Below are 105,210 nucleotides of genomic sequence, written 5' to 3'. Positions count from 1 at the left end.
TGCATATGTGTGTATGTTTGCATATGTGAGTATGTACTGCATGTCTGCATATGTGTGTATATCTGCATATGTGTGTATGTACTGTATGTCTGCATATGTGTGTATGTACTGCATATTTGTGTATGTACTGTATGTCTGCATATGTGTGTATGTACTGTATGTCTGCATATGTGTGTATGTACTGTATGTCTACATATGTGTGTATGTACTGTATGTCTGCATATGTGTTTATGTACTGTATGTCTGCATATGTGCTGCATGTCTACATATGTGTGTATGTGCTGCATGTCTACATATGTGTGTATGTACTGTATGTCTGCATATGTGAGTATGTACTGTATGTCTGCATATGTGAGTATGTACTGTATGTCTGCATATGTGTGTATGTCTGCATATGTGTGTATGTACTGTATGTCTGCATATGTGTGTATGTACTGTGTGTCTGCATATGTGTGTATGTACTGTATGTCTGCATATGTGTGTATGTACTGTATGTCTGCATATGTGTGTATGTCTGCATATGTGTATATGTACTGTATGTCTGCATATGTGTGTATGTCTGCATATGTTTGTATGTCTGCATGTGTGTGTATGTACTGTATGTCTGCATATGTGAGTATGTCTGCATATGTGTGTATGTCTGCATGTGTGTATGTACTGTATGTCTGCATATGTGTGTATGTACTGTATGTCTGCATATGTGTGTATGTCTGCATATGTGTGTATGTACTGTATGTCTGCATATGTGTGTATGTATTGTATGTCTGCATATGTGTGTATGCACTGCATATCTGAGCACTTGCATTGTTACATGGCACACACGACATACACTGATAACGGAATTAGTCACTCTACAAGGACCTCCAAGCTGCTGCAGCTCTACATGAGCCACTGAACTCAAGAGCAATGTGTGTGTGTCTGTGTCTGTGTGTCTGTGTCAGCGTGTGTGTGTCTGTCCATGTGTTTGTGTGACTGGATATGATGTGATGGGTTGGGTTTGTATTTACAGTATGACAGTATTTGCAAGAATATAATGCATACTGTATAGGAATGTTTAGAGTGATACTGCAAGCGTGTGTGTAGTGTGTGTGTGTGCATGTGGGTGTGTTTGTTTAGAGTTCTGGCGCGTGTGTGTGTGTGTGTGTGTGTGTGTGTGTGTGTGTGTGTGTGTGTGTGTGTGTGTGTGTGTGTGTGTGTGTGTGTGATTTCTTGCTAGCGTGAGCAAGAGTGTGTCCTTGTTGCTTCCGTGACTTGCCAGGGAGCCCCCTGCTGTTCTCCTGAGTGCCTCCTCTTCAGACGCATTAAATTGTGATGAGTGTGTGTGTGTGCATGCAGGTCAGGGAGCAAGAGAGAGATTTCAGGTGCACATACAGTATATCATGGGTTTCTATACACACAAGTCGTTCAGTGCCTCTGTGGCTGTGATGGTGTGTGCGTCCCTCAGGGCCATTAAAATAAGATGCGTGCCGTCTCGCCTGCTCAACAAGATCTCACGCTTTTACCAACATTTTTCCAAATGTGAAATTTCAAAGTTTCTCCAAATGTCAAATTTCAAAGTTTCTTTGATGGTTTAGTCTGGGATAGGGTTGTGGTTACAATAGAAACAACGAAACGGTTAAGTTTAGGCATTAACAGCGTAATAGCGCTCACCTTTGCCCCTAGTGGCCCGTTTTTAAGTCATCTCCCGACGTTCTGGCTACCTGGACAGACATCGGATTTCGCCTTGGACCCTGAGCCATCTGGCTGGGCTGCTAGGAATGGAGGAGTGAGGGAAAGGAGGAAACGAGGATGGAAGGAGGGAGGAGGAGTGTACATGGTGGGTAATTGGCTCTTAAGTGCTGCACATGCCTTTACCCAAGAGTCTCCTCTCCACTGCTCTCATGGTAGCAGCAAAGTCCAACCACTTATCCTCTCCACTGCCAGTCACCTCAACATACACACACACACACACACACACACACACACACACACACACACACACACACACACACACACACACACACACACACACACACACACACACACACACCACACACACACACACACACACACACACACACACACACACACACACACACACACACACACACTTCCAAGACAGCCTAAGGGACTAGAGGAGATGCAGTGGGGCTGATGGACAAGTCAGAGGGAAGGCCATGGGAGCACTTGAAGGACACAAGGGAACATAAACATGGCTGTTAGAGGAGACTACATTCATAGTTCTACTGTCTGAACCCTTACTGGACATATTCAGTCATTCATAGTTCCACTCCATAGTATATGTTCATTTACAAAGTCAACCAATATATGTAAATCCCATGAACCTACATTGTCACATGAGAAAAAGGTCCGATCTTGTTCAAGCATACAAGCTAAAATAGCACAGATCAAAGACACAACGCCACTGCAGCGGTCAGCGACAGTAGTCAGCCAATCACTTCCTCCAAGAAGAATCCCTGACAATAAATCCAAGAAAGCCTGGATGGAGAAGGCTCCCCAAGAACTCTGTATTCTAGCCTGTGGGATGAAAAAGGTTGTTGTGTGACAGTGAGCAAAATAAATAATTGTATCTGTGAAGTTTGTTTCTGGGCCACATGAAAAAACACTCAAACTTCCTCCTTCTGCCTCTCTCTCCTTCCATTTTGTTCCCCTTTCTCCCACCCACCCACCCACCCACTGTCTCTCTCTCTCTCTCTCCTCTCACCCTCCCTCTCTCTTCCATACCTTCCCTCTTTTCTTCTCCCTCTCTCTTCTTCATCCTCTCACGCACACACACACACACACGTCTAAGTGTGACATTGAGTGAGAGAAGCACTCTCACAATGTTGCTTAACAAACTCACTCAGGCATGCACACACATTTTACGTGTCTGACCTGATTTTCATTCATGTGTATGCAAGTCTACATTTTAGGGGATTTCAGTAAAACATGCCATACATAATTGACTAAGTATGAATGTTAAGAAAGAAGTAGAAATGAGAAATACTAAATCATGTCCAATAATCTCACAAACCATGTACATTTATCAGTATTCTACAGCCTTCCACACATTATCACTTTATTTACTTTATTATCAGTATTCTACAGCCTTCCACACATTATCACTTTATTTACTTTATTATCAGTATTCTACAGCCTTCCACACATTATCACTTTATTTACTTTATTATCAGTATTCTACAGCCTTCCACACATTATCACTTTATTTACTTTATTATCAGTATTCTACAGCCTTCCACACATTATCACTTTATTTACTTTATTATCAGTATTCTACAGCCTTCCACACATTATCACTTTATTTACTTTATTATCAGTATTCTACAGCCTTCCACACATTATCACTTTATTTACTTTATTATCAGTATTCTACAGCCTTCCACACATTATCACTTTATTTACTTTATTATCAGTATTCTACAGCCTTCCACACATTATCACTTTATTTACTTTATTATCAGTATTCTACAGCCTTCCACACATTATCACTTTATTTACTTTATTATCAGTATTCTACAGCCTTCCACACATTATCACTTTATTTACTTTATTACCAGTATTCTACAGCCTTCCACACATTATCACTTTATTTACTTTATTATCAGTATTCTACAGCCTTCCACACATTATCACTTTATTTACTTTATTATCAGTATTCTACAGCCTTCCACACATTATCACTTTATTTACTTTATTATCAGTATTCTACAGCCTTCCACACATTATCACTTTATTTACTTTATTATCAGTATTCTACAGCCTTCCACACATTATCACTTTATTTACTTTATTACCAGTATTCTACAGCCTTCCACACATTATCACTTTATTTACTTTATTATCAGTATTCTACAGCCTTCCACAGATTATCACTTTATTTACTTTATTATCAGTATTCTACAGCCTTCCACACATTATCACTTTATTTACTTTATTATCAGTATTCTACAGCCTTCCACACATTATCACTTTATTTACTTTATTATCAGTATTCTACAGCCTTCCACACATTATCACTTTATTTACTTTATTATCAGTATTCTACAGCCTTCCACACATTATCACTTTATTTACTTTATTATCAGTATTCTACAGCCTTCCACACATTATCACTTTATTTACTTTATTATCAGTATTCTACAGCCTTCCACACATTATCACTTTATTTACTTTATCATCAGTATTCTACAGCCTTCCACACATTATCACTTTATTTTCACAAATTCGGTGCAGCAAATCGTGCCTCTCATGTCAAGTCCCTAGCAAGCACACGATAATGCAGACACACATACACACACACACACACACACACACACAAACAAGCAAACAAACAAACACGCATATGTACATATATCCCTCAGGGTTTAATGATGCCATAAATAGACCTCTTCTCACATTGAAACACCGTCTGTGAAATGTGATGTGCATCAAACACCATCTCTTTCTCTCTCTTTTTCTCTCATGACATCCCTGTTGGCTGTATCTAGATTTCACCCTTGGCGGGACAGTGTCTAGAGATCTCCCTGATTTAGAGTCACGAATGGGTGAGGAGGTGCCTTTACAAACTACACCTTGAAACATTCTCCGGTCATACACACAAACACACACCCATACAAAGCCAACCCCCTGCAGTGGGCTCAGCAGGGTTACACACGCTCTCTCAAACAGCCCTAGATCCCTGCACGCTAGACAAGTAGCAAAGTTCTATACACACACTGCACACTAGCCATCAAAGTTGTGCACACAGACACACACACACATATACACACATATACACACACTCACCCGTGCACACCACACAGTAAAGTTGTCCACCCTGAAGCCTTTTAGTTCCTCTCTAAAGTGTGATCACTCTGTCATGTTGATCATACTGAGGGAAATAGGGCATGTTTAAACTGTTGTCTCATCCTTAGTAAATTGTTATTTTACCCTATGCGCTTACATGTTACATGCTTAACCCACATTCACCTGAGCAGTGTGGGTTATGCAATGGCACACAGTCTACATGCTTCAGGAACATGCTACACAGAGAGGTCTCTGACAACATGCAGATAACTGATTATGGTGTGTTTGTTTGTGTGTGCGAGTATGTGTGTGTGTGTGTGTGTGTGTGTGTGTGTGTGTGTGTGTGTGTGTGTGTGTGTGTGTGTGTGTGTGTGTGTGTGTGTGTGTGTGAGGTTCCGTGTGTCACGGTCAATAACCCCCATGTCACCTCGAAAACATGACACGTCAGACTCATTAATGATTTAGCATAAATCAGGTCCAACTGCACATGCACTCGCTTTTCTCTCATTTAAACCTTCCTCGTTCCATCCATCCTTCCCTCCCAGACAGCTTTCGACTTGACTACTTCCTAAGTATTCAATGAGAGATAAGCTGCTCTGGTCTGCAGTCTTCTTAAAGGGCTACTGGAAAATATTCCTCAACAGTGTAGCAGAAAAGCTTGTGTTTATGACTTTTCTAAAACAAATTTATTTTGGACCTCTCGATAATCCTCAGAAATCCTTTCAATTAGAGAATGGGGAAGTTCTCCCATTACTGGAAACCCCAGTCTCAGGCAGGTGCAAGGAGAGGGAGATAATTGGCCAGTACAAATGTAAATAGGGGAGCGGAGTGAACCAGCGGGTTGTGATGTGTGTTGTTGGGGGGCTAATCCGCTGTGACAGGTTTGTTAGGTTTCTTGGTTGATAATTGGATGCTTGCAGACCCATTTTGTAGATACAGTATAAACGTGGTTCCCATAGCTGAGTTGGTTGTCAACACCAAAGTTGTGGATTTAATTCCATCTTGGGCCACATATACTGAATAGATGTTTTAGAACTGTAAGTCGCTTTGGATAAAAGCATCTGCAAAATGAGCATATTATTTTTATTATCTGTAATTATTATCACTAAAATCCCCTCTCTCTTTTTCATATCAGGGCCATAACAATGATAATAATAGGATCACTATAAATCCCTGGGGTCTGACTGTCCCTGTAGGATGCTCTGGAAGTAGTACTCTGTTCTATCATTCCACTCTATTCCCTACAGGCTTTTTGTTGGCATACTAATGCACACATGAGCAGTTAAGAATGACGGGTCTCGGACCAGGGTTGTCCGTGCGACTCAAGAATGCCTTACTCCACTGAGATAATGCTCAAGTCTTCAAGACTCAGACGCAAGGTTACTCATCAAATGAGCCTCTACACACAGACACACAGGTAAATACACACATACACACCCATATGCACACATGAACACACACTTTCAAACCCGATGGCACAGTAATGTTTGAAGCCCCTGTGTGTGCTTCAGAGAGCTCTTCGTTAACGAAACCTCCAGATGAGAGCCTGTCCATTCCATCTGTGGGGAAGAAAGAGGAGCCAAACGATTGTCTTCAAGTGGAAAAGACATCACTGATGGATCAAAACCGCCACTCCTTTTATCAGCCATCGTTTTATATTTCATTCTCAAACATTCATGTTTCTTAATATGGAATGAGATGCTTTGATGAGATGCTTCAGTTCCTTCACAGAGATATATATTGGTGGGAATTCATTGGGTTTGTAATCAGGAGTTTTAAACGACACACACCGTACATCGTTTTTAGTTACACACGTGCATACACACTACTGACACTGGTGTAATTGCAACACACTCAATAATATAGCAAAGTTATAGTAGTGAAACTATTTTCAGAAAAACCTTGGGTTTCTAATGTACCACTGCCAGTGTGTGCCAGTCCATTCAACTTTCTCTCTATAACAAATCTGATATGGGAGAAGAAAAGTTCTGAACAATGCTAGCCGGAGGGAGAGACGGGGCTACACACACACACACACACACACACACACACACACACACACACACACACACACACACACACACACACACACACACACACACACACACACTTCCCCTGCGGGGAGGCTGGGCTGATGGGATGCCAGTGTGTGGACAGTGTTAATCTCTCCGTTCCTCTCCTCTCTCTCTGTTTTCTGATCTTTCGTTCAGCATGAGTATTAGACCCCTGAGAAACACCTAACCTCAGCATGAACCTGCAGAGCACCTCAGATATGACAGCTCACATTCCCTCTGATCACACACACAGAGACACACACACACAAACAAGAAAACACACACACACTGCACTGATCATTCATATGCACACACACCTCTCTCACTCGTACACACTCTCACACACACATTCTAACACTCACTCATCACAGGAGAGTTTAAGTTGGAGAGGGGCCTTTGACAGCAGGAAGGAAGAGAAGACAGGAGGGAAAAGAGGAGAAGAAAAAATTAGGATCTGTGACCTTTAATTGTGACGAGTGTGAGAGTACTGACATAAGACTGCCATTTCTCCTCTCCATCTTATAATTGCTCCCTCTCCCTGCCTCTTCCTCTTTCTCTTCAACTCCTTGAGGATGAGTCGTGCTGGTTCTCAGATGGAAGGGCTCTGTGTGTGTGCGTGTGGTATGTGCATGTGTGTTTACGACGAGGCTAGATCAGCAGCGTGGACGCTTTGATCCAATACCTCTTTTTATCCCCAGATGAGAAAGAAGCGGGGGACAGGGGGACAGGGGAGGGGGGGTAGAGGTTTGGAGGGGAGCTTTTGACATAAACACGATAATGAGCATACGGCCCATTTGGATTGGCTGTGATGCTTAGAATAAAGTATTCTAATAGAAACAGAAGGTTTTGGTTTTCAGTAATTGATGCTCCAACGTGTCTCCTATAAGTGTACCTCAGTGGTGGGTGCTGCTAGGTATTTTCCCTCTCCCTCTCTCTCTCTCTCTCTCCCCCACTCCCTCTCTCTCTCTCTCTCTCTCTCTCTCCCACTCCCTCTCTCTCTCTCTCTCTCTCTCTCTCTCTCTCTCTCTCTCTCTTGCTCTGTCTCTGTCTCTCTCTCCCCCTCCTCTCTCTCTCTCCATTCTCAGTGGTGTCATGTGTCTGTCTGTTGAGGCCTGAGAGTGCATCCCTTTGATCTCCCCTTCATTCCTCCACCCCTCCTTTCCCCACCCCTCATTCTTCTCTCTCCCCTTCTCCATCCCCATTCTGGCCCTATGGGAGCCAGACCAGGATATAATGATCGCCTTGTGTCTGCCTAGTGGGGCTGAAGCCTGGGAATAGGTTTAAGGCCTCTCCCGTCCTCAGTAACACCTTTCCAGGCATACCTGGCTGCAAGCTTATCCGTAAGAATGTCCAGCTGCATCTGAGGGCCTGTTGTTCTGACTGCTCTAATGCTTTTCTCAGATTCTAAGGTGTACGCTGTAGACTAGCAGAGCTGTGCTAGGGGAGTATTAGCTGTTCAACATAACAGAAACATACACAGAAATTATTTTTTATGGGAAATACCATGTGTCCCTCTGTGCTCTTGATCACATAGATGTGCATTGTGTGGGAATTCTGTTTAATCCCTGAGAGAAAGAGAGAGAGAGAGAGAGAGAGAGAGAAAGAGAAAGAGAAAGAGAGAGAGAGAGAGAGAGAGAGAGAGAGAGAGAGAGAGAGAGAGAGAGAGCTGTGAACGGGGTTCACAGGATGACAGAAAGGACACAAGATCAGAGTGCTTTAAATGGACATGTAAAATCAGATTTTTGATTTGTAAACAACTCTGCAATTTTTTGACCAATCCCTTAGCTTTTATCAAACTAAGTTAAGATGTACCATGGGCCTACATTCCAAAGTGTGTGTCATTTGGTCCTACGGTTGATGAGAAGAAGATTCTTTGAAGTATGTTTAGCATAGTTTAGCATATTAGTGTATGTGCTAAAAGGCATCTACTGCATGGCCATAACTACATATTTTACTAATTAAAATATACATATAATAGTACAAATGCAGGATACATGTTCTACACAATAAAGAAAATAAATTACTTGTCAACATCTAAATATTGCTCCCAGCGTAGATCAAAGCTCAGAATGCTAATATTCTTGATCTGACTGAGTTGTAATCGCACCTAACCCAGCATTGTCCAGGTTAGGGGAGGGTTTGGCCGGCCGGGATGTCCTTGTCCCATTGCGCTCTAGCAACTCCTTGGGGCGGCCGGGCGCATGCACGCTGACTTTGGTAGCCAGCTGTATGGTGTTTCCTCTGACACATTGGTGCGGCTGGCTTCCGGGTTAAGCGAGCAGTGTGTCAAGAAGTAGTGCGTCTTGGCGGGGTCGTGTTTCTGTGGACACATGGCTCTTGACCTTTGCCTCTCCCGAGTCTGTACGGGAGTTGCAGCGATGGGACAAGACTGTAACTACCAATTGGATATCATGAAATGAGGGAGAGAAAAGGGGTAAAAAGTACCAAAAAGAAAAAAGATAGCCCCCCCACCCCAACCCTCCAGACCAAACCCTGGTTATGGCCCTGATCTACTTGTATAGTGTGGCCATCTTTGAATGCATATACGTAATTTTTTCAACTCTTTAGGGACTATGGTGATGAGTCCAAAGACCAGATTTGGAGTGAATCTGACATGAGAAGAAGATTATTTATGATTATTTAAAGCATTAGCGTTACATAGTTCATGGTTTCCTTATGTTTTAAGATATTAATGCCAAACTTAACTTGGTTCATCGTGGTAATGTTTTTGATGGCCTTTAAAAGTTTCAAGCTGATAGGACATTGTGAAGTGGATTTACAAAGAATTTAAATGGACATGTAAAATCCGATTTCATGATTTATCAATATCTCAGCCAAATTTGGTGTTATTTCCAAGATAGAAGAAAATCTATCCTGATGGACCTTATGGGTTCTTAAGGCAACTTACATACAACATTTCAAGTCTCTAGGTCAAACGGGGTGGAGGGTATGAGGGTTTAAGTGAGACTGCTTATAACAGTGCCACCTATAGGCCAATCAGGGTCATTCCTTCTGACCAAGTTAGTTTCTGTGTCCCAAATTAGAAAAAAGTTACCCATCTATTATTGAGTTATTTGACCATGTCAAGTAAAAAAAAAAAAAAAATCCAAGAATAACAATTGGTTTCACAGCTTAGCTTGGGAGAAGGTAAGAGTGTGAAAGACAGGGGAATGAGAGATAGAGGTACACATAGAGAGAGGATAAAACCTTACTAAGATGCTGTCAGTTGGCTCTGCTGGCTCTGTCTAAAGTCTTGATTTATTTACAGAGCCTTCAGAAAGTATTCACTCCCCTTGACTTTTTCCACATTTTGTTGTATTACACCCTCAATTTAAAATGGATTCAACTTTTGTATATTTTTTGCCCCATAATGTCAAAGTGGAAATATGTTTTTCAAAATGTTTACAAATTAATTATAAATTAAAACTGAAATGTCTTGAGTCAATAAGTACTCAACCCCTTTGTTATGGCAAGCCTAAATAAGTTCAGGAATTGTTATTTTCTTAACAAGTCACATAATAAGTTACATGGACTCGGTCTGTGTGCAATAATATTGTTTAAATTGATTTTTAAATGACTAGCTCATCTCTGTGCCCAACACATACATTACAATTATCTGTAAGGTAAAAAAAAAAGCAGACACTGAATATCCCTTTGTGTATGGTGGTTATGAATTACACTTTGGATGGTGTATCAATACACCCAGTCACTACAAGGATACAGGTGTCCTTCCTAACTCAGTTGCCGGAGAGGAAGAAAACTGCTCAGGGATTTCACCATGAGGCCAATGGTGACTTTAAAACAGTTTCAGAGTTTAATGGCTGGATAGGGGATAACTGAGGATGGATCAACAACATTGTAGTTACTCAACAATACTAACCTAATTGACAGAGTGAAAAGAAGGAAGCCTCCACAGAATACAAATATTACAAAACATTCATCCTAAAATACAAGGCCAAATCTACACTGGTGTTGCTTTTCAAGAAGACAGTGAATGTTCCAGAGTGTCCAAGTTACAGTTTTGACATGAATCTACTCTGGAGCTTTTTGGAGTATCTGCTACTGAGCTGCCTACAGTATGTGTTGTTTCTAGGGGGTTTGGGGACCATCACTGGAGAGGTACAGAATGAGCAGACTTTTTGTTCCAACCCAGCTCCTGATTCACCTGATTCAGCAAGGCCAGCAGAGAGATTGATGGCTGGTTGATACGGAACCCAAAACCATGATCCAAAAAATAGTATCTGTTTCTTTCCCTCACCACATAAGTGAGATGCATCCAATTTTCCTGATATCTCTATTTCTTTTAACATATGGCCTACAGCTTTTAACATACAACACAATGTTGTAGAGGTGGTGTGCCAAAATACATTCTTTATACACTGTATAAATATTGCAGTATGTTAGTGCAGAATGTGTGAGGTGAGAAAACAATCTATCAAAAAGTGGCACAGGTCCATTTTGTCTAGAGAATTACAAAGTCTCATGAAAGCGTTATTAATTCAATTCAATTCAGTATACTTTATTGACATGGAAAGTAAAACGCTTACATTGTCAAAGTAAACCATTTATTTTTTATATACAAGTTATTATTTATCTATTCTTTCTACGATGTGATCCATAAATAGAGAAGAGAGAGGGACAGAGTGAGAGGGGGAACAAGAGAGAGACGTAAAGAGGTAAGGAGAGGATTGGGGGCAATATGCTGCAATAACAGTTATGTGTGAGACGTCACTCAGGGATTGGCTCAATACATAGTTTTCTGCGCGACGCATGCACGCATGCACACACACAATTATACAGCAACTACAGTGTTTTCAGAAAGTATTCATACCCCTTGACTTGTTCCACATTTTGTTGTGTCACAGCTTGAATTCAAATATATGTTTTTCCCTCTCACTCATTTACACATAATACCCCATAATGACAAAGTGAAAACTTTTGCAAATGTATTGAAAATGAAATACATAAATATCTAATTTACATAAGTATTCACACCTGTGTGTCAATACATGTTAGAATCACATTTGGCAGCGATTACAGCTGTCTCTAAGAGCTTTGCACACTTGGAGTGTATGTCACGTCCTGACCATAGAGAGCTCGTATTTTTCGATGGTAGAGTAGGTCAGGGCGTGACTGGGGGGTTTTGTCTAGTTTACATTTTCTATGTTAGGATATAGTTTCTTTTTCTATGTTTTTTTTGTATGATTCCCAATTAGAGGCAGCTGGTCATCGTTGTCTCTAATTGGGGATCATATTAAAGTAGTTGTTTTTCCCACTTGGTTTTGTGGGAGATTATTTTTGAGTTAGTGCATGTTGCACCTCTGTCATCACGGTTTGTTTATAGTTTATTGTTTTGTCTTGCAAAGTTTGACGTTCAAATAAAAGATGTGGAATGATACTTACGCTGCGCCTTGGTCCGTTCCTACACACAATCATGAAAGTGTACAATATTTGCACATTAATCTGTGAACTCCAGAGAATGAAGTTGAAGAGAGCCCAGTGCCCTGAGGAGAGGCAGAAGTGGAAAAAACAGATGAGCACATTAGGCTACATACAGTGATGTCTAAGTCCAGATTTCTGTAAATTGAAACGATATTCCCCCTATGTGTAGGAGGGTGGGAGATAGTGGGTGTGCGGAGGTGTGGGGTGTAAGTTGTGTGTGAATGGATGAGTGGGTGGGTGGATGTAAAGAGGGGTGTAAATATATCTTTGAAGAGGGGAGGGAGGAAAAGACAGAGGTGGTGATAAACTGGGCCTGGGTGGGTAAGGGAGGGCATGGAGGGGTGGTTGTGATAAACTGGGCCTGGGTGGGTAAGGGAGGACATGGAGGGGTGGTGGTGATAAACTGGGCCTGGGTGGGTAAGGGACGGCATGGAGGGGTGGTTGTGATAAACTGGGCCTGGGTGGGTAAGGGAGGGCATGGAGGGGTGGTTGTGATAAACTGGGCCTGGGTGGGTAAGGGAGGGCATGGAGGGGTGGTGGTGATAAACTGGGCCTGGGTGGGTAAGGGAGGGCATGGAGGGGTGGTGGTGATAAACTGGGCCTGGGTGGATAAGGGAGGGCATGGAGGGGTGGTGGTGATAAACTGGGCCTGGGTGGGTAAGGGACGGCATGGAGGGGTGGTGGTGATAAACTGGGCCTGGGTGGATAAGGGAGGACATGGAGGGGTGGTGGTGATAAACTGGGCCTGGGTGGGTAAGGGACGGCATGGAGGGGTGGTGGTGAAAAACTGGGCCTGGGTGGATAAGGGAGGACATGGAGGGGTGGTGATAAACTGGGCCTGGGTGGATAAGGGAGGACATGGAGGGGTGGTGGTGATAAACTGGGCCTGGGTGGGTAAGGGACGGCATGGAGGGGTGGTGGGGTGGTGGTGATTTTATTTATTTCACCTTTATTTAACCAGGTAGGCAAGTTGAGAACAAGTTCTCATTTACAATTGCGACCTGGCCAAGATAAAGCAAAGCAGTTTGACACATACAACAACACAGAGTTACACATGGAATAAAACAAACATACAGTCAATAATAGAGTAGAAAAATAAGTCTATATACAATGTGAGCAAATGAGGTGAGATAAGGGAGGTAAAGGCAAAAAAAGTGGCGAAGTACATACAATATAGCAAGTAAAACACTGGAATGGTAGATTTGCAGTGGAAGAAAGTGCAAAGTAGAAATAGAAATAATGGGTGCAAAGGAGCAAAATAAATAAATAAATACAGTAGGGGAAGAGATAGTTGTTTGGGCTAAATTATAGATGGGCTATGTACAGGTGCAGTAATCTGTGAGCTGCTCTGACAGCTGGTGCTTAAAGCTAGTGAGGGAGATAAGTGTTTCCAGTTTCATAGATTTTTGTAGTTCGTTCTAGTCCTTGGCAGCAGAGAACTGGAAGGAGAGGCGGCCGAAGGAGGAATTCGCTTTGGGGGTGACCAGTGAGATATACCTGCTGGAGCGCGTGCTACAGGTGGGTGCTGCTATGGTGACCAACGAGCTGAGATAAGGGGAAAATTTACCTAGCAGGGTCTTGTAGATGACCTGGAGCCAGTGGGTTTGGCGACGAGTATGAAGCGAGGGCCAGACAACGAGAGCGTACAGGTCGCAGTGGTGGGTAGTATATGGGGCTTTGGTGACAAAACGGATGACACTGTGATAGACTGCATCCAATTTATTGAGTAGGGTATTGGAGGCTATTTTGTAAATGACATCGCCGAAGTCGAGGATCGGTAGGATGGTCAGTTTTACGAGGGTATGTTTGGCAGCATGAGTGAAGGATGCTTTGTTGCAAAATAGGAAGCCAATTCTAGATTTAACTTTGGATTTGAGATGTTTAATGTGAGTCTGGAAGGAGAGTTTACGGTCTAACCAGACACCTAGATATTTGTAGTTGTCCACATATTCTAAGTCAGAACCGTCCAGAGTAGTGATGCTGGACGGGCGGGCAGGTGCAGGCAGCGATCTGTTGAAGAGCATGCATTTAGTTTTACTTGAAGCTCGTCTGGAGGGTTGTTAAAACACAGTGTCCGAAGAAGGGCCAGAAGTATACAGAATGGTGTCGTCTGCGTAGAGTTGGATCAGAGACTTACCAGCAGCAAGAGCAACATCATTGATGTATACAGAGAAGAGAGTCGGCCCAAGAATTGAACCCTGTGGCAGCCCCATAGAGACTGCCAGAGGTCCGGGAAACAGGCCCTCCAATTTGACACACTGAACTCTATCAGAGAAGTAGTTGGTGAACCAGGCGAAGCAATCATTTGAGAAACCAAGACTATTGAGTCTGCCGACGAGGATGTGGTGATTGACAGAGTCGAAAGCCTTGGCCAGGTCAATGAATATGGCTGCACAGTATTGTTTCTTATCGATGGCGATTACGATATCGTTTAGGACCTTGAGCGTGGCTGAGGTGCACCCATGACAAGCTCTGAAACTAGATTGCATAGCGGAATAGGTACGGTGGGATTCGAAATGGTCGGTAATCTGTTTGCTGACTTGGCTTTCGAAGACCTTAGAAAGGCACGGTAGGATAGATATAGGTCTGTAGCAGTTTGGGTTAAGAGTGTCCCCCCTTTGAAGAGGGGGATGACCACAGCTGCTTTCCAATCTTTGGGAATCTCAGACGACACGAAAGAGAGGTTGAACAGGCTAGTAATAGGGGTTGCAACAATTTCGGCAGAACATTTTAGAAAGAAAGGGTCCAGATTGTCTAGCCCGGCTGATTTGTAGGGGTCCAGATTTTGCAGCTCTTTCAGAACATCAGATGACTGGATTTGGGAGAAGGAGAAATGGGGAAGGCTTGGGTGAGTTGCTGTGGGGGGTGCAGTGCGTTTGACCGGGGTAGGGGTAGCCAGGTGATTAACTGGCCCTGGGTGGGTAAGGGAGGGCATGGATGGGTGGTGGTGATAAACTAGGCCTGGGTGGGTATGGGAGGGCATGGAGGGGTGGTGGTGATAAGCTTGGCTTGGGGAGCAAAGGTGGGTAAGGATGGGAGGGTGGGACAAGCTTGGGATAGGTGGGAAAGGGGGAGTAAAGCTGGGAGGTGGGGTTAAGTTTGGCTTGGGTGGGGTAAAGAGGGGAGAACAGGGAAGGTGTGGTGGAGAGGGATGGATTTTGTTTTGGAGAGAGAGAAGGAATTAATTATACTACAATGTAATTGTATTTATTTTTGTTATGACTATAAATCCGTTGTAAAATAAATAAGAGTTCTGGACACATTAGGAAAGGATGACTGGGAGGGTACCAGACACTTCTGCGGTGTGCGTGGGGCCTCCACTCATCCAATTTCAGTCTATCAGAGGACCCACTCACCTCAAGTAGACCCCCACCGGCCACTATACTTTCATTTAATTTATCAGGTAATACAATCCCACACAGTACTAAAGTGGCAATCTTTATTAAAATGTATATACAATGTACACTACATGACCAAAAGTATGTGGACACCTGCTCGTCGAAAATGGCATTACAAAATCATGGGCATTAATATAGAGTTGGTCCGTCCTTTGCTGCTATAACAGCCTCCACTCTTCTGGGAAGACTTTCCACTAGATGTCGGAACATTGCTGCAGGGACTTGCTTCCTTTCAGCCACAAGAGCATTAGTGATGTAGGGCACTGACGTTTGGCGATTAGGCCTGGCTCGCAGTCGGCATTAAAATTCATCCCAAAGGTGTTCAATGGGGTTGAAGTCAGGGCTCTGTGCAGGCCTGTCAAGTTCTTCCACACCGATATCAAACCATTTCTGTACGTATCTTGCTTTGTGCACAGGGCATTGTCATGCTGAAACAGGAAAGGGCCTTCCCCAAACTGTTGCAACAAAGTTGGAAGCACAGAATCGTGTAGAATGTCATTGTATGCTGTAGCGTTAAGATTTCCCTTCACTGGAACTAAGGGGCCTAACCTGAACCATGAAAAACAGCCCCAGTGTTAGGCGGAGGGGAACAGGTGAACCCAAGAGCAGACTCAGACCAGGATGAAGTAAACAAGGTATTTATTGGAACATAGGGGGAAGATGGAGTGCAGGCCAGGGGAAGCTCTGGCGGGTTGCTGGAGACCAGGTGCGGAGGCTGAGGCTGGAGCGAGACGTGTTGGGACAGGGTAAGCAGGTCCGGAGGGGAATCCAAGGGAGTAGTAGAGTGGGGAATCCAGGACAGAGTAGCAGGATGACGAGACATTGGACAGGAGACAGGGACCAGAGTCAGAGCAGGCGGAACTGTAGCGGAGAGAAAAACAGCGTCAGGCAGGGTAACAGGCACAGCAGGGTAACAGGCACAGCAGGGTAACAGGCTCTGAATAGCAAAAAAATAGCTAGCACCGTAGACTGACAGAGCAGAGATTACAATCTGGCAGTGTGGAAGTGGCAGGACTGAGTATTTGTAGAGGTCTTGATTATAGAACGGGTTGCAGCTGGTGGGGATCTGCTCTGACTCTAGCACACCTGTCTCCGCCCACACAATCACACACAAAGAGAGGGAAAGAGACACAGGATGAGCAGTAGAGGGCGTTACAGGAGCAGATATGACACCCAGACCATTATTCCTCCTCCACCAAACTTTACAGTTGGCACTATGCTTTGGGGCAGGTAGTGTTCTCCTGGTATCTGCAAAACCCAGATTTGTCCATCGGACTGCCAGATGGTGAGGCGTGATTCCTCATCCCAGAGAATGCCTTTCCACTGCTCCAGAGTCCAATGGCGACAAACTTTACACCACTCCAGCCGACACTTGGCATTGCGTATAGTGATCTTAGGCTTGTGTGCGGCTGCTTGGCCATGAAAACCCATTTCATGAAGCTCCCGACGAACAGTTATTGTGCTGACGTTGCTTCCAGAGGCAGTTTGGAAGTCGGTAGTGAGTGTGGCAACCCAGGAAAGACGATTTTTACGCTCTAAGCGCTTCAGCACTCAGCGATCCAGTTCTGTGAGCTTGTGTGGCCTACCACTTCGCAGCTGAGCTGTTGTTGCTCCTAGACGTTTCCACTTCACAATAACAACGCTTACAGTTGACCAGGGCAGCTCTAGCAGGGCAGAAATTTGATTAAGTAACTTGTTGGAAAGGTGGCATTCTATGACGGTGCCACATTGAAAGTCACTGAGCTCTTCAGTAAGGCCATTCTACTGCCAATGTTTGTCTATGGAGATAGCATGGCGGTGTGCTCGATTTTCTACACCTGTCAGCAACGGGTGTGGCTGAAATTGCTAAATCCACTAATTTGAAGGGGTGTCCTCATACTTTTGTATATATAGTGCATCTGCAGATGATCTCCTGATATAACTGACTAATATTGAAACCTTTTTGCCCCCTTTGCTAAAAATATTTTCAGAATACTCAGAAATCTCAGGATATAAAATGTACGTGGAAAAAAACGAAATAATGGCAATATTAAATAATCCTTTAAGTGGACCACAAAAAATATTTTATACTTAATAAGTGACAACAAACAACAAATATATAAAGATAACTTTATTCCATTAGTCAACAATATGAAAGCAGATCTAATGAAATTGAATAATCTCCCCAGAGAGGTAGAATAAACCTCTTTAGAATGGCATGGCTGCCAAAATGTTGTATTTATTTTAAGTAATACAATTTACTCCACCAAAGACATTCTTTAAAAAAAGTATACTCGGTCATAACAGACGTTATATCGGCAAATAAAACTCATAGAATGAAAAGGAAAGTTTTATATCGTCCTAAATCTGAGGTGGTTTTAAACTTCTGGACATGGAATAGTATCAACTCACCACCCAGGGTTTTACTTGTGACATGTAGTTAAATTCACTAAAGTGGAACAACGGGTACATACTAAAGTCTATTATGACCGGGTATAATTTTTTTAAAGAATGTCTTTGGTGGGGTAATTGGTATTACCGAAAATAAATACATGCTCATCCCCAGAATATTTGACGTGTCTATTTTTATAAAGCTAAGAACATGAACAACTTTATATTTAAGAACACTAACAATCTGGAAGAAAATGAAACGTGTTCTACAAGAACCAATATCACTTCCTAAAAACACAACCTTGGATAGCTTTTCAGAATTCACATGGAAAACTCAGGGGCGGAAATCCCGGGGGGGACGGGGGACACACGACCCCCCCATCCTGGGAAAAATATGATTTGTCCCCCCCAATATATCACTGAAACATAACTATGTAATTTAAATAATATTAATAATACGCAATGAAAGCAATTGTGCTGATTATAGACAAGTAATAGCGCGTTTTTAAGTTTCAAAAGATTGCGACCCCCCCACCCTTTGCCTCACAATGGTTTGATCCACTGCCAGTTCCTTAGTTGGCAAGGTAACAGAGGGGTCGTATCCACTGTCTGAAAGGCACTCAATGAATGTAACTGACGTGAGGTTAATCCAGTCAATCGCGCACACACACACTAGCTGAATATGCAGAGCTAGCACGCAAATATTAACTATTAAGCTAGCTAGTACCTATTCCATTTATGTGGCCTCGTCAAAGATGGAATCTTTGCTATCGTCAATTTATTCCAAGATCAGCATGCAGATGATGTAAGTTAGTGCTTCAAAGTCCCTGTGATAAGGTTAGCAATAAACTGGAGTCCAAACTGAACAGAACTACACTCTCTTCTACCATTGTCTTAAATATATTTAATGGTCTCGTTGCAAAAGCTAAATTGTCGCAAGGGAACTTTTATTTATTTATTTTATTTCACCTTTATTTAACCCGGGAAGCAAAGATTATAGCAAACACCACTGAAACTGAATTGGTGCTCGCTCGCTTTGCAAATTCAGCTATTGTTGGAAGCCAGCCAATATGAAACAAACTATTAAAATTACAAAAGGTTGCAGCATATGTTGTGTAAATGGTGAACTCATACAGCTGTCAACTCTTGTCATTTTAATCCGTTTCACATTTGCTAGCTACCTTTTAGATCGAAGCCCAAATAGAATGATAAAAGATGATAGAAGCCCATCTCCTACTGTAAATAACCTACACACTGTGTGTGTGTGTAGCCAGCCAGGTAGAAAAATGGCAGAAAAATAAGACGGACATCAGAGTATTTTTCAGTACACCAAAACGCAAAGTAAGAACTCTAGTAGCCTAATATCTCAAAGACTAGTTGATAAAATGTTCATAAGAAAGAAATGAAATTCTAATGGAAATGTTTCACAATGATGTCATTAGGCAGAGCAGGCAACAGATGGCACACAGACAGCAGAGTTGGGGACAGATATGCAGGGACAGACTGGCAGAGACAGGGAGTCTCAGGTAAGTTTGTTGAGTCTTTGTTTGGCAACATTATGAAAGGTTCTCAATTTTTTTTACTTGTAAAATAGGAACATAATTGGAAAATGCCATGGATACCCCCACTCTCAACTTAAACTGGTGACTGAACTAAGATTTGTTAAAGGCAATGGTATTGCTGTTGTGATTAGTTGTGTAGTTTTGGGTACCGGTAGTTAGGAGTACGGCAAACACCTTATTTCTTTGGTTCCTCAATATACATTTACCATATTACAATGTAGGCTATGTGTTTCAGCACTACTTTTGGTGTCCCCCTGAGGAATTGCTCTTGAGAAAATGTCATGTAATTGTCCCCTCCAAAGTTGATATCAGATATTTGCCCCTGGGAAATCTAAAGGCATAGAAAGCGTAAATGATTTGGTAAGAGGAAAATCATTTATTTCCATGACAGAATTCAAAGTAATTTTGGACTGACCAAATGCATGCATCTTAAAAGTTGTGCCATGTACCACGAAATTTGATTTGAAGCAACCTTGAGGGAATCTTATTTGAGTCAGAAAGGATGTTCATATGATAGGGAAGATATACAAAACCTTGCAGAGAGCACATCCAACTGACAATCTCTTAGAAAATAATATAAACTATTGAAACCAAGACTTAAAAATAAAGTTGGAGCATAACTAACAAAATAACTAAGAAAATTACAGTTAACTAAAATGTACACTTTGGGAACGCTATAAAGTCAGGAAGTTGTTGGCGGAGCTAGAAACTTGGCTGTCAGAAGTATTACAATGTAAATGTACTTTTAATCCATCTGGCTGCATATGTCAAGACATGGTATATTGGGGTGTAGTGAGATACCCAATGGGTTGGACGATTCTCTTCTCGTCACTCACCGCCATCATTAACACAATAGACAAATCAAATTATTTATTATTTAAATATTGAAAGTGTGTGGCTAGGGAGAGAAACAAAACGGTGCAGTTTCAGGCCATGTGGCAAACAATAATACAGGCACTATGGATGGGGGTGTGAGCATACCAGTCTGGGCAGATGAGATGTTTGTGTGTGTCTTCAACCTCTGTTGGTTGTTGAGCATTGCTAGACAGTCATTTTCAAGTCTTGCCATAGAAGTCAAAACTGTAACTCGGCCACTCAGGAACATTCGCTGTCTTCTTCTCACCAAGCTGCTTGGCGATGGTCTTGTAGCCCATTCCAGGCTTGTGTAGGTCTACAATCTTGTCCCTGACATCCTTGGAGAGCTATTTGGTCTTGGCCATGGTGGAGAGTTTGGAATCTGATTGATTGCTTCTGTGGACAGGTGTCTTTTACAGGTAACAAACTGAGATTAGGAGCACTCCCGTTAAGAGTGTGCTCCTAATCTCAGCTCGTTACCTGTATAAAAGACACCTGGGAGCCAGAAATCTTTCTGATTGAGAGGGGGTCAAATACTTATTTCCCTCATTAAAGGGAGTGCTCCTAATCTCAGTTTGTTACCTGTATAAAAGACACCTGTCCACAGAAGCAATCAATCAGATTCCAAACTCTCCAACATGGCCAAGACCAAAGAGCTCTCCAAGGATGTCAGGGACAAGATTGTAGACCTACACAAGGCTGGAATGGGCTACAAGACCATCGCCAAGCAGCTTGGTGAGAAGGTGACAACAATTGGTGTGATTATTCTCAAATGGAAGAAACACAAAATAACTGTCAATCACCCACGGCCAGGGGCTCCATGCAAGATCTCACCTCGTGGAGTTGCAATGATCATGAGAACGGTGAGGAATCAGCCTAGAACAACACGGGAGGATCTTGTCAATGATCTCAAGGCAGCTGGGACCATAGTCACCAAGAAAACAATTAGTAACACACTACGCCATGAAGGACTGAAATCCTGCAGCGCCCGCAAGGTCCCCCTGCTCAAGAAAGCACATATACATGCCCGTCTGAAGTTTGCCAGTGAACATCTGAATGATTCAGTGGACAACTGGGTGAAAGTGTTGTGGTCAGATGAGACCAAAATGGAACTTTTTGGCATCAACTCAACTTGCCGTGTTTGGAGGAGGAGGAATGCTGCCTATGACCCCAAGAACACCATCTCCACCGTCAAACATGGAGGTGGAAACATTATGCTTTGGGGGTGTTTTTCTGCTAAGGGGACAGGACAACTTCACCGCATTAAAGGGACGATGGACGGGGCCATGTACCGTCAAATCTTGGGTGAGAACCTCCTTCCTTCAGCCAGGGCATTGAAAAATGGGTCGTGGATGGGTATTCCAGCATGACAATGACCCAAAACACACGGCCAAGACAACAAAGGAGTGGCTCAAGAAGAAGCACATTAAGGTCCTGGAGTGTCCTAGCCAGTCTCCAGACCTTAATCCCATAGAAAATCTGTGGAGGGAGCTGAAGGTTCGAGTTGCCAAACGTCAGCCTCGAATCCTTAATGACTCGGAGAAGATCTGCAAAGAGGAGTGGGACAAAATCCCTCCTGAGATGTGTGCAAACCTGGTGGCCAACTAAAAGAAACATCTGACCTCTGTGATTGCCAACAAGGGTTTTGCCACCAAGTACTAAGTCATGTTTTGCAGAGGGGTCAAATGCTTATTTCCCTCATTAAAATGCAAATCAATTTATAACATTTTTTACATGCATTTTTCTGGATTTTTTTGTTGTTATACTGTCTCTCACTGTTCAAATAAACCTACCATTAAAATTATAGACTGATAATTTCTTTGTAAGTGGGCAAACGTACAAAATCATCAGGGGATCAAATACTTTTTTCCCTCACTGTAAACCAACTTCAGCGTGAGCTTAAAGTATGGCAACTGGGTATGAACTTTGAACTCTTATTCACTAAAGTAGTCATACCTCCTAGCTGTTGAGTGAGCAGCAGCAGCTGTAAACGTGGTTTAGGAAAGGACGGACAAAGTATCTATTCTACCAAACACACGACGTTACGACAACGTACCCGTTCTACCACAAGACATATTTTTTAAAGGACAAGGGAGATCTCTGTTGGGCAACACGGCCTTCCATCTACGACCAACCTATTGAAGCACCGCTCAGAGTAAATATTTCTTAGATTTTCCTTTTCCAAATGGGCGGTTATTTAGAATGCATAAGATTCTGTATTTACGATAGCATAGCTTTACAAGGTCCGATCAGAGACCAAATTCCTTTGTTCCTCAGTCTTCCCGCACTCTCATTCAAAACCCAACCCCCTTTCTTTGAGTAACTAGCCGTCATATCTGTTCCGTCCGCTTGTGACGTTTTCTTTTATGTCATAATTAGTAATCAATGTATGACCCATCCTGTGAATGTGTAATTCTGTGTGATTTTTTAGGTATTTAGTAAATAAATAACTAAACCAAATCTTGTATTGCTGATTCAACTTGTTAGCCAGGGTTCGTGAAGATAACCAAGAATTCTACGACTTCAGATGAGACTGAATAAGGGGACGATTAAGAATTGACCGCTATTGATGTAAAAGATTACCAGGTCTTTAAGAGTTTATTCGGAAGATAACAGCTCTATAAACATTCTTTCATGGTGCCCTGACTTTCTAGTTAATTACATTTACATGATTAGTTCAATCAGGTAATATGAATTACTGAGAAATGATTTTATAGAATAGCATGTCATATCACTTAATCCAGCATAGCAAAGACACGACATATATGATGCCCCGTGCGAGGAATCTAAAATAGGATGACGCTTTCATTCTGATTCAGCTATATAAAATTGAAAAGCAGATTACATACTACACCCAGTTCATTATACACATTATTGGAGTTGTAGACGAGACTTATTGGTGGTACGTGTGTGTGTTCTGGAGACTGCCTCCGTGTTGTTCTCTGACGTAGTCAGTGGGTAGCATAAACTATTCATTTCTAGAACCAGGCTGATAAAGCTAATTACAGAAATTTGAGAAATATAGTATTTGGCCAAACGGAGGGCTATTTCCAAACCGAAACGTCTCGTTCAATTTAACTAATAAATAAAATTGCTAGACTTACATTCTCAAGTGGATCTTTTAAATAATATCCAAATGTAATAGTTTTCTAAATGAGACGTAAACTTTTTCCAAATTAACCTAGATGAAACAACCTCAGGTTAATTAAAGTTTAATTCCCAAATAGCCTATACAGGTTTGATTTATCATTAAAATTGATCAATCAGTAAAATTTGGTTTTTGCAAAACACATTCAGTACCCAGTACTGACGAAGTCCCGCCTCCAGCGGGAATCCCATGTGGCTTCGGCCTTAGGGAAAGTGAACCTAGTGGTGAATGTACCCTAACATTTGAACAACTGTTTACACTTAAGATATCCAATCAATGGAGATTGTAAGAATTATCATCGTCTCATTCAATTTAACAAGTTCAATTGTTCAACATACCTTATTGTGCTTCCAATCAAATGAGACACTTTTAAACTTCCCATATTAACCTGGATGAACCAACTTCTCAGGTTAATTAAAGTTTAATTCCCAGATAGCCTATCCAGGTATGATTAATCATTATCATTGATTAATTAATTCAATTTGCAAATTCATTCACGTCCAACTTCCACATTACTGGTACAGTACTGATGGTTCGTTAACATCTATAAATAGATTAAACTTGTCTTTGCAGCTTCCAACCAATTCCAAACTGAAACTTTGAGAAAAATGGGACCATTTTCCTCTACATTTTTCAAATAATGTGCAAGCTATCAGAGGTGGTCACCACTCCTCCGCTAATTAGTGAACCTCCACCCATAAAAGGATTGATCTCTGACCTCAGCAGCGATACCAACCCTAATTATGCCATTAGCGGAAAAACCGCCAAAATTGCGAACGCTCTCCAAAATCAACCATTGAACACAGGAATTGTGACGGTTCTCTCCACTTTAGCACTTATGTATCGCCATCAAAAATTGGCATCGGTCCAATACCACAGTGCACAACTGAAGCACGTGCAAGACATGGTTAACATGAGGGGACAGGTGGAGAGAACTGAGCAACTATTGACAAAAGCAGGAAATAAAAACATTCTGCTAGCCCAGGAACTGCGTTTGAAATCTGAACAATTAAAAGTAATTGCAAATAGTTATGACGACGAATGAGCACAAACTCTCCAACAAATCGTTGTCTCCAGGAACATCTCGATTTAGCCAAAAGTAAATACGATGTAGTCCACTCCAAACTAGATAGATCTGTCGAGTTATCTACAAACAGGAGCGCGCAATTTGATAACATGCAGGCAGTTTTGTTGAACGTTACTCAAGGTAACAATGTTCTTCTCCAAATTCTGCAGACCAAAGACGATCAGTTAATGAACACAATGACTAAGTTGGATGACAAATAAGCAGAACTCATTGAAGTCACTGACCAAATGAATGTTGAGAGAACTCGGGTGATGAAGATGGAAATATTGGTTTCTAAGTAAGCGGAAGAAATCTCATCACTAAATCTCTCGCTCCGTACTCAAAACCTCTATCTGCAAACCGTGACAGATAAGTTTGAGACCGAAAGGAGCAAGTGCGACACTCATGTGTCTGAAATCAGTACTCTAAGCGCTCAAGTGGACTCTGCAATGCAGCAGAATACCACCCTTAGGTACCATCTGGAGGAAGTCCAGAATGGTCACGCTCTACAGCATATCTATCCATCCAAGCAACCCGGAGTCCGGTACTCAAAGGAGTGAAGACGATAGGTTTCAGACGTCGCCTCCCTCAAGTGTCCCTCAGTCTTCACCTCGTGGCCATTAAGCACTGAGTACCATGATGCCTCTTGGCCAACAAAGCCAAAGCTTGGCTTCTCCTCTTGGTCTTTCGGCCCCAATTTCCCCACAGGATGAAGCCAACCCTCTCCGCTTGCTTGACGCGGAATACCTTGACAAACTCGTCAAGAATTTCCCCACCTTTGACCCCGTTCCAGGTCAGCCAAACAATACTGAGATGTTCCTTGCTGACATAGAGGACGCATTGGATGGCTACCCAAACGCTACGGGTTCTGACAGAGTTTACCTGTTGAAGCGAACTTCGAATAGACACTTGACGAGGTTCATTCGTCTACAACAGCAACACATGCTAAATGACTATGCTAAACTTGCCACAGCTTTGAAATTAGAATTCAGTGGTTCTGCGACTCACAAACATGATAGCTCACTGGCTAACACTGTCAAACCAGCTCGTAACGAACACCCACAAGCTTACTATCATAGGCTTCGTTCAGCTTACTTTGGCCTACTCACTGAAACAGGAATGGCAGAGCTGTTACCATTCAAACAAACGTTTCTGTCGAACATGTATCACACCTTCATTATCTATGTCATGAATTATGTCGTGGTGTTGCAGGGAAGACCAAAATGCAGCGGGTATATGGACGCTCATTCTTTTAATTCACAAAAAACGAGTAAAGCATCCGCAGAAAAAACAAAACAATAAATGATACTCACGACTAACAACAGTGTGGCAGGCTCAACAAGCAGTGCTCACAAACAATCTCCCACAAAAGACAAACACAAACAGACCTTAATATATGGGACTCTCAATCAAAGGCAAATAGACAACACCTGCCTTCAATTGAGAGTCCCAACCCCAATTAACCAAACATAGACATACAACCAACTAGATCAACATAGAAATACATAAACAAGGAACAGTGCCCCAAAAAAAACCAGAATACATAAATCAAATCCCCTACAACAAACACACCACCCCGAACCACATACAACAAATACCCTCTGCCACGTCCTGACCAAACTACAATAACAATTAACCCTTATACTGGCCAGGACGTGACAATCTACTTGGGCCCTGCAGCCCACGTTGGCTTGCCTATCTTACAACTCAGAGATCTTGCAAGCACAGCTTTGGAGGCATCAAAAGCTCGCAACGCTAAGAGCCCTGACCACTCGGTTTTGAAGTTTGACCAGGGGCACTCACTGTCACAGGATCCAACGAAAGTGGCGCCCCTCCTCGGTCGGGTGGCGCTCGGCGGTCGTCGTCGCCGGCCTATTAGCTGCCACCGATCGTTGTTTCTGTGTCTTAGTTTTGTCTGTCTGTTCCGCACCTGTTTTGTGTATGTCATTAGTGGGGGCTTATTTAAGGTGTGTTTTCAGTTGGGATTTTGTGCGGGATTGTTTATTGTCCACGTTGTGTTACCGACAATTGTTATCGAAGGATTTACCGGGCTGCGCTCCTTGCCTTTTTGTGCCTTGGAATTATATTTTGTGTTTTATGGGAAAGTGTTTCTCTCAGGCGAACTTTGTATAGCGCCCTGTGCTTTTCGGCGTTTGTGTGTGTCCGTTTTATTAAAAGACACTCACCTCCAGCACCTCTGTCTCCTGCATTTGATTCCGCCTATCCGCCAGTCCAAATCAGACGTGACACTCACTCCAGTTAGAGGGTGCATTATTAGGTATTGGAGCGTTGACAGATGACGCACAACAACGGTTTCTACCACGAAACCACGATTCCAATAACCTCCGCGGTCGAAGTAACTGTAAAGTACGTCGCCATCAAAACTACCTGTTCGCTACGTTCCTGCACCCAACCCACACAAAGCACAAGGGTTTCAAAGGGTTGAAGGATGATCAAAACGTAGACCAATGTTCTCCAGAAGCTATTGATGTAAAAGACTACCAGGTCTTTAAGAGTTTATTTGGAAGATAACAGCTCTATAAACATTATTTAGTGGTGCCCCAACTTTCTAGTTAATTACATTGACATGATTAGTTCAATCAGGTAATATTAATTACAGAGAAATGATTTTGTAGAATAGCATGTCATATCTCTTAATCTGGCATAGCAAAGACACGACACTTGCCATAAAAAGTTGTTGAATGCTTATTGACACAAGACATTTTATTTATTAATAAAAAAAATGTTATCTAAAAACATAATTCCACTTTGATATTATGAGGTATTTTGTGTAGGCCAGTGACACAAAATCTCAATTTAATCCATTTTAAATTCAGGCTGTAACACAACAAAATGCGGGGAAAGTCAAGGGGTGTGAATACTTTCTGAAGGCACTGTACATGGTAGAGTCCTATTTGCCTATAATAGATTGGCAGATAAAATAAGGGTTGCTCCTCCTAGTCCGAGTTGCAGCACGCTGAACTAAATGTGATAACTGAATGTCATAGCTAAATTGATGGATGTATTTGGTTTTTCAAAGCTCGTTGACAGTACATGGTCTTCATGAAAGTTTCCTTGTTTAGAAGCAGAAGTATCACTTCAACTTTGACACGATGGACTTGTAATTCCTTCTGGTTCCTATGATGTGACTTTTTTTGAGTATAGTGAAGGTATGACAGTTGTTCTGACAGGCCTTATTTTTGTATTGAGCAAATTAGAATGATCTTTTCAATTTCCCCACTCCTCATGTTCCTCCCCAATTGAGTAACTGTCAAACCCTCCCCATTCAGTCTATGTGAGCTAAGAGAGATCAAAGTCCTGTCTCTGTGCATGCCTGTCTACATACATACACACACACACATTCTAGGGATGCTGGGACACATAATCACAGTGTAATTGCCTTGGTAAACATGCAGAGCAGCTTCATACAGGGCACTCTGTGCTCTCTACACACGCACACACACACACACACACACACACACACACACACACACACACACACACACACACACACACACACACACACACACACACACACACACACACACACACACACACACACACACACACACTCACACACTCACACACACAGAGATAGAGAGAGAGAGAGAGAGAGAGAGAGAGAGAGAGAGAGAGATACTTTACAGACTGATGCTGCCTGTTTGAGTAAAAAAAACAATAAACTTTGGAGACGGAGAGAGCGGGGCCAAAATCTGCTCTGGAATTGTTTATTTATTTGAAAATTGTGTTAATGCTGGTTTAATGTGTGTGTGTGTGGGGGGGTGAAATATAAAATGGTATAGAGAGTGAAAGAAAGAGAGGCAGGGAGAGGTAAATGGAAAAACAGAGGGAAGACAAATATAAAGAGAGAGAGAACAGGGTATGATAGTTCAAAGAGGAGTCCTCGTCCCTTCTGTTTCCCTCGTCGTCTCACCCCCTTTAACCTTGACCTACCTACCTGTCCTGTCTGCTCCTGTGGCAGCTGCTCACACAGTCATGAAACACACACACACATACACACAGACACACACACATGGACATGAACACACACTGGGATGATGAAATCTGTGGAAGAGGCCATTTGTAATTACACACACTGCAGGACAGTGGAGATCGATTGTGACTCTGAACACACACACACACACACACACACACACACACACACACACACACACACACACACACACACACACACACACACACACACACACACATACACACACACACATACTCACACCTACACACACCTACAGTGTATACAGGACTTGTCTGGGATCCATACTCATATCTCCCAGGAGAGAGCAGCTGTGTGGTACACGGTTATCAGCCCGGATGCACTCAACCTATACATATCCATCGTTTACTATGGCATACATATCTGTATAGGGATAGAAGACACAGTAGTCTTCTATAGGACACACACTGATTTCTACAGTAATACTGTAATTTTTACAATCTTTTTGCCCTAGCTCTTGTGTGCTAGTTTGTGTAAGGCTAAATGTGACATCTTTGCTAACTCAGGCTTTGCACAGTGAGAAAGCCACCCTACGATAGCCTGGAGAGAGCTTGGGGCTAACCCTGAACACCAGATTAAGGAACGGTTTTTCTTTCGTCTCTCTGCATCTATTTTCTTCTATTCCATGTTTTGCTAATACAGGAAAACTAAAACTTCTCCCTCTATCCTCCTTTTTAGTACATATTGAATAATCAGTCCTTGTTCAAGGTACAGCAATCATTCACTATATTGATCCTTTGTTCTAATTTCAAGAGGAATTGGATTGTACTTTCTCTATTGAAACGTGACATTTGGTAGCTACACAATACAACTACACTCCTTCCAATACCCAAAGTGCTCTTACCCTTTCTCTTCATAGCAACTTCATCCACTGCATGTTCCTAGAGTATTTAGCATCCTTGCAGCTGTGATTTTATCACTGTTCCAGGTCAGTCAGATATGGGAAATCATCCTTTAGTTCCAGTGGATACATCCAAGTATGACACCCAGTGGCAACAAAGACCACTACACAAACACAACATTTCATTCTCTTTCTCACATTCTACCCAAATACATGCCTGCCTTTGCTCTATTCAATTAAATTCAACAGTTGATTCAACAGCATTCAACAGCATTTTACAGCAGTGGGATTCAACAGCAGTGGGATTCAACAGCATCCCACTGCTAGCTTGCTTCTGAAGCTAAGCAGGGTTGGTCCTGGTCAGTCCCTGGATGGGAGACCAGATGCCACCCTTTGCTCTGGTTAAATAAAATATCCCAGGGCAGTGACTGGGGACATTGCCCTGTGTAGGGGGATGTTAAATGGGTGTCCTGACTCTCAGTGGTCACTAAAGATCTCATGGCACGTATTGTAAGAGTAGGGGTGTTAACCCTGTCCTGGCTAAACTCCCAGTCTGGCCTTAATGCCCCGTAATCATCCCCAGTTTACGATTGGCTTATTCATCCCTGTACCTATTCCCCAGGTTGTTGCTGTAAATGAGAACGTGTTCTCAGTCAACTTACCTAGTAAAATAAGGGTTAAATAAAAAACAAGTCTTTATGGAGGAGTGAATAACAGACATTTAGAGGAACATCTCAACCATGCCCCCCCCCCCCCCCACTGAGGAACATCCGACTGCTGTAGCACTGTTTGTTTACTTAACATAATTAATGTTCATCTGAATCCTTCATGTATCAAAGCTATATAGTTGAGGGATCCTCCTCCCCCGTCTTCCTCAGTGTTCTGTTTATAACTAAGATCATACTTGTGTGGTTGTTTCATGTCATTCTGTTCAAGTTTCCCAATAAAGAGCAGTTGAAATGGAGTTCGGTGTTTTTTCCCAAATCTCTACACTTCCATAAGGACCTGGGTTAGCTTCCCACTGTCATGAATCAGGATCAGTCAGAACGTTCAACAACAGACAGCTTCATGTGGTTGGTTCTCCTGCAAGGGTTAAAGGAACAGGTTTATAGAAGCTGCAGCTCCTCTTCAGTACACATTTGCTGCTGGGTTTGTATCTGTGTCAGAGAGCCACCATGTCCTCTCTTTCACCTCAAAAACAGACACACTCCCTCTCTTTCCCCCGTCTCTCTCTTTCATAATTTTTCTCTCCTTCCACCCCCGCCCCTCTTTGATCCGTGCCTGCAGACACACAGGGAAGATGACAGCTCCTCAACAAGCGTGGAATGAGGGAGAAGAGAGGAGAGTGGGAGATGTGGAGAGGGGGAAAGAGAGATGCTGAGGTGCTCATCATGAGGTGAGACATGGACTCAAACAGCCCTGGAGCTGGATTAAATGCAACACATCCTGCAAAATACACATACGCACCCACGTACACAGACAGACAGACAGGACAAACCATGTCTCTACAAGCTCAGGAACAGATGGAGATAATTTTTCTCCTCCACTCCTCGTTCAGATGGTCAGATGTTCCAAACAAACCGTCCAGCAGCCTACAATCCCCCATATAATCAGGAGAGGGATTAGACCAGCCGTGAGTGTGTCTCTGGGACCATGTTGACTAGCAATTGATCCACGCAGCATATGGGTTAGAGACTGGAGAGGTGTACAAACCAGACACACACTCTAACACACATGCCCAAACAAATGCTACCAACACACACTTACTCTAACCATCAGCAACAGAACCATGATAATTTTCTGCTAAATCTCGCCCATCCGTGGATTGGGCATAGGAGGTGTTGGATTATTGCAGACACAGTGGCAGAAATACAGTGTGACTGGCTGGTGAATGCACTGTGTGTGTGTGTGTGTGTGTGTGTGTGTGCGTGTGTGCGTGCTTGTGTTTGAGTAAACGGGATAAATGCCTGGGTTTAGCAAGAGGTTGGCAGCGACAGGGATTTCTGTGTCAGTCAGCTTTTCAACAACAAGGGTTCATTTGCTGGTGAATGTGGCCTAAGAACACCCCCCCCCCCCCCCCCCCCACACACACACACACACGCAAATGGACATACAAATAAAAGATGCCGAGCATTATGCATTATGAGTCCAATATGCCGTGTCTCAGCCATTGCACCTAACCTAGCAAAAAAACAGCTCACACTTCCTCATACACCTAGTGAAATACTGATAAAAGCAAGACAAATATGAATTGAAACAATGGCAGTGCACTCAGTTCTATCGACTGTCCCACATCTGAACCCCTGATTCTGTACTTCACACTGTACCATGGGGAGTCTGATCAAATACACTCCAATTCCCTACTGCTCCCTCTCTCTGTACACAAACACGTACACATACACAGTAGCATATGGGGGGTAGGCTTGAATATTAATAGTGGACTTATTTGCAATTCAAGCCGAAGGACTGTAAGCAAATCTGTTCTCTGAGAGAGTGGGGATTTGTGGGGAAAACACGTGCAGCCCCTAGAGTCAATTCAACCTCTTCACTGAAGGTATTGTGTTAGAATATTCTTATATCAATGAAAACAATAGTACTTAAATTAACAGAATTCATCTTGGCTTAGGTTGCATCCTTGTTTGTAGAAATGCTGTGTTCAGATGTTTGTGTTAGAGTTTAACATCGTAAAAACAGTCAGAATTCACTAGAAACACAGTTTTGCTTGTCAAAATTGACTTCCTTTTCAGAGACGGTGCATGGCAGGTACAGTAACTTCCGCTGGCTTTTACAAACTCACTCTCTTTAAGCCTATAGTTGTTGTTCCTCTGAAACTTTGCAAATGAAGCAAAGTGAAGATGGAACATCTATCAAAGCGCAAAACAAAGCAAATAATGGGAACTGAATTTTAATCAACCAATGAGCAAATGAACTCAAAACAGCAGCGAGCGAGTAAACATTCACCCAGAGTTATCAATCTAGCGTCTAGATAGGCATCCATCAGCCATCAGAGGCAGCTGCTTATTGGACAGAAATAAGCTCAGCATCATTACCACATCTCCCAAAACAGCCAATCAATTACAGGGAGCTCTTATCCAATCAGCTAATGGGATGCCAAATGACTCATCAAATCATGGGCAGAGTATTGATCAGTCAGGAGGGAGGATGTGGTCATCAAATGAAGTCCAAAAAGGTGGGCTGTAGAGCTACAAGGTGAGCTGGCTTGTGTGTGTGTGCGTGCGTGCGTATGCTTGCAGGTGCCAGGCTGGTGTTTCCCATGTCTTAATGAGACATCTGAAGTCATCAGTGGTCTGATTAGGCCACTCCAGTTCCAGCTCACTCACTTATCAAAACCTAGAGAGCCATGACACCTGCCAGATCTGTGTCCACTTGAGACTGTTACGTTTGTGTGTGTGCATAATGGACTGTTATGATTACTTCCATCTCAAACGTACCTCAAATTGATTTTGACTAATCAATGACATTTAGTTAGATTCCTTTTAAGATTGCAGTTACGGCACTAACTCATACATCAAGTATTAATGAAGATCACATAGAGATCAAACTACTGCAGTTAAAAAGGGATTTGGCTGAGCAAGGTCAGTAGTTGATTAAATATGCACAGAGCAACAGAGTACCTAAACCACCAAAATGAAACCTTTCATAGATATATTATCATGTTGTTGGTAAGATGAGGAGGGGGATGAATCTCTGAATAAATGCTTATCTTCAATAGAGAAAACCATTCAAACTCTTTACTTCATTCTATACAGAATTGGAATAGGCCTCATTCTCGTATGGGGTCTAACTCACACAGTCATTCATTAGAATATAATTTATTTAAATGTTCAACAAAGAAAATCACATGCTGTTATTGGTACGAGAATTAGAATGGAAGGGTTGAATGGAGAGCTGGTGACATGACGAGAAAAGCAATCCCTGTCATAACACTAGCTAGCGGAACGCAGCAAACTGTAGAGTTCTCTGTGGGACAAATACAAACACACAGAACTCGATCGCTCTCTTTCTCTCTCTCTCTCCTAAAGTAGGATCCACTCCTCCACTGAACCGCCCAGAGCAACTCATTTAGAGGGAGTACAGAGAAAGCAAGAGATAAAAAAAACTTATCTGCCAGAAGGCATGTGGTAAGTCTTTAAATAGGAAATTCATTCATGGAAATTAATTTAGCCCTGAGTATTTTCTTTTTTTATCTCTCTCTCTTTCTCTCAGTCTTAAGAGCACCAAAAGGACAAACACATAAGTTGTTGAAGGACAAGTTGAAGCTCATCAACAGGGAACCCAGAATCCTCTCAGGTCAGCAAACAATTGAATCAGACTTCCCAAATCAAAGTTTGAATTTGGCCATGGGCATCCTCAGATTTGCTGACTTGAGGATAGATCATAGTAGGCTACGGGATGGGAGAACTTGATTATGCTGTTTTGCCAATGGCAGTCTTGCACTGCCCCTGAGTGGTTTAATAGTGAAGTGAATTCAACTTGAAAAAGATAATATTAACAAACAAGATCAGACAGTTATATGGATGGAGTGTAGTAGACTTTTTCAACCACTAAGTGACAGAACAACACAGGGAAAGATGTATTACTGATCCAGCAGCTCTACTGTGACTTTGGCCTGGTTCTATTCCAGTCCTTAGCCACTTTACTTAGCTCCTAGTCCAGGCGTAGGAAATTCCTTGGAAACTGGCTTTCATCCATTCATGTCAGAGATTGCTCTGATTTCCCAGACCTAAATCTGTTACTGATTTTAGGTTCAAGGGAATTGAGAGTATTCTTGAAATGGAGTACCTGTTCCTGGCAGCTCAAGAACCCATAGAGGCTGATAAGATATGTAAAATGTCTAGGGGCCTCCTGAGTGGCGCAGCGGTCTAAGGCACTGCATCGAAGTGCTTGAGGCGTCACTACAGACCCGGGTTTGATCCCAGGCTGTGTCACAACCGGCTGTGATCGGGAGTCCCGTAGGGTGGCACACATTTGGCCCAGCGTCGTCCGGGTTAGGGGAGGGTTTGGCCGTGGGGGCTTTACTTGGCTCATTGTGTGCTAGCAACTCCTTGTGGCGGGCCAGGCACCTGCAGGCTGACTTCGGTCGTCAGTTGAAAGGTGTTTCCTCTGACACATTGGTGCGGCTGGCATCCGGTTTAAGCGGGCGGTTGTTAAGAAGTGCGGTGACTTGGACGCATGACTTGACTTTTGCCTCCCGAGCCTATTGGGGAGTTGCAGCGATGAGAGAAGGTCAAAAAAGGGGGTAAATACAAAACAAATATATATAAATTGTCTATGGATGCAAGGCAAGGTAGCAGAGAGTATCAATTCCTTTTTTCCATGTACCTGGCGTACACTGAAAAGCTGAAACATGTCTGCTTTGGCATTTCGCTAAGGTGAGTGTCAAACTGTTTCTTCTAAACCAGGTATTCCCATACTGCAATGCTGTTGGTGGTAAGCCAAATGAAAATGTTTTTTGTTGTTGTTTTTTTTACATTTGTTTCTCTTCACATTTTCAACTAGTCCATTTATATTTTCCGACGGGGCTATACATTTGGGTGAGTAGCCTGAGTAGCTTTCACTGCCAAAAATAAAATTAAACCATCTAGTGTTCAGCAAAATAACAACACAATGTCAAATACAGGTAGCCTCGTCAAATAATTAACATCCAATCACATTAACCATTACTCTCTCGCAGGAATTCTACTAACGGTCCGTATGTAGCCAAACATAGCTGCTGCTCATGTTGGTATCTGTACTGATGGCGCAAAAGCCATGACAGGGAGACAGGGAGACATAGTGGACTGGTAACACACGTGCAAGCAGTTGCTCCCAACGCTACTTGGGCACACTGCAGCATCCACAGAGAGGCTCTTGCTGCCAAGGGAATGCCTGACAGCTTGAAAGATGTTTTGGACACTACAGTGAAACTGGTTAACTTTGTTAAAGCAAGGCCCCTGAACTCTCGTGTATTTTCTGCACTATGCAATGATATGGGCAGCAACCATGTAACGCTTTTACAACATACAGAAGTGAGCTGGGGCTGGATTCACAAAACATTGCTTATGAAAAAACGTAAGAAATTTCTTAAGGAAAAAAAATAGGAAGTTCATAAGATAGTTTGTTAATGCAGTTCCTCAAAATGTTCTTAGGAATTCGTAGTTTTCTTAGGAACTTTGTAAATATATTTTTTTTAAACTTCGGAAGTATCTTCTTATGTGGCATTGACATTAGTGACGTGCTTGAAATCAATAAATAAACCTATGTCACAGGGATGATCGGATTTGGTTATTTCGCTATTTTTCATACATTATAGCCATCAGACTAGCTATATCAAAATCAAAAATGGATAACCAAGAAAAGAGATTGAAGTGATGGTGGAGTAAATAGCAGCCAGGAAAAGGTTGCTGTTGGGGAGACTTGATAACTGCGGGGTTACTGCAGAGACCAAAAAGAAAGGGTAGGCGAGTGGCCAAGTCTGTCTCTGCCGTCGGGGGTATGGCAAGAGACAGTGACGCAGTAAAAAAGAAGTGATCCGACATCAAGTCGGCTACTAAGAAGAAGGGAGCTGAGAGACCATGTGGACCAGAAGGTGTCGTCCATCATAGAGATGGTGGTAGAGGGACTGTGCGACTGGAAAGTTAGTTAGCTACGTTAACTAGCTAACGTGTAAAGACATTATAGCCAAAATAGCTAACGACGTTAACGTTAGCTAAGTTAGCCAAGTTCTTCTTTGTAAATTGACGAGATATTGCTAGCTATTTAATACTTCCAGAATATTGTAATATATTGTTAATTACTAGCTAGCTAGATAATGCGTGTTTAATTTGTATTCTTGCTGTATTTAAATATCCGGTAGCCAACTGTGTCTGTGGCACAAGAAAACGTTCATGGTTACAAAAGTATCCATTCGTCTCAAGACAAAGGTTTAGCTGTTCTAAAGTTAAGTACATTTCCAAGAAATCCTAAAGCATTCTTTTCAATTCCATTTCTTCTTAACTTTTCTCTTAGGAAGAAACGTAGGAAAAACCTTAAAGAACATTTCCAATAACTTTATTGAGGAATAGCAACTTTGCTTAACTTTCTTCTTAAGTCTATAGTTAAGGAAAAAATGGCAGTTAAGAAGAAATTTCTTCTTAAGAAGGTTTTGTTAATCCGGCCCCTGGTTATCAAGGGGCAAAGTATTGACATGTTTTTTTTAATTGACAGATGAGCTTAAAGTTTTCTTTACTGACCATGATTTTCACTTGTCTGACCGCTTGCATGATGACGAGTTTCTCACACGGCTGGACTATCTGGGTGATGTTTTTTCTTTCCTGAATGATCTGAATCTAGGATTTACAGGGACTCTCCGCAAATATATTCAATATGCAGGACAAAATTAAGGCTATGATTAAGAAGTTGGAGCTCTTCTCTGTCTGCATTAACATGCACAACACATAGGTCTTTCCATCATTGTGTGATATTTAGTGTGAAAATGAACTCAAGCTTACGGACAATGTCAAATGTGATATAGCGAAGCACCTGACTGAGTTGGGTGCGCAATTAGGCAGGTACTTTCCCGAAATGGATGACACAAACAACTGGATTCGTTATCCCTTTCATGCCCTGGCTCCAGTCCACTTATCGATATCTGAACAAGAGAGCCTCACTTCGAAATTGCAATAAGCGGTTCTGTGAAAATGTAATTTAATCAGAAGCCACTGCCAGATTCTTGGATTGGGATGCACTCAGAGTATCCTGCCTTGGAATATCGCGCTGTTAAGACACTGATGCCCTTTGCAACCACGTACCAGTTGAAGTCGGGAGTTTACATAAAAACTCGTTTTTCAACAACTCCACAAATTTCTTGTTAACAAACTATAGTTTTGGCAAGTTGGTTAGGACAAAGTAATTTTCCAACAATTCTTTACAGACAGATTATTTCACTTATGATTCACTGTATCACAATTCCAGTGGGTCAGAAGTTTACATACACTAAATTGACTGTGCCTTTAAACAGCTTGGAAAATTCCAGAAAATGATGTCATGGCTTTAGAAGCTTCTGATAGGCTAATTGACATCATTTGAGTCAATTGGAGGTGTACCTGTGGATGTATTTCAAGGCCTACCTTCAAACTCAGTGTGTCTTTGCTTGACATCATGGGAAAATCAAACGAAATCAGCCTAGACCTCAAAAAATAAATTGTAGACCTCCACAAGTCTGGTTCATCCTTGGGAGCAATTTCCAAATGCCTGAAGGTACCCCATTCATCTGTACAAACAATAGTATGCAAGTATAAACAACATGGGACCACGCAGCTGTCATACTGCTCAGGAAGGAGACGCGTTCTGTCTCCTAGAGATTATCGTACTTTGGTGCGAAAAGTGCAAATCAATCCCAGAACAACAGCAAAGGACCTTGTGAAGATGCTGGAGGAAACAGGTACAAAAGTATCTATATCCACAGTAAAGCGAGTCCTATATCAACATACCTTGAAAGGCCGCTCAGCAAGGAAGAAGCCACTGCTCCAAAACCGGCATAAAAAAAGCCAGACTTTTTGGAGAAATGTCCTCTGGTCTGATGAAACAAAAATAGAACTGTTTGGCCATAATGACCATTGTTATGTTTGGAGTAAAAAGGGGGATGCTTGCAAGCTGAAGAACACCATCCCAACTGTGAAGCATGGGGTTGGCAGCATCATATTGTGGGCGTGCTTTGCTGCAAGAGGGACTGGTGTACTTCACAAAATAGATGGCATCATGAGGTAGGAAAAGGATGTGGATATATTGAAGCAACATCTCAAGACTTCAGTCAGGAAGTTAAAGCTTGGTCGCAAATGGGTCTTCCAAATGGGCAATAACCCCAAGCATACTTCCAGAGATGTGGCAAAATGGCTTAAGGACAACAAAGTCAAGGTATTGAAGTGGCCATCACAAAGCCCTAACCTCAAACCTATAGAAAATTTGTGGGCAGAACTGAAAAAGTGTGTGCGAGCAAGGAGGCCTACAAACCTGACTCAATTACACCAGCTCTGTCATGAGGCACAGACTGTGTGTGGAAAATTATTTAAGACTGCGACTCTCTCCAATACAACCCAACCCAACATTGCAGAGTTTTGTGCATCCTTTCAAGCACAGCTTCTCATTAACCTGTGGTGAGTTATTCACAATTTTAGACGAACAAATAAGGTTTCTGTCAAGATCGTCGTAATGATCGGACCAAGGCGCAGCGTGAGTAGCGTTCCACATCTTTATTATAACGTGAAACTTCAGCAAAATACAAAAACAATAAATGATCAAACGAACCATGAAGACAGTGAAGTGCAAACAGGCACCTACACAAAAACAAGATCCCACAAAACACAGTGGGGAAATGGCTGCCTAAATACGATCCCCAATCAGAGAAAACGCTAAACAGCTGCCTCTGATTGGGAACCATTTATTTATTTATTTTATTTCACCTTTATTTAACCAGGTAGGCAAGTTGAGAACAAGTTCTCATTTACAATTGCGACCTGGCCAAGATAAAGCAAAGCAGTTCGACAACATACAAAAACACAGAGTTACACATGGAGTAAAACAACATACAATCAATGATACAGTAGACAAAAATAAGACTATATACAATGTGAGCAAATGATGTGAGATAAGGGAGGTAAAGGCAAAAAAGGCCATGGTAGCAAAGTAAATAAAGTATAGCAAGTAAAACACTGGAATGGTAGATTTATAATTTGAAGAAAGTTCAAAGTTAAAATATAAATAATATGGTGCAAAGGAGCAAAATAATAAATAAAATAAATAAATACAGTAGGGGAAGAGGTAGTAGTTTGGGCTAAATTATAGATGGGCTATGTACAGGTGCAGTGATCTGGGAGCTGCTCTGATAGCTGGTGCTTAAAGCTAGTGAGGGAGATAAGTGTTTCCAGTTTCAGAGATTTTTGTAGTTCGTTCCAGTCCTTGGCAGCAGAGAACTGGAAGGAGAGGCGGCCGAAGGAGGAATTCGCTTTGGGGGTGACCAGTGAGATATACCTGCTGGAGCGCGTGCTACAGGTGGGTGCTGCTATGGTGACCAACGAGCTGAGATAAGGGGAAAATTTACCTAGCAGGGTCTTGTAGATGACCTGGAGCCAGTGGGTTTGGCGACGAGTATGAAGCGAGGGCCAGACAACGAGAGCGTACAGGTCGCAGTGGTGGGTAGTATATGGGGCTTTGGTGACAAAACGGATGGCACTGTGATAGACTGCATCCAGCTTGTTGAGTAGGGTATTGGAGGCTATTTTGTAAATGACATTGCCGAAGTCGAGGATTGGTAGGATGGTCAGTTTTACGAGGGTATGTTTGGCAGCATGAGTGAAGGATGCTTTGTTGCGAAATAGGAAGCCAATTCTAGATTTAACTTTGGATTGGAGATGATTGATGTGAGTCTGGAAGGAGAGTTTACAGTCTACCCAGACACCTAGGTATTTGTAGTTGTCCACAAATTCTAAGTCAGAACCATCCAGAAAAGTGATGCTGGACAGGCGGGCAGGTGCAGGCAGCGATCGGTTGAAGAGCATGCATTTAGTTTTACTTGTATTTAGGAGCAGTTGGAGACCACGGAAGGAGAGTTGTATGGCATTGAAGCTCGTCTGGAGGGTTGTTAACACAGTGTCCAAAGAAGGGCCAGAATTATACCATACCAAGCACACCAACATAGAAATAAGCAACATAGAACACCCCCAGTCACGCCCTGACCTACTATACCATAGAGAACCAAGGGCTCGGCGTGACAGTTTCAAATGTAAGATTGCTAAATAAAGAGCAAAATTATTGATTAATTTTATTTGTGCCCTGGTCCTATAACAGCTCTTTGTCACTTCCCACGAGCCGGGTTGTGACAAAAACTCACACTCATTCTTAAGTTTAATAAATGTATCGTATAGCGTGTGTGGCAGGCTTACAATGATTGCAAAAAACAACAATTGAGAGTGTGCTGACCCTGGTGCTAGAGAGGGTACGCAGCTAGAGGTTGAATGTTTGAAGGGGTACAGGACTATAAAAAGTTTGGAAGCCCCTGCTCTAAACAACCTTGGCTACATTGAACATCGAATCCAATTCCTCCAATCTTTTTTGTCTGTGTTTTTGCGCCGAGAAATCTGCAGGCCTTACAATCGCAAAATATTGAGAAAGAAAGCAGAAGAAGGGGATGTAGAGGGGAGAAACTCTCTCACCTGGTTACCATAGAAACGTGTCTTCTCCTTACTCTAATATCAGCCCTGAGCACAGACAGCCAGAGCACAGTCTGATCTCACACAGAACACTCGAGAAGACAGACAGCATGCATTTTTAAAGCTGCCTCACCTCATACATTTACAATTCCACAGGTCTCATGTACACACCTTCCATACACACCACACAATGCCACTGACTGTAACACACCTCACAATGTTTGTCATATATCAGTGAATTCATTTTTTATTCAATACTACACTTAAAATGTCAATGTTGCATTGCTCACCTGTATTGCTCACCACGTTATTTTATACATGTACACAGCATCATAATCATGGATCTCTACGCAGTTATGCTCACTACATGGTTCTAATAACATCTATCAACACTGCAGCAGTTTAGTCCAATTCTCAGCTCTACACGACTTCAAACCATAAAATATTTCACATGCACACACGCGCGCACGCCCACACACACACAGCTCTTTGACAACACTTCCCTCTCCAAGCCAGCACTGAACACAGCCTACAATTTGAGCAAAGCCTACTCTTAGTTACCGCACATGTGTGGGGGCAGACTTTAAATTACACCAGCCTAAAAAACAAAGGTTTTTGTTAAGATCCAGTGTTACATCTAGCTGTGTGTAATTAATCTCTATTTGACATAATTAATTGCCTATCTCAGATTCGTCCATGACTGGTGCACATAAATGATTGACACTAGAGGTTAGAGGAACGAAAGGAGAAAGGGCAGGGGTCCACTCAGACTGTCTGATAATGGTATGACTTTACAACAGCCTTCTATATTTCCACTGGATCCAGGGGATGTTACTCTATTGGGATGTTTTGTGCTCAACAATTGGGCTTATTCCTTTGAGCACACAAACCAAATTTAACAAAATCTGGCAAGGGACAAATCTAACAGAAAAACTGGTTCTGTAGTCAGTGATGTGAAACGTGAATGGTGCAGATAGAAACAGAATGAATAAATCTAACATGATTCCATAATCTATGACAAGTACCCCTATCTGTTCTACACGATACATTTGCAGTACCAGTCAAAAGTTTAGACCCACCTACTCATTCAAGGGTTTTTCTTTATTTTAAATATTTTCTACATTGTAGAACACTATTGAAGACATCGAAACTATGAAATAACACATATGGAATCATGTAGTAACCAATAAAGTTTTAAACAAATCAAAACATATGTTATATTTTATATTCTTCAAAGTAGCCACCTTTTGCCTTGATGACAGCTTTGCACACTCTTGGCATTCTCTCAACCAGCTTCACCTGGAATGCTTTTCCAACAGTCTTGAAGGAGTTCCAACATATGCTGATCCCTTTTAGGCTGCTTTTCCTTCCCTCTGCGGTCCAACACATCCCAAACCATCTCGATTGGGTTGAGGTCAGGTGATTGTGGAGGCCAGGTCATCTGATGCACCACTCCATCATTCTCCTTCTTGGTCAAATAGCCCTTACACAGCCTGGAGGTGTGTTGGGTCATTGTCCTGTTGAAAAACAAATGATAGTCCCACAAGCGCAAACCAGATGGGATGGCGTATCGCTGCAGAATGCTGTGGTAGCCATGATGGTTAAGTGTGCCTTGAATTCCAAATAAATCACAGACAGTGTCACCAGAAAAGCACCCCCACACCATCACACCTCCTCCTTCATGCTTCACGCTGGGAACCACACATGCAGAGATAATCCGTTAACCTACTCTGCATCTCACAAAGACACGGTGGTTGGAACCAAAAATCTCAAATTCGGACTCATCAGACCAAAGGACAGATTTCCACCGGTCTAATGTCTATTGCTCGTGTTTCTTGGCCCAAGCAAGTCTCTTCTTCTCATTGGTGTCCTTTAGTAGTGGTTTCTTTGAAGCAATTCGACCAATTCGACCATGATTCACGCAGTCTCCTCTGAACAGTTGATGTTGAGATGTGTCTGTTACTTGAACTCGGTGAAGCATTTATTTGGGCTGCAATTTCTGAGGCTGGTAACTATAATGAACTTATCCTCTGCAGCAGAGGTAACTCAGTGTCTTCCTTTCCTCATGAGAACCAGTTTAATCATAGCGCTTGATGGTTTTTGCGACTCCAATTGAATAAACTTTCAAAGTTCTTGAAATTTTCCAGATTGACTGACCTTCATGTCTTAAAGTAACGATGGACTGTCATTTATCTTTGCTTATTTGAGGTGTTCTTGCAATAATATGGACTTGGTCTTTTACCAAATTGGGCTATCTTCTGTATACCACCCCTACCTTGTCAAAACACAACTGATTGGCTCATTAACGCATTAAGAAGGAAAGAAATTCCACAAATTAACATTTAACGAGGCACACCTGTTAATTGAAATGCATTCCAGGTGACTACCTCATGAAGCTGGTTGAGAGAAGGCTACTTTGAAGAATCTCAAATATAAAATATATTTAGATTTGTTTAACACTTTTTTGGTTATTACATGATTCCATATATGTTATTTCATAGTTTGGATGTCTTCACTATCAATCTACAATGTAGGAAATTGTAAAAATAAAGAAAAACCCTGGAATGAGTAGGTGTGTCCAAACTTTTGACTGGTACTGTATATCTAAACATAGTGTAACGTTGCATCCTGAACAGGCCACTTGACCCTGAGTTATGGAAACCTCTACTACACAACCTTTTGGATCATTAGTGATGGACATCAGTTATTTATAATCCCTTTTCCCTTGAAAAAAACTCTGTCCATTCTACCCGTGCAGCCTCCGTGGAGTAGGCCTACTCTTTATTCATATTCTAACCAAATCAAAGTTTATTTGTCACGTGTGCCGAATACAACCTTACAGTGAAATGCTTACTTACAGGCTCTAACCAACAGTGCAATTTTTAAGTAAAAAAAAAGGTATTAGGTGAACAATAGATAAGTAAAGAAATAAAAACAACAGTAAAAAATTACAGTAATGAGGCTATATACAGTAGCAAGGCTATAACAGTAGTGAGGCTATATACAGGCACCGGTTAGTCGGGCTGATTGAGTAGTATGTACATGTAGGTATGGTTAAAGTGACTATGCATATATGACAAACAGAGAGTAGCAGTAACATATAAGAGGGGTTGGCGGGTGGTGGGTGGTGGGTGGCGGGACACAATGCAGATAGTCCGGATAGCCAATCTGCGAGGGCACAGGTTAGTCGGGCTAATTGAGGTAGTATGTAAATGAATGTATAGTTAAAGTGACTATGCATACTGTATATAATAAACAGAGAGTAGCAGCAGCGTAAGAGAGGGATTGGGGGGGCACATAGTGCAAATAGTCTGGGAATTCATTTGATTACCTGTTCAGGAGTCTTCTGGCTTGGGGGTAAAAAAAACTGTTGAGAAGCCTTTTGGTCCTGGACTTGGCGCTCCGGTACAGCTTGCCATGCAGTAGTAAAGAGAACAGTCTACGACTGGGGTCTTTGACAATTTTTAGGGCCTTCCTCTGACACCACCTGGTATAGAGGTCCTGGATGGCAGGCAGCTTAGCGCCAGTGATGTACTGGGCCGCACGCACTACCATCAGTAGTGCCTTGCGGTCGGAGGTCAAGCAGTTTCCGTACCAGGCAGTGATGCAACCAGTCAGGATGCTCTCGATGTTGCAGCTGTAGAACCTTTTGAGGATCTGAGGACCCATGCCAAATCTTTTTAGTTTCCTGAGGGGGAATAGGCTTTGTCGTGCCTTCTTCATGACTGTCTTGGTGTGTTTGGACCATTCTAGTTTGTTGGTGATGTGGACACCCAGGAACTTGAAGCTCTCAACCTGCTCCACTACAGCCCCGTCGATGAGAATGTGGGCATGCTCGGTTCTCCTTTTCCTGTAGTCCACAATCATCTCCTTAGTCTTGGTTACGTTGAGGGATAGGTAGTTATTCTGGCACCACTCGGCGAGTTCTCTGACCTCCTCCCTGTAGGCTGTCTCGTTGTTGTCGGTGATGAAGCCTACCACTGTTGTGTCGTCTGCAAACTTAATGATGGTGTTGGAGTCGTGCCTGGCCACACAGTCGTGGGTGAACAGGGAGTACAGGAGGGGACTGAGCACGCACCCCTGAGGGGCTCCAGTGTTGAGGATCAGCGTGGCTGATGTGTTGCTACCTACCCTCACCACCTGGGGTGGCCCGTCAGGAAGTCCAGGATCCAGTTGCAAAGGGGGGTGTTTAGTCCCAGGATCCTTAGCTTAGTGATGAGCTTTGAGGGTACTATGGTGTTGAACGCTGAGCTGTAGTCAATGAATAGCATTCTTACATAGGTGTTCCTTTTGTCCAGGTGGGAAAGGGCAGTGTGGAGTGCAATAGAGATTGCATCATCTGTGTATCTGTTTGGGTGGTATGCAAATTGGAGGGGGTCTAGGGTTTCTGGGATAATGGGATAATGGTGTTGATGTGAGCCATTACCAGCCTTTAAAAGCACTTCATGGCTACCGACGTGAATGCTATGGGTCTGTAGTCATTTAGGCATTTTGCCTTAGTGTTCTTGGGCACAGGGACTATGGTGGTCTGCTTGAAACATGTTGGTATTACAGCCTCAATCAAGGACATTTTGAAAATGTCATTGAAGACACCTGCAAGTTGGTCAGCACATGCCCGGAGCACACGTCCTGGTAATCCGTCTGGCACCGCAGCCTTGTGAATGTTGACTTGTTTAAAGGTCTTACTCACTTCGGCTACGGAGAGTGTGATCACACAGTCGTCCGGAACAGCCGATGCTCTCATGCATGCCTCAGTGTTGCTTGCCTCGAAGTGAGCATAGAAGTGGTTTAGCTCGTCTGGTAGGCTCGTGTCACTGGGCAGCTCGCGGCTGTGCTTCCCTTTGTAGTCTGTAACAGTTTGCAAGCCCTGCCACATAAGACAAGCGTCGGAGCCGGTGGAGTATGATTCAATCTTAGCCCTGTATTGATGCTTTGCCTGTTTGATGGTTCGTCGGAGGGCATAACATGATTTCTTATAAGCTTCCGGCTTAGAGTCATGCACCTTGAAAGCGGCAGCTCTACCATTTAGCTCAGTGCGAATGTTGCCTGTAATCCATGGCTTCTGGATGGGGTATGTACGTACAGTCACTGTGGGGGGGACGTCCTCGATGGACTCATTGATAAAGCCAGTGACTGATGTGGTGTACTCCTCAATGCCATCAGAAGAATACCGTAACATGTTCCAGTCTGTGATAGCAAAACAGTCCTGTGGTTTAGCATCTGCTTCATCTGACCACTTTTTTATGAACCGAGTCACTGGTGCTTCTTCCTTTAATTTTTGCTTGTAAGCAGGAATCCGGAGGATAGAATTGTGGTCAGATTTACCAAATGGAGGGTGAGGGAGAGCTTTGTACGCATCTCTGTGTGTGGAGTACAGGTGATCTAGATTTTTTCCCCTCTGGTTGCACATTTAACATGTTGATAGAAATTAGGTAGAACTGATTTAAGTTTCCCTGCATTAAAGTCTTCGGCCACTAGGAGCGCAGCCTCTGGGAGAGCGGTTTCTAATGTTCTCTATTGAAATTAATTACATTATGATTACCATTGCTCTCTTGGGGCGTTGTAGGATAGGCTAAATGCAGGTAATAGAGGCCTTGAATAGATGAATGGATTCATGTCCTTGGGGGTCCACAATGGTTCCAGCTTCTCACTTGACTGTGGAGGAAGAAAAACAACTGTGAAAGAAGTACAACATACATATTCTAATAGGTTAATCAAACAGTCTCAGCACAAATTTCAAGGATTTTTGTAAACAAAGAAAAGCATATGACTAAACAGCAGGACATTTTTTAAATAAAGATTGTTCCAGAATAGCACACCCTTCATAGCAGTATTGTCTTGTCATCAATATAGCATGAAGGTATTTAGTGTAAGAATAGCCCATGTTCATCAGCTCAGTATATAGGCCAAGAATGTGCTGAGGACCTTATGTGTTATGTTCAGAGGTAAATTGGCTCTGGCAGACAAAACAGCCAAATACTTAATCTAAACGTAAATCGATTCTCAATTATGATACAGTTCTAGAAACTTAAAGCCCTGTAATTTCATATCACATAAAATTAATTTCATACATATAAAATATAAATTTACTGCACAATGTTTTAACCGTTTTAATTGTTTCAGTGTTTTCATTTTAACACAGTTGCAGCCGACAATATTTTTAAGTTACAACACATTTCTGGCGTCCTTCTGTTACACACAGGTATTCGGAGAAGCTATAGATACAGTGCCTTCAGAAAGTATTCATACCCCTTGACTTATTTCACATTTTGTTGTGTTACAGCCTGAATAAAAAATGGATTAAATGTATTTATTTTTCTCACCCATCTACACGCAATACCCCATAATGAGAAAGTGAAAACATGTTTTTTGACATTTTTTCAAATAAATATTGAATTTACATAAGTATTCACACTCCTCAGTCAATGCTTTGTAGAAGCACCTTTGGCAGCGATTACAGCTGTGAGTCTTTCTGCGTAAGTCTCTAAGAGCTTTGCACACCTGGATTTTACAATAATTGCACATCATTCTTTTTAGAATTCTTCAAGCTCTGTCAAGTTGGTTGTTGATCATTGCTAGTGTCACGGTTGTCGTCTGGAATGGAGAACCACATAAAACAAATACCCCTCTGCCACGTCCTGACCAAACTACCATAACAAATAACCCTTTATACTGGTCAGGACGTGACAGTACCCCCCCCCCCCCCCCCCCCCCCCCCTAAAGGTGCAGACCCCGGATGCACCTCATAAATAAACAAACAAAAAAAAAAACAACACAAAAATCCCCCTAAACTAAAGGGAGGGAAGGGTGGGTGGCTGCCGTCACCGACGGCACTTGTGCTACACTCCCCCTCCCCAACCCACCTATACAGGTGGTGGTTCAGGCTCCGGCCTACTGTCCTCCAGAATGCTGACAGACGTAATCCGTTTCGGGCCGTAGGCAGACTCCCCTCGTTCCGGATCGTAGGCAGACCTCTTCCACTCCACACTGTAGGCAGACTTATTTGATACACCATTACTCATATTTAGTTCTGGATTGTCAATAGACTTACTCAGTTTTGGGTTGCTGCTAGACTCCTTTGGTTCCGGGTCATAGGCAGACTCATCCGGTTCTGGGTCACAGGCAGACCCCTTCGGTTCTGGGTCACAGGCAGACCCCCTCGGTTCCGGGTCACAGGCGGGCCACTCTGGCAGATCCGGCGTGGCGGGCCACTCTGGCAGCTCCGGGCAGACGGGCCACTCTGGCAGCTCCGGGCAGACGGGCCACTCTGGCATCTCCGGCGCGGCGGGCCGCTTTGGCAGATCCGGGCAGACGGGCCGCTCTGGCTGATCCGGGCAGACGGGCCGCTCTGGCTGATCCGGGCAGACGGGCCGCTCTGGCATCTCCGGGCAGACGGGCCGCTCTGGCGGCTCCTGACTGGCGGGCGGCTCTGGCGGCTCCTGACTGGCGGGCGGCTCTGGCGACTCCTGACTAGCGGGCGGCTCTGGCGACTAGTCCTTGCTGATGACAAGCATATCCATAACAGGATGCAGCCACCACCATGTTTGAAAATATTTAGAGTGGTACTCAGTGAGGTGTTGTGTTGGATTTGCCCCAAACATAACGCTTTGTATTCAGGACATAAAGTTAATTTCTTTGCCAAATATTTGGCAGTTTTACTTTAGTGCCTTATTGCAAACAGGATACATGTTTTGGAATATTTTTATTCTGTGCAGTCTTCCTTCTTTTCACCACGAGTGTTGTAAAGTAACTACAATGTTGTTGATCCATCCTGTTTTCTCCTATCACAGCCATTAAACTCTGTAACTGTTTTAAAGTCACCATTGGCCTCATGGTGAAATCCCTGAGCGGTTTCCTTCCTCTCTGGCAACTGAGTTAGGAAGGACGTCTGTATCTTTGTAGTGACTGGGTATGTCGATACACCATCCAAAGTGTAATGAATAACTTCACCATGTTTAAAGGGATATTCAATGTCTGCATTTTATTTTATTTTTTTACCCATCTACAACTAGGTGTCCAAAGCGAGGCCTTGGAAAACCTCTCCTGTCTTTGTGGTTGAATCTGTGTTTGAAATTCACTGCTCGACTGAGGGACCTTACAGATAATTGTATGTGTGGGGTACAGAGATGATGTAGTCATTCAAAAATCATGTTAAACACTATTATTGCACACAGAGTGTCCGTTCAATGTATTATGTGACTTTTTAAGCACATTTTTACTCCTGAACTTATTCAGGCTTGCCATAACAAAGGGTTTGAATAGTTATTGACTCAAGACATTTCAGCTTTCCATTTTTTATTAATTTGTAAACATTTCTAAAAACATATTTCCACTTTGACATTATTGGGTATTGTGTGTAGGCCAGTGACACAAAATGTCAATTTAATCAATTTCAAATTTACACTGTAACACAACAACATTTTGAAAAAGTCAAGGGGTGTGAATACGTTCTGAAGGCACTGTAGCTAATTAAATCAGGTGGTCGCATTTGTCTTCCGTACGCAAACATTTTTTATTTATTTATTTTATTTCACCTTGATTTAACCAGGTAGGCCAGTTGAGAACAAGTTCTCATTAACAACTGCGACCTGGCCAAGATAAAGCAAAGCAGTGCGACACAAACAACAACACAGAATTACACATAAACAAATGTACAGTCAATAACACAATAGAAAAGAAACATAGTAAAATCTATGTACAGTACATGGCCTTGTGGGAACCCTAGCCCTTTAACAATGTGTAGTAGTTCAACATTATTTTGTATTATTATTTCTCGTCGATATGAAAGTTGAGTTCCAAATGTTTCCAAAACTGTCTGCCTAAATGTATTTATGTTTAGACAGGGCTTGTTGGCAGCGTCTATGCATTTGCAGTATATGGTATATGTTTAGCATTACCGTCTATGAAAGGGCTACTCAGTGTATTGACAGGGACAAATTATAATGTAAAACCTGACACATTTTTCTGTTTAAATATTCTTTGAATTTAACATTAGATTGTTGTTTGTACATTATGATATTGGTGGAGGTTATGAATGTTCACTTTTTCAGACAGTAGAACAACATTTATACATGACTCTGTCTTCTGTGCAATTCAGGTTGCAACTTAGATCTACCAGTTAGGCCTATTCTGGTGCCTGGGAATGGCTGCATTGTGGTGCCTGAGGATACGATACATACAGTGTCAGGATCACAAGCCCCCTTCAGTGGAAAATATATTACAAATTAATATGCATTGCCTACTACAGCCATTCATGTAACTACTATGCTGGCTGGCCGCGCATCTTTCCCAATAAAAAAGTTACATTGCGGTCATTTCGGACACAAACTCCGGCAACTTACATCCACACTGAGGGCCTCTTTTTGTTTTCTTAGCAGTGCTGTCTCAACCTATCGTTGAAAGGGGGGAGGGTAAATGTGTTGAACAACTGAGTTTGATGATCAACTAGAAGATCCAACCAAAAAGGAAATCATCATTCAAACTACCCAATAGAAGCTTCGGAGTGTTGATGCTCTCCTTTCAGTGGCAACGATGGGCGGTCCTCTGTGCCAAGAGCCCGCCCTAGTGCCAATCCGTTAGGTTGCGCACATGCTGCAGTTTCAGTTTGTTTTATTCACCATTTTGAGTAGCTCAAGGTAAAATTTTAACTAAAATCGCGTTTGGAAAAGAAATTCGTTCCCGTATATTTCGTTTTACGCAGTAGCTCGGGCTTTGGAACGTTTCGTTGCGCCCATTGGAGTTGCAGAGCGGGACGATTTCATTTTTATTTTCCTGGATTTAATTTATCCTTTCTTACATTCTTAACCTCTACAGTATTTCTGCAAAATGTCAAGACCAGTGAGGTACGTTTTTCTAATATGTCCTTCGCTGAGGCAGTGTGGCGTGCACGCTGCCTTTACAGGAGACACGTACGTCTCTACCATGTTGTGTTTTTGGCCACATTTCCGTTTATTTGATGAAACATTTATGTAAATGTGTTTTTTTCTCCTTGTGCACGCACTTACTAGCATGAATCCTTGCAATGTGGACTGTTCGTTCGCCATGGCGGGGTGAAAATGCCTGTATTGCGCGCGCCTTGGCGAGAGTGCGTGCATCTGGTGTGAATCATGTCTACAAAAACCGATCCTACTCGAATATCATTTAGTGCGATACCCTTCTGTTTCAGTTGTATTTACCTTGATTTTATGTGTTCCTGGAATGTGGTATGTCATGGTATTTTGTGTGAGAGGGGAGGTAGACCAGACTGGGGAATATGGCTACCCATTCATCTGAAACGTTAATAAAAAACAGGACTGAAGGTGGACATCGGCTCATGGGATGTGATCTTATTAACACGCAGCCTAGCGACGTCTACACTAGTTCCAAGTAGACTATCCACCATTGAAACGCAATTGTTTTATTCTATGGTCTTATTAGGGAACAATGAAATGTGAAAGGGGCGACGGCAGCCTGTTGGTTTTGAGTGAAAACGAGGTACGAGAAAAGGGAGAGCTGAGGAGCTACATTTCCACTGATAGCAGGGGGCGGAGTGGCTTTAGAAGTCACGCCTAGCTCTTCGCTGCCTGAAAAGACCGAGAGGGTCGCATTTGAGCGAGAAAAAAAAACCTATTTCGCAAGCTAAACACACATGGACGTTGCTTGTTAATAAAATGTAGCAGAAGCTAATCAAGCAACAATGTAACCGATATTGCAAAAAGAATATGCAGCAAAGTAGCAATGTGGCGTCGATGGTTGCCCCTCCCCTTGCTCCCGTTTTTTCCCAGGTAATGCGTGGGTCCCTCTATACATTTTCTTTTTTTGGGGGGGGGGGGGTCGTTTGAACTCATGGCGATTGCTTTTCTGGTGGTGGTCAGGGCTTTGTCTTTCGGCCTGTGTGTCTGAGGTGTTCACGGTGGCGACAGGACCTGCGCTTGTAAAAGCGTTTATTGCCCTGACCTCCCTTGCTCCCGCTAGCACATTTAACCATATGAGGTACCTTGGTAGCCTATAATTACTATTACAGACAATGTTTCCAATCACTTTGGTGTGTGTTAGGAGGTCAGGGGGATGGGAAAATAGAAGGGTGTGTGTGTGTATTCGAGAGCAAGACCACTGTATGTAGGTTATGTATGCCTCATGCCTGTGTGTATATTATGGCACAGCTCTGAAGATGAGCACCTGCCTGTGGTCAGCTGTGTCACCTACAGCACTGGTCTTCTGTAGTGTGTGTGTGTGTGTGTGTGTGTGTTAACCCATTCCACTCATCCACTTTCCCAAATGAGCCCTTGAAACTGGAGAAGTGAGACACAAGCGTCCAGTTTACTAGAGAAACTATCCCCATCTGTGTGAGGGAACTTTTTAACATCAAAACGCGTACTGCTGATGCATGATTGATGGCTGAGTGTATTTGGGGGTGTGGTGGAATAGAGGGAACTGAGGTGGATGAAATCATGTTGCGCCTTGATTTGGAATAATTGGAAATACATTGTGCTGGCTGCATTTTACTGGAGATGAGAAGAACCATACTGAGTTGTGCATCTGAACCAGGTTCCTAGAATTATGTTCGTCTAATCTGCGTCCATCTTTGCCCTTCTGACTCTACATTACATTGAAGTCATTGAAAATTCCTTTTGATTCCCTGAGGGGAATTTATCAGTGTTAAATGAACGATCTAAAAATCTCAATTTGTGATGTTGTGCTCAGTATCCAAAAATGTATAATCTAAAAACAACTTTACTAATACAAAAGTTACAAATCAAATTGTATTTGTCACATGCGCTGAATACAACAGGTGTATTGGTACTGAGTTAATATACAGGGGTACTGGTTAGTTGAGGTAATTTGTACATGTAGGTAGGGTTAGAGTGACTATGCATAGATAGTAAACAGTAGCAGCAGTGTCAAAACAAAGGGTGGGGGGGTCAATGCCAATAGTCCGGGTGGCCATTTGATTAATTGTTCAGCAGTCTTATGGCTTGGGGGTAGAAGCTGTTAAGGAGCTTTTTTGACCGAGACTTGGTGCTCCGGTACCGCTTGCCATGTGGTAGTAGGGAGAACAGTATGACTTGGGTGACTGGAGACTTTGACAATTTTTTGAGCCTTCCTCTGACACCGCCTGGTATAGAGGTCCTGGGTGGGAGGTAGCTTGGACCCAGTGAAGTATTGGACCGTACGCACTACCCTCTGTTGGCGCCTTATGGTCTGATGCCGAGCAGTTGCTATACCAGGCGGTGATGCAACCGGTCAGGATGCTGTCGATGGTGCAGCTGTAGAACTTGTTGAGAAACTGGGGACCTGTGACAAATCTTTTCAGTTTCCTGAGGGTATAGGCATTGTCGTGTCCTCATCATGACTGTCTTGGAGTGTTTGGACTATGATAGTTTGTTGGTGATGTGGACACCAAGGAACTTGAAGCTTTCGACCCGGTCCGCTACAGCCCTGTTGTGAATGGGGGCGTGTTCGGCCCTCTTTTCCTGTAGTCTACGATCAGCTCCCTTATCTTGCTCACGTTGAGGGAGGGGTTGTTGTCCTGGCACCACACTGCCAGGTCTCAGACCTCCTCCCTATAGGTTGTCTCATCATTGTCGGTGATCAGGCCTACCACTATTGTATTGTCAGCAAACTTAATGATAGTGTTTGAGTCGTGCTTGGCCACAGTCGTGGGCGAACAGGGAGTACAGGAGGGGACTAAGCACACACCCCTGAGGGGCCCCCATGTTGAGGTACAGCATAGCAGATGTGTTGTTGCTCACCCTTACCACCTGGGGGTGGCCCGTCAGGAACATTAGGATCCAGTTGCAGAGGGAGGTGTTTAGTCCCAGTGTCCTTAGCTTACTGATGAGCTTTGATCACTCTGTCATGCTGATTGAGTTCAAATAACAGACTGGAAGCTTCAAAAGGAGGGTGGTGCTTGGAATCATTGTTCTTCCTCTGTCAACCATGGTTACCTGCAAGGAAACACGTGCCATCATAATCATTGCTTTGCACAAAAAGGGCTTCACAGGCAAGGATATTGCTGCCAGTAAGATTGCACCTAAATCAACCATTTATCGGATCATCAAGAACTTCAAGGAGAGCGGTTCAGTTGTTGTGAAGAAGGCTTCAGGGCGCCCAAGAAAGTCCAGCAAGCGCCAGGACCGTCTCCTAAAGTTGATTCAGCTGTGGGATCGGGGCACCACCAGTACAGAGCTTGCTCAGGAATGGCAGCAGGCAGGTGTGAGTGCATCTGCACGCACAGTGAGGCGAAGACTTCTCCCAACCGTCCAGGAACAGTTTGGTGACGAACAATGCCTTTTCCAGCATGATGGAGCACCTTGCCATAAGGCAGAAGTGATAACTAAGTGGCTCGGGGAACAAAACATCAATATTTTGGGTCCATGGCCAGGAAACTCCCCAGACCTTAATCCCATTGAGAACTTGTGGTCAATCCTCAAGAGGCAGGTGGACAAACAAATTCTGACAAACTCCAAGCATTGATAATGCAAGAATGGGCTGCCATCAGTCAGGATGTGGCCCAGAAGTTAATTGACAGCATGTCAGGGCAGATTGCAGAGGTTTTGAAAAAGAAGGTTCAACACTGCAAATATTGACTCTTTCATCAACTTCATATAATTGTCAATAAAAGCCTTTGACACTTATGAAATGCTTGTAATTACATTTCAGTATCCCATAGTAACATCTGACAAAAATATCTAAAGACACTGAAGCAGCAAACTTTGACACAAATAATAATTTCCATTCTCAAAACTTTTGGCCATGACTGTATGTAGGGCAACAGCCTCTGTGCTAGTGATGGCTATTTGACATTCTGATGGCCTTGAGATAGAAGCTGTTTTTCAGTTTCACGGGCCCAGCTTTGATGCACCTGTACTGACCTTGCCTTCTGGATGACCAGAACTACCTCTGGAGAGCCCTGCGTTTGTGGGCAGTGCCGTACCAGTTGGTGATACAGCCCGACAGGATGCTCTCAATTGTGCCTCTATAAAAGTTTTAGGTGCCAAGCCAAATTTCTTCAGCCTCCTGAGGTTGAGGAGGCGCTGAGTGGTACGGGGTGGTAGTCATTTAGGCAGGTTACCCTTTCTCGTTCTTGGGCACAGGGACTGTGGTGGTCTGCTTGAAATGTAGGTGTTACAGACTCGGTCAGGGAGAGGTTGAAAATGACATTGAAGACACTTGCCAGTTGGTCCACGCAGGCTCTGAGCAAATGTCCTGGTAATCCGTCTGGCCCCGTGTCCTTGTGAATGTTGACCGGTTTAAAGGTCTTGCTCACATCAGCTATGGAGAGTGTGATCACAGTCGTCCGGAACAGCTGGTGCTCTCGTGTGCATCAATGTTGCTTTCCTCGAAGCGAGCATAAAAGGCATTTAGCCCATATGGTAGACTCGCGTCACTGGGCAGCACGAGGCTGGGTTTCCCTTTGTAGTCCGTAATTGTTTGCAAGCCCTGACACATCCATTGAGCGCAAGAGCCGGTGTAATCCATGGCTTATGGTTAGGATATGTACGTGCGGTCACTGTTGGGACGACATCGTCGATGCACTTATTGATGAAGCCTGTGACTGAGGTGGTATACTCCTTAATGCCATTGAATCAATCAAATGTATTTATAAAGCCCTTTTTACATCAGCCGATGTCACAAAGTGCTGTACAGAAACCCAGCCTAAAACCCCAAACAGCAAGCAATGCAGAAGCACGGTGGCTAGGTAAAATCCCAGAGCATATTCCATTCTGTGCTAGAAAAACAGTCCTGTAGTGTAGCATTCACATCATCTGACCACTTTTGTATTGAGCGAGTCACTGGTACTACCTGCTTTGGTTTTTGCTTGTAAGCTGAAATCAGGAGGATAGGAAATGGTGCATAATTCTATCGGAATGCATTGAATATTGTACACTCTCTTTAAGAATGTCACGTTTGTGTTATAACATGAAAACCATTCATTCATTGGTCTCCTGAAGTAGCTGTCCTTTTAACATTCTTTCTGTGCCCCCAAATGTTTGGCTATACTGGTGAAGTTACCAGGTTGTTAACTAACTAATGAGGTAATGTCATGACTGAACAAGGTGTTCACGGCCCGCTACATGGTTACCTGGGTGGCAGGTAGCCTAGCGGTTAAGAGGGTTGGCCAAGTAACCGAAAGGTTGTGGTTCGAATCCCAGAGACAACTAGGTGAAGAAAAAAAGGTCTGTGCCCTTGAGCAAGGCACTTATCCAGAGAGACTTACATGACCAATTACGGTTAAGAGCGTGTGGTAAATGACAAAAGTAAGAAATGGTTTCTGAGTGTAAAATGCGGCCCCCAGCGGCGATGCATTCAGCAAAATGTAGCGCTGATAATATGGTTACAACCCTTGAATCGTTTTTAGGCTCGAGACCAGCAGTTTTCTCTGTAGTCATTTTTCATGAATAGGAAAAAGCGGTACAGCGACGCCTAATCATTACAACAATTATAATCTGGCTGATAACTGGTGCCTGCAACTTAAAATGACAGTTTGCACAGCAAAAATATTAAGGAGCATATGTGACCAAAATGGTTGCACTTAGAGCCCTGTCCTCCAAATAGCTTTCATCCACCCTGTGTGTGTTGAAATCGTTGCAGATGAAGGAGAGGAAGCCACATTAAGACTTTTGACTTGTACCCGGGATGGGCAACTCCAGTCGAGGGCCTGATTGGTGTCACACTTTTGCCCCAGCTAACACACCTGACTCCAATAATCACCTAATCAGTAAAGTGTTAACTGGGTCCCCCTGACAGCATGTAACTGCTAGTGAAGGCTGTCATGATGATTATTTCTGCATGTTTTGTCTTACGACAACAGTCCTCATCCTACCGACTAGAAACAGGATAGGAAATCTCTGTTTGTGTTTACTTCACAGGAACAAGAAGGTGGTGAATTACTCACAATTCCAGGAATCTGATGACGCAGGTGAGTGAGCAAGAGTTTGTGTACGTGTGTGCAACTGCAACCCCTCTCCCCTGTAGATAAGCTGTGTGTGTAACCCCTTTTTAATTCCCTTGTAGATGAGGAGTATGGGAAGAACTCAGACAAGCCTAAGAAGCCCCGTGCGGCTCCTCGCGAGGTGAAGCGCAAGCGGTCAAAGAACTCGCAGGAGGACAGGTGAGCCTGGAGAACCGCAGCAATCGGCTGAATCCTGACTCAAACTTCAGTGAACATCTTCCATAGGCATGATGCATGATTTCTTAATACGAGTTGAGGGCATTCAACTCAAGATTTGGTGGTTCTATTAAAAAACAGACTTGGTGTGTAGAGAGGTGGTGTCTTGATGCTCAATTGTTGTTTTTTGTTTCAGTGAGGATTCTGATGAAAAACTCTCCAAATCCAAAAATGATTCAGCAGGTAAGCCATTCTGACATTTCCATTCGTCAACTGGTTGATTAACAATATTATGTTTGTTAAGTCTTAATTTGTGATAAAGCTATGAATTATGATAAATCTATGATCCCTTTCAGTAGTGGAGATGTTGTTGAAGCTTGGGGTTAGGGAAAATGTCCTGAAGAGGAGGCTATGGTCGAAGCTTGGGGTTAGGGAAAATGTCCTGAAGAGGAGGCTATGGTTGAAGCTTGGGGTTAGGATCCAATTAGTGATATGGGGGGAGAGAATCGATAGTTAAATATATTATTTTTGACTATCGTATTGACAATATCGCTAAATAAATTTTGTGCAAGTATATTAACCTTTATTTAAACAGGTAGTCACATCGAGATACAACTATTTACAAGAGAGCCCTGTATACATTTACAAAGCCCAATACATTTAAAAAAACTAATTATACTGAAAAAAATATAAACGCAACGTGAGGTATTGGTCCACTGTTTCATGAGCTGAAATACTTATTTCGCTCATATTTTGCACACATTTGTTTACATCCCTTTTTAGTGAGCATTTCTCCTTTGCCAAAATAGTCCATCCACCTGACAGGTGTGGCATGTCAAGAAGCTGATTAAACAGTATGATTGTTACACAAGTGCACCTTGTGCTGGGGGCAATAAAAGGCCACTCTAAAATGTGCAGTTTTGTCGCAGAACACAATGCCACAGAGGTTGAGGGAGCATGCAATTGGCATGCTGACTGCAGGAATATCCACACCAGCCCAGGACCTCGACATCTGGCTTCTTCACCTGCGGGATCATCTGAGACCAGTCACCCAGACAGCTGAGGAAACTGGGTTTCCACAACCAAATAATTTCTGCACAAACTCAGAAACCATCTCGGAGAAGCTCATCTGCGTGCTCGTCGTCCTCACTAGGGTCTTAACCTGATTGCAGTTCGGCACCATAACCGACTTCAGCAGACAAATGCTCACTTTCGATGGCCACTGGCTTGCTGGATAAGTGTGCTATTCAGGGAGGTGTCACTTTTTCAACTGTACCGGGCAGATGGCAGACAGCGTGTATGGTGTTGTGTGGGCTAGCGGTTTGCTGATGTCAACGTTGGGGAACAGACGGCCCCACGGTGGCGGTGTGGTTATGGTATGGGCAGGCATATGCTATGGACAACGAACATAATTGCATTTTATTGGCGGAAATTTGAATGAACATAGATACTTTGACAAAATCCTGAGGCCCATTGTGGTGCAATTCATTCGCCACCATCACCTAATGTTTCAGCGTGATAATGCACGACCCCATGTCTGAAAGATCTGTCCACAATTCCTGGAAGCTGAAAATGGCCTAGTTCTTCCATGGCCTGCATACTCACCAGCATGTCACCCGTTGGGCATGTTTGGGAAGCTCTGGATCGACGTGTACGACAGCGTGTTCGAGTACCCTCCAATATCTAGCAACTTCGCACAGCCATTTGAAGAGGAGTGGGACAACATTCCACAGGACACAATCAACAGCCTGATCAAGCTCTATGCGAAGGAGATGTGTTGTGCTGCATGAGGCAAATGGTCACACCAGATAATGACTTGTTTTCTGATCCACACCCATACCTTTAAAAAGTTATCTGTGACAAACCGATGCATCACTGTATTCTCAGTCATGTGAAATCAATATATTCGTGCATAATGAATTCATTTCAATTGACTGATTTCCTTATATGAACTGCATATCTTTGAAATGGTTGTTTTTATAGTATTTTAAATGTATATAAATTAATACACATTATATAAAATTAAGTCCTACAAAGACATTACAAATAAAATACACATTAAACATATTTAAGAAAAGCAATCACATTCTGTAATATAAGTCTCTAATCAATCATTTTAAATGCCTGAAAGGCACCAGAATATCTAACTGCAAGGATTTCTGCATATTGTGCCACACATCAGGGGCCACATTTTTTTTTATCATGTGGAGACCAAAGGCGTTATTGATCCCTGAGAACGGGTTTGGTAATTTGTACGTCTGAATTTAATCAATTAAGTTATGTCCAGAGGAAGTTTCTGCACGACTGCTTTGTGAATAAATAATGCACCTCTCTTCTTACAGAGGTCCATCCCACATTTTTGTACAGAACACAATGGGTCCTATAACCGTCCCCAGTGGTTAAACGTATTGGTGAATGGAATACTGAGTCCAAAGGTTTAAAAGCAGAGGCTGCCGCATGCATGTAAATGTCACCATAGTCTATTACAGGGAGAAGCGTTGTTTGAACAATCTTCCTTCTGTTTTCAGAACTGAGGCAGGATTTCTTTCTATAAAAATATATATATATATATATATCTCAGCTTTGTCACATTTTCAATTTGTGTTTCCAAAGACAACTTGTCATCAATCCAGATACCCAAGTTCTCATAGTGAGAAACTTGCTCCATTTGGAGTGCAAATATGCAGGTCCCCAGTCAACATTATGGGACCTAGAGAACAGCATAAAGTTGGTTTTATAAGCATTTAACACCAAGTTAACATCCGTAAGTTATTTGAGTCAATCATGCTGAAGGTCACGAATGGCCTGCTACACTGAAGAGGCACAGGAATAAATAACTTATCTACGTAGATTAATTTATTTTAATTTTACCTTTTTAACTAGGCACGTCAGTTAAGAACAAATTCTTATTTTCAATGACGGCCTACCGGGGAACAGTGGTTTAACTGCCTTGTTCAGGGGCAGAATGGAAGATTTGTACCTTCTCAGCTCGGGGATTTGATCTTGCAACCTTTCGGTTACTAGTCCAACGCTCTAACCACTAGGCTACCTGCCGCCCCGATGAATGTTACAGGTGTTAACAGTATTTCCAATGTCAATTTTTACAACGTGAACAACAATGGCCCCAAAATTGAACCACCATTAAGCACTTGAAGAAATGTGGATTTAACCCCGTCTATCATAATAGCCTGGGTTCTGTCACTAAGAAAATTCTGAAACCACAAACGGGCGTCAGTGCTAAGGCCTAACACAGACAACTTACTCAGTAAGATGGAATGATCAACTGTATCAAAAACCTTTGACAAATCTATAAATAGGGCAGCACAATTCATCTTAGCATCCAACGAGTTGACAATATAATTTACAACAGATGTGGTTACAGTAATAGTACTGTGCCCTGGTCTAAACCCTGATTTGATGTACATTCAAAATACAGTTCACAGATAAAAAAAGAACGAAGTTGCACATTCACCAAGGATTCAATAATCTTAGCTAGACAAGGAAGCCTTGACATGGGATGATTGTTGTGATCTTGACAACTATCACCTCCCTTATGTAGTGGCAGCACATTTCCACACTTAGGAATATTTCCTGGTAAGTGTTTAAATGTAAAGATGTGGGTTATTGAGCCAACGATGACCTGGATCCAAATGGTCGGCCCTGTAGATTTCTTAATGTCAACAACCCATTGTTTGTGAATTGCCGAAAGGAAAAACCCTGACTGATATCGCTCGCTTTGTGACTGACAGGCGCCAAATCAATAGATCACTAGAAGATGCATATCGTTCATTCTAGCGGGAGAGTGCTCGACAGACTAGTGCATTTAAATGGAAAGTAGCCTAGTAAAAAGTCAAAGTAGAAATTAGTCTGTGACTGGCTGATTTAGCCGACCTGGTGCTAATGGAAAACACTATCAAGGACGGGAGGGGACTGTGATATGGGAAGGGGCCCAGGCTAGTGGCCAGGAGTTATGTGACCGGGCTACTGGTAATAGTTTTCTGTTGGGTTGCAGATGACTTTGGCAGTGATGAAGACAACGACTTTGGAGAGGAAGATGATGAGGATGGAGGGAGCGACTACGAAGCTAAACGAGGCAAAAAGGGAAAGACAGCCAAGGTGACAAAGCCCACTAAGAGGACACCCAAGAGAAAACGACCCGCAGGTAAGACTCATACACTGAGGTGTCTGTGTGTACGCCAGTTCTAATACGACTGTGTTATAACCTGGCTACGCATTTCTGTGTGTTAGATGACAGTGATGAAGAGGTGAGTCGTAAGGTGCGTACGGTACGCCAGGCTGCCACCAAGGCCGTGTCTAAACAGAGAGAGATCCTGCTGGGAGACGGAGGCAGTGAGGACGAGGAACGCGAAGACAAGGAGGAGGCCTTCGCAGACCGTAAGTCAACCACTCAAAAGAAAACAGGCCTACCTGGACCTAGCCCTTGATCATGACTCTGTTCCATTACATTACAAATAAGTCTTTGAATTGAAGGCATAGGCCTGGGCAATATGGCCAAAATATAATAGCACGGTATTAAAAAAATCTAATAATTGACTGTATAAAATTAGCTTAGTGCGTGACCTTAGGGTGGCAACACATACATTCTAAGTGATTTAAATGGGTCTTTCTAGTTTCTGATTTGTTTTATACTGTTCAATTCAACTTCAAGAAAAGACAAACATCTAGCTGTTTGCAGATGTAAGAAACACAAACAAATAAGGTAATTGTAGTAAGTTAGTGGATTTATATTAAGAAGCAAAGTGAAAATGTCATTGTCATCAACATTGTTGTATGTGCTGCAATGACCATGCAGACTGAACGCAAGTGTCTTGGGGTCGAGGAATAACAAATGCGTTCCTTGAGTGACGGGGCGGGGCTAAGTCTGTGTGGAGAGCGGCATTTGGAGAGATGACTCAATTAGCGAAGTAAACTATAAAAGTGGAGGCACACACAGCTTATTCCATTTAACAAACCAAACATTCAAATCCCATTGGAGAAGGTAAACTAAAAACCCAAACAGATTCGTGCATCATTACCGTTATAATGTAAAATACAGTGTACCGTCCAGCCCTACGAAGGCGTCTTCTGTATGGGGGGAGTTTTGTTAAGAGCCGCAATGTTCGGTCTGAACATTAACACGCATCGCTTGACGCACGGTTCTGGAAGCATAAGGACCTTTATCTTTCATATAGCGTAAATCATAAAAAATGTTAATGGAGACACCTTTGATAGGGTTAGTGTTCCCACAGGCCATATCTCCATGTCACAGCGCCTGTTTATGGAAGACAGAGGGACCACCTGTGCTAATCAGCATGATCCGAATTATGGAACGCCGTTTGGGTCTTTGCATGTCAAAAAGGATACACATCAAATAACACTATTTTATGTGTCAAATAATTTTTGGGGCCAATCAGGACCTGAATATGACTGCACGTCACATAATAATTTAACGTGTTCATACATATTTTTACGTAGTTATTACACTATCACTCGTATTTTATTTCATATGTCACAATGATTCATTGATACGTACACTATGATGCTGGTAGTTGTGTCGCGCACCTACAGTGCTGGTCACAAAAAAAAGCTAGCTAGTTGATGGATGCAAACAATGTTCTTCCCCAAAAACATATCAAAACGACAATCTGTTTCAGTAGCTATAGTTAGCTAGATAACTATAACTAGGTGTCGTCATCTAAAATGACCTTAATTTATAAGATGGTTCTTATTTGATTAATGGTGGTCGGGACCCATCTATGTGAAGCTAGCCACAATAAGGATTAGCCACAATAGTGGACTTTGCGTTAGCCTTCAAAATGAAATTATGCCATTGACAGTGATGCAAATAAATAGTACAATTATGCCATGAGGTTGGAATGTTATATAAAATCAACAAAAGACAATTTGTTAAATTGTCGGCACCGACAGAGATGGCCACCTCGTTTCGTGTTCCTAGGAAACTATGCAATATTTAGTTTTTTTTTTGTGTTATTTCTTACATTGTTACCCCAGGAAATCTTAGGTTTTATTACATACAGTTGGGATGAACTACTGGATATAAGAGCAACGTCAAGTCACCAACATTACGACCAGGAATATGACTTTCCCGAAGCGGATCCTCTGTTTGGTTCATCACCCAGGACAATGGATCAGATCCCAGCCGGCGACCCAAAACAACGGTGCCGCAGACGGAGCGGTCTTCCGGTCAGGCTCTGTAGACGGGCGCACCGCTCCCGAGCATACTACTCGCCAATGTCCAGTCTCTTGACAACAAGGTAGACGAAATTCGAGCAAGGGTTGCCTTCCAGATAGACATCCGAGACTGTAACGTTCTTTGTTTCACAGAAACATGGCTCACTCGAGACACGCTATCTGAGTACAGCCACCTGGTTTCTTCACGCATCGCGCCGACAGAAACGAGCATCTCTCTGTTAAGAAGAAGGGCGGGGGTGTATGCCTTATGATTAACGAGACATGGCGTGGTCATAACAACATACAGGAACTCAAGTCCTTTTGTTCACTTGACTTAGAATTCCTTACAATCAAATGCTGAACACATTATCTACCAAGAGAATTCTCTTCGATCATAATCACAGTCGTGTATATATTCCCCCCTCAGCAGACACATCGGCGACCCTGAAAGAACTTAATTTGACTCTATGTAAACTGGAACCACATATCCTGAGGCTGCATTTATTATAGCTGGGGATTTTAACAAGGCTAATTTGAAAACAAGGTTCCCTAAATTTTACCAGCATATCTTTTGCGTGACCCAGGCTGGCAAAACCCTGGATCATTGTTATTCTAACTTCCGCGACGCATATAAAGCCCCCCCCCGCCCTCCTTTCGGAAAAGCTGACCACGACTCCATTTTGTTGCTCCCAGCCTATAGACAGAAACTAAAACAGGAAGCACCTGTGCTCAGGTCTGTTCAATGCTGTTCCGACCAATTGGATTCCACGCTTCAAGATTGCTTCGATCACGTGGACTGTGATATGTTCCGCATAGCGTCGAACAACAACATTGATGAATACGCTGATTCGGTGAGCGAGTTTATTAGGAAGTGCATCGCTGATGTTGTACCCACAGCGTCTATTAAAACATTCCACAACAAGAAACCATGGATTGATGGCAGCATTCGCGTAAAACTGAAAGCGCAAACCACTGCTTTTAATCAGGGCAAGGTGACCGGAAACATGACCGAATACAAACAGTGTAGCTATTCCCTCCGCAAGGCAATCAAACAAGCTAAGTGTCAGTATAGAGACAAAGTAGAGTCGCAATTCAACGGCTCAGACATGAGAGGTATGTGGCAGGGTCTACAGTCAATCACGGATTACAAAAGAAAAAACAGCCCAGTTGCGGACCATGATGTCTTGCTCCCAGACAAACTAAACAACTTCTTTGCTCGCTTTGAGGACTACACAGTGCCACTGACACGGCCCGCTACCAAAACCTGCGGGCTCTCCTTCACTGCAGCCAACGGGAGTAAAACATTTAAACGTGTTAACCCTCGCAAGGCTGCAGGCCCAGACTGAATCCCTGGCCACGTCCTCAGAGCATGCGCAGACCAGCTGGCTGGTGTGTTTACGGACATATTCAATCAATCCTTAACCCATTGTTCCTGTTCCCAAGAAAGCTAAGGTAACTGAGCTAAATGACTACCGCCCCGTAGCATGCACTTCCGTCATCATGAAGTGCTTTGAGAGACTAGTCAAGGATCATATCACCTCCACCCTACCTGACACCCTAGACCCACTCCAATTTGCTTACCGCCCCAATAGGTCCACAGACGACGCAATCACACTGCCCTAACCCATCTGGACCAGAGGAATACCTATGTAAGAATGCTGTTCATCGACTACAGCTCAGCATTTAACACCATATTACCCTCCAAACTCGTCATTAAGCTCGAGACCCTGGGTCTCGACCCCGCCCTGTGCAACTGGGTCCTGGACTTCCTGATGGGCCGCCCCCAGGTGGTGAGGGTAGGTAACATCTCCACCCCGCTGATCCTCAACACTGGGGCCCCACAAGGGTGCGTTCTCAGCCCTCTCCTGTACTCCCTGTTCACCCATGACTGCGTGGCCATGCACGCCTCCAACTCAATCATCAAGTTTGCAGATGACACTACAGTGGTAGGCTTGATTACCAACAACGACGAGACGGCCTACAGGGAGGAGGTGAGGGCCCTCGGAAAATAACCTCACAATCAACGTCAACAAAACAAAGGAGATGATCGTGGACTTCAGGAAACGGCAGAGGGAGCAGCCCCCTATACACATCGACAGGACAGTAGTTGAGAAGGTGGTTCCTTGGCGTACACATCACAGACAAACTGAAATGGTCCAACCACACAGACAGTGTGGTGAAGAAGGCGCAGCATCGCCTCTTCAACCTCAGGAGGCTGAAGAAATTATGCTTGTCACCAAAAACACTCTCAAACTTTTACAGATGCACAATCGAGAGCATGCTGTCGGTACGGCAACTGCTCCGCCCACAACCGCAAGGCTCTCCAGAGGGTAGTGAGGTCTGCACAACGCATCACCGGGGGAAAACTACCTGCCCTCCAGGACACCTACACCACCCAATGTCACAGGATGGACAAAAAGATCATCAAGGACAAGAACCTCCCGAGCCACTGCCTGTTCACCCCACTATCATCCAGAAGGCGAGGTCAGTACAGGTGCATCAAAGCGGGGACCGAGAGACTGAAAAATAGCTTCTGTCTCAAGGCCATCAGACTGTTAAACAGCCATCACTAACATTGAGTGGCTGCTGCCAACATACTGACTCAACTCCAGCCACTTTAATAATGGAAATATTGATGTAATAAATGTATCACTAGCCACTTTAAACAATGCCACTTTATATAATGTTTACATACCCTACATTACTCATCTCATATGTATATACTGTACTCTATAGCATCTACTGCATCTTGTCTATGCCGTTCGGCCATCACTCATTCATATATTTTTATGTACATATTCTTATTCATTCCTTTACACTTGTGTGTGTGTGTGTGTGTATAAGGTAGTTGTTGTGAAATTATTAGGTTAGATTACTTGTTAGATATTACTGCATGGTCGGAACTAGAAGCACAAGCATTTCGCTACACTCGCATTAACACCTGCTAACCATGTGTATGTGACAAATAAAATTTGATTTGTTGAAATCACACTGATGTATTAGACTTTAGAATTGCATTAGGGGCATACTTATTTCACTGTACAGCCTTACCTATGGATTGTGGATCAATGACATGGGGTATCAGTCTACTCAGTGACACCCAGAGAAGATTAGCGTCGTAGCTCTTACACGGAACCCAATCCGGCTGCACGCGTGCGCTATCGTGCATAAATGTATTTTGTCCCCCTACACCAAACGCGATCACGACACGCAGGTTAAAATATCAAAACAAACTCTGAACCAATGACATTAATTTGGGGACAGGTCGAAAAGCATTAAACATGTATGGCAATTTAGCTAGTTAGCTTGCACTTGCTAGCTAATTTGAGTAGACTGTTTCCCCATTTCATTGATCCCCAATCCTTAGGTAAAGATGTACAGTGCAATATGAATGTCAATACACACCATAGGCTGACTGGGGAGGTGATTTCACGCAGTCCCGCGATAAGAGCTACAACGCTAATATTTGCATAAACCCTTCAGTTGTGTTCTGTGGGTGTCACCGAGTAGACTGATACCCCCATTTCATTGTTTCACATCCCAACCTTGTTTAGCATGATCTAGTCTAAATATTGCATGATTACACCAATTGTAACCATCATTTTCAGAGGTACTTTTAGTTTGAAGGCAAACCGCAAATTCCACTATTGTGCCTAATCTTTATTGTGGCTAGCTTCACAACACATCCTGGTCCGGTTGAGCCTCACTAGCCAGATAAAGCTAGCTGGCTGCTTATGACGTTAGCTTTGGGCAACAGGGTTAAGTACAATTTCAATAGGCGAACAACAAGTGGCTACCTAGCTAATACGTACTCACAAGGATTCCTAAATCATTGTTAAGAATAATGAAAATGACTGCAGTTTCTACTGGTCATTGCTAGCTACCCCAGAAGTTGCAGTTGAATAAATAAGTCCTTATTACCAACGCGGTATTGTAAACACATCGTTCGTGGCCGGTGTATGCTTGTTTGCAGACATTGTTTGTACAGCATTGACAGTGCTACTGATAGTGTTGGCGCTTGCCTTGCACGTGAAAATTCAGCACACAACATTCTATAATCGAATTGTGTTAATTGACTGGTAACTTTTTTTTTGACACGCAAAGACCCAAACGGCGTTCCATACCGAATACCTGTGTGTAACAGAAAAATACTGTTGGCTGCAAATGTGATAAGGCTGGTCTTAATTAAGTGTGTATTTTGCATTTGTGAAATTATTTTGATATGAAAGGGATTTATGGTTCTAGAACTGTATCGCAATTGAGAATCGATTCACGTTTAGATGTATTTGTCTGTTTTTCCTGCGAGTCAGTCTACCGCTGAAAATAACAAGGTCCTTGAACCTTTCTGAGTAAAGGTAACATTAGGCTCCATAAGAGTACATCTTGGGCTAACCCAGACCATAAACTAACCACTACACTAGGGCTTGGAATTGCCAGGGACCTCAAGATACGGTATTATCACGATATTATCACAAAATGTTTTGAGATTCTCACGATTTTATATATACACACTACCATTCAAAAGTTTAGGGTCACTTAGAAATGTCCTTGTTTTTGGAAGAAAATCACTTTATTTTTTTTATTTTAGAATGATGTCAAATTGATCAGAAATACAGTGTAAACATTGTTAATGTTGTAAATGACTATTGTAGCTGGAAACGGCAGATTTTTAATGGAATATCTACATAGGCATACAGAGGCCCATTTACCAGCAACCATCACTCCTGTGTTCCAATGACACGTTGTGTTAGCTAATCCAAGTTTATCATTTTAAAAGGCTAATTGATCATTAGAAAACCCTTTTACAATTATGTTAGCACAGCTGAAAACTGTTGTCCTGATTAAAGAAGCAATAAAACTGGCCTTGTTTAGACTAGTTGAGTATCTGGAGCATCAGCATTTGTGGGTTCGATTACAGGATCAAAATGGCCAGAAAAAAAGGACTTTCTTCTGAATCTTGTCAGTCTATTCTTGTTCTGAGTAATGGAGGCTATTCCATGCGAAAGGGTTATCTAATGATCAATTAGCCTTTTAAAATTATATACTTTGATTAGCTAACACAATGTGCCATTGGAACACAGGAGTGATGGTTGCTGGTAATGGGCCTCTGTACGCCTATGTAGATATTCCATAACAAATCGGCCGTTTCCAGCTACAATGGTCATTTACAACATTAACAATGTCTACACTGTATTTCTGATCAATTTGATGTTAATGGACAAAAAATGTGCTTTTCAAAAACAAGGAAATTTCCAAGTGACCCCAAACGTTTGAATGGTAGTGTGTGTGTGTGCATATAAACTGCAAACTGGAGCAAAAATATTATTGCAATATTATCAAAACCATGAAATCTCCATAGACAAACATTTGCAGTAGACTGGCCTTACTGAAGAGCTCAGTGACTTTCAACGTTGCACCGTCATAGGATGCCACCTTTCCAACAAGTAAGTTTTGTAAAATTTCTGCTCTGCTAGAGCTGCCCCAGTCAACTGTAAGTGCTGTTATTGTGAAGTGGAAACGTCTGGGAGCATCAACTGCTCAGCCGCAAATTGATAGACCACACAAACCCACACAAACCCACAGAACGGGATTGCCGAGTGCTGTGGCACGTAAAAATTGTCTGTCCTCGGTTTCAACACTCACTACCGAGTAACAAAGAACTGTTCCTCGGGAGCTTCAAGAAATTGGTTTCCATGGCCGAGCAACCGCACACAAGTCTAAGCTCACCATGCGCAATGCCAAGCATCAGCTGGAGTGGCGTAAAGCTCGCCGCCATTGGACTCTGGAGTAGTGGAAACACATTCTCTGGACTGATGAATCATGCTTCACCATCTTATGTCTGACGGACAGATCTGGGTTTGGCGGATGCCAGGCAAATGCTACCTGGCTGAATGCATAGTGCCAACGGGAACGTTTGGAGGAGGAATAATGGTCTGCGGCTGTTTTTCATGGTTCAGGCCCCTTTGTACCCGTGAAGGGAAATCTTAACGCTACGGCATACAATGACATTCTAGATGATTCAGTGCTTCCAACATTGGCAACAGTTTGGGAAAGGCCCTTTCCTGCTTCAGCATGACAATGCCCCCTGTGCACAAAGGAAGGTCCATACAGAAATGGTTTGTCAAGATCGGTGTGGAAGAACTTGACTGGCCTGCATAGAGCCCTGACTTCAACCCCAGTGAACACCTTTGGGATGAATTGTAATGTCGCCAGCGAGCCAGGCCTAATCGCCCAACGTCAGTGCCCGACCTCACTAATGCTCTTTTGACTGAATGGAAGCAAGTCCCCGCAGCAATGTTCAAACATCTAGTGCAAAGCCTCCCAGAAGACTGGTGGCTGTTATAGCAGCAAAGGGGGGACCAACTACATATTAATGCCCATGATTCTGGAATGAGATGTTTGACGAGCAGGTGACCACATACTTTTGGCCATTTAGTGTATTTGTCAGGTGAAATTACCAATAATCACCACCTCGTCCTCCTCTCTCTAGCTGATGAGTCGGGCAGTGATGAAGACTTCATGGTTGAGGATGCTGATGATAGTGACTATGGCCGCTCCAAGAGCAAGAGGAGCAGCAAGAAGGTGATCAAACGGAGCCGGCCAGAAAGGAAGGAAAAGAAATCCCCCAAACCACGACTAAAGGCCACTGGTAGGACCGCTCACCATGAATCAATCACCCATATTCTTCAGAACTGCAGGCATCGGTTGTTAAATGCTTTTTTCAGATAATGTGTAAGTATCTTCCCAGCCTCATAACTTCATTGAATGAATGTGTCCATAACTTTGTGTGCCTCTCCTCCCCCAGTGACCCCCAGCCCAATGAAAGGAAAGGGTAAAGGTCGCCCCAGTGCTGCCAAGGCCCTGGAGAAGAGCTCGCCCAAAGAGGAGGAAGAGGAGGAGCCAGAGAGCCCTCTGGAGGAGGAAGAGGAGGAGGAGGAGGAGGTGGTGGTGAAGAAGGACTCCTCCCCCACTCCCAAGAAAACGAAGGAGGCACCCGGGAAGGAGAAGGAGAAGGAGAAGAAGGATGAGGAGGAGGAGGAGGAGGAGGAAGAGGAGGACGGATCGGAAGAGGACGTACCCTCTGGGGAAGACTAGACCCACAGAACTCCCACCTCTCTCTCTCCCCCTTCCCTCTCTCTCTTTACCTTCTCAAGTTTTTGTTTCTCTTGGTTTAGAGTTTATTTTGGTTTCATTGGTGGCCTGGCTCAATGGTTTGAACCTCATGTGGATTTGTTGTTTAGTGTTTGTTGTTTAGTGTCTGGCTTCCCGTAATGATTGACTTCCCATAATGACTGACTGACTGAGGACTTCGAGATTTTACAAGTGAGATTTTACTCCATCTCTCTGAACATATCCCATTCCTCCATCACTGGCCCCTCTGCTCAGCTACACCTCTATTGGCACACCTCTCTTCTCTTTTTCATCTCCCTCTTCGCAGTGACTGCATTAGTCTTTCCTACACAAGTCTGTGTGAAGCTCAGAAAATGGTTCTTTAGGCTTTGTTAGTTTGCCTTTCTGAGAGCTCTGTGCTAGTGGACATCTGTCCTCAATAGTCGCTTGAAGTGTGGAGTCACTCGTTTTCTTTCTGCAGGCTGATGTGTGTGCAAGTGAGCCTTCAATTAAAATATATATATATATATATTCTAGCCATCTTCTTTATCTGCTGAGTTCTCCATTCCCCTCTCCTCCCCAAGTAATCTTTGGTCTGACATGACTGGATAGGTGAAAGCTATGTAGTATAACCCTTGCTTGACCTATCCAGTAGTGTTAGATCAGTGATTACTGAGCCCTGGGTTTGTTCAGTCTGTCTGGGTTAGGGTTTCCATCTCTATCCTGCTTTCTCAGTGGACTGCTGTTGTCCAATCAAAGCACTGTTTTTTTTTTATTCACTGTTCCACAATATCCATTGGTTTAGTTACAGCCCAACGCTGACTAATCAGAGAAGGCCACACTGGAGACTCAGAGGGAGGATATGTAAGCGTGTGAGATTGTTCTCCATTAGGTCCTGTGCCCACTAACCCCATAGCGCTGTGCCGACACTGACAAAGTGCTTTTTAAACTCTCAAACACAATACGTTTTAAGGAAGGTTTTACGGTTCTTATTTTAAATGTTAACTTGGTTGAATTAATGCTGTTGTATTTCCACCTACTCTGAAGTTAAGCTCTGGCCCTGTGTCAAGGACCTTCAGTATAACACATACACAAAGCTTGTTTTGTTATTGAATGTGAAACTGTTCAGTCGTGCTTTGAGATTAATTGTTTTGATTTTATTATAACAGTACATTCATAGTACAAGGAACAGAGTTGAAGATCACTTTGGAGTAGCAGTGTGTTATTGTGCTTTAGACAGAGAGATTGCTCTGAGCTGTAAACGGTAATTATGTCGTGAGAGAGAGGCTCATGGAAGCAGGTCCTAGATCAGCCCTAAGAGAGCCTGTTGTGTTTGCTGTGTGCTGGTACTACCAGTGTGTGGTTGTGATGGAGCACACACTCAGGGGGTTTGGTGTTTCCTCACCCTAGACCCTCTACCATGGGTTTGTGGTTCTGAGATTTTGGCTGCCCCTGTGCTGGGCATGACACATGCATAAACCATACACCCATGCCAGCACACACACACACACACACACTACCCTGGCATGGCCAGAGCATCCTTTCATTGTTCAACCCTTTGTGCCAGGCATCCACAAGCCTTTTTTAATTGAATCGAGAGTTGTTTTTTGAGAGCCCCTAAAATGAATGTTTTTTTTTTTTTTTCAATTCTCTATTCAGATTTTTTGTAATGTTTGTTTTTTAAGAAAATAAATAAAATGTATCTTGATTTTAAAAAGAGAAGTCGACCCTATCCATCTGTTTTTCTGCTGGGTTTAGGCAGACTGGGACAGCAGACCCAGCAACTCCTTTGTTCCACTCTTCTCCTTTTCTCTCATTCTATCGCTCATCTCACGCGCTCTCCCTCTCCTGCACTCAGCTCATACTCACTCCCCTCTCTCACACACACACACGGCTCATTCACCTCAGACAGACAGAGAAGAAGTCAGGGTGTTGATGTAGTCAACAGTGATGCCGGCTTATGTTTTGCTCTATACCTCTCCTCTGCTCTCCTCTACAACCAATAAACACTAGCTGCATTTCCCCTATTCTGCCCTTCACAGATCTGATAGGACTGGATAAGTGACAGCAATAGATCCCCACAGTGGTGCCATAATACCCATAAAACCTAGCAGTCAAACGGAAATGGTTCCAATCGTTTTTCCACCATACATTTTAGAAACACTTAAAATAAGGGCTGTGTTTAGGCTTAAACTGGCGATGTTTTGATAACCATGTAAATATCTCTCAGACAAGGTGACTTATTAAATATATTTGGCTCTATTTACTCTGATTCGAAAATGCTAATTAGCATCAAAGTAGACATTAGCAAGACTACAAATCCCTGCAAGCTCCTGCATGTCATCTCAAGCTGACATCTTTTCTAACAGGTAAATTGTCAATGTAAAACTTGCACAAAACAGTTCACAGAATTGTCAATTTAAAGAAATGTAGCCAATTTATTAGTTAACCCAGAGATTCTTACCTTTTGCCTCGATTCAGGGGTCTTATCCAGATGATCATGGCGTTTGTAGTTCTTTATGATAGCCACATTAGCAGCTAATTAGCATTTCATTTTAGGTGGGTAAATACAGGCCAATATATTAAGTTACATTATCCTAGAGAGATTCACACCGTTATCAAAACGTCACGCCGAGGTCAGCCTACACGAAACAAGTCCTTATTTTATTTGAAGTGTTTCTAAAATCCACTATGGGAAAAATGAAGGGTGGAAAAACGATTGGAACCAATTCCTTTTTTGACCGCTAGGTATTATGACTCATACAGTGGTACTCTATATGAAGGAATCTAGGTCAAACCACTGCTTATGCCTTCCCAGTTGTTTCAGATCTGCAAATAGGAGTGTACAAGGGCAGAAGTGAGAGAGAAGCCATGAAATGAGTGCAAGAGAATGTTTGTTACTCCTCCCTGGGTTGAAAAATATTTTTGAGCCAAACCTATGGTATTGTAAAGCATTCTTGGTCTATGTGGGTTCATTATTGTTTTCGCTAAGAATTAAAGCTACTAGTAATTAAAACAAGTTTGGGCGCTTTCTTATTGCCTTATATTCCCTTGGCACTACTAAACTAGAGGAGCTCTTGGTATGGTGTGATACATGGGGATTGGAGGGATGTTAGGGTGAATACTAAACCTGTACATCTGAAATGATTCCACCCGGCCTACAGGAGTGCCTAGGGCGTTGGGGCTAGTGGTCACTTTGGAATTCAGCAAATGAGTGCTCTGCCTTGGATGTTGACCAACTGAAGCCATAGATCTAACATAGTATTAGAGGACGACGTGGAGGGGGTGTCTGTCATCAAAGGAAAATAATGAAATAGAAGACCAAGCTGACCGAGATCAAAGCTGTTATTATACCAAGGGACCACTGTATGTATATATTTTTTGGCCTATCCGTCAGACCCAATGATGTTCTGACCAATACCAAATCGCTCAAGACTGCAAATATGTGCCCTAGAAGATGTTTCAGCAGACCCAAACCGAAACCTTGGTTCTGGTGTACTTTCCCTGGTACCCTCCTGATGGCAGTGGACACGTGTTAATATGCCTAACTCCAAACTGGCCCCTATAGGTCCAAGCACTTCTGTAGATCAAAGATGGGTATTAGCAAATTTTGATGACAAAAATCAAACGTTATTGATTACCAAATTGCCTATTCAATCTTGGCTACACATGGGCCTTAGGGTTAGGAGTTAATTTGGATTGGTCATCTTTGTATAGGACTTGTATCATGTTCCTGAATGACACTGAATGCTTGCACTGTGTGGGGTTTCTGTGTCCAGGCAGTAGGGGCTCCCACACAGGGCTATAAGGTCCATACTTCTAGGCTTCTTTTCTACTAGTTAATCGAATGATTCATGTCACTGGTTGGCCAGAGAACTCTCTTACATGGTAAGATGTTTGAATCAGGGGAAGGATTGAAACCAGTAGTGCTGTGTACCTCCAGGCCCAGATTTGAATCCCCCTGTTTAACATGAACACAATGGATTTACTCTTTCTTTCCCATCCTTTCTTCAGTATCCCTGCATTTATATTGCTTTTCATTTGTTTTTTTCTATGTATCTTAAATTGTACTGGCAATGTAAATGTAAGCAAAATTGTGATTCTTACAGGTGATTGCGCCGAGAAGCTTTTGTCAGTGTTGTGGAATGGGAACGCTGAACTGTTGAATATTTTGCATGTTGTGGAAAAGTGAGTAGCGACGATGATGGTAATGATGATGATGATGATGATGATGAAGGCAATATTGTGGTCTTAAAGTATTAACGACAACAATGATGTTGATGACATTTTGGTTTCCCGGCTTCTAATAAAGGCAACCTACTTTTTATACGGATTTAACTAGTTGTTTTGTGATGTCGAGCTCTATGTTTCATGTGTGAGTAGGATTGCACAGCTACCAGTATTTTAACAAAGTTACCAGAACATTTAGTAATTTGGTAATTAACATGTCATCTATGGCAATCTTGAGTAACTTTGGTAATTTATACTTCAATAACTTTTAAATGTATTCATAAATAGTATAAATGTTTTCTATCTGTGTCCATATTGTTCATGAGTTTCTAGTGGATAGACCATATGGTTAAAGAGAAAATAGCCTAAATTAAAAAAGCATTAATCAACAATGGCATTTTCAATTAACTCCGTTTTGGTGCCAACACATTAACAAAGACATATTGACATAGTAAAATAAATAAAAGTTTGTAAAAAAAGCTGTCATACATTTTATTTTACATAATCTTATTTGATATACAGTTGAAGTCGGAAGTTTACATACACTTAGGTTGGAGTCATTAAAACTCGTTTTTCAACCACTCCACAAATTTCTTGTTAACAAACTATAGTTTGGGCAAGTCGGTTAGGATATCTACTTTGTGCATGACACATATTTTTTCCAACAATTGTTTACAGAGTATTTCACTTATTATTCGCTGTATCACAATTCCAGTGGGTCAGAAGTTTACATACACTAAGTTGACTGTGCCTTTAAACAGCTTGGAAATGTCCTGAAAATAATGTCATGGCTTTAGAAGCTTCTGATAGGCTAATTGACATAATTTGAGTCAATTGGAGGTGTACCTGTGGATGTATTTCCAGGCCTACTGTCAAACTCAGTGACTCTTTGCTTGACATCATGGGAAAATCAAAAGAAATCAGCCTAGACCTCAGAAAAAAGAATTGTTGACCTCCACAAGTCTGGTTCATCCTTGGGAGCAATTTCCAAACGCCTGAAGGTACCACGTTCATCTACACAAACAATAGTACGCAAATATAAACACCATGGGACCACGCAGCCGTCATAACGCTCAGGAAGGAGACGCGTTCTGTCTCCTAGAGATGAACGTACTTTGGTGTGAAAAGTGCAAATCAATCCCAGAACAACAGCAAAGGACCTTGTGAAGATGCTGGAGAAAACAGGTACAAAAGTATATCCACAGTAAAACGAGTCCTATATCGACATAACCTGAAAGGCTGCTCAGCAAGGAAGAAGCCACTGCTCCAAAACCGCCATAAAAAAGCCAGACTACGGTTTGCAACTGCACATGGGTACAAAGATCGTACTTTTTGGAGAAATATCCTCTGGTCTGATGACACAAAAATAAAACTGTTTGGCCATAATGACCATTGTTACGTTTGGAGGAAAAAGGGGGATGCTTGCAAGCCAAAGAACACCATCTGAACTGTGAAGCACAGGGGTGGCAGTATCATGTTGTGGGGGTGCTCTGCTGCAGGAGGGGATTGGTGTACTTCACAAAATAGATGGCATCATGAGAAAGGAAAATTCTGTTGATATATTGAAGCAACATCTCAAAACATCAGTCAGGAAGTTAAAGCTTGGTTGCAAATGGGTCTTCCAAATGGACAATGACCCCAATCATACTTCAAAAGTTGTGGCAAAATGGCTTAAGGACAGCGAAGTCAAGGTATTTTAGTGGCCATCACAAAGCCCTGACATCAATCCCATAGAACATTTGTGGGCAGAACTGAAAAAGCGTGTGCGAGCAAGGAGGCCTACAAACCTGATTCAGTTAAATCAGCTCTGTCAGGAGGAATGGGCCAAAATTCACCCAACTTATTGTGGGAAGCTTGTGGAAGACTACCTGAAACGTTTGACCCAAGTTAAACAATTTAAAGGCAATGCTACCAAATACTAATTGAGTGTATGTAAACTTCTGACCCACTGGGAATGTGATGAAAGAAATTAAAGCTGAAATAAATCATGCTCTACTATTATTCTGACATTTCACATTCTTAAAATAAAGTGCTGATCCTAAATGACCTAAAACAGGGAATTTTTACTAGTATTAAATGTCAGGAATTGTGAAAAACCAAGTTTAAATGTATTTGGCTAAGGTGTATGTAAACTTCCGACTTCAACAATATTTTACATGTGAGGCGGCCAGCCACATTGAGGGCCAGAGATAATTACAGATAACTGAGATAATCTGAAGTAACCAAAAGGGTCACTTGTGATAAATTACATAAAATCCTTGAAAGTTACAATTCTGGTAGTGTACTGGTAAACTTCAAAAGTGACCAGTAATATAGCCTCCCTTTAAAACCCTATGTGAGGCTCATTCCAAGAGCCTTTTTCTCCAAGGGCCCAATATGTGCACTACTCACTGTTAGCCACACAGTGGCACTGTTTTCATGCAGTCCAGGGGTGTATCACTATAGTCTGGTCTACTGGCCTCATCCTTCATTTACCTTAGTCACAGGAAAGAATAGGTGAAAACATGATCTTAATTATTACACATAATGCAAAAATCATTAAACAGTAAACACATTATCAGATCATCAATAGCCTAGGCCTAGTCATAGAAAGGTATAGGTACTAAAGTCGCAGTCAGTCCACTATAGGTCTACAGAACATTCGTATAATGTGCCCATAGCTCTGCAGTGAGTCTGCTTTAAAAAACGATGTTTAGTAGTCTAGATAGGTGGACAATTTGTTGAATTATTTTTATAATCAATAATTATCCTATCATGGCCCATGATTAACATCGAACGTTTTCCTCATATTGATATAGAACGGGGTTTAGCTACCTAATTTTCTTTGTCCAATCCCACTGCAGTAGAGAGACAGGCAGTTACATTCTAATCTGGCTCCGCTACTAAACAGGGGAACATCTCCAAGCGCGCGCACAGGCTCCGCAGAATGAAGCCACTGTTTCCACAACTGGGGTTCGACAGGTACAGTAACTTTATTAAACGCACCCCTCATTTTGTACAGAAGTGATCGAGAAGAGTTTGATGAGGTAAATTATATATATATATAAATATTATATATATATATATCACTGTACATTAGTCAGCCTAGAACAGTCTATTGCCATTTTACTTGGTCCTTTAATTAGTTTTGATGTACTGTTTGCGAGCTTGGTTTAATTAGGCTATGTGCGTTTAATGCCTTTTTAAAGTCTTGACATCACGATTTGGCCTACCATTTCCGGAATGAGCTCTCAACTTGTCTGTGAACGAGGAACTACAAACACGTGTTTTAAAACAACTTCGTAAGCACAAAAAGTAGGCTACTTTTCAAAAATCTATGTGAGAATTTTACATGTAATCTACAGAAAGTAGGCTTTGACTACACTAATATCAAAGATATTAGACAGTACAGTATGAAGATAGGCTAAAACTGCTTCTCCAACAGAAATACCCGAGCACACTTAGGCGATGTTATGGCGACGTTGGCTACCCAAACTCATGCGTAGAAACACGTAATCGGGTCTAAAAGCCAATTTATGCTTGATCCTAAAATGCTTGATATGGAGGGTGTGACGCAATTTCGGGGGATCCGAAGGCATGCAGAGGCCGCATTGAACTGGGTGCCACATTGAAAGTCACCCTGTAAAATACAACTTGAGCAAATGTCTAAACGTATTTGATTTTAAGTATCAAAAGTAAATGTCATTTCAAAACTATACTTAAGTATCAAAAGTAAAAGTATAAATCATTTCAAAATCCTTATATTAGGCAAACCAGAAGGCACAATTTTCTTGTTTTTTAAATTTACGGATAGTCAAGAGGCACACTATAACACTCAGACATAATTTACACATGAAGCATGTGTTTAGTGACTGCCAAATCAGAAGCAGTAGGTATGAGCAGGGTTGTTCTCTTGATAACTGCATGAATTTGACAATTTTCCTGTCCTGTTAAGCACTTAAAATGTAACGAGTACTTTTGGGTGTCAGGGGAAATGTATGGAGTAAAAAGTACATTATTTTCTTTAGGAATGTAGTGAAGTAAAAGTAGTGAAATATAAATAGTAAAGTAAAGATACCCCAAAAAACAACTTAAGTAGTACTTTAAAGTGCATTTACTTAATACATTACACCACTGGCCTTCAAGTCAGAGGCACTCGTTTCATATAAAGTTGTTTTTGACAAAAGTGGAAATGTGTCACTTTAACAAGGTTATGGTAATAACATGTTCAACTACTTAAGACATTGGTTTGAATCTAGGTTGTGCCTTTAGATTTTGGAACAATATTTCTCTCATTTGGCGTGTTTGAGTGGTAATTCGACTGTAGACAGAAGTGGACAAGTAAAGTCAGGGTCGAAGTACATGCACCAACAGCAAATCGGACAACTTCTGCTGTTTCTAGGAAACCCAACTCTAACCAGGTTTCCATCCAACCTTTTTATGCTAGTAAAGTACATGTTGGATAAAACATGTAATTACAGGCCTGATGGAAAGAGAATATTTTTCAGGAAACTTACCAAATGTCAACAAAACTAAATATGCTAGACAAGGTGGGATCTTTTGTGTCGAAGTATGCTAGAAATATCGGTAGAAACGCTATTATGCGCAAATACTGATATAGTAACCATTATATGGAAGTACAGTTGGGAGTCACGTGATGACATGTATGGTCCTTCCATTATGTCTGGTAGGGAAAGCACGCAGTTTATTAGCCTACAGAATAAATCAATGATGATGAACTTCACAGGATGGTGAAAGTGCAAGGTGATGAGCTTGATGCTGCTTTCCAATAAATATCGAGGGTCTTATTCTGTTGACGTGATCATCGATGCTTGGCTGCCATTTGACAAATAAAAATAATTTCGCTCTTTTGTCCATAATAATCTCATATATACATATATATTATTTTTTGCAGCATATGGGATATGCTCTGTTGTTTGCCATTACTTCATGCCCTTGTACCTTCCTCATTATTGTTTATGATTGTGCAACATTGAATTGTAACAGATGTGATTAAATGAGTCCACACAGATTCTTACTGTATGGTAATTGTTTGCATGTCAGCATCACTACAGTCTGGAGTGTATTTCTTAATTTCTCAACCTTTATGTTGCTTTTGTCAGTCAGCATGTAAAGAATATAATTTGATTCAGTCACATTAAGGACAAAACACTTCACTGTACAGAAAATGATTAGACTGCATGTACATCAGTTCACATAAATTACTGGGTAAACACTATGAAAATGATTAGACTACATGTACATCAGTTCACATAAATTACTGGGTAAACACTATGAAAAGGATTAGACTACATGTACATCAGTTCACATAAATTACTGGGTAAACAATATGAAAATGATTAGACTACATGTACATCAGTTCACATAAATTACTGGGTAAACAATATGAAAATGATTAGACTACATGTACATCAGTTCACATAAATTACTGGGTAAACAATATGAAAATGATTAGACTACATGTACATCAGTTCACATAAATTACTGGTTAAACACTATGAAAAGGATTAGACTACATGTACATCAGTTCACATACTGAATAAACAATATGCGAAGCAGATACACTTGGTATTGACCCCACGACTGGTGTCTGCGGTACTTGCTCATTAAAGGCCGGTTTCCCAGACACAGATTAACCCTCTAAAATTGCCAGTGTAGATATCCCCTACAATAACCCATATATAGCCTACAATATGTATTACATTTTATTCACACTTAATAGACAATCAACAAATTTGAATTTGTTTGGTGACAACAATAATACAGACGAGACAAATTGTAGGCTATAACATGGGACACAACATTACAACATTACAGTAACATTGAGATAAATACATTAGCTATATTGTCGCAAGTAAGATATTTCATTTATTTATGTTGGATCACATGTAGGCCTATTGTAAGGATGTAAGGATGAAGATGTATTTAAGCTCTAAATAGTTATCCACCCAAAACAGTAAACATGCATTGTTAATAACCAATGATAGGTGGCGGCATCAACCATTTATGAGCATGTAGTACCTTCTGCTTCCAAGAAAGAAGGTTGTCTCCCACAATGCTTTGGTTCCGACTTCAAGTTACAGTTGGTGAGGAGAAACTACAGAAATTTCCAGTTGGCTGCAGTCGAAAGTTCATGGCGTTTGATCACATGGTTGTTGTAAAGGTCATGCAGTCGGCATGTAGTTGCAAGTCTGACAATTTTTATACCCATAATGCAACACACTTTGAAAGGTGGGGACCAACGTTGATCAACGTCTTGACAAAAGTGATCCGCTCGAACGTGGAATAGAATGTATTTGATACCATTCCACCTATTCTGCTCCAGCCATTAACACGAGCCCTTCCTCTCCTATTAAGGTGCCACCAACCTCCTGTGGTTCTCGGAAGTCTTGCGATGTTGTGCTTATAGGTTTGGAAACTCTGTGATAATATACTGCCACTATTGTTGGCTGTTAAAATGTTCCATAGTATTGGCAAAAATACTGAGATGGGTTAAACTTACTTGCTCAGACGGGCTGGGCCATCCATCATCTCCGCTTTCTTCTTCTTCTTCTTCTTCTATGGTATTATGGCGGTCCGCAAACAAGCGTTAGAGGTTCATGCCGCCACCTACTGTATGGGTGGTAAACTATAGAAAAAATATCCATTGTAGAGAAAAAGGGGGGAAACACGGCTTCATACAAAAATCGACACATAAGAAAAACATCCCACTCTTTCAGTCACATTCCAATTCAAGTCACATTCCTACAAAGGCTCAGGAGCCAGTGAGGGCGGGACATCCTTTGACACGATTTCTTGCAATGCCTCAGCTGTAAACTCCAAAAAAGGGTTCTGCTGCACTCACAATAATTCTAATTTTCTCAGATTTGTTCTTTGTTTGTGCTGTACCGTTTATGACCATTGCAATAAATGCTACAAAGTCCACCTTTTTCACATGTAATATATCAGGATCCCTTGATTGCCAAGAAACATTCACTGGTGCAGTCTCAATTACCATTGCGTCTTCAACGCCACTTGCTCCTTCCACTCTTTTCACCGACTCCAGATAGGAGACATGCTGGAAGTCTTAGTCTCTTAGTCTCCATCCTAACAGGGTAATCTGGGGATTCGGGCTCATGTTCGCCACCACAGTTGCAACATATAACCTCAGCTGGCATACAATATTCTTCCCGTCTGCATACACTTGATACATGCCCAAATCTTTTGCCTTCATGACACTGGAGGGGCTTGTGCACAAAAGCTCTTACAGTGTATCTCATAAAGCCTAGCTTTACATAAGAAGGGAGAGACTCGTCAAAAAACAATAATATGGACAACGTGGGTTTACTTACTCCATCCACCATACAGGTCAGTCGACATGCACCAATCACTTCACCTACTTCCTCAGGTATATCATCTGCATTCACTTAATTCACAACCCCAGAGATAACCCCCTTGACAGGCGCCCTGCTTTGGAAATCCATACACAAGATTATATAAAAAAATATTTTTGAGGCGCAAAGCACGCTTCTTCTGTTCCGCGGACAGAATCGGAATACCAGCTGTTGTGACTCTCACCAATGCCACCTCACCCAACGCAGCATGATACTCCTCGTGACTTCAAACAGATCCCCCAGGTAACATTGATCCAAAACCTTCACTCTGACTATAAACAAATCTAGGGATTTCTTCGTTTCCATCACGACTGTAACCCACTTGTTATCAATCTCATCTTCACCCAACCCGTCCTCAGTTTCAAACAGAACATCCGTTTCCCGCCATCTTCCCTGAGTAAAACTCATCTCTGCTTTATCAAACTCTCTCTGCTTTATCAATCTGTCTTCATTTAATCCTCCTGGACTTGGGTAGACGTAACATAGTAAATGTGAATCCAGTACATGCCGATATGATGTTACATTTCGTATGGTATGTATTCATTTGTGGATGTCCATCATCAATTTTGGATCATATGCTACGAATTATAATCCATATGATATGTTAAATTGCAATTCGTACAATGTGTTAATATTAAGAAAATGTATGATATGTTACAAATTCCAATTTACATAGGTGGATAATATTTGCTAGGCTAGGGGTTAGGTTTAAGGTTAGGGTCAGGAGTTAGGTTAAAGGGTTATGGGTAGGGTCAGGGGAAGGGTTAGCTAACATGCTAAGTAGTTGCAAAGTAGCTAAAAAGTAGTAAGTAAATGCTTTTTTGCCTTATGTAACCTTGTTTCTTATGTAACCATACCAAACCTAATGTCATACTAATTTGTGTCCCAGATTTAAATTTACTATGAGCCTATGAGAACAGACTCATTTAATTGGATTTGTAGATAGGAAGTGCCAGACCTCTGTCCTTTCCAGTATGGCCAGAAAGTCACAACTCAGTCACAACTCAGAAGATGCACTTTAGACTACAGTGGGGGTATCTAAACACTTCACTGCCCACTGGGTACAAACTGATTGAATCAACATTGTTTCAATGTCATTTGTCAACGTATTGTGACATCTAATCTACGTGGAAAAAACATTGGATTTCAAAAAGTCATTAACTGTTGTTGAGGGTAACATTTCAACAACAGGATTAGGTCATCATAGTAACCACATTTTAACATGGACAAACCTTGTATAAAATATGTTTAATTTGTAACTTTTAAAGCAGGGGTGGGGAACTCCAGTCCTCCAGGGCCTGATTGGTGTCACACTTTTTCTCCATCCCTAGTAAACACAGCTGATGGATCAAATTGGAATTGTAAACTGAAGCTCATGATTAGGTGATTATTGGAGTCAGGTGTGTTAGCTGGGGCAAAACTTTGACACCAATCAAGACTGGAATTGCTCACCCCTGCTTTAAAGCAACGTCAGATTTTCAACATTATATCCACTATCAGCAATAAAACAATAGGCTGGGCAGATCTCCTCCTGGAGAATCGACCCTTTGGTTTCCCATCCAAGGTGTTAACCAAGCCCAGCCCAGGTATGATATTTGTCACTGACTATTACCAATGTGCTATAGTGAGACAGGTTCTTGAGAGATCTCCACTTAAACAAAATTGATTTACTGTTGCTATCGAAGTCATTCCAAATGGTAGGTTTAACAGAGTACATTTAATGTGACCATACTTTTATCATTCATATCATCAATTAAGCTATTTCAGCCTATAGCATTTGCAAAGTCATCAACAGCTATTGTTTCAATTTAACCTAGAATTCAACTAAAAATAGACAAAATAGGCCTGGGGTTTTAAGCTCTGGTTGATTTAAAATGTAATGATATTTTTGAATTGTTTGGTTGTCAATGCAACCAAATATCAACATTTGAAGGAGATTTCTTCTGCTTGGATAGTTCCGTCTGTGCCACTAATTAGTCTGGCTTTAATTTCAGTTTGTCTGCAAATTAATAATTGATATGTTGGAGTAACGTCTCCATCTCAACCGAAGTTAAAAGGACTAAATCAATTCCAACTTTATTTCAAGTGCATTTAGTTTGATTTGTTCTAAATTAAGACTTTTGGTTGATGGAGACGTGAATCCAACAAATTATTAATTTGTAGACAAACTTGAATTAAAGCCATATTAATAAGTGCATAGATGGACCTATCCAAGTGAACTTTTTGATATTTGGTTGCTTTGACAACATACCCTTTACAAGTTACCAAATGATATGTTGGGTTCATGTCTCCAACTCAACCAAAAATGCAGTTAAAGAATGTGATTAAGCCAGTGGCTCAGATGGAACTATCCAAGCAGTAGATACGTCTCTTTTAAATTTGAAGTTACTGTAACTGTACATTTCTTCTTATTGTAACGACCTTGGGTTTATAAGCACGGATATCGACTCTGCCGCTTGAGCATGCTTTTGGGGAACCGTCGATAGCTCGCTGGACTTCGGACTAGAAGGTTGAGGGTTCGAGACATGCTCCTTGCTGTTTCATTACATTGGTGTCAGAAGTGATCGGACCTTGCATCCACGACATTGCGTGTGCTTGGCCGGTGAGCGCGTTCCTATAAGCCGTTGAGTCGCAGACTAGCACTATTTGAAAGGAGGGAGTAGTGGGTTTTTGAGCATGCTTTTGGGGCACAGTCGATAGCGCGCTGGACTTCGGACTAGAGGGTTCGAGACATGCTCCTTGCTGTTTCAATTCATTACATTATGTAGTCATATAAAGCGTACATGTTCAAGATGGCATGCATAGGCCGTATAAAGATCTTTCACGATTGCTGTAATATTTTACCTTTATTTAACTAGGCAAGTCAGTTAAGAACAAATTGTTATTTACAATGACAGCCTACCCTGGAGACACTGGGCCAATTGTGACTCCCAAACACGGCTGAATGTGATACAGCCTGGATTCGAACCAAGGTCTGTAGTGAAGCTGCTTGCACTGAGATGCAGTGCCTTAGACCGCTGCGCCACTCGGGAGCTGCACAGAACCTCAAATAGCATTGGTCACTTGCACTATATACTTTTAATGTAAACTCAACTGCAATCCAGGTCAAAAAAGAATGGCGCACTGCTAGGATACAATACTAGGTTTTTGTTGATCGAAGGTGCTCTCTGGTAAAGGTGATATGGATTGCTCACTATTCCTGTAGGGTCTTAGTGGTCTCTTAGCTGTCATCTAGTGGACACTGTCCTATTGCCCTCTGCTATGTTTGGACTGCTGTGGTCCATGTTTGCTGTGATTTAGTGTACTATAACATGTATGGCTCTCCTACTCCATTTGCCCACTCCTATTCAAGGCTAGAACTACTTTGGCTTTTCTAGTATGTTTTAATACTTTTAACCTAACATGCATTTTGATATCATCTCTAACTTTTGAATGTATATGTCAAAAACTCCAGTCACCCAAGTCAGACTGTTCTCTCTGCTACTGCACGGTAAGCGGTACCGGAGCGCCAAGACTAGGTCCAAAAGGCTCCTTAACAGCTTCTAACCCCAAGCCATAAAACTGCTGAACAATTAATCAAATGGACACTTGGACTATTTACACTGCTGCTACTCATTGTTTAGTATCTATACATAGTCACTTTACCCCTACCTACATGAACAAATTACGTCAACTAACCTGTAACCCGCACATTGACTTGGTACCGGTACCCCTGAATATAGCCTCGTTTCTTTTTATTACATTTTTTACTTAAGAAAATATTTACTAAATAAACTAAACTCTATTTCTTGAACTGCATTATTGGTTAAGGGCTTTTAAGTAAACATTTCACGGTAAGGTCTAGACCTGTTGTATTCGGTGCTTTGATTTGGTAGATGTTGTTAATATTGACTATTCTGTAACTACTCCCTCTTCAAATCAGGGTTGATTAGAAAATGCTTTGTTCCAAAAAATCTTTGTACTCCATGACAAAGGCCAAGCAGCCAAAATGCATCAGTTAAAAAAATATATTTTGTTTCATTGAACGTGCCATACAAAAACGGGCATTTCTATTAATTAAATTAAGAGTGCCTTGGTGCATTCCAGGTCCATTGAGTCATCACTGTTAGCAGAACCAATCTATTGTATAAATAAAGTATCTGACATTGTATTCCCATTTGAAACTTGCTGTGCTTTTAAATGGTTGAAAGCACAGTGATAGACATTTGGGTGACAACTAAACCAAAAATCAGACGTTGTTTTTCCATATGGTTGAAGCATAATGATAACACATTGGAAAGTCAACTGTCTTTTGAACTGACAAATATTATTCACATTGAAATGGCGTAGTGTGCCCAGTGAGTGGGGGATTGTTCAGAGATGATCTCAGGGTGCTCTCGCGTTCCTTTTTTTGGAGGATAAACATAAACACACGAAGGATCCTTTGTTGCTACGCTGATAGTTCCTGTTAACTGACTGTGACCTCAGGTGCCGTTTTCCCTTAATTCAGCACTTTTAATAACTGCCGCATGAACACTTTGGTGTTGTTCGCCTTCAAAGTGCTTGTTTCAGCATTGAGCGGATTTGCTCTACTACATGACTCATTTCTCTGCTCATGTTAAGCAACACTTGATTCTCCTGACTAGAACATTATTCATGCCCATCTGGAATTTCTGTGCCAGTGAAAGGTAGCTACTGCTCAGAGCTGGGTTTCTTTGGTAACATGATGACCATTCAATGCCCTCTCATTTGGATTTATTGAAGCAGTGTTCTTTCACTGTCCTGGTGGTTTAGGTTACCTACCTGTTGTCATGGATATGCTCCCCTGGCAGGTGTGGGTCTGTTGGACCAGGATGTGATTCTCAGCTTTATTGCGGCCTCAGTAAACATCCATGCTGGGTAGTGACTGACTGATAGCTTCTTTACCTCTGACTCTAAAGATCTAATGATATCCCAACAGAGTATCTCTATTTTTCAGCAGTGGTCACCAACCCTGGTCCTGGAGAGTTACATGATGTGTAGGCTTTTGTTACAGCACTAGTCAACCAATCATTACAACCTTGATTTGTTGAGTCAGTTCTATTGGGCTGGAACAGAAGTCGCCACACCCTAAAGCTCTCAGGACTAGGGTTAGAAACCATTGTTCTAAGGGGTTTGTTGTCAGGAGTGTCCTGAGGAGATGGTTTTCTATAATCAGTTGTGACCATTGTTCTTAGGCCACACCCTTCTGCTGCTATTGGCTGGCAGGGACACTGTTTGCCCAGCTGATGCGACTCATTTCTCCAGGACGTGATGGGAATATTGATATTCCAGTTCCCAACCTGAGCCTGGCACTCCCGACAGCTCCCATCTCAGCTGACAATAGGTGTGTTACCTCACGACAGGTGCAACACGCATCACAACAGGTGTGTTACCTAGGAATATGGTTTATCCTAGCATTGCCTGGCTGATGGAAAATGACACACACGACTGACTTCCTCCTGACAGTTGACGGACATGGGCACATGAGTGGACACACAGACACAGCTCTACGAGAGATACAGGATTATTTTATGGTTGGACTGTGAGTTTTGAATTTTATTGACTTTAAAACCTTTCTTTGATGCAAGGAAGAGTGTAATTATTCAAAGTGGTGTAACAGTATGTTAGGCCCTACGTAGTATATACTTTCTTACAGTCAAATGACAAACACCCTCTAGTGGCCTCATGAGTGGAATGTTATTAATATTTTTCATAATTAAACTTTTCTTTTTTATGCCAAAATTCTGGTGTTTCTATGTCAAATGGTTTTGTTACATTTCAGTCTTCTGTGATGTGTATATAAAGTGTAATATTGGGATGCAAACTCAATGTAATACATTTCAGCTCTGTCTGACATGGTACAGGTGTCTTGTTTTTTTCTAATTCCATATGTGAAGTGAATACTTTTGATTTTAAAGCAGATTGGTGCAATACTATGACGAAACACACTGTGACCCTGACTTAGCCCACTGCAGTATAAGGTTAATGTTCAACATAATTCAAGAAGTGTAGGCTTTAAAATTTCCTTATTCATTGAGGTGAGAGAATAAGATGTTTTGTAATTAATAATTGATGTATTGTACATAATAGTGAAATGATCAACAGAGCTCACTGTGAAATCCTAATTTCAAGCTCAAAGCTGCTTTCTGAGAGCTACTGTTCCTGACTCATCTTCAATCGAACTGTCACTAACAAACTAACATTAAAAAAGAACAAACTAGTCATGTGCAAATTCCTCTCATCTGTCAAGTTGCCTCAACTGTGTAGCCAAGTCTTTAGCAGTCAGTTTCTTCCTGATGCAAGTCACACCTTTATCTAGGCACGGTACAAATGTTTTGATTCTAGGTATGAAAGTATTGTCAGGGTTTGATTGTGTGCTTGACTGAAAGAATAGGACACACCTCAGTGTACACACTGCAAGTCAGGCTGGGCTGAACTCAACTTGGTGGGGGGGGGCTGGTCTTTTTCCCTTCCAGAGAATCAACCACTACATGCACCACGACATGGTGTATGTACACAGTGACTCAGAGTTCATCACATCTTAGAATCTTAATCAACTGGTTTTCCATCCTGTTTTCCCTGCAAGTTACAGGATGAGGAAGCTAAAAATAGAAACTTGCCCCCCCCCCCCGTTCCCCTGTGTTAAGCTTTAAAGTTCACCTGTCTATGAAATCAAATTGGCTAGTCTTTGAGGTGTTTCCTGACTGATTCTGCATTTGGTTAATGATGTTTGTCCCCCATGAGACACTAGATGCAGAAGCCTTTTTCGCCTCCTCAAAATCCCCAGAATGAATCAGAACTCAATCTGTAATTGATTTTGTCGGGGTTTTTTTTGCCAAAGATGTAAAATTCCATAACTAAAACATCCAACAGGTGTTTAGTGAGGTATTTCTCAAGTCAAGTTGTCTTATAAACACATTTGGAACTGCTGGGCAGGTCTGTCGCACTGTCTATGCTGTTGGATAGAGAGCAATCACTGCAGCTCTTCAGCCCATGTTAGTGGTCAAATCAAAACCCAACCTTCATTTACCCGTTATGACGAACAGTTTATTTTTATTTTTTAGATGAGACTGACTTTATGACAAATGTTCCTATTTTACACTTTGTATTCAATTTTAACACTAAACTGTTTGACTCATATCGATGCCACAGACCTTTTTCAAATGGATTCATTGCTTTTTAAAGGTAGTTGCTATTTAAGCGTTGTGACCCATCTCTAAAGCCCACCAATGAGTCCTGAGTCCAGACCCAATATTAGGGCAATTATATATTGAAAGCTTAAAACTAAGGTTCTACTGTATCTGCAAAAATATGATTCTGAGAACTGGCTTAAGTTCTGACCCCCTCATTGGTTTGAATGGTGTCAGCAATTTTTACCTAGTGTTCTTTTGATCCTAATGACATGAATTGGGATATTTAGAGTACTATATAGGTAGAGAGCTTTGTTCTGTTCAATGATATGTCAACTGAATTTTGACAAAATTACTATAGAAGAATTAGGAAGCTTGTGTCCTGTAATGACTCAAGATATGATATAGTATCCTTTATCACGTTGTGCCTCTATTCATGTCGGCCTGTTCTCCCTCACTTCTCTCAGGGCCAATGTTTCCGTGTGTGGATTTCTCTGGCGATTGGCAGACTTGAGTAAACTACATCAGGCCTCAACATGACCACAGGACTGGACTCTTTTACCTCCATCGACCCTGCTGCTCTACCTGCGTAAGACAGAAATGGATGGAGCAAGAAAGACAACTCTACCTCTGTCTGCCAAAAGTACAATGTGAGCTCAGACAACTGTATACATGGGGAAGCCGCCCGGTCAGCTATATTGTCTGTTTTCCACTATCTTGAGTAAATGGACACTGGAACCTCCTCACAGAAGCATGGGACACAAACACCAGCCAGAACCCTGCCACCTTTTCCTCTGCACCACCCACTCGTTTACATGTGCAGGTATCCCAAAGACTTCCCTCTGGAAGAGTAACCCTTAGAACACATGCATAGAGAAGAGCATTCTGTCCTGTCCACACAGTCACTATAAACTCCTGTCTCAAACTGTGTGGGAGAGAGCAGAGCTTGAGATATAGCGTGGACGTTATAAGTATAGCTATAGAGGTATAGACAGAGGAAGCATTTGAGTCATGCAGGGCCGTGTGTGTCAGCTGTTGCTGGTGAATGCTTTAACCTGTGGTTTGGAGGTGTGTATGGCTGCAGGGACCTTCTACATCCCCCCTCTACTACTGCAGGCTGGCATGGAGGAACGCTACATGACCATGGTGCTGGGTGAGTCAACACTCTATGACCGTAGTTCTGGATGAGTGACCTGGGTGTAAACACTATGACCATGGTTGAAATAAGTGATTTGTTTTTGAGCTTGGAAGTAGATCGTCCCTCTTCCTCTCTCTCAGGAGTCGGGCCGGTTCTGGGTTTGATCTTCGTGCCCATGATCGGTTCGTATAGTGACTCGTGGCGTGGTCGTTTTGGTCGGCGCCGGCCATTCATCTGGCTCCTATGTGTGGGGGTTCTGCTGGGCCTGCAGGTCTTGCCCCAGGCTTCTCACCTAGCTGCCCTGCTCTATCCACAGCACCCCCGATGGCTGGAGGGGGTACTGCTGGCGGGGGCAGCCTGTCTGCTGGAGTTCTCAGGACAGGTGGAGCAGAAAATCTCAATATATTGTTAAATCAATAACATTGTGATGTAGATGTTTATGACTTTATTTGAAATCTTTATTTGAGTGCTCCTTACTGTGTGTTTATGGAGTTTATAGCACCTAAATGACTGTTCTCGACAGGCCTGTTTCACACCGCTGGAAGCGCTGATCTCAGACCAGTTCCCTGGAGAGGAGGAGAGCAGAAGAGCCTTTTCTGTCTACTCACTGATGATCAGCCTGGGAGGATGCCTTGGGTAAGGGACCTCTCTCTCAAGATCAGCCTCAGGAGCTGCCTGGGGCAGGTTACATCTCTCGCTGAGATAAAGTGGATAGGACAGAGATCAAGTCATAAAAGACACCTCTGTGATCCCTCTGTCTCATCCTAGGTATCTGCTCCCAGCCCTGGACTGGAGCCATGCCCCCACAGCAGCCTACCTAGGTGGCCAGGAGGCCTTTATCTACGCGTTGATCACCCTCATCTTCCTCACCTGCCTCCTCAGCACAGTCTTCATCTCAGAAGACAGATGGACTGGAGGAGAGAGAACCAGGAAGTGCGTTAGCGTTAGTTCCACCCTGAGCCCTTCCCATTGGAGGAGCCGATACTGTGCACACCCCTTGCTGTCTCGGACCCAGTGTGTACGGATGGCTGTGGGGTGGTGTGTGTCGCTGTGCGTGACGGCACTGCCACGTGCGTATGGTGTGTGTATGAGCTTGCCGGCAGTGATACGGCGACTGTTTGTAGCTGAGCTGTTCAGCTGGATGGCTCTGATGAGCTTCATGCTGTTCTACACAGACTTTATGGGAGTGGGGCTGTACCGTGGAGTACCCAACGCTACTCCTGGAACACAGGAGAGACTACGATACGATGAAGGTAGGATGGGCAGACATTTACTTGATCCTTATCTTTTCATTTACAGAAACTTTTTGCAGTGAATTTGAATCTTCTTTTCCACTCCTCACTATATCATTTTTATAAAAGATTTTCAATTCACCCATTTCAATGCAGCCATAGATCTACTCTCCCCTCGTATCTACCAGGTGTACGCATGGCGAGTGTGGGTCTGTTTCTGCAGTGCCTGATCTCAGTGGTCTGCTCCATCCTGATGGAGCGCTGGATGGTGTTGCTAGGCGCCCGGGCTGTTTACGTTAGCAGTGTGATCCTGCTAGCGTTAGCTACAGCTGTGATGAGCTTCTCAAAGAGTGTAGTGATGGTCACCGTCATGGCCGCAGCTACTGGATATACCTTCTGTGTGCTGCAGGTCCTGCCCTACACCCTGCTGTGTCTGTACCACTCTGACAAACGGGTAAGACATACACATATTACCACTCCAGCCAGCAGGGGCGCTGTGGGTAGGGCAGGGCAGATGGGTGAGAGGCCTGGGACAAGACCTGCAGAACCCCCACACACGGGAGCCAGGTGAATGGCTGGCGCCGACCAAAACGTCTGTCACGTTCTGACAGAGAAGTAATCACAGTAGATAAACCCATCTGTTTCTCTCTCTCAGGTCTTTTTCTCCAGCTCCAACTCCAGACCTTCTCACCAAGGAGAAAGTGATGACCACACCCACTCAAAGCCCCTCCTTCCCCCCGACCATGGCAAGACCCTGCTTCTCACCTCTGCCTCCCCCCATGTGTCTCTGCCCCTGGAGAGAGAGGGAGAGGCCGTACCCCTGCCTCAAAGAGGGATGTGTCTGGACATGGCTATCCTGGACAGTGCCTACCTGCTCTCCCAGGTAAGGACAGCTTCTAGTCTCTCTACAAGTTAGACCGGTTGACCTGTGCGTGCTTGTATGTGTTGCTAGGGACAAATATTTGTCTCAACAATTATGGCTAATAATGTACAGTGAGGGGGGAAAAAGTACTTGATCCCCTGCTGATTTTGTATGTTTGCCCACTGACAAAGAAATGATCAGTCTATAATTTTAATGGTAGGTTTATTTGAACAGTGAGACAGAATAACAACAAAAAAATCCAGAAAAACGCATGTCAAAAATGTTATAAATTGATTTCCATTTTAATGAGGGAAATAAGTATTTAACCCCCTCTCAATCAGAAAGATTTCTGGCTCCCAGGTGTCTTTTTTTATACAGGTAACAAGCTGAGATTAGTAGCACTCCCTTTAAGAGTGTGCTCCTAATCTCAGTTTGTTACCTGTATAAAAGACACCTGTCCACAGAAGCAATCAATCAGATTCCAAACTCTCCACCATGGCCAAGACCAAAGAGCTCTCCAAGGATGTCAGGGACAAGATTGTAGACCTACACAAGGCTGGAATGGGCTACAAGACCATCGCCAAGCAGCTTGGTGAGAAGGTGACAACAGTTGGTGCGATTATTCTCAAATGGAAGAAACAAAAGAACTGTCAATATCCCTCAGCCTGGGGCTCCATGCAAGATCTCACCTTGTGGAGTTGCAATGATCATGAGAACGGTGAGGAATCAGCCCAGAACTACACGGCAGGATCTTGTCAATGATCTCAAGGCAGCTGGGACCATAGTCACCAAGAAAACAATTGGTAACACACCATGCCATGAAGGACTGAAATCCTGCAGCGCCCGCAAGGTTCCCCTGCTCAAGAAAGCACATACATGCCCGTCTGAAGTTTGACAATGAACATCTGAATGACTCAGAGGACAACTGGGTTAAAGTGTTGTGGTCAGATGAGACCAAAATTTAACTCTTTGGCATCAACTCAACTCGCCGTGTTTGGAGGAAGAATGCTGCTTATGACCCCAAGAACACCATCCCCACCGTCAAACATGGAGCTGGAAACATTATGCTTTGGGGGTGTTTTTCTGCTAAGGGGACAGGACAACTTCACCGCATCAAAGGGATGATGGACGGGGCCATGTAACATCAAATCTTGGGTGACACCAACCTCTCAGCCAGGGCATTGAAAATGGGTTGTGGATGTGTATTCCAGCATGACAATGACCCAAAACACATGGCCAAGGCAACAAAGGAGTGGCTCAAGAAGCACATTAAGGTCCTGGAGTGGCCTAGCCAGTCTCCAGACCTTAATCCCATAGAAAATCTGGAGGGAGCTGAAGGTTCGAGTTGCCAAACGTCAGCCTGAAAATCCCTCCTGAGATGTGTGCAAACCTGGTGGCCAACTACAAGAAACGTCTGACCTCTCCGATTGCCAACAAGGGTTTTGCTACCAAGTACTAAGTCATGTTTTGCAGAGGGGTCAAATACTTATTTCCCTCATTAAAATGGAAATCAATTTTTGACATGCATTTTTCTGGATTTTTTTTTTTGTTATTCACTGTTCATATAAACCTACCATTTAAAATTATAGACCGATCATTTCTTTGTCAGTGGGCAAACGTACAAAATCAGCAGGGGATCAAATACTTTTTTCCCTCACTGTACTGTTCTATTGTGTTCTCTTCTCTCCCCTGCAGGTGCTGCCTGCTCTGTGTCTGGGCTCCATAGTGCAGCAATCCCACAGCGTCAGTGCCTATATGGCCTCCGCTTGCTTCCTCAGCCTCCTGTCCCTGCTCTGCTCCACCGGGGTTGTCTTCACACGCAGCGACCTCCACAGGGTCAAAGGGTGACACTCCAACGCTGAGGGGGCTAAAGGATTAATCCATTGTGGATTCTAGTTGGTATCTGTGTTCTACTGCAGATTTGTACTGGATTTTGGCAGTTTGTTATAGAATCCTGTAGCATGAGAAATATGCCGTATGACTCAAAGGGTTGGGGATTGCAGCTCTGACATCAGCACCTCTGAGACAGACAGGTGCTGTGTTGACACAGGTAGAGATTAACAACACAATTTAAGAGACAGATCATTCTTTCTGCACATACTTTTTTCTTCCAGCCACAGAATCGCATTGTGTGCGGTTACTTCTGGGCACATTTCATTTAGTTTTGTAGATGTATTTATCTGTTGGTTGTCTCATTCTTCTATGGCATTTCTTTATCTGGAATTGTAATGAACTTACAAACCTTAGTTTCTTATGTTGACATAAAGAACTAGGTAGTCATATGAACAGTGCCAATTGTGTTTTGGATAATACATCAAGAGGCTGTCACCTATCCCTTAACCCAACATGTAAATCTTCTGTTTTCGATATGCTATGATAATTACTTAGAGTGAAATGGTATGTATTGATAACATATGATTGTGTATGTATTGGAAATGAAGTGTGGCATTTTATTCCTCAGGGAACTCAGTGGAGGTAAATAAATGTGTCGTAGGCTGCTAGCTAAATGCATTATTTTTAAACCATGTACTTGAATGTCATACATTGTCATCAGGTGGGAAATGTACAGTTATTCCATGTTTTCCTGGCATGGTGTCCTCGGACATGTTTCGCCTAATGCAAAAATGTGGTCTTTTTTTTACATAATATATTGGTTTGTTTTTCACGGTTTTAACTGTTTGTAATTGTATCAAGGGAAAGGATTAGTTATTACACAGGGTAATAGCGCATTTGCTCCAGGGGTGCCGTACTACTATGGCTGACCCTGTAAAACAACACATTTCACTGCATGTATCCAGTGTTTAAAAATAATTGAAGGTTAAGTTATTACACAGGGTAATGGAAGGTTTAGTTACACACGTTAAGCGGTTATATGCAAGAATTCTTTCTCCTTTGTTTTATGAATTAAATTTTTTTAAACAAAACATTTTCCATATTTAATCTAAATGATATTACCTTAACAGTCCTTCGTGTTCAATACAAAAGTTGTATTGCTGCACTCTCTCCCAAACATCAGAATGGAGGTCTCTAGTTTCATGTTCATACATGTGCTCTCCACGGGGCTGAGTGACACCAACATTTGGTTAAGCATGAAGAAGGCTGTCCATTGTTAATACAAATTAAGCAATGCATAGGCTACAGTTGAACAAAAGGTCCATTGTACCATCCCTGCAGTTCAAAGCTCTACCATCTTGTTCAGTTCATGACTGACATAGTTTCTGAATGAGCCACGTTGTGTATATGACATCATTTTGAAAACACTGGATACATTTTACACGTTCACGTACTAGTCGGAACTAGTAAACTTGGAAATGTTCGACTTAACTGTTTTGAAGGAGACACGTGTATAACTACAAGCAGACCAGTTAGCAAGTCGGAAATGTCCGTTTCCTAGTTCCGATTAGCACTTGAATGCGGCGCTCTGGACAGTAGGCTACTTGGACAGGTACCGACATCAGTGACATTTCCCAAAATAATGGCAAACCGCGCCCATCGAGCGGAAACCAATAAATCCCTTGTTTTAGGGCGAGCCTCCGTACGCTTAGCCAATCAGAACGGCGGAATTGGATCCGTGCCTCCTCGTGTACAGCAATGCAGTCATGTGATGGCCACAGAAAGAATGCCAACATGGAACTGTGGCAAGGACGGGATCCCTTTCTGCAAAATAAGACGACGGTGAAAAACTTCGAGGACGGTGCATTTCGAAAGGTTTTAATATAGTTAATGATTATCGACGGTAAGTTCACCCTCACACTGGTGGTATTTGCTGTTTTCGGTTGACCCTACACTCCGAACTTGAGACTTGTGAATTCCTGTCTGGCTGTTGTAGTCAGGTCCCTTTTGCCATGCACCTCGCCTGCCCATACGCTGAATTTAAAAGCAGTTGAAGTTGTAAATAATACTGTTTGCTGATTTCGAAGATAGTTAATCGATTCTAGGCCTATTACAGTTTTCACTTTGGTGTAATACGCACTTATTACAGTCCTGCTCCATGTTGTTTTGCGCCCGATACATATATGCGCGTCATGTGGCCAATGTTCAGGGTTGCCAGGTCTAGCTTAAATGTTGAGCCAATAATTGCTCAAAACCCACCCACAAGGCCTGAACTAGGCCAACAAATGTTTTTCGCAGCAAGTAAGGAGTTGACACATTTATTCAATAGGTGTCTCCGTAATGACAATCTAAATACAGCTGGTAAAATTGCTTTACCTTGTTCTCTACATTTCTCCCTTTGTTATTGGTTTATCACACCAAATGATTAAATTGTAACTATAAATCGAAAAGCTCAAACAGTTTGCTTTTTGCCTTTTATTTAACGAAAAAAGTCAATTAATGTGTGGCTGCAGTCTGATGTCCTAGTCATCCATCCCGCTGGAGCAAGATGGAAAGGGAAACGGAGAGAAGCCATCCATCATGAGTCCAGTACATCAACAGAGTTTAATGTACTATTAATCAATCACTGCTTTTATAATTTGATAGTAATGGAGTTAATCGTTCCGCTCTTTGCCGCAGCGTGCCGCTCTCTCTCCTCTGACTTCAACTTTCTGACCAACATAAATAATTAGGCTACATGGAAATGTAGACTAGGTAGTATGCATATTGGTTACAGCCTCTCGTCCACACCGATACCAAAGCCACATTTTAAAGATACTTTTAATTACTTAAATATAGGCTAAACGCCAGTCATGTTTGACAATTATAATGTAGTATAATTTTCCTAGTTAATGTATTATAATTTACCTAGTTAAATAAAAGGTTAAATAAAATAAAAATAATTAAGCAATAAGGCACGGGGGGTGTGGAATAAGGCCAATATACCACAGCTAAGTGCTGTTCTTATGTACGACGCATCATGGAGTGCCTGGACACAGCCCTTAGCCGTGGTATATTGTCTATATACCACAACCCCCCCAGGTGCCTTAATGCTATTATTATAAACTGGTTACCAACGTAATTAAAGCAGTAAAAATAAAATGTCATACCCGTGGTATACGGTCTGATATACCACGGCTGTCAGCCAATAAACATTCAGGGCGGGAACCAGACAGTTTATAATTAACATTAACATCTAAAGGTTTGATTCTGTTGACATACTCCAAGCACGGTTCGTTCAGATGAAATGGTCACAACAGCGGGGGGGAAAGGCCAGTTCCTGTTGCGCACCTCACACATCACCCACTTTGAAATCTGAGTGGAGGCAGTCAGCATTTTGAAACTATTTAGCCATAACATTTAACATTTTATTAATGAGGCATGTCTTACCTTGTTTCAAGGTAGCTTAGCCAAAATCAGACCATATATTGAGGGAATTATTTTTTTAAACAATTCCTTATGCCATTGAAACCAAAATTTTCTATTTTTCTATTGATTTTCAAATCAACTTTTTTATTGTCCAGCAGGCAAAGACTCAAACTTAGACATATTAGCAACCGATGCTAGTTGTTGCATCTTTAGATCTCCCCTCTTTTCATTTCTGTCACATGAAACTGCTCGCATGTGTGGTGCCTTTTTAGAAGGTGTGTTCCTGCTAATTGCATTTTGGAACATTTGCGTGTAGGGTACTGCTGTGTGCACATTGCTGTACTAATGTGAAGAAATAGTTTATCAACATTTTAAGCTAAATGTTCTGATCTGTTCCATTAGCCTCATTGCCTTACTTTTTTTTTGTTGATGTACAGTAGTTGTATGATTTAGAATCTATCAGCCTAGAACTGTCTCAGTCTGTTTAAACCGTCCCATACATTTTTATTTATCGTCCCGGGACGACGGGGGGCCCTTAATTTCGAGCCCTGGCTACGTAGTTTACCCAGAGAGAAAGCACATAGTTCAATCCTCTTGCTGAAACTGTTGGATGATTATTTCTCAGTTTCTCTCCCTTGCAGTGTTGGTAGGACTGGGGGTGGTCAGGATACAGCGAACGAGGCAAAAAAGAATTATGAGGGAGAAGTATGTAGCTAGCTAGTACTAGTTTGTTGTTCTCACATCGCGTGTCATGACTGGCTTCTGCAGCGCTCTGTCAACACCAATGACTGTGCTCAACACACACACACTGTCATAAGCGTCGTAATGATCGGACCAAACTGCAGCGGGTATGTGAAACATCTTGATTTATTAAAGAAATGAACACTGAACAAAATAACGACGAAAAACAGTCCTGTAAGGTACTCTGACTATACATGGAACAACCACCCACAAAACACAAGACAAAAACCCCTACTTAAATATGGCCTCTAATCAGAGGCAACGAGATACAGCTGCCTCCAATTAGAGACCAATCCCAAACAATACCACATAGAAATAGAAATACATAACATAGAACTAACCCAAAAAACCCAACAACACAAAACAAATACACCCCTGCCACGTCCTGACCAACTACAATAACAAAATGACCCCTTTACTGGTCAGGACGTGACACACACACACACACCCCTCCGGCGCTCCCTCCCCACCACTCATTGGCAGTGTTCGAGAACATCAAAACGACTGCAGGTGACTGCCGACTGACTGATAACCTTGCATCATGAATAACAACTCATTATTATTTGTAGATCGGTCAGTCACAATTTACCCTTGATATTGTGGTTATGATCCCCTCGAACACGGCCACTGACTTACTCACTCAGCAACAGCCTGCATCACTCCCTGATAATCAGTAGTAGTAGGTCACAGTGAAATGTAATAAAAATAAATAAAAGAGAAATGCCATTTTCACCCACGATATGGTTTTCTAAGGAAAACCGCCGACATGGCAACCCTGCTACTGTTTACACTGGGCACATCATTATGCACAATGTACCCATTTAATTATCCCGAGTTTTGCTACATTGGTATGAACGACATAAAAAATTACTAATGTGTTCATTATTTTTCATTTGGTGATAGATTTGCTGTGTTTCAGTACATGCGTGATCCCATTTGGATTGGATGTTTGGCCTAGTCATTTGTAGATTGTCAGGTTTCAGTTATTATTACCAGGTTGCGAAATGGTAATAACTCAAGAGATCTTGCAAATGAAACGCATTCAATTGAATGATTTTGACTTTCTTACGAGAATTAATGCTTTCAACTACCCTTTCTATACATTCCCCATGATATTTATTTTGCCCTATAATTAGGTACTTAATTAAATCGGTGTTAAATATTATATTCTCATTCATGATTCAGCATTTACGTTTTTAACTGCGGTATCCCCAACGTTTTCTATGCAGGTGTAGTGAGAAGCGTGGTTCTCCTGTGTATCTGGACTGTATCTGGACTGTATCAATGGTGTCGTTAAGCAGCAGAGCGCTGGTCTCTGATAATGACCTCTATAGGGACAGTGTTAGCCTGGTCTCCCTGGGGCTTGTAGAGGGAGAGGGCAGCGAGGGGGGGAGCGAGGTGGGTAGCTTTACTTCCTGTTACAGCCCCGAGGCCGGGGACATGGGGGCTCGACTCAGCTTCAGCCCTGGAAAGGAGGAGGATGACGAAGAGGAAGGGGGCCTGCTCCGACTCTATCTGACCCCCACAGAGGGTCTGCCTGACTTCAGCCCCCGCCTGCCCTCACCCTTCTCTCCCACCATGGAGGACATCGAGGAGTTCCTCAGGGAGAAGATGGAGCTGGTGAGAGAGGGGGTTCTCTTCTCTAGTGAACCCATAGAGGAGCCAGCTCCCTCCCCTTCCAGCTCCATGGAACAACTCCTCTCCTTCTCAGGGGGACACAGTGAGCCAGGGACCAGCAATGCCCTGTCACCCCCCACCCCACAAACCCCCAACACCCCTCACACCCCAAGCCCATCCCCCCTCACCCCCTCAGTGCTCCTGGGAGCACCCCTGGTTTTACAGGTCCAGTCCTTGCCTCTGGCCCAGCCTCACCCCCAGACAGGCTCTCCTCCTGGTGCATCCAGTGGGCTGAGATTGGCCCACCTAGTTCTAGGACTCCACGGAGGGCAGAACGTTACCCTGCTGGCCTCACAGGTGCCCTCCACCTCAGCCACTCTTCTCAGCATAACCAGCACGGACGCTCCAGACCAGAAGTATGTGAAGATTGCCCCTCTACCGATCACTGTGAGGGTTGCCGGGGGGCTTGTTGGGGCAACAGTCGTTGGGGGTCACAGTGGAGGGGTTGTGGTCAAAGCTGTGCCCCCCCCTATGGGGAACAGACCCCCTCCTAAAGAGATGCTGAGGGTACACAAATGTTCTCACCCGGGCTGTGAGAAGATGTACACCAAGAGCAGCCATCTGAAGGCCCACTTCCGCAGACACACCGGAGAGAAGCCCTACACCTGCAGCTGGCCTGACTGTGTCTGGAGGTGGGTTAAATCCTAACAATGCTAGTCAACATGCAGAGAAAAAACAGCAACCTTGGGTTTGTTAAATGTAGTTTATTACCATGTAGGCTAGTCATTAACATGTGATAGGATAATAAAATGAAGGGAGAAGAGCCTGTAATGATGGTTTAAATGAAGTGGGTATGAGGATGATGGTTTAAATGAAGTGGGTATGAGGATGATGGTTTAAATGAAGTGGGTATGAGGATGATGGTTTAAATGAAGTGGGTATGAGGATGATGGTTTAAATGAAGTGGGTATGAGGATGATGGTTTAAATGAAGTGGGTATGAGGATGATGGTTTAAATGAAGTGGGTATGAGGATGATGGTTTAAATGAAGTGGGTATGAGGATGATGGTTTAAATGAAGTGGGTATGAGGATGATGGTTTAAATGAAGTGGGTATGAGGATGATGGTTTAAATGAAGTGGGTATGACGATGACAGTGACAAACAGATGCTCTATCACAGTTGTTATTTTTGTTGGAATATTGAAATACAGTATTTCACTGTAATTATTTTGTAAAGCTGAGCATAAAGAAAATATTGTTCTGTCTCTGCAGAGGTAGGGAGTAGAGCTGGTATGAAACGGTAACAATATAGAAGCTCAGCAAATATTAGATATTACAACACACTCACTGTTGCTAACAGTTACAGTTTCCCAATATGCAACTGCAGTGAGCTCTGTAAGGAAAGGATTGGGCTTAGGGTTATTGAGGTAGTTAGAAGATGTGAAAGGATATGCTTATAATGTTTGTACAGTGCCTTCAGAAGTATCACAACCCTTGACTTTTTTCCACGTTGTGTTGTATTACAGCACAAATTTAAAATGGATAAAATTGAGATTCCTTTTTTTTCTGGCCTACACATAATGCCCCATAATATCACAGTGGAATTATGTTTTTAGAATGTTTTGCAAATTATTTAAAAATGAAAAGCTGAAATGTCTTGAGTCAATAAGTATTCAACCCCTTTGTTATGGCAAGCCTAAATAAGCCTAACATGTGCATAATAAGTTGCATGGATTCACTCTGTGTGGAATAATAGTGTTTAATATGATTTCTGAATGACTACCTCATCTCTGTACCCCACACATACAATTATCTGTAAGGTCCCTCAGTCGCCCAGTGAATTTCAAACACAGATTCAATCACAAAGACCAGGGAGTTTTACCAATGCCTCGCAAAGAAGAGTACAGTGAATGTTCCTGAGTGGCCGAGTTACAGTTTTGACTTAAATCTACTTGAAAATCTAAGGCAAGAACTGAAAATAGTTATCTAGCAATGATCAACAACCAATTTGACAGCTTGAAGAATTTTGAAAAGAATAATGGGCAAATGTTACAATCCTGGTGTGGAAAGCTCGTAGAGACTTACCCAGAAAGATTCATAGCTGTAATCGCTGCCAAAGGTGCTTCTACAAATTAGTGACTCAAGGGTGTGAATACTTATGCAAATTAGATTTCTGTATTTCATCTTCAATAAATGTGCACAAATCTCTACTTTGTCATTATGGGGTATTGTGTGTAGATGTGTGAGAATAAAACATATTTAATCCATTTTGAATTCAGGCTCTAACACAACCAAATGTGGAATAAGTCAAGGGGTATGAATACTCTCTGAAGGCACTGTATATTGTAAATACTGTTTGACCCACCATTTAGTGTTCCTATTTCCCTCAGAGCTGGGTCTGAGCTCTAATTTGGGGGCAATCAAACAGTGGGAATAACAGGCCTCCTGACACACTTAGCTGGAACCAACTGAGCTAAGTGTTTAGCATAGAAACAATTAGAATTCAGAGAAATTATTAAAGCACCTCTGTCTCTGTAGGTTCTCTCGTTCTGATGAGCTGTCTCGTCACCGGCGCTCCCACTCTGGGGTCAAGCCCTACGAGTGCTCTCTGTGTGAGAAGAAGTTTGCCCGCAGTGACCACCTCTCCAAACACACTAAGGTGCACCGCAGCCCCCGGCCTGGCAGAATCGTCAGAACTACCATCTGACCCAGCCAGCATCTCGACACAGCAAACCCAGCTCAGCCCAATCGTGACCCTGATGCCACCCTTAACCCCGTTGCAGCACTTGACCTGGACGGCAGAATTATTAGTACCTGCCTCTAGAATTCAGAGCAGCTTGGTCCCACACCTATACCCTGGCTGTTCCTGCCCAACCCAGCCCAGTCCAACCTCAACCCGACCACAGGCTGACAGACTAATCAGACTCATCCACCCAGCCCTTCTCCGGGAAGGCCCCGTTAGGGAGTCTGAGTCCTCATCAGGACACTGGTGCTACAGGAGCAGACCTGGGCCAGAACAGAGTAGGGTTCTGAATCTGATTCAGACCCTGCTGGCCTCTGCCCTCTTTACCCCCTCCTCTCCTCCCTACTGCAGCAAAGCAGATGAGGGCTTGTCCTGGTGCTAGACAGTGAACTAACAGGTAACGGCCATCTCAGGGATGTGATTGTTCAGCTTAAAGCGGATTTCAGGCCTTTAGGTTAAATCACATCCCCCTGCCACACACACACCTTGTTACCCTTAGCAGATGACAAGTGTGACAGGCAGCTGCGCAAGGTCTAACTCTCAGAAGATAATGTTGTATATGTCATTAGATGTGTTTAAAAGACTACACTGTCACACATTCTATTCTACATATTATATTGCTCTGTGAATCTGCTTCAGGAGTTAGATCCTCAAGACAGTCTTATGACCCAGCTCATTCTAGCCCATAATCTGTGCTATTAGCCCAGTTGAAATGTGAAAGTACTGTGTTGATATGTGAGCTGCCAGATTCTCTCAGAGAACAGGTTCGAGTCTATATCTCTTACATATTCCCTCCTGCTCCCTATAGTGCCAAACCTCTGGCCCAATCACATCCCTCCTTGACCCTAACGGCCAATCCAGTACTGTTATCACCACTTCCCTGACCTCGTGCCTCTTCCCACTCCCTAAAAGACCTCAGGGCTGCAGACTAGTGGCTGCTGGTTTTCACCGTGGTGCTTTACTGGTCCATTATGTAATAACTGGTTAGTTAAGAGTCCAATCACACCCACCTGGTTTCCCAGGTTTGCATCAGATGCTGATTGAAGGCAAGTAACTGAGTGAAAACCAGCAGACACCGCGGCCCACCTGGTCCATGCTCTTGAACCTATAAGCTCTTTTACTTTCTTTATATGTCTTTGAAATCAATGTTAATCTGACAAAAGAGACTCGGCGAAAGCTACTTATGTGTATACTGTATGTTTTATACATTGGCTTTTCAATGCAAAGCAATCCAATATGAAGAACTGCTTAGTCATTTACAGTAGTAAAGGTTAGTTGGTTAGGCCAGCAAGCAAAGCTAGTCATTTATAGTGTACAGTACTGTACCTGAAAAGGGCAGCTGATCGTTGTCCAATCTGTATCTGTGAAATATAACATTTACATGTACAGAACATATAGAAGCTCCTATCCAGAGAAACCCGTAGTCAGTGCATTAAGCTATCCAGTGGTGTCTGTGCTTGGTGAAACTGTGGAATGTTATTGAGGGGTCATCAGATCAGCCAGACGGGAGTTAATTATGAGACCTACTCTTCCATTAATGAGTTAACCCATCACACCCCATCAAGATGAGCCCTCTGTTCTCAAGTGCACTTATGTTAGCAGGTCTAGCAGGAGAGGGTTAAGCATGGAGAAAAGTTATAGGTAGCCCAACGGCTAAGGAATTGGACCTGTTGCTGAAAGGTTTCTGGTTCAAATCCTGGGGCGGAAGGGCTGCTGGATTCACATCCTAAAGATGTTCTTCTACTGTTGGGCCCTTAAGCAAGGCCCTTAACCCCACAGCATGCTCTCCATCCAGGGGTCCTGCACTCAGCTTGACCCTGTGCATGTCTCAACTGTGTGTGATGTGTGCTGTAAGACATGGACAATAAAGTTGTTTTCTAAATTCTATGCCAAGGACTGGAGGGCTCTGCTACGAGTATCTAAGCTGTATCTCTGGATTTGAGTGTAAAAGGTGCTTTTTCAACAGGCTACTGCACTTAGGAAACCATATAAAGAAAACAACGGACTTTTCAGGGTAGCAGTTTTGGCCCATATTCCTTGAGAGAAACCAGTGGGTACATGCGCTTTAAACCCACTTATATTGTACTCAAATTTGCCATCCATCACAGTGATTCAGAACTTATGATGAGCCAAACTTTTTTTTAAACACATTTTCTGGTGTGTTAAATTTGGATGGGTAAACTCAGAATGGACCACCATATCATCAGTATCACTGGCAATCATCATCATTAAATGGTATCTTGCCATTACAGAAACTGTTTGTTGTTTTTTAAGATTGTTTGTGTATTTCTTTCTTTGTACATGACTCGTTTGATTAGATGACGACCACATCAACCCACCTAGACAGATGTCTGACCCAGCTGTGTGTCCATGGCTGGTCTGGTCCCCCTGATTCAGTTCTATTGTAAATATTCCCCTTTCTGCCTTACTTTCAACCATAGGTCGATCTCTCCCAGTAACTCTATCTAACTACTGTAATAATTCAGTTCTGCTTAATTACACGTAAAAAAAACAAATATGAAAAAAAATTGAATACCAGAAATGCTATTTTCCTATGTATGACAATAAAGGATAAGAAAATGTAAACACGATCCTCGTCATTATTTGAGTCATGGCTTTTTTTTGTGTGTGTATTTCAAGAAACAAAATGATCCATGCTTTCATTGGGAAGTCATTAAGTCCATCTATTCTTTCATTGGAGTGACATTCAAAGATTGTAAAACTATTGCTTTGTCTCTGCACCAAATAACGGTGTTGATTGTGGCACAGTGGGAGGCTGTTCCTACAAG

At 42.6% G+C, this 105,210-nt stretch overlaps 3 protein-coding genes across 11 annotated transcripts; all 3 read left to right on the top strand.

Annotated features, from left to right (window-relative positions):
* Positions 1 to 50,287: 50,287 nt before the first annotated feature.
* LOC115207763 (nuclear ubiquitous casein and cyclin-dependent kinase substrate 1) lies at positions 50,288 to 71,831 on the top strand. 2 transcript variants are annotated; one of them, XM_029775230.1, is made up of 8 exons: positions 50,288 to 50,564; positions 56,574 to 56,623; positions 56,719 to 56,815; positions 57,009 to 57,055; positions 60,825 to 60,974; positions 61,061 to 61,207; positions 69,495 to 69,653; positions 69,810 to 71,831. In XM_029775230.1, exons 1-8 carry the CDS (start codon positions 50,548 to 50,550, stop codon positions 70,097 to 70,099), a joined length of 957 nt encoding a protein of 318 aa, XP_029631090.1. In that variant the 5' UTR covers positions 50,288 to 50,547; the 3' UTR covers positions 70,100 to 71,831. The 2 variants fall into 2 exon arrangements, with proteins under 2 accessions (XP_029631090.1, XP_029631091.1); XM_029775231.1 differs by lacking the exon at positions 69,495 to 69,653.
* Positions 71,832 to 76,458: 4,627 nt separating this feature from the next.
* Positions 76,459 to 95,003, top strand: LOC115207760 (solute carrier family 45 member 3). 7 transcript variants are annotated; one of them, XM_029775223.1, is made up of 9 exons: positions 83,216 to 83,303; positions 86,913 to 87,061; positions 89,315 to 90,000; positions 90,126 to 90,367; positions 90,509 to 90,621; positions 90,754 to 91,238; positions 91,406 to 91,671; positions 91,873 to 92,100; positions 93,775 to 95,003. In XM_029775223.1, the coding sequence occupies exons 3-9, from the start codon at positions 89,859 to 89,861 to the stop codon at positions 93,925 to 93,927; spliced, it is 1,629 nt and encodes a 542-aa protein (XP_029631083.1). In that variant the 5' UTR covers positions 83,216 to 83,303; positions 86,913 to 87,061; positions 89,315 to 89,858; the 3' UTR covers positions 93,928 to 95,003. The 7 variants fall into 7 exon arrangements, with proteins under 7 accessions (XP_029631085.1, XP_029631083.1, XP_029631084.1 ...); XM_029775224.1 differs by having other exon boundaries at positions 86,913 to 87,101; XM_029775225.1 differs by lacking the exons at positions 83,216 to 83,303; positions 86,913 to 87,061 and adding an exon at positions 76,459 to 77,305.
* A 678-nt stretch (positions 95,004 to 95,681) lies between these two features.
* On the top strand, positions 95,682 to 105,007 carry LOC115207762 (Krueppel-like factor 15). Of its 2 annotated transcripts, XM_029775228.1 has the most exons (3): positions 95,682 to 95,815; positions 99,291 to 100,370; positions 102,217 to 105,007. In XM_029775228.1, the coding sequence occupies exons 2-3, from the start codon at positions 99,346 to 99,348 to the stop codon at positions 102,383 to 102,385; spliced, it is 1,194 nt and encodes a 397-aa protein (XP_029631088.1). In that variant the 5' UTR covers positions 95,682 to 95,815; positions 99,291 to 99,345; the 3' UTR covers positions 102,386 to 105,007. The 2 variants fall into 2 exon arrangements, with proteins under 2 accessions (XP_029631088.1, XP_029631089.1); XM_029775229.1 differs by lacking the exon at positions 95,682 to 95,815 and having other exon boundaries at positions 98,481 to 100,370.
* The last annotated feature ends 203 nt before the right edge of the window (positions 105,008 to 105,210 follow it).

The sequence above is a fragment of the Salmo trutta genome, chromosome 14, assembly GCF_901001165.1.
Source record: "Salmo trutta chromosome 14, fSalTru1.1, whole genome shotgun sequence".
NCBI classification, from domain to species: domain Eukaryota; kingdom Metazoa; phylum Chordata; class Actinopteri; order Salmoniformes; family Salmonidae; genus Salmo; species Salmo trutta.
Note: the sequence above shows the minus strand (reverse complement) of the source record. Positions and strands in the feature narration are given on the sequence as shown.

What these genes read in the sequence shown, in the direction of transcription:
- LOC115207763 (XM_029775230.1), top strand. An exon ending in ATCCAAAAATGATTCAGCAG is followed by an intron (nt 57,056 to 60,824) that starts GTAAGCCATTCT and finishes GTTGGGTTGCAG; the next exon opens with ATGACTTTGGCAGTGATGAA. An exon ending in CAAGAGAAAACGACCCGCAG is followed by an intron (nt 60,975 to 61,060) that starts GTAAGACTCATA and finishes TCTGTGTGTTAG; the next exon opens with ATGACAGTGATGAAGAGGTG.
- LOC115207760 (XM_029775225.1), top strand. Translation starts at nt 89,859, where the DNA reads ATGCAGGGCCGTGTGTGTCAGCTGTTGCTGGTGAATGCTTTAACCTGT. An exon ending in TGCTGGAGTTCTCAGGACAG is followed by an intron (nt 90,368 to 90,508) that starts GTGGAGCAGAAA and finishes TGTTCTCGACAG; the next exon opens with GCCTGTTTCACACCGCTGGA. An exon ending in GAGACTACGATACGATGAAG is followed by an intron (nt 91,239 to 91,405) that starts GTAGGATGGGCA and finishes CGTATCTACCAG; the next exon opens with GTGTACGCATGGCGAGTGTG.
- LOC115207762 (XM_029775228.1), top strand. Translation starts at nt 99,346, where the DNA reads ATGGTGTCGTTAAGCAGCAGAGCGCTGGTCTCTGATAATGACCTCTAT. An exon ending in TGGCCTGACTGTGTCTGGAG is followed by an intron (nt 100,371 to 102,216) that starts GTGGGTTAAATC and finishes CTGTCTCTGTAG; the next exon opens with GTTCTCTCGTTCTGATGAGC.